Source organism: Macaca nemestrina, chromosome 17 (genome assembly GCF_043159975.1).
Source record: "Macaca nemestrina isolate mMacNem1 chromosome 17, mMacNem.hap1, whole genome shotgun sequence".
Classification (NCBI taxonomy): Eukaryota; Metazoa; Chordata; class Mammalia; order Primates; family Cercopithecidae; genus Macaca; species Macaca nemestrina.
In genome coordinates, this window is record NC_092141.1 from 68,225,380 (window position 1) to 68,365,179 (window position 139,800).

The 139,800-nt window shown below is 45.1% G+C and overlaps 2 protein-coding genes and 1 long non-coding RNA gene across 3 annotated transcripts; 1 reads left to right on the forward strand and 2 right to left on the reverse strand.

Moving 5' to 3' along the window:
* Nucleotides 1-22,893: 22,893 nt before the first annotated feature.
* LOC105468996 (uncharacterized) lies at nt 22,894-71,049 on the reverse strand. The gene is made up of 4 exons (XR_979726.2): nt 70,827-71,049; nt 61,291-61,369; nt 23,448-23,611; nt 22,894-23,033 (listed from the first exon to the last, which is right to left on the reverse strand). It is a non-coding gene; the product is annotated as an uncharacterized lncRNA (long non-coding RNA).
* A 118-nt stretch (nt 71,050-71,167) lies between these two features.
* On the forward strand, nt 71,168-89,690 carry LOC105469611 (meiosis specific with coiled-coil domain). The gene is made up of 8 exons (XM_071083263.1): nt 71,168-71,383; nt 72,147-72,281; nt 77,454-77,608; nt 80,823-80,927; nt 82,143-84,009; nt 85,173-85,307; nt 88,821-89,001; nt 89,431-89,690. The coding sequence occupies exons 1-8, from the start codon at nt 71,315-71,317 to the stop codon at nt 89,649-89,651; spliced, it is 2,868 nt and encodes a 955-aa protein (XP_070939364.1). The 5' UTR covers nt 71,168-71,314; the 3' UTR covers nt 89,652-89,690.
* A 4,749-nt stretch (nt 89,691-94,439) lies between these two features.
* On the reverse strand, nt 94,440-107,347 carry LOC105468964 (coiled-coil domain containing 43). Its single transcript, XM_011719460.3, has 5 exons — nt 106,903-107,347; nt 100,852-100,939; nt 98,955-99,090; nt 96,959-97,017; nt 94,440-94,700 (listed from the first exon to the last, which is right to left on the reverse strand). The coding sequence occupies exons 1-5, from the start codon at nt 107,230-107,232 to the stop codon at nt 94,513-94,515; spliced, it is 801 nt and encodes a 266-aa protein (XP_011717762.2). The 5' UTR covers nt 107,233-107,347; the 3' UTR covers nt 94,440-94,512.
* Nucleotides 107,348-139,800: the final 32,453 nt, after the last annotated feature.

Here is a 139,800-nt window from a genome sequence, read left to right on the forward strand (position 1 = left end):
ACCCTAGATCGCCCTGGACAGCAGTGAAGCTGGGTTTCAAATTCTGGTAGTTCTGGGCTCCAGAGTCCCTGTCTTAACCACTGCCCTGCACTTCCTCTTATTACCTCATAAAATGAGGGGGCTAGTTAAAAATAATCCCCTAGCATTTTTATAGCACTTTTCTCATTCTAAAGCACTGTTCACATTCTGTGCCCTATTTGATCTTCACAACGACCCTAAGGGAAGGCATTATTAGCCCAATTTATGGGACAAGAACTGAGACTTATTAGAAGGGTCATGTGTCCAAGGGCTCACAGCCAACAAAGACAGATTCAGTACTCAAATCCAGGACCATCCATTCCCACTGCCCCTTCTGCTATGCCTCGGATCTCAGACGCCAAATGATACTTTCTGTCCTTTCTTTTTTCTTTTTCTTTTTCTTTTTTGAGACAATGTCTCACTCGGTTGCTCAGGCTGGAGTGCAGTGGCGATCACAGCTCACTGCAACCTCGAACTCCTCGGCTCAAGCAGTCCTTCTGCCTCAATCCTCCAAAGCGCTGGGACCACAGGCCCACACCAGGGCACCCAGCTCATCCTGTGCTTTCTAAGGCTCTTGCAGCTCCAGCATCGTACACTATTCTTTTCTCTCTGCCTTTCTTTAAAGAGGATGCAGTGTTCCCTCAAAGAATCCCCCACCCTGGCTGGGCACGGTGGCTCACACCTGTAATCCCAGCACTTTGAGAGGCCAAGGCAGGCGGATCACCTGAGGTTGGGAGTTTGAGACCAGCCTGACCAACATGGAGAAACCCTGTCTCTACTAAAAATACAAAATTAGCTGGGTGTGGTGGCTCATACCTATAATCCCAGCTACTTGGGAGGCTGAGGCAGGAGAATCGCTTGAACCCAGGAGGCCGAGGTTGTAGTGAGCCGAGATCAAGCCATTGCACTCCAGCCTGGGCAACAAGAGTGAAACTCTGTCTCAAAAAAAAAAAAAAAAAAAAAAAAAAAAAAAAATCCCCCACCCTGTCACCTCCGCCCCAACCCTGCACAGCACATGCTCACAAACGGCAGCAGGGGGTGCTGTAGATGAACACAGAGGCACTGCCAGGCAGGCACCCTGTTGGAGGAATCTCCATGGCATTTGCTGCTGCTGATGATGATGATTATTATTAGACAGGGTCTCACTACGTCGCCCACGCTGGAATGCAGTGGTGCGATCACAGCTCACTGCATCCTCAAACTCCTGGGCTCAGGCGATCCTCCCACCTCAGCCTCCCAAGTAGCTGAGACTACAGACAGGTATGTGCCACCACGCTGGGCTAATTTTTCACTTTTTGTAGAGATGGAGTCTCGCCATGTTGCCGAGGATGGACTCAAACTCCTGACCTCAAGCAATCTGCGTGCCTCAGCCTCCCAAAGTGCTGAGATTACAGGTGTGAGCCACAGTGGATTTTTTTAAGCAAGTACCACTTGTACGTAGTATAAAATTTAAAAGGTACAAATGAATATGCAATGTACCTGCCTCCCAGCTACCCAGTTCCCCTTCCTGGAGCAAGCTGAGAAAGTTTTGTAGTGTTTCATTCTAGAGACAGTTTATTCTTTTATAAGCAAGTATGTATTGTTTTCCATAACAAGTATGTATTGTTAGCATACAAACATGCACACATTATTTTTTGTGCCTCACACAAATGATATCATACTATACACACTATTCTTCCCCTAGCTTTTTAAAAGTAATTTATCTTGCAGATTAGTCCATATCATAATTCATAATATTTAATTGAATGGTTAACTATAATCAATTTTACCAGCCCTGTATTTTCTAATCCTGTACAGTTACAAGCAAAACTGCAATAAATACATTTCTCCCTAGACCGCTTTGCACGTGTGCATTTCTGCAGGGTAAATCCCCAGAAGTGAACCTGCTTGCCTGAAATGGCATGCATTTGTAATATTGATCAATACTGCTAAATCACCTCGCACAGAAGCTACCCATTTACAGTGGAAGTCGGGGGGCACACAAGTCTGTTTCCTACACTCTCACCAACTCAGAATTTTATCGAGCTTTCTGATCTTTGCCTATCCCATAGGTAAAAGATGGTTTCTCACTGCAGTTTTGATTGCATTTCTCTTATGAGTGCTTTCTGATTTCTGAGATTCATTAATACATTCCATAAATAATTAGCAGGTACCTCCAGGCACTGTGTTGGGGTAAACTCCTCCAGCTGTCCCTGGTCCGACTTTCTCTGTCATTTCCTGCCTGCCCTGTACTGTCTTGCCTTGTTGCATCCTTTAGGAAGGCATTTTCATGGCTTGGCCATCCTCAGCAAGTCAAGGAGGGGTGACCTCACTTGACCTCTTGTAGAGGGTTAGGAGTGAGGAGAATGTGGGTTTTTTTGTGTGTCTGTTTGTTTTGTTCTTGTTTTTACTGTTTCTTTGTTTCTCAGTAATAATTTCTGTAACCCAATTAAGCAAAGCTGAGAGATGGGGCACAGGTGTTTTTGTTTGTTTGTTTGTTTTTCTAGAGACAGGGTCTCACTCTGTCACCCAGGTTGGAATGCAGTGCCACAATCATAGCTCATACAACCTCAGTCTCCTGGGCTCAAGCCATCCTCCTACCTTGGCCTCCCAAAGTGTTGGGATTATGGGTGTGAGCCCCTGCACCTGGCCGAGGCACATAGGTCTTGTGGTCAGAGTTACCCCTGAGTCCAAGGGCTTCCCAGACTCACCCAGTCCAGTGGGCCAGTCAGTGCTTCTGTCTTCTCATCCTAACCCCTCTGGGATGTCAGGAGGGTGGACAAAGAGCAGGTATCTGGACACTTGGCTGTGTTCAGCAGATGTTGTTTGCTTCACGACTGGCAAGTTGAAACTTCCTCAGATTAGGTGCCAGCTAAACATAAAATGTGTTTGCTAGCAGTGCTTTTTAGATTAAAGTGAGACCAAGAAAAAGCTAGGGTTCCTGTTCCCTTCTGTGTGGGAAACCTTTGCAGGTTCCTTTGCAGTGCAGAGCACTTCACCTTGACGGGGGGAGTCCTGGCCCACTGTGCAGAGTAACTGCTCGCTCACCTGCCTGCTCCATAAACCTGTGATCAACGTGAGGCTCACACCTTGTTGAGGCCTCCTCAGAATAAGGGCAGAATCAACACCTGGGAATTTTGAATGACTCTCTTCCCGGTTCCAGTTCCCAAGAACGCCAACCTGAAGGAGCCCACATCTTTCTTTGGCAGCTTAACTAATATAATGAGACCTGCAGTTCATCCACGGCCTGCAGTTTTCCTCCTGAAGCGCACTTCTAATCCAGTCACTTGTACAGGTTCCCTGTGGCCTACTAAATGAAGTGCAAATTCCTTAGCTTGGAATTTAAGGGCCTCCATGATATGGCTGTGGTCTACATTCCCAGTCCCTTTTTCCACTACCTCACGCTCCAGACTGACTCACTCAGTGTTTCCCCATGTCCCCGCGTTCCCACCCTGTGCCTTCGCCCAGCCTTCCTTTCTCTGCACAGAACACGTGCCTCTGCTCCCCTGCCATGGCGGATGCCCTCCTGTCTCTCTCTTTTCCCAGCCATGCTTTGTTTAGAAAGTAAGGATAATGACGTTTTCCTTTTTAAGAAAAATATAGGCCGGGCATGGTGGCTCACGCCTGCAATCCCAGCACTGTGGGAGGCTGAGGTGGATGGATCACTTGAGGTCAGGAGTTCGAGACCAGCCTGGCCAACATGGTGAAACACTGTCTCTACCAAAAATACAAAAATTAGCCAGGCATGGTGGCGGACACCTGTAATCCCAGCTACTCAGGAGGCTGAGGCAGGAGAATTGCTTGAACCCAGGAGGCAGAGCTTATAGTGAGCTGAGATTTCGCCACTGCACTCCAGCCTGGGAGACACAGCAAGACTCTGTCTAAAAAAAAAAATGTGTATGCGTGTATATATATATATATATATATATATATGCGTGTATATATATATATATATATATATATATATATATATATATAAATTTCCCATATCCTTCAGGGTCTTTCTCAAAGGTAACTGGCCCACAGCTGCCTGCTCATCCCCCCTCTCAGGGAATGATCTCTTTCCCGGCCTGGCTCCCACTCAGGCTTTGTTTCTCCACCTCTCATGTCTCAAGTCCCCTGTATCTTGCATCCTCATTCCTGCCCCACCCCGGTGAGTGCTGGAGAGCCAAACTGGCGTCCCTCATCTTTGCACTGCCTACCGCTGATCAGTATCAGTCAGTGGTCTGATCTGAGTCACTCTGAAATTGGAGAATCCTCCCCTGCTGCCACCTCCTCTTTTCGCTTTGAGCATGAGAAATGGGGAGAGTTTGGAACCTGTCACTGCAACCGCTGCTGCCACCCCTTCAGGGCCTTCCCTACGAGGGGTGTCCTTTTAACTCAGAGCCTCCCCTCTAAAGTCAGGAGATGAGGTCAGCCCTGAACTCCACCCTATGTCCCACCCCCCAGCCGACACAAACACCACAGAGATCAGTGGGGACCTGTGCTCAAGGCTTGGAACGAAACTTTCCCGTTTCCTCTTTCCCTGAGGTAGGTACCACGGTTACGTGTTGGCTGGAACATTTGTTCACTTTGAGTTCTTGGAATGAATGCAGCCAGAAAAGGGAGCAATGGGAAGCCATCTCTTGCCCTGTGGCCCTGGTCTCTCCTGCATGAGCAGATAGGCATGGTCACCTCTCTGCTAATGGCGGGTGTGGTATTAGGTGGTGATGTGTGCACTGGCAAGGCTGGAGGAAGGCAACCTGGTCCTTCTCCAGGGCTTTCTTCTGGCACCTTCTGCAGAGCAAAGAGTGGGACCTTGGAGTGAGAACACCTGAGTCTTACTTTTTACTCCACCATTCATTCAGTAGCAGATGTCCTTGACCAAGCTCCTTAATTCCTCTCAGCTTAAAAATAAAAAATAGGCCGGGCGCGGTGGCTCAAGCCTGTAATCCCAGCACTTTGGGAGGCCGAGATGGGCGGATCACGAGGTCAGGAGATCGAGAGACGATCCCGGCTAACACGGTGAAACCCCGTCTCTACTAAAAAAATACAAAAAAATAGCCGGGCGAGGTGGCGGGCGCCTGTAGTCCCAGCTACTCGGGAGGCTGAGGCAGGAGAATGGCGTAAACCCGGGAGGCGGAGCTTGCAGTGAGCTGAGATCCGGCCACTGCACTCCAGCCTGGGTGACAGAGCAAGACTCCGTCTCAAAAAAAAAAAAATAAATAAATAAAAAAAAAAATAAAAAATAGTTGTATTTTCTCTACCTTCTACATGCTCTTTTCTGAACATCAAAAGAGAAAATGTATGTGAGAGTGTTATGCAAATTATTATTATTATTATTTTTAGACAGAGCCTTGCTTTGTCTCCCAAGCTGGAGTGCAACATCATGATCTCGGTTACTGCAACCTCCGCCTCCTGGGTTCAAGTGATTCTCCTGCCTCAGCCTCCCAAGTAGCTGGGGCTACAGGCACGCACCACCCCGCCTGGCTAATTTTTTGTATTTTTACTAGAGAGGGGGTTTTACCATATTGGCCAGGCTGGTCTCAAACTCCTGACCTCAGGTGATCCTCCCGCTTCAGCCTCCCAAAGTGTTGGGATTACAGGCGTGAGCCACCGTGTCTGGCCACAAATTATATACATATTTTTGAGATGGAGTCTCACTCTGTTGCCAGGCTGGAGAGCAGTGGTGCGATCTCGGCTTACTGCAACCTCTGCCTCCCGGGTTCACGCCATTCTCCTGCCTCAACTTTCCAAGTAGCTGGGACTACAGGTGCACACCACCATGCCCAGCTAATTTTTGTATTTTTAGTATAGACTGGGTTTCATCATGTTGGCCAGGATGGTCTCGATCTCTTGACCTCGTGATCTGCCCACCTCGGCCTCCCAAAGTGCTGGGATTATAGGTGTGAGCCACCGCTCCCGGCCTGCAAATTATATTTTTAAATGTTATTTATATCCTGCCTTTTGTGGAATGAATTCACAGAGGCTTAAAAAGATAAATAAGATGTAAAGATAGCATAAATTAAAAGTGGGAGTAAATGAAAAAGAAAAAAAGAACAAGGCATAATGAGTCAGAAATGAGGTTAAATGCATGCCTTGTTTGTTGTAGGTAGATTTCAACATTGCTGGTAAACTGTAAAGTGTTTTCTGAATCAGCGGAAGGGGTGACTGCAACCTCTGCCTCCCAGGTTTAAGCGATTCTACTGCCTCAGCCTCCCAAGTAGAAGGGGTGACTTGGGGTGGTGGCATTTCAGGGTATCTGGCATAAAGACTGAAGGCTTATAGCAGGGCTGATAAATTCGGGATAGGCCCTGGATCTCCATGGGCAGGGACTGGTCCCAGCCTCACCCTCTACATAGATGCCACTGCTCTAATCCAAATCAGATCCACTTGAACCTGGAGGCAGCCAGGTCCTGCTACCCATCGTGTATGTCCCCCCCACCCACCACATACACCTAGCACTACTTGCTTCTGGGGAAAGACTTACCCACTTTCCACTCAGGTACTCTTTTAGAAAAGGTTTATTGGTGTGTGTGTGTGTGTGTGTGTGTGTGTGTGTGTGTGTGTGTGTAGTGTGTAGTGTGTATACTATACATACCATAAAGTCCACTTTTTTTTTGAGATGGAGTCTTGCTCTGTCCCCCAGCCTGGAGTGCAGTGGCGCAATCTTGGCTCACTGCAAGCTCCGCCTCCCGGGTTCACACCATTCTCCTGCCTCAGCCTCCCGAGTAGCTGGGACCACAGGTGCCCGCCACCTCGCCCGGCTAATTTTTTTTTTTTTTTGTATTTTTAGTAGAGACGGGGTTTCATCGTGTTAGCCAGGATGGTCTCGATCTCCTGACCTCGTGATCCGCCCGCCTCGGCCTCCCAAAGTGCTGGGATTACAGGCGTGAGCCACCGCGCCCAGGCCCGGACTTGATTCTTAACTCCCTAAGAGTTCTGGGCATAAAAGTTGCCCCATATTTCCAAAATTTTGCACCTCTGACCCATCACTTTAGCTGGGTTCCCCATGAGATTGCCTATGCTGAAAAAATAAATAAATAAATAACTGGATCTGGGGCCGGTGGGAGTGCACAGAAAGCCACCAGTGTGACCTCCACATTTGTGAGCTTGAGGACACCCAATGAGAATCCAGGCTGAGAGAGGCCATGGGCATGACCAGCCAGGGAGCTGTAGCACTTGACAGATAACATTGTTAGACTGTGACTCACTCCCTGCAGTCTGGAAAGCTCAACCTCTCTGCTTGGCCTTCCCAGGAGGGCCACTCAGACCACGCAACCCTCTGAGCTCCAGGTCAGGCAGGCAGAGCCGGGGCCTCTTAATTTCAGAACTAGATTGTTTCCTGCCCCTTCACCCCACATTGAGAATTCCACATGTTAAAAGGTTATATGTTGGGAGCCTGCAGGGAGAAAAAAAAACTTGTCCCCTTTGTGCTTTCCAAGAGAGAAGCAGAAGCCATCGGAGCTCCTGACCCTGTCCAGGACCCTGTCCTCTGCTGACCCACTGTGGGGACCCAAACCCAAGCTCCGGGGTTATTTTCTTCCCTTGCTGAAGGCTGTTCCTCGCCCTTGAGGCACTCACATCCCTCTCTTCTCATTCCCCTCTCCTCCTTCCCTCTCAGGTTTCTCTCCACGATTCTACTGTTTTTATTTTATTTTATTCTCTATGATTTATTTATATATTTATTGAGACACAGTCTCGCTCTGTCTGGAGTACAATGGCGCAATCTCGGCTCACTGCAACCTTCGCCTCCCAGGTTCAAGCAATTCTCCTGCCTCAGCCTCCAAAGTAGCTGGGATTACAGGGATCTGCCACCAAGCCTGGCTAATTTTTTGTATTTTCAGTAGAGACGGGGTTTTGCCATGTTGGCCAGGCTAGTCACAAACTCCTGACCTCAGACTAGTCACGAACACCAGCCTCGGCCTCTCAAAGTGCTGAGATTACAGGCGTGAGCCACCGCCCCCAGACTTTATTTTTATTTTTATTTTGAGACACGGTCTTGCCCTATTGCCCAGGCTGGAGTGGAGTGGTGTGAACACAGCTCACTGTAACCTTGACCTCGTAGGCTCAAGCGATCCTCCCACCTCAGCCTTTCAGATAGCTGGAACTACAGGTACACGCCACGATGCCTGGCTAATTACTTTTTCAGTTTTGTAGAGATGGGGTCTCGCTGTGTTGCCCAGGCTGGTCTCGAACTCCTGAGCTCAAGCAATCCTCCCACCTTGGCCTCCCAAAATGTTGGGATTACAGGCGTGAGCCACGGCACCCAGCATTCTACTGTTTCCCATCAACCACATCAGCCCATCAAATCTTTCACAATACAAGAAGGGTGGGCGGTGGGGGAAGAGTCTTCCTTTTCCATCTTACTCCTTTTTCTTCTTTGGATTCCCTCTATTTTGGATGCCGGTAGAAGTCTGAAACGCAAATAAGGCTGTCCCACTCTGAAGGCACAGGGAGGGGCTGCTGAATTATTACCCTCTAAATTCTAGCATGTCACACAGTTCTGGTCTCCGTGCATTCTTGGAAGATGCAAGGACCTGACCGTAATGTTGTGCGGGGGAGACAGAGTCTGGTCTCTGGGAACCCCCAGTCTGGTGGAGGAACTTAGACTAAAGCAATGGAAGACTGACAGAGCAATATGGTCACAATTGCAAATCCTTCAAAATGCTGGTGCTACAGAGAATGATCAGCATGGTGGCATGACTGTCCAGAAGCAAGTTTTGAACCATTCTGAATCATGGAATTCCCAGGATCCTTTATTAAAAAAAAAAAAAAATGTATACAGACAGGGTTTTGCTATGTTGTCCAGGCTGGCCTTGATCTCCTGGTCTCAAGCGATCCTTCTGCCTTGGCTTCTCAAGGTGCTGGGATTACAGGCATGAGCCCCTGCACCTGGCCACCCACCCAGATTTCTTGAAACAGTAGTTTCTCTTCTGTGGGATTAGCCAAGGGCATCTGGAGAAGCAATGAGAACTACCTCCTTTGAGGGGAGAGCGGCCACTTGCACACAGGCTGGGATACCATCTTATAGCTAGTAATGACGTTGGTGTGGTCATTTTTCCCAGCTACACAAACGCAAGTCACTTACCACTCACAACCACCCTGTAGGGCGTGTGGCTATGATCACCCCCACTTTCTAAGTGAGGTTCTGAGAAATGAAATCACTGGCAGCTGGCTCACTGATTTGGGACGAAGCCCAGGTCTTCCGAACATAAGTCTAGTGGTTATTCTGCTATGCTGCTTGGTCACCCATAAGGCTGGTGTCTAGAGTCATTACTGATTCTCCAATCCCCACTATCTGCCCCATCCTTGACCCATGCAAGTGCCCTGTTCAGTGTTTTGAGGGAAGGCGGAAAGACTCATGCTCAGGACTCAGGCTTCCCAGGCTCCTCATGCTGTTCCTAGACTTGGTTTGACACCTCTCTTCCCCTGTCCTGCCTACACCTCCCACCCACACCCTTCTAGCCCCAGCTGACTTAGAGGCAGGGAGAGGGAGGCAAGGCCAGAAGGCTTTTGTTTTTCAACGATGGAGAGATGGCTGAAATCCCGGCATCTCCCGCCGAAGACAGAGGCAGCTCTGGATTTCCTGTTGCTCTCAACACGGGCCAGATAATTGGAGACAGATTTTGGACTTGGGTTGGGAGGTGAAGTTTGAAACACAGTCCTCGGGCCTCCTGTGAGTCCGTGTGTGTGCGTACACACTGCTTAGTTGGGGGTTTCTTTTTTATTATGTATATGTGTGTCTGAATGTGTGTGTGTGCAGATTCTTGTGTTGGAGACAGTGTGTGTATTGTGTCTAGTGTGTGCATGTATGTTTGTGTGGTACCTGCGCTCCTTGTATATCTTTAGTGTTTAAGACTCCGCGTGTATATGTACGTGTGACAAAGTATGTAAGTGTGTGTCTGGGGCTCTGTGAGTGGCTCCCTTGTTTTGCTTAATTTTTTTTCCTTTGTGAGATTCAGTCTGGCTTGGAGAGTCCCCACCAGTCCTTTCAGGATCTTATTACTCACAACTTGGTGATTAAATGTAATACAATAATTAAGATTTTATTTTTTTTTAAAGGCAGGAAGGCAGATGGCCTTCCGGGAGATAACATGAGGGGTAGAAAGCAGCCAGAGTGCCTTGAGAGCAGACGGCGAAGAGTGAAGGGGACCTGCAGGGCAGAGGGGCTCTTTTAGGAGATACAGACAAGGCCCCAGTTTTCCCCCGTCTCTCTGATGTAAAAAGGCAACACGCACTTCCACAGCAGTTCAGCTGCCTCTACCCTTGAAGGTTGGGCAGGGGAGGGGCTCCTATTGCCTTTCTGCCCGAATCTCGACCCTGGAAGGAGAATCAAGCCCCCTTCTTCTAAAGGCCTCCATGCACATTCACTAATGTGAATTTTGCTACAAATGACATGCAGACCAGTTACGAGGTATTCATCATAACAACAACCACAGCTAGCCATGGTGTACCTGCTGCACGTCAGACTCCCAGCTGGGCACTAGACATGTGTTTTTGTATCTCTGTGTGTGTGTGTGTGTGTGTGTGTGTGTGCGCGTGCATGTGTAAAATCACTCATAAGCTGGTTATTACCTTTTTGCAGAGGAAACTGAGACTTATGATAGATGAGTAAGGACTTCAACCCTTCATGATTCCCCGCAAGTGATGGTTCATTTGTTCATCCATCAAACATGTATTGAATACATTTATTTATTTATTTATTTATTTATTTATTTAGAGACAGGGTCTGGCTCTGTTACCCAGGCTGGCGTACAGTGACATGATCTCAACTCACTGCAAACTCCACCTCCCAGGCTCAAACGATTCTCCCACCTCAGCCTCCTGAATAGCTGAGACTACATGCATGCGCCACTATGCTTGGCTAATTTTTTTTTTTTTTTTTTTTTTTTTGTAGAGACAGGGTTTTGCCATGTTGCTCAGTCTGGTCTCAAACTCCTGAGCTCAAGCAATGGACTGCCTCGGCCTCCCAAAGTGCTGGAATTACAGGTGTGAGCCACTGTGCCCGGCCCCCGTGTATTGAATACCTATCTGCTCAGGCACTATGCTAGATATGAGGGACGGAGAGATGAACAAGACATAGTTCCTGCCCTCACAGATTCCACTCTCTAAGGAGGGATTGATGGTGTACACCTGCAGTCCCAGCTACTCGGGAAGCTGAGGTGGGAGGATCATTTGAGCCTGGGAGGTCGAGGCTGCAGTAAGCCATGATCGCACCCACTCCAGCCTGGGTGACAGGGTGAAAGAGCGAGAGAGAGCGAGAGAGAGCGAGAGAGAGAGAGAGAGAGAGAGAGGAAAAAGAGAGACAGAGGACACAGGGAGGGAGGGAAGAAGGGAGGAAAGGAGGAAGGGAGGAAAGGAGGAAAGGAGGAAGGAAGGAAGGAAGGAAGGAAGGAAGGAAGGAAGGAAGGAAGGAAGGAAGGGGAAGGGAAGGGAAGGAGGGAAGGGAAGGAGGGAAGGAAAGAGGTTGAAGTTCTTCTCCCTCTTTAGTCAGGGCAGACCATTCCCAGTGCCAGTGCAGTGGTGGCTGTTATGGGGCTGAGGACTTTTTGGACTGGGGCAAGATTTACTCCCCAGATTAGCTGTTCCTCATAAAGAAATTTCCAGTGAGGACTGGATGGGGAGGAGAAGACATGGCATAAGTGGAGGGGGATAGATTTGTGTTCTGGGGGCTTGAGGGCTGAGGGGAGGAGAGGACACAGCAGTGGCCTGCTTGCCCACTCATCTGCTTTGTAGCCTGGCATTGGCTGGGAGGACACGGTGTCCTCAGATGGTCCAGTCCCCCTGGCAGGAGGAAGAATCACGACAGGGAACTGCCCATGCCCTTGCCTCTCCAGACGGGTCTCTGAGAGCCCAGGGTGGTGGGTTGGGGAGGGTGGGGTGGGGGTAGCGCCCCCCTCTTCTTCTGACTCAGTTCCCCAGGGCAGCTGCTACCTCTGCAGCCTTCCTGGCCTAAATCGCTTCCAGCTTGTTTAGTCGAAACCCTTGGCCCCAACATCAAAGCCCCTTTGGAGTTTCTGGAGGTTGCTGTTCTTATATGGTGTTTATTTCAGAGACGGTTCTGTTGTCACTGGCTGCATGGGGTGGGGCAGGAGGGGCTTCGGAGGCCCTCAGGTTTCAGAGACACCAGGTTAGGAGGGTAGGGGGACAATTTCCACAGCAACTGCCCCCACGACACTGTCTCCCCGCTGCCTCTACCTGAGGCATAGGTGCACAGAAAGGGAGGTTGCCTTCTTCCCTGCCCAAGGCCCCAGAGAGGAGCTTCTATTCCCTTCAAATGTATGCCAGACATTTTAGTCTGCGCTCCCAGGGGTCAAGGCCATGCCACCCCCGGCCCTCCCATCCCAGCCCTCATCTTAGAACCTATGAGCTCACTCCAAGCAAACAGCTCTCCATCTCCACGCATCAGCTTAGCCCTCCATGCCTGGGCCGGGTCCCAGCTCCTTCACCTGCATGCCCCGCCTTCAAAAAGGCCTTTTCTCCCTCTTCTTTTACTCTGATTAGCTGGATGCCTACTCGGGCTATTGGAATTTCCATTTGGCTCTGGAATCTGCACCTTTTTGCCTCTGAATTTGCATGTTCCAGCAGGTCCCCTCCTTCCTGCAGCTTGTTCCTCAGTGCCTAGCACAGGGGAGAGCACAGAGAAGAGGAGCTGCTCTGTTCGGGTTGAGGTGGATAGGCTGACAGCGAGGGGGAGCGGCTCATGGCTTGGGTGGAGGCAGAGCTCCTGGGAGTCTCCCCAGGAAAAACTGCAGTAGATGAAGAAGCCACCTCTAGGTCTCAGCCATTGTCTAGAACAAGAACAAACGAAGGAAAGAGACACAGGAAAAGAAGGAGGGAGAGAGAGCGAGGAAGGGATGAGGATGTGTATGTGTAACAGGCCCAGGTTACAACCTGGCTTACAAAAAGCTTACAACCATGATCTACAGGGACAGACTCCTTCCGGACTGACTGTTCACTTTCCTGAGCATTCCTAGGAGACAGAGGGGGTCTCCGGACTCCCCTCAACCTTTCTACCCTCCCCAACCACCTCATCTGCCTCTGATTTTTACTCCTATCATCTTCCTGGGCTATGCCCTTCTTTCCCCCTTAACTACCTATTTGCTTTCTCAATGTCCCCAGACAAAGGGAACTTCTAGTGAACCAGTGGCCACCTTTTTTTTTTTTGAGATAAAATCTCACCCTGTTGCCCAGGCTGGAGTGCAATGGTGGATCTCGGCTCACTGCAACCTGCACCTTCTGGGTTCAAGTGATTCTCTTGCTTCAGCTTCCTGAGTAGCTGGGATTACAGGCAACTGCCACCACACCTGGCTAATTTTTGTATTTTTAGTAGCAACAGGATTTCACCATGCTGGCCAGGCTGGTCTCAAACTCCCGACCTCAGGCGATCTGCCTGCCTCGGCCTCTCAAAGTGCTGGGATTACAGGTGTGAGCCACCACGCCGGGCCCAGTGGCCACCTTTTAACCTCCCCCATTGGATAATACTTTAGAGTTGCTTGTTAAAAATAGGAGCCCAGCTAGGAGAGATGGAGTTAAGACAAGGAGTAGACTCAGCTATTGTCCCTGCCGTGGGACAATGAGAAAGGCTCTGAGCCTGAGCCTCCCACACTTTTGCACACACTGAGACCCAAGAGGTCGGCCTTTAAAGGGAGCTCCCATCTAGGAACCTGGCCAGACAAGGTTGAGCGCCCTGTTGTGTGGACTCTTCCATGGGGGAGCCTCACTGGGGGCCCCCTGCAAGATGTGGGAGTTCAGAATCCCTGAACATAGGGCCCCTGTCTTCAAGCCAGTATCTTTAATGCCCTAAGGAGCTGACCTCCTGATTAGGCGGAAATGCAGTTTTGAGCCACCCTCTCGCAGGGTGGCCCCTTGGCTCAGTTGTACAGCAGGTGCCTCTCTCTGCAGCCCAATTCCTCACTCTATGCCCACCCCACCTTAGCAGACTGCTCATTAGTTAGTAATGTTACTATGGCTGCAGCTGGTGATTAAAACCATTGGTTGGACTGAGGGTTAACGATCAACATCCCTGGCATGGTTGCTAATCCCTTGGAAATATGTTTGTAATAATCACAGGGGAGGAGGTCAGGGTGGGTGGTCCTGGGAGCTGGGATCCAGTTGTCTCCTGTTGGATCCCGCAGTCCTCCGTTCCTGTGGTTTCTCCTGGGCAAGCACTCTGGGGTGTGTTGGGGCTGGGCAACCACTTGGGGAGACCGGCCAATGCCTCAGCAGACTGAGGTGGTGCCTGGTGCACAGCTGCCTCTGCTAGCAGGACAGGGACAGGGTTGTGCCAAGTGTGAGGCTGGGGTGGTTAACTGAAGTGCCCAGGGTCAGGAGGCTTTAGCTACACGGAGGGATAATTCTGAGCCCCGTACTTCTCACTCCTCTGCCAAATGCCCAGGGAGGAAGTGTGGATTCCAAGGGTCTGTTCAAGGCTTCCCCATTCTCTCTTCTTCTTCTTCTTCTTTTTTTTTTTTTTTTTTGTGTGTGTGTGTGTGTGTGTGTGTGTGAGAGTGAGACAGAGTTGCACTCTTGTTGCCCAGGTTGGAGTGCAATGGCGTGATCTTGGCTCACTGCAACCTCCGCCTGCCGGGTTCAAGTGATTCTCCTACCTCAGCCTCCCGAGTAGCTGGGATTACAGGCATGCGCCACCACGCCTGGCTAATTTTGTATTTTTTGTAGAGATGGGGTTTCTCCATGTTGGTCAGGCTGGTCTTGAACTCCTGAGCTCAGGTGATCTGCCGGCCTCAGCCTCCCAAAGTGTTGGGATTACAAGCGTGAGCCACCACACCTGGCGCCTCATTCTCTCTTCTTAGAAGAGCCTCAAGTTGGAAGATGCCCATTTCCACTGCCTTAAGTTCCTCCCCTCGCCCTCCACTCCTGACTGTCCCATTCAATCATTTAATTTATATCATGCCTCTAGTAATATATAATTAAAATTGATATATTAATAATAAAATTCCACTAAGGAATGTGTGACAACTCACCTGCCAAATCGAATTTTAAAAATAAATAAATAATATGATAGACTTTCACCTGGAACCACGGAGAATGTCAAAGAGAAGAAAAGGAAGGTTCTGACTGTGCCAGAAATCCTTACGAAAAGGAATTTCTCAAGCTGAAGATCAAGTGCCTGAGAAAAACATTTGCCCAGAAGACACTTCAAAAGGCAAGGAGAGGGCCCTGCATAGTGGCTCACGCCTGCAATCCCAGCAGTTTGGGAGGCTAAGGCAAGTGGATCACAAAGTTAAGAGTTCAAGACCAGCTTGCCAACATGGTGAAACCCTTTCTCTACTAAGAATACGAAAATTAGCCAGGCATGGTGGCATGTGCCTGTAATCCCAGCTACTCAGGAGGCTGAGGCAGGAGAATGGTTTGATCCCAGGAGGCGGAGGTTACAGTAAACTAAGATCACAACACTGCATTCCAGCCTGGGCAACAGAGCAAGACCCCATTGCGAAAAAAAAAAAATCCAAAAGGCAAGGAAGGGTTGGGTACAGTGGCTCATGCCTGTAATCCCAGCACTTTGGGAGGCCAAGGTGGGCAGATCACCTAAGGTTAGGAGTTCAAGACCAGCCTGGCCAACAAAGTGAAACCCCATCTCTACTAAAAATAAAAAATTAGATGGGTGTGGTGGTGCGTGCCTATAATCCCAGCTACTCAGGAGGCTGAGGCAGGAGAATCGCTTGAACTTGAGAATCACTTGAGATCACACCACTGCACTCCAGCCTGAGTAACAGAGTGAGACTCCATCTCAAGAGAAGAAGCAGAAGAAAGAGGAGGAGGAGGAGGAGGAGGAGGAGGAGGAGGAGGAGGAGGGAAGGAAGGAAGGAAGGAAGGAAGGAAGGAAGGAAGGAAGGAAGGAAGGAAGGAAGGAAGGGGGGGAGGAGGAGGAGGAGGAGGAGGAGGAGAAGGAGAAGGGGAAGGGGAAGGAGAAGGAGAAGGAGAAGGAGAAGGAGAAGGAGAAGGAGAAGGAGAAGGAGAAGGAGAAGGAGAAGGAGAAGATTGCCATGACAGATAACACTTTACTGCTTGATTTATTGGTAAATGTGGCATCACCTGCATGAAGGATCTGAGTCATGAGATGTATATTGTTAAAAAACAAAAACAAAAATGCTTCAAAGAAGCAAATAACTTCCCAGGGCTATTCAAATTATCTTCCCAACAAGGTGGAATGAAGAAGACGACCACCCATTTTGTAGACAGTAGAGATACTAGTAACAGGGAAGACCAGATTAACAGGCTCATTAGAAGGATGAACTGGGCAGGGGTCCACCACGATCATTTTTGTAATTCAGTCGGCTAATAAACAGTTACTGCTTTCCAATTGAAATATATATATGTATGTATACACATATATGGCACATAATACATGTAAGTTGTATATTAATACATTATGAGTTATGATGCAATCATGGTTAACATTTTATGGACTTCCTACTTTGCCAGACCTTTTCTATACCTTACTTCTTGTGTTCACAACACCCTGCCAAGCAGGGCTTATTGTCCCATTTTATTCGGTTTTATTTCATTTCATTTCACTTTTTGAGATGGGGTCTCACTCTGTCACCTAGGCTGGAGTGTATTATCCCATTTTATATATGAGAAGTCTGAGACTCAGAGACGTTAACTTGCTCAATCACACAGCTAATAGGAGGCAAAGCCAGCAGCAACCCTAGGTCTCAGGCTAACTTCAAACCCATTCTTTTCCAAGCTTGACACCGTAGGGAACATGAAGAATAAAAGAACACATAGTCAGTGCTATCAAAACATGGATCACCCAGCAGCCTGGACATGGCGCACACATGCTAATAGTTAAATAACAACACAGCATTGGGTTTGGGGGGCTGTTACCAGGCAGTGCGGGCGATTGCTCAGGGAGTGGGACTGGCAGTAAATGTCACAGGCTTGGAGGAAGAAGGCCACCAAGGCCAGCAGGGATCACTGATAACCGCACAGAAGAAGGGGACTTAAAGGCTGAGCTGGGTTGGCAGTGGTGGGAAGAGCAGGAGCAGAGGTTCACGGTGCCCACGGCAGTGAACCCATCAAATTGGCTCACTCCATCCTGACAACTTTGGTCCCCCACTCCCCAACCCTGTAAACGGGCCTGCCTTTAACATTTGAGGACTTGGGGCAACAGTACACATAAGAGGCCTCAAACAAAATTTCTAAATATTCAAAACGTATAAATCAAGCAAACAAACTGTTAAGTAAAAATGTATTCTATCCTCTTACCTTGACAGACAAATATCCTTTCATAACGACTGCAGTTTTGCACTGGAACATGGAGGTGCTGCCTCCACCCTCTGGCCTACCCCGACTTTCCTCTGCTGTGCCCCGAGGGGACACTTCATCAGCCCTGTGGGCAAACTCCTCTCACCCCTGTAAGACAGGCATCCCCCCAGACCACCCCTCAGCCAAGAGCATGCACACTTGCAGCTTGGCCTGCCCTCGGGAGGATGGACCGGGCAAAGGCTTCCTCAGGCCTTGGAAATAGGCTGAGGTCACTTGGATGGGGAATTCTGGGGACCAGGAGAGGGCCAGGACTGGGGTGAGTCCATTGAGGCCCTCACCCAGGTGCAAAATTGAAGGTGTACACACATACAACAAAACTCAGTAATAAAGATAGGTGATTTTTTTTTTCTTTTGAGAAAGGGTCTCACTCTGTCACCCAGGCTGGAGTGCAGTGGCGCAATCTCAGTTCACTGCAGCCTCTAGCTCCTAGGATCAAGCGATCCTCCCACTTCAACTCCTTCCTTGGTGGGACTACAGACATGTGCCGCCACACCTGGCTAATTTCTCTAGTTTTTGGGGTAGAGATGGGGTTTCACCATGTTGCCCAAGCTAATCTCAAACTCCTGGGCTCAAGCAATCTGCCCGCCTTAGCCTCCCAAAGTGCTGGGATTATAGGGGTGAGCCACTGCACCCAGCAGATAAAGATGATATTTTAATGCAATATTTTTAAAATCAAAATTAATGTAAAAATCCGTAATAAACAAAATATCCAATTTTTAAATAAAGACAGGATCAGTATTACTGATTTTATTTATTTATTTATTTATGCCTCAGGTTCCAATGAGATCTTACACAGCCCCGGGCCAGGAACCCAGAGCATGTGTAGAAGGGAGGGCGAAGTGGGCTGTGCAGGCTCTGGGTGTGCATATCCCCGGGAATCTTTGTTCTGTGGAGCTGGGAGCAACCGGAAGCTCCCAGAGCAGGCTGCAGAACAGGGACCCCTCTTGCCTGGAGCCTCAGTGTGGTATTACAGTAACTGAGAGCTCCGTGAGGGCTTCAGCATCTAGCAGAGTCTCTAGCACTTAGTAGGCCCTCAGTGAGAAATTCTTGAATACATAAATGAATAATACTAACTTTTCCAAAATCACCATCGCAGTCGTATTCATTACAAGGGTTACTAGGACAGCTGCCCTCAGCACAGCACGCTGGCTGGGGACTGAGTCAGGGCATGAGTGGGGGCTGGCGAGAGTGGAGGCAGGGAACCTGCCAAGACTTAGAGGAGACTGGACTAGGATCTTGGAACGGGTGATATGGAGGTCAGGGGTCTCAGTGACTCAACAGAGCAGAGTTTAGAAGGCAGGAGGAGGGGGGAGGGGAGGCAGGATTATGGTGAGGGATGGAAGGGGAGGGCAGAGCTGGCTTAGGGAGGACCAAGGGACAGGCCCGGGAGTGAGCAGGAGTGGAAGCAGGGAAGGGAGTGGTAGACCCCTGCAGGAAAAGCCTAGGGCTCTGGAAGGAGTGAGGGGTGTGGGGGGCGTTTCTACTCAGTGAACAGAGGCCTGGAGAATCAAAGGCTCCGAGTGGGCTCCCAGAAGCCCGGACCAGGTCAGTTCATCAAGGAAGGTTCTCGGCAGCCCCCTCCCCATCCTCTCGGGTTACACACCGGTGTTCCCTATTTCAGGCCCTCGCACTTGCTGATGGCCAAGCCTCTCCTCCCCCTTCCTGCCCCCACTTTCCCCAGGGAGGGACAAACACACTTGATATATGAAGTGTTTCCACCTAGACGCTTGGGAATCCCACAAAGGCTTCAGTGTGTGACAGCCCCTCCCCCTTCCTCCCCCAGCCCCTTCCTCTCCTCCTTCTGTCTGGGAGTCTGGGAATGCCTCCTTTTCCTGGGGGTGTCATAGAGAAGGGGGGACATGCAGTGGGTGGGGATGTTCCTAGGCCTTTTAAGCCCAAGATCGGGCGGGCGAATGTGGTGAGCGTTGGGGGTGCAGGGTGACGATCGCTGGCTTCTCTGGCTTCCCAGAGGCTGAAGGGGCTGTGTTTCTATGACTGCCTCTCTGCCCACCCTGCCCACCTCCCTCCTTGCTGCTGATGCCTCATCCACTGGCCCAGGGGAGTGTTGCACACCCTGCTTTTCTCCACATAGGAACCCAAAGGAGAGAGAAAACCAAATTGTCAAATGCTCCCTGTGTGCTAGACATCGTGCTAGGCATTGTGCTAGGCCATTTTACAAAAATCATCTCAGCTCCTTCCTGGAAAGCTTGTGAAACAGGCATTTTTACAGCTGAAGACACAGCAAGGCGAGTATGGCACACTGATCACGACCATGGACTTGGATGGTAGACAGACCCAGGACCAAATCCCAACTCTTGGCCTCATCAGCTCCATGAATAGGGCAAGTTTCTTTATGTCTCCTCCCACAAGCCTCAGTTTTCCCCATCCCTAAAGGAAGGATATACGGCCCTCCGCAGAGTTGTTAGAAGTATTAAATAAGATGGGTGTGGTGTCTCACACTTGTAATCCCAGCACTTTGGGAGGCCAAGACGGGCAGATCACTTGAACCCAGGGGCTCAAGACCAGTCTGAGCAACACAGGGAGACCTCCTCTCTATAAAATATTTACAAATTAACCGGGCATGGTGGTGCATGCCTATTGTCCCAGCAATGTGGGAGGCTGAGGTGGGAGGATCACTTGAGCCTGGGAGGTCAAGGCTACAAAGAGCCGTGATCATACCACTGCACTCCAGCCTGAGTGACAGAGCAAGACCCTATCTAAAATAAAATAAAATAAAATAAATGATATTGGCCAGGCGTGGTGGCTCATACCTGTAATCCCAGCATTTTGGGAGGCCAAGGCGGGCAGATCACTTGAGGCCAGGAGTTCGAGACCATTCTGGACAACATAGCAGGACGCCATCTCTACCAAAAATACAAAAGTTAGCTGGGCATGGTGGTACATGCCTGTAGTCCCAGCTACTTGGGAGGCTGAAGTGGGAGAATTGCTTGAACCCAGGAGGCAATGGTTGCAGTGAGCTGAGATCGCACCAGTGCACTCCAACGTGGGTGACAGAGCAAGACTTTGTCTCAAAAATAAATAAATAAATAAGACATTGTTCATGAAATACCTGGCAACTAGCACTGGCAGGTGCTGAGATTATAATTGTCGCCACAGTCCCATCCCCATCCCTGGGTGCTCTCTGCCAAGGTCTGTCTCAGAAGGCAGGAGCCCTGTGGCGTAGGCTTGCCCATGGAAAGTGGGGTTGAGTGGGGTTGGGCAGAGCACCTGCAGGGGAGAATGCCAGTCCCAGGAGCGCTCAATGGAAGCACAGTGATGAAGGTGATGGTATACTTGACTCCAAGAGCCTGAAGTCAGGGGGCGCAGGGGACACAGACATCCTACCTCCCACCCACAAGCAGGGGAGGATCCCTAATATCGCAGTGGGTGGTGGCTCTGGCCCAGGGCTCCTCCTCTGACTCAGGGAGAAGCTGCAGCTGGCCTTAGGCCACACCAGCCACTTACACGGCCCTCACACCACCTGTGTACATCACTCTAACTCCTCTCGCTGCCAGCAGTGCAGTGAAGAGGGGAAACGGGCACATGTGGGTGTTGGGAATAACGAATGAGCAAGTTCGTGTTGAGCCTGCAAGCGCAGGCACCCAGCACCCATGTGGGAGTACACGTTGGGTGTATGTGCCTTACATTTTATTTCTACATGTGAGGGTGCATGTGTGCGTACATGCCTGTGGCCGCTCAACTCCCGGACTCACCCCGGGGTCTCCGGGTGCATGTGTTTGCCATGTGCCAGGATGTCTGCATGTGTCCACGTGTGTGAGTGCTTGTCAAACAAACTCCCTGGAGCTGCGGCTCTGCAGGAAGGGCCAGACGGCAGTCTGAGGCACTTTTCATGTGTCAGGAAAACCAGGCTCCCCTTTCAGGAAGCCTGCCCAAGGAAAATAAACTGGCCCAGCTCCTGGGGCAGAGGGGGAGGGTGCAGGGGGTGGGGAAAGAGAGAAGGTGGCGGAGACTGGTGGCGGGGGTCATGAAGCAAGGCCACCAAATGATGCCCCTTTGACCCCACTCCATCCACCCTCCTGGAGACCCTCTTCCCTCAGCTTTGTCCTAAGGGGGCTTTGTCCTCTTTCTCTTCTTCAGGCTCTGTTTTCTCCTCTCCATCTCTCTTCTGTCTCCATGATTTCTTCTCTGCTTTCTTTTTCATCTGCCCTTCTCCCTCCATGTTTCTCTCTCTTCCCAACTCCCATTACTTTGTAGCTGGCAGCCTGCCAGTCACCTGTCTCCTTTCTCATCTACACTGCAGAAGCCAAAGCTGTGGTCTACCTACGAGAACAGGTGGTCAGAAAATCCTGAAGGCCATGGTACAGGTTTTATTAACTTTTATCCTTTGACGCCAGGTTGGCTGCAAGTCCCTGGCTATTACCTCCAACATGGAGGTGATCTTTTATTCACCAATTGGCTAACTGGTGGCATCCTTTATCTTATGTTGATTAAGCACCTGGTTTGTACCAGGCACTATGGTTGGCTCTAGAGCTACCGTGGTGGGCAATAAGCCGGAGAAATGAATGGGCTCTGCCTCACAGAACTTTCAGACTGATGGGGAGTCAGAAATTAGTCAAAGTCACACACAAATGTAAAATTAAAGTAACTTAAGGGCTGCAGACAAAGGGGTACATACCTGTGGTCAGAGCCTCTAATGAGGGAATTAACGTGGTCAGGAGGGTGGGAAAGGGTTCCTAAGGAAGTGATAGTCTAGGTTGGAGGGAAAAGCAAGAGTTAATCAACCCAAGGAGTGGAGGGGGTGAGTGTGAATGAAGCAGCCTGTAGTAGGCAGAGGGAACAGCAAGTGAAGAGGCCCTGAGGCCGGAGGAACAAAGTCCATTTGTGTAATTGAAATAAGGCCTGGAAGAGAGGGGGATCTGGATGAGGCTGGAACAGTAGCCTGGGCTACGTTAAGGGTCATCACCATGGAAATCATCTTGGTTAAAAAGCCAATATGTTTTATAAGTGTGATCTATTTTATAATTTTTGGTTTTAGAGATGGTCACTGTCGCCCAGGCTGAAGTGCAGCCTTAACCTCCTGGGCTCAAGCAATCCTCCTGCCTCAGTCTTCTTAATAGCTGGGACTATAGGCATGCTCCACCGTGCTTAGACGATTGTTTTAAATTTTTGGTAAAGATGGGGTCTTGCTGTGTTACCCAGTCTTGTCTTGAACTCCTGGCCAAAAGCAGTCCTCCCACCTCAGCCTCCCAAAGCACTGGGATTACAAGTGTGAGCCACTGCACCCAGCCCTACAATTTTTAGAAGTTAAGAAAGTCTAACTTATCTTTTTTTTTTGAGACTATGTTTTTGTTGCCTAGGCTGGAGTGCAGTGGTGCAACTGTGGCTCACTGCAGCCTTGCTCTTCCCGGCTGCAGTGATGCTCCCACCTCAGCCTTCTGAGTAGCTGGGACTACAGGCGTGCACCACCGCCCCTGGCTAAATTTTCTATTTTTTGTAGAGATGAGGTTTTGCCATGTTGCCCAGGCTGGTCTCCAATTCCTGGCCTCAAGTGATCCTCCTGTCTCAGCCTCCCAAAGTGCTGGGATTAGAGGCATGAGCCACCGTGCCCGGCCAGAAAGTATAAATTAGTCAAGAAGTTTTGAATAATTTTATGTTGTTTTCACCACAACACCCTCCACACATATTTGGAGAACAATAGGGCACAAACCTGGGCAAGAGTGGAAAATATTAAAACATGGTCCCATAGGATGCTTGGTCCACTTGTGAATTCCCAGGATCTGTGCAGATTGAGGGCCATTGTGCTGGAGAAGAGAGGAAAGGAGGGAATAGAGCATCACCCCAGTGTGTTGCGGGGGCCTGGGTCAGACAGAAGAAACCATGCTGAGCCCAGTTCTATACCTCCCCTCTCAGACTCCCACACAGGGTCCCTCCCACCGCAGGGTCTGACCCTGGCCCTCTGCCATGCCTACCGTGTGCTTAGCCCCTAACAGCTGGGGTGGCTTGTGCTTAGGGAGGGGAGAGGGATGAGACAGCCGAGCAGGGAGGGGAAAAAGAAGCATTCAAGTGCTACTCAAAGTGAGGCATGTGCGCCAGCACCAGCAGCATCGCCTGGGAACTCACTGGGAATTCCAGTTCTTAGCCCCCGCCCTAGACCTACTGATCCAAAAATCTGTGAAGTGAGGCCAGCCTTCTGCCCCGTGTCTTCACCAGCATACCAAGTGATACTCAGGCGCTGCTGACGTTGAAGGACTCATACTGGAGAGGGCAAAATGTTGGAAGTGCTCGTTGAATCAGCGACAATAGGAGTTGAGTCCTCCATCCAGCTGTCATCTGTTGCCACCTCCTTTATGTCACCCAAGCCATTTTCATGGAAGCCTTTCTGTTGGAAAAGCGCAGAGATGGACCTGACCTGGCTCTCTTAGGCCAGCCCCTCTTGATTCTCTCTCCAGTCTCTGTCTAGCCTCTTGTTCTGGTTGGGTGGAGAGTACCCCCCTCATTCTGGTCCATGAGTGTGGGGATGGGAGAGGGGAAGCATCTCAGGAGGGGTGTCAGGCTAGGCTTCCTGCAGACCCAGCTGTCCCTTCCAATCCACATCCCACCCCCCACCCAACTCCCTCACAACAAGCACACCCAACAGCTGCAGGAACCACCCTGGCCCAATGCTGGCCCCAATGTCCCCAAGCTCAGGGGAAGTGGAGTTCAACCTGTTCTTCCATGACTGCCCCTCCCAAGCCTCCCAAAGGGACCCAGACCCACCACAGCCTGAACCAAGACATCTCCTGAACCCTTTTCTCCCTCCCCTCAAATATCCCCTTCTGGAGGGTATTGGGAAAAGCTGCCAAAAGTCAGGTCCTCACCCCAGAACCTCCAGCCTGAGCCCCAAACCCAGCTCCTCAGGTCACAGCCACTCCCACTGAACACCACCCCTCGCTGTGGGTGGGATCCCATCGCCACACACGCCAGGCAGCTGCCTGGACCACCTGCCCCAGGAGAGACCAAATGGAAGGCCAAGAGGAAGGGCAGTGGTGGGGAGGCTCTGGGGGAGAGGAAGCGGGGGCGAAAGGGCTGGGGCCAGGAAGTCTAGGATGTGAGAGCTGGAAGGGATCTGAGGGATCAGCTCATGACTTTTACAAGCTCAGAGAGGTTGTGTCTTGCTCAGTGTCACACAGCAAATTGGTGTCAGAGCCCAGCACAAACCTGATCTCCCAGGTCAATGCTGTTTCCACAGACCTCGTCCAGAGGGGAAGGGTAGCCAGGGGTAACTGTGTAATGAAAAGCTGCAGCCTACGCTACTGCAGCCCACAGCATCACACAAGATCTTCCTCCAGGGAGCTGTCCCTAGTGGACGCCTCATTTCTTCTCCCCTATCACTCCTTCCACTACTCACAACTGCCTAGAACTTGATCCATTAGTTCATCTCACATTCACTCCATCTTTTTTTTTGTTTGTTTGAGACAGAGTTTAGCTCTTGTTGCCCAGGCTGGAGGGCAATGGCGTGATCTCGGCTCACTGCAACCTCCACCTCCCGGGTTCAAGTGATTCTCCTGCCTCAGCCTCCCAAGTAGCTGAGATTACAGGCATGCGCCACCACACCCAGCTAATTTTTTTGTATTACTAGTAGAGATGCGTTTTCACCATGTTGGCCACGCTAGTCTTGAACTCCTGACCTCAGGTGATCCACCCACCTTGGCCTCCCAAAGTGCTGGGATTATAAGTGTGAGCCACCGTGCCCGGCCCACTTCATCTTTAAAACTCTCTGTGTCGAAGGAGAGAGGGAGAGGAAGAGAGGAAGAGAGAGAGGGAGGGAGAGAGAGAAAAAAGAGAGAGAGTGCGCGCGCGCGTGTGTGTGTGTGTGTGTGTGTGTGTGTGTGTGTCCTGCCTCCACCATCAGATGAGGGGGTTTCTTAGACAGAGGGTATGTCTCTACCATCACATTAGGCGTTCCTAGAGGACAAATGGTATCTCCCTTCGTTTATAACAGGAGCTTTCTGAGGGCAGGGACTGTCTTCCCTACTAGACTGGGATTCCCTGAAGGCAGGAGCTGAGCCTCCAGAATTTTGTGGGTCTCCTTCCCACCTCTGCAATTTTCTTCAACCGAGACAGCCCTGGTGTTAGACTTTAACAGGAGGAGGCCCTCAGAGTGCCCAGTTCAGAGACCACCTATGACAGAAATGCCTCTGGCATTTGAAGCCACTGGGGCTACCACCTTGGGACATGATTGGGGATTCTTGGACAGCTGTTATTCTTTGCGCATCCCAAGATTTCCATTTGCTGTTGCAGTAATCACCAGTCTTGGTGTTCTGTGGTTCCTGTCCCACCAACCCTCCAGGGAAATTCTCTCTGAAGTTTTGAAGAGACCTCACCATACCTAAGCTGACCCTCTGAACAAAGGGAGGCGTGTGGAAACAAGGGGTTAGAAGAGAGGGTTTTCTTCCTCTCCTTGGCCAAGGCTTCTGGGGATGGCTAAGGCCAATGACTGCCTCTCTAAAGCCACCCTCCATCCCGCCCCCGCCCCACACTGACCTTCCTTCTAATATACCAGTCCCAGGTCACACCTTCTCCCATGAAGTGTTGGACCGCAGTTCAGCAGAGGATGTCCAAGCGAACCCTGTCTCTAAGGAATGGTCATGGCATCTTCCTCCCTGTTTCCCAAACGGGGTGCTGGGATTTTCGTCAGCTCCCAACTTTCCCAAGTTCCAGTAGAATTCTTCCCAGAACCTTTTCAGTGTCATCACCCGGAGCATCTAACAGTCTTAGCCCCCAGCTGGAGACATGGCAGGGCCTGAGTGAGAGCAGTAAGTACAAGGGGACCTCAGCTCTGTACCAGGGCATCCCCCCACAGCTGTCTACCACACAGCGCTGGGCCTGACAGGAGACAGGCTGCTTCCAAGATGGCATCCTGAAAACACAGTGTTAACAGCTGGGCGGGCAGTGCTTCCTCTGCCTCCCTCCATGGCACTCAGTTAGAACACTCCTATGAGGTACATAGGACAGACCTGATACCCATCTGTGGATAAAGGAAGTAAGACTCAGAGAGATTAAGAAATGCACCCAGGCCGGGTGCGGTGGCTCACGCCTGTAATCCCAGAACTTTGGGAGGGTGAGGCGGGTAGATCACCTGAGGTCAGGAGTTCAAGACCAGCCTGGCCAACATGGTGAAACCCTATTTCTATTAAAAATACAAAAAAATTAGCCAGGCGTGGTGGCGGGCGCCTATAATCCCAGCTACTCAAGAGGCTGAGGCAGGAGAATCTTTTGAACCTGGGAGGTGGAGTTTGCAGTGAGCCGAGATTGCGCCATTGCACTCCAGCCTGGGCAACAGAGTGAGACTCTGTCTCAAGAAAAAAGAAAGAGAAAGAGAGAGAAAGAGAGAGAGAGGAGAGAGAGAGAGAGAGAGCGCGGAGAGAGAGAGAGAGAGAGAGAGAAAGAAAGAAAGAAAGAAAGAAAGAAAGAAAGAAAGAAAGAAAGAAAGAAAGACCGACCCAAGGCCCCATGCTATTCAGAAGAGCTGGAATGCCATGCCAGGCCTCCATTTGGTTTCAGTGTCACCATCCTTTGTGCCACATCTTACGGCAGTGCCAGCTTGGAACCAAACTCAGGCCCCCAGACTCCCAGCCTACTCCCAGGAGCAGTGTGTGTAGTTGAGCAGGTCATACACTACACAACCCCAGGAGGTGCTCCTCACATTGAGGTCAGGGCAGATGGCGTCCCCTGTAGCTATTGCAGGACATGACCCCCATGGCTCCACATGGAGGTCCTGCCTCCACACTCAGTCCTCAGCCCTCTGTACACACATTCAACAACACTTGGGCCACACAAGTCCATCCCCTCCTTCTCCTCTTCTCCCACTAGCGAGGGCGGCAGGCAGCAGGAGCTCTTGGGGGCAGGTGGGGATCCCTGAGGAGTGTACACACCCCCTCCCAGGACCACCGTGTGCTCCCTGCCTCTCCAGGTAGGAGTGCTTTCCACCAAACCTCCCCATACCCCCAGTGCCCCCTCACTGTGCCCGCATCCCTGCCTCCACACTCATCCCCCCACACATGTGGGTACACACGCTCACACACACATATGCACCATGCGAGTGAAATGCAGGGCCCCAGATCTCCAAGCTCCTGGCTCCTGTCTGAGACTCCACCAAGCAGGGGGCTGAGGGCTGAGGGCTGGGGGCTGGCCTCCCTTAGCAGAGCCCCCTCCCCCTCTACTCGTGTGCGGAGCCCTGGCCCCTCCCGGGGAACAAGGCTGGGATTAATAAGCGGCCTGGCTCCCTCCCCTAATGGGCTCCAGCTGCACAAACACTCCCAGAATTCAGAGCGGGCTCTGTCTGGGCGGCCCAGGCCTCAGCCCCAGCATTCCTGGCCCCTCCCCACCAGGCCTGGGACAGCTGCTCCGGAACTCCAGCAACTGGCTGGGGATCGAATCCCCATTCAGCTTCTCCAGAGGTGGGGGGCAGGGGAGTGACTGGGGCTGGGGTGGGAGGCAAGGGGACAGGAAGAGGTGAGTAAGCTCTGAAAGGACACCTGCCTACCTGCCCCTCCCCCGCCTGCCAGGCCCACCACTCCCCCAACACTGCTCGCACCCTTAGCCTAGGTGCCAGGGCCCAGTTTGGTCTTCCCTAATTTGTCTCACCAAGCAGTGCCCTTGGCTGGCAGTGCCCAGGGGGAGGTAACCCAGGCAGGGCTGGGAGAAAAGATAAACATCTTCCCTTGTGTTTTAAGAGATCCAGCTGGGTCTCCATGGAATCTATGGCCTGGCAGCAGCTTAGTTTAAACAGATTCTTATCAAGCAGGGGGAAGGGGTGGCAAAGGGAGCAAGAGGAAGAAGGAAACCTCCCATTATCCACCCAGGAGTGACACTCAGGGCCCCAGTGGGAGGAATCCTAGGTGGACAAAGATGAGCCCGTGAGGATGATGGCTCTAAACCTGTCTTCCCAGATCCCAGGTCACAGGGGTCAGTCACTCCGCTGTCCCTGATCTGTCCTTGATCTGTTGCCCCCAGTTACGCCCACTATGGACACCAAGGGCTGAGGCTATGGGAGGAGTCCCATGACTCATGTTGGTGCTCAGTCCCCTGAGCGGGGACTTGTGGAGAGCACTCCACCTAACAGAGATGTGTGCGGCTGTGTGTGTGCGGCTCTGTGTGTGCCCGTGTCTCCCTGGCCAAGTGGAAGCAGCTGAGTCAAGTAGCACCTGCATGTGGGTGTGGCAGTGTGTGTGCATGCGCCAGTGCACATCAGCCTCTCCGTGTTCAAAAACGCCGTAAGCTCCATGCTCACTCAGAAAGCCTGCCTGCTGGCCACCCCTCCCCCAAGCTACAAGTGTCCCTGCCACAGGACATGTGCCAGAGAGAGGCTGAGAAGAGAAAGTAGAGGATAAACAAAAGAGAGGTCGGGCCTGCTGTGGTGGCTCACGCCTGTCATCCCAGCACTTTGGGAAGCAGAGGTGGGCAGATCACTTGATCAGGAGTTCGAGACCAACCTGGCCAGCGTGGTGAAATCCCATCTCTATTAAAAATATAAAAATTAGCTGGGCATGGTGGCACATGCCTGTAATCTCAGCTACTTGGGAGGCTGAGGCAGAAGAGTCGTTTGAACCAGGGAGGTGGAGGTTGCAGTGAGCTGAGACTGCGCCACTCCACTCCAGCCTGGGCGACAGGTTGATGAGGCGAGAGCCCTGAGGGAGGCTGTGTGGGCAACCGAGGGCACTGACTTGGGAGTTAGGAAACGTAGATCTTGGCCTTAACTCTGCCAGGGACCAGCCAGGATGCTGGATGTGTCACTTCCCCGGTCTAGGCCTCAGTATCCTTCCCTTGAATAAGAGAAGATTGGACAAGAGTCTCTCCTGAGTCCCTTCTTGGATTCCATTGTGATGAGAGCTGTGTTGGGGGACATGGGAGGATGCTACATCCCCTCAGAGCTGCAAGAAAGGGGCTCTGGAGGGGCCGCCAAGAGCAGCCAATAGGGACTGCGTAGAGGGTCCCTAGTCTCTCTGGCCCTGAAGAGGAAACTGAGAAAGGGGTGTGCACCCTATCTTGGGGAGTCCCAGTCTGCAGGGAGATCAAGTACACCACAACATGGAGACAGATAAAGGCAGATGATCTCAACTGACTGAGCTCTTGGTGGCCATCCTGGGTTGAAGGGGAAGAGGGCCATTGAGCCAAACAACAAGGAGCTGTTTACTCTCCACTCTCTCTTTTTTTTTTTTTTTTTTTTTTTTGAGACAGAGTCTCGCTCTGTGCCCCAGGCTGGAGTACAGTGGTGCGATCTTGGCTCACTGCAAGCTCCGCCTCACGGGTTCACGCCATTCTCCTGCCTCAGCCTCCTGAGTAGCTGGGACTATAGGCGCCCGCCACCGCGCCCGGCTAATTTTTTGTATTTTTAATAGAGACGGGGTTTCACTGTGGTCTCGATCTCTTGACCTTGTGATCCGCCCACCTCGGCCTCCCAAAGTGCTGGGATTACAGGCCTGAGCCACCGCGCCCGGCCTCTCCACTCTCTTTTGTTCACGTGCATGCAGCAAACACACACGGCCCTTCCTCAGGCCTCTCCAGGCCAAGGAATGCAGACCCACCGCTCCAGGTCTTGGTCCCCATCAATCACACTGCCCATGCATGTCACATCACCTGTTTCCTCGCAGGCTTGGCCATTTCCCCATGCAGGCACAGAGGGAATGCCACTCTCACAGCATGTGAGCCTTTAACTCATCATTGGTCTATATCTCCACTCCCCACTCCACCCCCAGCAATGGGACCAGCTCCTGAGTTGCAGGGAGAAGGTGAGGTGTGACCTCCTTTGCATACTTGGAGAAACTGAAGGGCTGTGGGTGGGATGGGAACTCAGGAATTGGACCGCATTTAGGACTCTATCCAAGTGAGCTTCATCTAGCTGTTCATCTGGCATTTAGTGAACACCTACTTTGTATTCAGCGCTGTATTATTAATAGAAGCTGAATAATACAAAGAAATAACATTTCCCCCAGGGGTATGAAATTAGAGGGAAAAAAATCCTTCCCCCAAACCAAAGGTGGACTGAAACCAACCCTACACCAACCAAAGAAACAGAGCCATCAACATGCTATTGAATTTTAGAGCTGTTTATGTGGGCACCAGAGAAACAGCAGACCAGACGCCTGAACCTCCCAGGCTGAAGCTCTGGACTACAAAGCTGTAGATGCTTAGCAGGGAAACAGGAAAAGAGGGAAGCAGACGGCCATGGTTGCAAAATTCTGAGATCCAGAACTCCAAGGCAACAAACTGAACCCATAGCCTCTCTCCCCTACCCCCCCTTCCCTTCGTTTTTCAGCTGTCTGTTGAGTAAATAATCCACCCCAAAACTGAGACTTACAACAATACAAGTTTTTCTTTTCTTTTCTTTTCTTTCTTTTTTTTTTTTGCTTTGAGTCTTGCTGTTGCCCAGGCTGGAGCGCAGTGGCACGATCTCAGCTCATTGCAACCTCTGCCTCCCGGGTTCAAGCAATTCTTCTGCCTCAGCCTCCCAAGTAGCTGGGATTACAGCCTCCCAAGTAGCTGCGCCATCATGCCTGGTTAATTTTTTTTTTTTAATTTTTAGTAGAGACGGGGTATCACCATGTTGGTCAAGCTGGTATCGAACTCCTGACCTCAAGTGATCCGCCCGCCTTGGCCTCCTAGAGTGTAAAATCATCCTCACAGTCACTACCATCCCCTGTTACCTGGAATGCTCAACAGCTTCCTGAAAGGTCTCCTGTTTTCTTGCTTCAATAACATGTTGCTTTTCAACTTGCAGCCAGAATGAGCATTCCAAAGCCTGCACCTGTGGGGAGCTGGGTGGCCGGGGACAGGACAGCCAGGGGGACTTGTGTTTCAATATATGCTCTTTTGTACCATGTGCGTATCTCTGCAAAAACTAAAATGCCTTTTAGGGCCTGGTGCAGTGGCTCACACCTGTAATCCCAGCATTTGGGAAGCTGAGGCAGGAGGATCTTTTGAGCCCCAGGAGTTTGAGACCAACCTGGGCAACACAGGGAGACCCTGTCTCTAAAAGAAAAATAAAAAAATTATTTACGTAATTTTGTTTTATTTTTGGAGACAGGGTCTTGCTCTGTCACCCAGGCTGGAATGCAGTGGCACAATCTTGGCTCACTGCAACCTCTGCCTCCCTGGTTCAAGTAATTCTCATGCCTCAGCCTCCCAAGTAGCTGGGATTACAGGCATAAGCCACCGCACCCAGCCTTACAAAAATTTTTTTTTAATTAGCTGGCCATGGTCGTGTCGTCCCAGCTACATGGTGGAGGGAGGGGGGCGGGGGCTGAGGGGGTAGAATCACCTAAGCCCAGGAGGTCAAGGCTGCAGTGAGCTATGATCGCACCATTGCACTCCAGTCTGGGCAACAGTGAGACCCTGTCTGAAAACAAACAAACAAACAAAAAACCACACACACACACAAAACAATCGACTCAAAATCAAATTTAATAATAAATAAAATAAACCAGATCCTTATTGTGTCACTCTTTCAAGATCTGCCCTGCCTGGCCCTGCAGGCACTCTTCCCAACTTCACGCTCTATGTTCCAGTCAAGCCGAACTTCTCTGAATTTCTTGCATTTCCTTGAAAGTACCAGTTCTCTCTTGCTTGCCGCTTTTGCACAAGTGACTGCTCACAACACTATTTATTCTTCAGGTCTCAGTTCAGGTGTTTTCTCCAGGAAGTCTTTTGTGGTCCATAAAGTTGGGGTTTGATGTCTCTTCTACAAGTTGCCACAGTGCCCTTGACTTTTCTAGCATTCTGCTCATCACATTCTACTGTCTTTTTTGTTTGTTTGTTTGTTTGAGACAGGGTCTCACTCTGTCGCCCAGGCTGGAATGTGGTGTCGCGATCTTGGCTCACTGCAGCCTCGATCTCCTGGGCTCAGTTGATCCTCCTGCCCCAGCCTCCTGAGTAGCTGGGACTACAGGTGCATGCCACCACACTGGCTAATGTTTTGTATTCTTTTGTAGAGACAGGATTCCACCATGTTCCCCAGGCTTGTCTCAAACTCCTGGGCACAAGGGATGCACCAGCCTCGGCTTCCCAAAGTGCTAGGATTACAGAAATGAGCCACTGTGCTGGCCTATTTTGTTTTGTTTTGTTTTTGAGACAAGGTCTCACTCTGTTGCCCTGGCTGAAGTGCAGTGGTGCGATCATAGCTCGTTGCAGCCTTGAACTCCTGGGCTCAAGCAATCCTCCTGCTTCAGTCTCCTGAGTACCTGGACCACAGATGTGCACCATGATGCCAAGCTGAGTTTTTAAATTTTTAATAGAGACAAAGTCTTGCTATGTTGCCCAGGCTGGTCTCGATTTCCTGAGCTCAAGCAATCTTCCCCCCTCAGCCTCCCAAAGTCCTGGGATTACAGGTTGAGCCACCACACCCAGCCTCACACTCTAATGTCCTTACCTGGTTCTTCACCTGTCCCTCCCACCATAGCATATACTTCCAACAGGGCAGGAACCAAGACTGTGATGCTCCCTGCTGCTTCCCTAACACCGTGCAAAGGTGCTTACTACTTACTGAAGGAGAGAAGAAAAGGAGAGGGAGGAAGAAAGAAAAGGAGGAGAGAGAAAGAGAAGAAAGATAAGTTGGTTTAAAAGCTGCAGCAGGTCAGGAAGCTAATTTTGGAATATTAAGTGGGGAGTTTTACTGTAAGAAATTATGTGGCCATGTGGACTCAGCCATGTGAATAAATCTCATAGACATTAGATACAAAAGAAGGCCCATTTCATGATTCCTTTTCTAGAAGTTCTATAACAGGCAAAATTAATCATAGTGATAGAAGTCAGAATAGTGATTACCTCTAGCACAGTGCTCACTAGAAGGTAGAAGGAGCAAAATGTTCTCTCTCGTTACTTAGGTAGTGTTTACATGAGTGTAGACACATGTAAAAATTCATTAAGCTGGCCGGGCATGGTGGCTTATGCCTGTAATCCTAGCACTTTGGGAGGCCAAGGTGAGTGGATCACCTGAGGTCGGGAGTTCAAGACCAGCCTGACCAACATGTAGAAACCCTGTCTCTACTACAAATACAAAATTAGCCTGGCATGGTGGCACATGCCTGTAATCCCAGCTACTCGGGAGGCTGAGGCAGAAGAATCGCTTGAACCCGGGAGGCAGAGGTTGTGGTGGGCCAATATTGCACCATTGCACTTCAGCCTGGGCAATAAGAATGAAATTCCATCTCAAAAAAAAAAATTATTAAGCTATACTTAAGACTTAAATGCACTTGACAGCCTGGGCAACATGGCGAGACCCTCATTTCTACAAAAACAATTTTTTTTTCAAAAAGCTGGGCATGGTAGCACATGCCTGTGGTCCCAGCAACTTGGGAGGCTGAGGCAGGAGGATCATTTGAACCCAGGAGGTTGAGACTGCAGTGAGCTGTATTCATACCACTGCAGCCCAACCTGGGTGACACAGCAAGACCCTGTCTCAAAAAAATTTTTAAAAAGCACTTTATGCATTTTAGTCTATGTTATTTCAATAAGAAATTAGAAAGAAAGGAAGGGAAAAAGGAAGGAAAGAATTTAAAAAAGAAAAAATAAAATTATTTACGCCGAGCATGGTAGCTTACGTTTGTAATCCCAGCACTTTGGGAGGCCAAGGTGGGTGGATCATCTGAGCTCAGGAGTTTGAGACCAGACTGGCCAACATGGTGAAACCCCATCTCTACTAGAAATACAAAAATTAGCCAGGCGTGGTGGCGCACGCCTGTAATCCCAGCTACTTGGGATGCTGAAGCAAGAGAATTGCTTGAACATAGGAGGTTGAGGTTGCAGTGAGCTGAGACTGTGTAACTGCATTCCAGCCTGGGTGACAGAGCAAGACTCCATCTCTAAATAAATAAATAAATAAATAAATAAATAAATAAATAAATAGGCTGGAAATTCAAGTCAACTGCCTAGTTGGGTGAGAGTGATAAAGCAGTTACAATCTAGGACTAAGGCATGGAACTGGGATCTAGGCAGAAAAAGCAGTGTCACACGTGTGTGTACACACGTGTGCATGCAAGTGAGGAAGCTGGTTTGTATTGAAAGGAGGAAAGTAATGCAAAAAAATTGCTCATCCATTCTTCATGCACCTTCCCATTCCCTCCCAAAGCCTCCACTGGATTTTCCATTACTATACTTAAAATCCAGACTCCTTGACCTCACATTAAAGCTTTCTTCTATCTGCGCCCCCAACTGTCCTTCCAGGTCTGTCTCCCTTTCTTCATGCCCTGTCTCCCCACATCTACCACACAATGCACTCTTTTTAAAATTTGTTGTTAAATTATTATTATTATTATTATTGAAAGAAGGACTCACTCTGTCGCCAGGCTGGAGTTCAGTGGTGCAATCTCGAATTATTGCAGCCTTGACCTCCCTGGTCCAAGTGATACTCCTACCTCAACCTCTCGAATAGCTGGAACCAGAGGCACGCACCACCATGCCCCGCTAATTTTTGTATTTTTGGTAGAGATGGGGTTTCGGCACATTGCCCAGGCTGGTCTTGAACGCCTAAGCTCAAGCAATCCATCTACCTCGACCTCCCAAAGTGCTGGGATTACAGGTGTGAGCCACCACGCCCTGCTGTTCAGTACACTCTTTACCTGTATGGGTGTACCAGTCCACAGAGAGATCAGCTATGATTGCCTTTTCCTTATTGAACTCCTACTCACCATTATGGATTAACTGCTCCTTTGTCTTTCTTTTCATGGCCCTTTGCTCACAGCCAGATAGCATGTAAGTTGACCTCTGGTAGATCACAGTGATTTGTGTATGATTCTGTCTCCATCTATAATATAAGCCCTCCAGAAGTCAGGGACAATGTCAGTGCCCAAACCTACAGCTCTAGCTCCCAACTCTCGTCTGCATCAGAACCACATTTGCAGCTGCCTACTAGATATCTCCTCCTCAAAGTATATGTGTTCAAAACTGAGTTAATGATAGATAACCCAGAAATAAACTCTCATGTATATAGTTAACTTATTTTTGACAAGGGTGCCAAGACCATTCAATGGGGAAAGGATAGTCTTTTCAACAAGTGGAGTTGGAAAACTGGATAGCCACACACAAAAGAATGAAGTTGGACCTTTACACATCATGTACAAAACTTAACTCGAAATGGATCAAAGGGTCAGGCGCAGTAGCTCATGCCTGTAATCCTAGCACTTTGGGAGGCCAAGGCCAGTGGATCACGTGAGGTCAGGAGTTCGAGACCAGCCTGGCCAACATAGAGAAACCCCCCTTGCTACTAAAAATACAAAAATTAGTTGGGCATGGCAGTGCTTGCCTGTAATCCCAGCTACTCGGGAGGCTGAGGCAGGAGAATCGCTTGAATCTGGGAGGCAGAGGTTGCAGTGAGCTGAGATCGAGTCATTGCACTCCAACAACCTGGGTGACAGAGAGGCTCCATCTCAAAAAAAAAAAAAGAAAAAAAGAAAGAAATGGATCAAATACCTAAATGTAAGACCTAAATGTAAGCAGAAGCTTCACTTCATTGGATTTGGCAATGGTTTTTTGATATGACATTAAAGACACTGGTTTTTGTCTTTAATGAAAAAAATTGATAAATTAGATGTTATATTATAAAAGTGTAAAATTTTTGTGCATTAAAAGATAATATCAACAAGTAAAAAGGTAACCCACAGAATGAGGAAAACTATTTGCATATCATATATCTGGTAGAGGATTAATAGCCACAATATATAGAGAACTCCTAAAACTCAACAACAAAAAAACCCACCTGATTTAAAAATGGGCAAAGGCGGGCAGATCATGAGGTCAGGAGTTCGAGACCAGCCTGGCCAACGTGGTGAAACCTTGTTTGTACTAAAAATACAAAAATGAGCCGGGTGTGGTGGTGTATGCTTGTAATCCCAGCTACTCAGGAGGCTGAGGCAGGAGAATAGCTTGAACCTGGGAGGCAGAGGTTGCAGTGAGCCGAGATCGCACCACCGTACTCCAGCCTGGGCAACAGAGCAACTCCATCTCAAATAATAAAAAAATAAATAAAAATGGGCAAAGGAGTTGAAAAGATATTTCTCTAAAGAACATATACAAATGGCCAATAAACAAATGAAAAAATGTTCAACATCACTAATCATTAGGGAAATGCAAATCAAAACTACAATAGGTGGCCAGGTGCAGTGGCTCACAGCACTTTGGTATGCCAAGATGGGTAGATCACTTGAGCCCAGGAGTTCGAGACCAGCCTGACCAACATGGTGAAACCACATCTCTACAAAAAAATACAAAAATTAGCTAGGCATGGTGGCACATGCCTGTAGTCCTTGCTATTCAGGAGGCTCAGGTGGGAGAATCCTTTGCACCCAGGAAGCAGAGGTTGCAGTGAACAGAGATCATGCCACTGTACTCCAGCCTGGGTGACAGAGAGAGAGCCTGCCTCAAAAAAAACAAAAACAAAATTAACAATAGGTAATACCTCACACCCATTAGGATGGGTATTTATTATTTATTATTAATTTTTTATTTTTTATTTTATTTTTATTTTTGAGATGGAGTCTTGCTCTGTCACCCAGGCTGGAGTGCAATGGCGTGATCTCGGCTCACTGCAGCCTCCACCTCCCAGGTTCAAGCAATTCTCCTGCCTCAGCCTCCTGAGTAGCTGGGATTACAGGCTAATTTTTGTATTTTTAATAGAGGTGGGATTTCGCCATGTTGGCCAGGCTGGTCTCAAACTCCTGACCTCATAATCCACCCGCCTCAGCCTCCCAAAGTGCTGGGATTACAGGCATGAGCCACTGCACCCAGCCAGAATAGGTAATTTTAAAATAAAACAGAAAATAACAAGTGTTGGTGAAGTTGGAATCCTTGTGCACGGTTGCTGGGAATATAATATACTGTGGAAAACAGAATGGCAGTTCCTAAAAACAACTTTCTAAAAAATTATCACACTGGGTACAGTGGCACATGCCTGTAGTCCCAGCTACTCTGGAAGTTGAGGCAGAAGAATCACTTGAACACAGGAGTTGAAGACTGTGGTATGCCGTGATCACACCTGTGAATAACCACTGCATTCCAGTCTGGGCAACATAGGGAGACTCTATCTCTAAAAATAGATGCCTCAGCCTCCCGAGTAGCTGGGACTCTAGGTGCCTGCCACTACACACAGCTAATTTTTGTATTCTTAGTAGATATGTGGTTTTGCCATGTTCGCCCAGGCTGGTCTCAAACTCCCAACCTCAGGTAATCTGCCTGCCTCTACCTCCCAAAGTGCTGGAATTACAGGTGTGAGCCACTACGCCCGGCCCCAAAATTAGTAGTGTTTTTTGTTTGTTTGTTTTTGTTTTTGTTTATTTTGAGACAGTTTCACTCTTGTCGCCCAGGCTGGAGTGCAATGACATGATCTCGGCTCACCACAACCTCTGCCTCCCGGGTTCAAGCAATTCTCCTGCCTCAGCCTCCCAAGTAGCTGGGATATCAGGCATGCGCCACTACGCCCAGCTAACTTTGTATTTTTAGTAGAGACAGGGTTTCTCCATGTTGGTCAGGCTGGTCTCGAACTCCCGACCTTAGGTGATCTGCCCACCTGGGCCTCCCAAAGTGCTGGGATTACAGATGTGAGCCACTGCGCCCAGCAAGCTCTACTTCATCTTCTGAGGAATAAATGAGTTAATACATGTCAATCACTTGGAACAGTGACACATATATAAACTTAATAATTCTTTTTTTGGACAGTGTCTTGCTGTGTTGCCAGGCTGGAGTGTAGTGGCCTGATAATGGCTCACTGCAGCCTCAACCCTTCCTGGCTCAAGCAATCCTTCCACCTCAACGTCCTGAGGAGCTGGGACTACAAGTGTGCACAACCATGCCTGGCTAATTTTATTGATTGATTGATTGATTGATTGATTTAGAGATGGAGTCTCCTGGCTAATTTTATTTATTTATTTATTTTTTTATTTAGAGATGGAGTCTTGCTCTGTCACCCAGTCTGGAGTGCAATGGCGCAACCTCGGTTCATTGCAACCTCCGCTTCCTGGGTTCAAGTGATTCTCCTGCCTTAGCCTCCTGAGTAGCTGGGATTGCAGGCACCCGCCACCACACCCAGCTAATTTTTGTAATTTTAGTAGAGACGGGGTTTCACCATGTTGGCTAGGCTGGTCTCCAATTCCTAACCTCTTGATGTGCCTGCCTCGGCCACCCAAAGTGCTGGGATTATAGGCACGAGCCACCGCACCCAGCCAATTTTTTTTATTTTGAGTAGAGACAAGGTGTTGCTATGTTGCCCAGGCTGCTCTCAAACTCCTGACCTTAGGCAGTCCTCCCACCTCAGCATCCCACGGTGCTAGGATTACGGGTGTGAGCCACTGCGCTCAGCGATAGATTAATAATTATTATTACCATTTGTTTCAGTTATCTATTCCTGCATAACAAAGTACCCCAAAATTTAGTAGCTTAAAACAACAATTGTTTTATTATATCTCACGATTTTATGTGTCAGGAATTTGGGCAGGGCTTGGCTGGGAGATTCTTCCATTCCACAAGGTGTTGATAAGGATGCTTGATGATATTCAGCTGGCAGATGGGCTAGTCAGAATTCAAAACAGTTTCACCTACATGTCTTTTGTGTTAGTGAGCATGGCTGAAAGTTAGAACTATTGGCCCGGCACAGTGGTTCATGCCTGTAATTCCAGCACTTTGGGAGGCTGAGGTGGGCGGATCGCCTGAGGGCGGGAGTTCAAGACCAGCCTGACGAAGATGGAGTAAACCCCGTCTCTACTAAAAATACAAAATTAGCCAGGCATGGTGGTACGCGCCTGTAATTCCAGCTACTTGGGAGGCTGAGTCAGGAGAATCGCCTGGACCCAGGATGCAGAGGTTGCAGTGAGCCAAGATCGTGCCATTGCACTCCAGCCTGGGCAGCAAGAGCTAAACTCTGTCTCAAAAAAAAAAAAAAAAAAAAATTAGAACTATTCAACTAGAACTATTAAACAGAACACCTCCATATGACCTCTTTAGCATAGTGGACTCAGGATAGTCTGACTTCTTACATCACAGCTCAGGCAGCTCAAAGGGCACGGGTTTGAGGGTTACAAGGAACAAGGTTGAGGCTGCATGAGTTTTTTTTTTCTCCCTGTAGCCTCAACTTCCCAGGCTCAAGCAGTTGTCCGTCCCCCTTCACCTCCTGAGTAGCTGGGATTACAGGTGGGCGCCACCACGTCCAGCTAATTTTTTAATTTTTATAGACACGGGGTCTCCCTATGTTGCCTAAGCTGGTCTCAATCTTTTTTTTTTTCTTTAGAGACAGGGTCTTGCTCTGTCTTCCAGGCTGGAGTGCAGTAGTGCAATCACAGCTCACTGCAGCTTCAAACTCTGGGCTCAAGAGATCCTCCCAACTTAGCCTCCTGAGTAGCTGGGACTACAGGCATGCGTCACCACACCCAGCTAATTAAAAAAATTTTGGTAGAGACAGGGTCTTGCTATGTTGCCTCAGCTAGTCTTGAACTCCTGGATTCAAGCAATCCTCTCACCTCGACCCCAAAATGCTAGGATCACAGGCATAAGCCACTGTACCTGGCCCTGCATAGGCTTTTATAACCTAGACTTGGATGTCACATACAGTCACTGCCACCATATTCAGTTGGTCAAAGTAATCCAGATTCAAGGCAAGGAGATACAGACCTTACCTCTCAATAGGAGGAGTGTCAAAGAATTTGAAGTTATACATTAAACACTCCTCACACTTTGACCCCCAAAAGAAGTTTCCTGGAGGGATGAACTCCAGAAGGATGTCGATGGAACAGTCTATCCTTCTTTCTCTGACAAGGAATTAGGATTATATCTCCTGTGATTTGGAGGCAATCATTTCACACCCTTCCCTGGAGGTGTGCAGGTATATCCTCACCCATGTCCATCCACATGCGCACACACAGGCATTCACACAGGCAGATCTGGTATATCTGTGTAGTCAACGCTGTCTCCATTTCTATCCGTTTTCCAGGTCAAGGAGACCCATAGTCCTGCCCTAGAGTTTTTTCCCAGGAAGTTAATTCACTGACCATTCCTGCTCCCACTGGTGTGAACAGGGGGTGTTGGTAGGGATGGAACCCAGTCAGTCACTGACTGGGGAGTCTGGCTTTGATGTGTTCTCTGGGGTGTGCATGCACGTGCGTGCGTAAATGCCTCCTGGTTCTGACTGGCTCAAGTCAGTGTAGAAGTGAGGTCTGGTGCTAAGAGCAGGCCGGATGGCTCAGACACATTCTATAAATCCAAGGAAGCCAAAGTGAGATCTAAATTCTGCAGGGGTCAGCCCAAATCCTCACTCTAACCAGCCCTGCCACACTCTTCCCCATACTCATCTTATGTCCCGTGCGTACTCACCGTTCCCTGATCATGCCACGTTCTTCCATTCTTCCGTAGCTTTGCCCATGCTGTTCTCTCTGCATAGAATGCCCTTGCCCCCTCTTTTTCCTGACAACCCTAGTGTCTGCCTTTTGTATCATGTGATATTGCAATGATCTGTATATATTATTATTTTTTTTTTTAATTTTTTTAGACAGAGTCTCACTCTGTTGCCAGGCTAGAATGCAGTGGTGCGATCTCTGTTCACGGCAACCTCTGCCTCGTGGGTTCAAGCGATTCTCCTGCCTCAACCTCCCGAGTAGCTGGGATTACAGGCATGTGACACCACACCCAGCTAATTTTTGTATTTTTAGTAGAGATGGGGTTTCACCATGTTAGTCAGGCTGGTCTCAACCCCTTGACCTCACGTGATCCACCTGCCTGGGCCTCCCAAAGTGCTAGGATTACAGGTGTGAACCACCATGCCCGGTGATCTGTATAAATGAATAGCTCCACTTTCCTCAAGAGCAGAGACCATGCTCTACTCATCGCCATATCACTAGTGCTTGGCGCACAATCATTCTCAACAAACACTGGTTGAACTAATGATTGAATGAACAGCTATTGCTCCCAGATTCAGCAACTATTTCTCCTCCATGTCTTTGCTCTGTCCCACTCCGCCCCGATTCCCTGGGCTGCTATGAGAAGGGGCAAGGGTCCCAAAGTCTAGAGTGAAAAGTTTGGGCTGCATTCTTGAGGCCCCAGGGAGATCCTGCAGAGTCTCCGAAAACAGGGAAGGATTCCATGTTGTAGAGGTGGGCCCAGCAGGCCCACAGGCCCTCACACCCAGAGTGCATTCTGCAGGGTTTTTCTAATGTTGGGGAGGATGTCTTAACGTCTGAAATAGTCTGTAAACATTGGGTTAGGTGTTAGGGTCTGCTGGGAATACTTAGACTGGGACTGAGCCAGTACCCTGCTGGAAGAAAATAATTCAGGCTGCTGAGGTGGGGGCAGGTGCAGTTGAGAAAAGAAGTCCCCAACATCAGTGCTCCTGGTCGGGCGTGGTTGCTCACACCTGTAATCCTAGCACTTTGGGAGGCCGAGGGGTTGGATCACTTGAGGCCAGGAGTTCAAGACCAGCCTGGCCAACATGGTGAAACCCCATCTCTACTGAAAGTGCAAAAATTAGCCAGGTGTTGTGGCTTATGCCTGTAATCCCAGCTACTCTCCTGAGGCAGGGGAATCATTTGAACCTGGGAAGCGGAGTTGGCAGTCAGCCAAGGTTGCACCACTGCACTCCAGCCTGGGTGACAGAGCAAAACTCCATCTGAAAAAAAATTAAATAAAAGATCAGTGCTCCTCACACTTGAATGTGCAAATTCCCTGGGAATCTTGTTAAAATGCTGCTTCTGATTCAGAAGGTATGAGGTCAGCCCCAAGATCCTGCTTTTCTTTTTTTTTTTTTTTTTTTTTTTTTTTTTTTTTGAGACGGAGTCTCACTCTGTCGCCCAGGCTGGAGTGCAGTGGCGCGATCTCGGCTCACTGCAAGCTCCGCCTCCCGGGTTCACGCCATTCTCCTGCCTCAGCCTCCCGAGTAGCTGGGACTACAGGCGCCCACAACCGCGCCCGGCTAATTTTTTGTATTTTTAGTAGAGACGGGGTTTCACTGTGGTCTCGATCTCCTGACCTTGTGATCCGACCGCCTCGGCCTCCCAAAGTGCTGGGATTACAGGCTTGAGCCACCGCGCCCGGCCAAGATCCTGCTTTTCTAACAAGCTCCCAGGTGATGGCACTGTTGGAAGGATAGAGGGCAGGGGCCAGAACGCAGCTGCAATCACACTTCGAGTAGCAAAGACCTAGAAAACTAGCATTATGATCCAGACGCTGAGGATTCAGCCCTTAAAGGGAGTGGCTGCCATCAGCAACATCAGTAAAATGTTCAGAAGATGATGCAGGAGACAATACACAAAGCAAGCCTGACAAATATCTGGCATGTGTGCCAACCCTTCCATTCTTTGATTCTGTGACCATGGTCAGGAGTTCAAGACCAGCATGGCAAACATGGCAAAACCCCGTCTCTACTAAAAATACAAAACACTAGCTGGGTGTGGTGGCGTGCATCTGTAATCCCAGTTACTTGGGAGGCTGAGGCAGGAGAATTGCTTGAACCCAGGAGGCGGAGGTTGCAGTAAGCCAAGCTCCTGACACTGCACTCCAGCCTGGGCAACAGAGCCAAACTCTGTCTCAAAAATAAACAAAATAAAATAAAATAAATAAATGGTGACTACCAATATAAAGTGGTGAATATATTGCCTGCACAGTTTTACGGGACATGGTAGTGGAATGGGAAAGAGGAATAGAGGGAGACAGGAGTCAGAGAGCTAGGGGTGGGGAAGAATAGGTGACAAAGACTATTCTTGCCTAAGACTATGGGCAGATTCCCAGCTCTCTCTGGAAGACCCTGGGCTCCCTACTGGCACTAAAGCTCTTTGAAAGAGGTGAGTGGCACTTGTCATCTTGAAATACCTGAGTACAGAACTTCTTTTCAAGGAAAGTTGTGAAAGACTCTGATATGGTCAACAAGATATAACCTGTCCTTGTGTGCTATTTTCTAGTTCTATTGTCATCAAGCTGTTTTACCACCCAGTCAATGGAAACAATTATTGTCCATAGAAATGCAAATTGCCTGGTGCATATGCAATTGATTATTGCTTAGTGGTTATTGACCAATTTGGCATCTATTAAGCAGATTTACTTCATCTTTTTTGTTTTTTTTTTGAGACAGGGTCTTGCTCTGTTGCCCAGGCTGGAGTACAGTGGTGTGATCATGGCTCACTGCATCCTCAACTTCCCATGCTCAAGTGATTCTCCTGCCTCAGCCTTCTGAGTAGCTGGGACTACAGGCGTGCACCACCATCCTTGGCTAATTTTTTTGAATTATTTTTTGTAGATAAAATTTTTTGTAGATTATTTTTTGGATCTCCACTATGTTGCCCAGGCTGGTCTTGAACTCCTGGGCTCAAGTGATCCTCCTACCTTGGTCTGTGAAAGTGCTGGGATTACAGATGTGAGCCACTGTGCCCTGCTGACTTAATCATTCTTTTTGTTTGGTTTGTTTTGTTGTAAGACAGGGTCTTGCTCTGTCACCCAGGCTGGAGTGCAGTGGCATGATCTTAGCTCATTGTAACCTCAATCTCCTGAATAGCTGGGGCTACAGGTGCACACCACCATGCCTGACTAATTTTTAAAATTTTTGGTAGAGACAGGGTCTCACTATGTTGTCCAGGTTGCTACTTCATCACTCTTTGTTTTTCTTCGTTTTGAGACAGAGTCTCACTCCTTTCACCCAGGCTGGAGTGCAATGGTACGAACTTGGCTCACTGTAACCTCCGCCTCCCAGGCTCAAGTGATTCTCATGCCTCTGACCCTCGAGTAGCTGGGATTACAGGCATGCACCCCCATGACTGGCTAATTTTTGTATTTTTAGTAGAGACAGTGTTTTGCCATGTTGGCCAGGCTGGTCTTGAACTGATCCAAGTGATCCACCTGCCTTGGCCTCCTAAAGTGCTGGAATTACAGGCATGAGCCAAAACGCCCAGCCTATTTCATCACTCTTGATGGCCTAAATATGTCTCTGCTCTTTGGATTGTCCTTTGAACTGACTGTAACATCTTACTGGTTCCTTCACTAATTAATGAGTTAAATAAAAATGTTGACATGATTATTGTATATTTCTATGAGAGTAATTATTCTGTTTCGTAGAAAAAAACTTTTTTTGACATTCTCATTAACAGTGAAGATTGGGCAGGAGGTTTCCAAGATCCTTTGCCCCGGACAAGCTTTTCCACAGGCTCCAAACGCCATTACACCTGTCAGGTCTGTCAGGTTGGTTTTTTGGTTTGTTTTTGAGACGGAGTCTTGCTCTGTCACCAGGTTGGAGTGCAGTGGCGCGATCTCGGCTCACTGCAACCTCCGCCTCCCAGGTTCAAACGATTCTCCTGCCTCAGCCTCCAGAGTAGCTTGGACTACAGGCGCCCACCACCATACCCAGATAATTCTTGTATTTTTAGTAGAGACAAAGTTTCACCATGTTGGTCAGGATGGTCTCAATCTCTTGACCTCATGATCCGCCCATCTTGGCCTCCCAAAGTGCTGGGATTACAGGCATGAGCCACCGCATCCGGCCCATCTGTCAGGTTTATAAGGGATTACCCCCACTTCATTGCTTATTGCATGCCATCCAAATAGATACATAATGATTCTATATTTGAGCTGGACACATTCTCAGACATTTATATGTGTTTGTTTAACAAAACATATAACAAACCTACAAGTACCACACCAAATACTTATCCATGTATTCATTCAATGATAGGAAGTTGCATGTGGCAGGGACTGCATTTGTACCTCTTTTGAGCTTAGCAAGTGCCTAACTCATGGTAAGTTCTAAAGACACATCCACTGAGCCAACACATGAATGAATAAGCCCAGCAAGCCTTTACTGAGTGTTTACTATGTACTGAACATTGTTTTAAACACTTTATTTAGTTTGTTTAATCCTCACACTAGTTACATGGTAGGTACAATTAATTACTATCCTCATTTACACATAATACAGAGAGGTGAATGAACTTGCTCAAGGTCAACAGCTAGCAATGGTTGAGGCAGAATTCAAGCCCTGGTAGCCTGGCTCCTGAGCCTATGATCTTGGGCACCCATATGCGCCAGGCATCTTGCTAGGTTCTGATATACAGAGATAAAAGACACACCAAACACAGACTTTCCTTAAGGAGGTCACACTCAAGAAAGGCAACAAATAACTAAAAAGAATGTGATGTGCTCTGGCAAGTGAGAACAGGATGCTAGGGACAGAGGGTGTCAGAGGGTTGGACAGGGGTGTGGCTGACTGCAGAGGGGCCACTTGACCTGAGGCAAGTTCTGAGGCTACTGGTAGTTAATGTTCAGACCAGAGGAAGGGAAGAGCATTCAGGCCACTGGTACGTTTGGTCTGAGAAGGTGAGAGTCCCCAGGCTGGAGCCCAGAAGTGCAGGGAAGTGAAACTGGAGAGACGAGCCAGATCCAGACGCTGGAAAGCTTCACTTGCTGAGGGAGGAAGGGTGTTGGGATGCCCCTCGGAGGCCTCACAGGACTGTGCGCAAGGGAGATACGAAATCAGACCCCACACTCCACCTGCCCCGCCCAGGACACTAAACCCAGTACACAGAATTCCTTACAAGCTGTATCCCACCCCGGAGAGTTCCCCGGGAGGGCTAGACAGGAGGGAAATGCTAATTGAGTGTGGGACACAGCCAGAGCCACCTGGGAGCCATGGCTGGGATTCTCTCCCCAAGCCCTCCCCCACAATCCCTTCAGTCACCCCCGCCCCCCAACCCAACCTTGCCAGCTCAGGCACTCAGGCACACTTCCTCCTGTCACATCCCCTTTGAGGCCAGAGATAAGAATAAGCAACATGTCTCTTCCTACACCCCTTCCCTGCTCACCCTCTGACTCTACCATCCAAAGCAGCTGCAGAGCCTGGAACACCCTAGGCCCCAGTCAGAGGAGGGAGCATGGGGAGGTGGGAGCTTCCTGGGGGGCCGTGGCTCTGGGCTGTACCCTCCCCTCCCACAGGGCTGAGGCTGGTGATTAGTTGGGTTAATTATATCCGAGCCATTTCCGATTGGCACAAGCCCACCCACCCACAGAGCCTGCCCAGAAGGCAGGCAGGCAGGGCCCAGGTCAGGATGCTGGGGCACCAGCTCCTCTAGGTGGATTCCTGACCTGTGTGATGATGGCCAAACGGAGGCTGATTATCCTCCTGCTCCAGGACGGCCTCCTCTTCTCTCACCAACTTTGTTACCCATCCCTCGGTTTTCTTTGTCCCCACACAAGTCCCTCTCACTCCCCTCTCCTCCCCCCAGGTTTGGAATGAAATCATGGGGCCCTGAGTTCCGCACTAGGCCCCGACATAAACACTCTGATTGGGGCTAATTATAAGGGCCAGGCTGGGAGGCTGGAGCCTTTGGAAAGCTTTGGCTTTCAAACAAAGGGCCCACGGCTCAGCCCCTAGCGCAGGCCGGCTCTCTTCCAGGCTTCCTTATGAATGAGGGGTTCCAGGAAGAGGCAGTCCTCTAGCAACCCCATGGCCTGTGGGCTCGCTCCATGTCCCACACCTCATCTTGTCCCTTCTCGGTTGCTTTCGCCTTGGCCCTTCCAGGCCTCAGATCCCAGGGCCTTGCCGGATGGCTTGGCGGAGCCACGAGTCAGGCCGTGGAAGACAAGGCAGCAGGGGAGGAGCTTTCAGGCTGGGAGGCAGGGGCAGCGGCAGGGGCAGGGGTAGGGGAGGCGCAGGGGAAGCCAGCTGTGACAACCCAGGCCCTAATTAGTCGGCTTCAAAGCGGGCAGAGAGAGAGCCCGCCTGCGTGTGTGCCCTGCTCACTCAGGCGAGTAAGACATTTCTGTCCCAATCAGAGGAGAAAGAGGAAGAAAAACACTGGCCACCGCCACCCCGAGGAGCCTTTAGACACTGGACTGGCACCCTGAGTCAGGCAGAAAAACTGAGAACCTAGGAAATCATTCTCTTCTGTTGAAACTGATACAAAAGTGCTGGGAAGGGAAGAGTGTAGTTCCTTTAAATGATATGCAAAGGGGGAAGGGAAGTGCTGGGTACAGGAGGGCGTGGTCCCTGGCCAGTGCTACACCCCCACGGACCTAGGTGAGGACAGGCACTTTTGTTTTCCTGCCCAAATGTTGCGTTTCCCAAGACCACCCTGGCCTGCCATGCCCCCGTCCTGTGCCTATAAAAACCCGAGACCCCCAGCAAGGCAAAGCCAAGCCGCTGGATGCTGAAGAGGAGCACGTCAGCAGAGGCAACACACAAGCGGTTAGGCGTTGAGAGGGACACACCAATAGGCACCGGCATGCTGGCAGGCCACTGACCAGGCAGAACAACACGGAGTCTGGCTGGCGCAGTCAGAGAAGAGCCCGGGCCGCCGAGTGGCCTGATTCCTAGGCAACACCCATTTACTTTCTGGCTGCCCCGTCTTCTGAGAGCAACTTCCACTCAATTAAAACCTTGCAGTCATACTCCAAGCCCACATGTGATCCGATTCTGGTACACCAAGGCAAGAACCCCGGGTTACAGAAAGCCCTCTGTTCTCTGTCCTTGCACCAAGGAAGAGGGTCTAATTGAGCTGGTAAGACAAGCCACCTATCGACAGCAAAGCTGAAAGAGCAAAACTGAAAGAGCACCCTGTAACGTGTGCCCACTGGGGCTTCAGGAGCTGTAAGCATTCACCCCTAGACACTGGTGGGGCCGGAGCCCCACAGCCTGCCTGTCTGCATGCCTCCGCTAGAGGTTTGAGCAGCGGTGCACTGAAGAAGCGAGCCACACACCCATTGCATGCCCTGCAAGGGGGACAAGGGAACTTTTCCCATTTCGCTAGCACTTTGGGAGGCCGTGACAGGAGGATCACTTGAGGTTAGGAGTTTGAGGCCAGCCTGGGCAATGTGGTGAAACCCCATCTCTACAAAAAATACAGAAAAAATTATTTGGCCATGGCACACGTCTGTAGTCTCAGCTACATCCGGAGGCTGAGGTGGGAGAACATATGAGCTCAGGAAGTCCAGGCTGCAGTGAGCGGTGATCGTGCCACTGCATTTCAACCTGGGCAATGGAGTGAGATCCTGTCAAAAAAAAAAAAAAAGTTTTGTTTTGGTAGAGACAGGGCTTTCTCCATGTTGCCCAGGCTGGTCTCAAACTCCTGACCTCAAGCCATCCTCCCCTCTCAGCTTCCCAAAGCACTGGGATTACAGGCATGAGCCACCGTGCATAGCTAACACTTTTCTAATCTGGAGAAGGAGGAAACTGGACATAATTATTCCTAAGCATCCTTCTAGCATTTAGTTTTCTTGCATATCGTCTCAGTGCTCCATATCCCCACCACTACCCAACTCTCAAACATACTCATATGTAGCAGCAGGGGCTGGGTTCCTGCACACAAGTCATCTAAAAGTGACACTATTGACTGAATGACTGTGACCTAGGAGGCTGGGCTGATAAGGATCACCTAACAAAAACCAGTTATTGATGTTAGTGCTTACACTAACATCCCCTTGAAGGAAAAGTCTTAAAGCCATTTTATAAATTGTCAACCTATTTGCCCTAATGTGGTCATTCTCATCACTTATTACTCTCCTCAAAGTCTTTATTATGCAGCTAAATTACGATAATGGTTTAATAGTTTTTGGCAAACTGGAACCATGATGTCACAAAAGCCATACAAGCAGGTAGGAAAGATGTTATTATAAACTCCTCCCCCTTTTTTAAAGCAGATAAGAAAAAAAATTTTTTTTGAGACAGAGTCTTGTTATGTTGCCCAGGCTGGAGTACAGTGGTGTGATCTCAGCTCACTGCAACCTCTGCCCCCCAGGCTCAAGCCATCCTCCCACCTCAGCCTCCTGAGTAGCTGGGACTGCAGGTGCACACCACCATACCCCATTAATTTTTGTATTTTTTGTAAAGAAGGGGTCTTGCCATGTTGCCTAGGCTGGTCTCAAACTCCTGAGCTCAAGCAATCTCACCACCTCAGCCCCCCAAAGTGCTGAATTACAGGTGTAAGCCACCACGCCCGGCCAGATAAGAAAATTTACAAGGGCCAAATGTCCGGTGGCAAGGCCATAAGAGCTACTAAGTGACATTGCTTCATCGTGAATTCATGCCTTCTAAGTCCACATCCAGGGCCTCTGTCCTCTGAGAACATACATCCAGGACCGTACCATCCCAGAGGTGACCTGTCTTTCTGCAGCTGTGAAGGGGAGCTTGAGCTGGGTGTGCCCAACTGATGAGGATTTGCTGAAACAATCCAACCCTTCTTCCATACTTAAAATCCCATCTGGTCTTGGTCCCATATATTTTCCTTTCAGTTTTAAAATGCAAGTCTCTTCTGAGGGAAAGCTGATCCATATGTTTCTGCATTTAAACTTAATTTCTCCAAATAGCAGTCTCTGATATCCCTGAATTTCATACATTTTTAGAAGACAGGAAATAGGAAGAGGCCAAGTATGGGCAGACTGGGAAGAGATGGAGCTCCAGGCGCTCACTGGGATTCTCTTCCTTAGAAAAATAATGTCTCCCATCCTTACAGTGGAGGCTGAGCCTGGCTTCAATCCCATATTCTTGCTCCAACTCTAGCTAAGGCGACAGTTATAACACTTGGGCCAGACAGTATGAGACTCCATCTAGCACACTTTTTTTTTTTTTTTTTTTTTTTTTGAGACGGGGTCTCCCTCTGTTGCCCAGGCCATACTGCAGTGGGGCAGTCACAGCTTACTGCAGCCTCGACTTCTCCGGCTCAAGTAACCAGGCTCAAACGATCCTCCCATCTCAGCCTCTTGAGTAGCTGGGACCACAGATGCATGCCTAATGCCCAGTTAATTTTTTGGTTATTTTTTGTAGAGACAGGGTCTCCCTGTGTTGCCAGGCTGGTCTTGAACTGCTGGACTCAAGGGATGCTCCTTACTTGGCCTTTCAAAGTGCTGGGATTACAGGCATGAGTCACCGCGCTGGCCCAGTACAGTTTACTATCTAGAGCATAGTAAAGCGAGGAATTAACTTGATCCCTGATAGCTTGGCCAGGGCAGGAAATAAGGTCACCTGTGAGAGAAGCAATGATTCTGTGGTGCTTCCTGAGTATCTCCATCATGTACCTCAGCAGGAGGGCTTGGGTGCTCCCTCCAGGCAAACATGACTATGACAATGAAGTAAAAACAAACCTGGATGATGTGATGGGTGGGCTTTGATGGAGAAAATATATGGAGGCAATATAGCATGGTAGAAAGTGCTGTGTAGTCAGACAAAACTGAGTTCAAAGCTTGGCTCTGACAATTAAGCCCAGAGACTTTAGGCAAGTCACTTAACCTCTGTGAATATCATCAGTAAGCTTCCACTGCATGAGATTGTTACAAGAATTAAATAAAACTATTTGTAGGGTATGACAATTAATAGGCACTTAAATAAATGGCAATCAGTGGTTTCATATTATCTGAAAGTAAAATACTGTGTGTTGAATTTCTTAACTCAACTCCCACTTAAATTATGCCCCAGACAGTCTCCTGACATGCTGCTGAGGGTCTAATATGGAAATTTTGAAAACAATCAATCAACAATAATTTGATGGGCATGTGATGGTACAAAGCCAGTGCCAGATGCTATGGATGGGTGGGCAGGGGAAAAGAAAAAAAAGTAGCAGGTTTGCAAGATTGTTCAAGGCCTGACACAGTGTCTCACACCTGTAATCCCCTCACTTTGGGAGGCTGAGGTGGGCGGATCACCTGAGGCCAAGAATTTGAGACCACTCTGGCCAACATGGTGAAACCCTGTCTCTACTAAAAATACAGAAATTAGCTGGGTGTGGTGGTGCACGCCTGTAGTCCCAGCTACTCTGAAGGCTGAGGCAGGAGAATAGCTTGAACCAGGAGGCAGAGGTTGCCGTGAGCTGAGATCATGTCACTGCACTCCAGCCTGGTGACAGAGCGAGACTCCATCTCAAAAATAAAAATAAAAGGCCGGGCGCGGTGGCTCAAGCCTGTAATCCGAGCACTTTGGGAGGCCGAGGCGGGTGGATCACGAGGTCAGGAGATCGAGACTATCCTGGCTAACATGGTGAAACCCTGTCTCTACTAAAAATACAAAAAACTAGCCGGGCGTGGTGGCGGGCGCCTGTAGTCTCAGCTACTTGGGAGGCTGAGGCGGGAGAATGGCGTGAACCTGGGAGGCGGAGTTTGCAGTGAGCCGAGATCACGCCACTGCACCCCAGCCTGGGAGACACAGCGAGACTCCGTCTCAAAAAAAAATAAATAAATAAATAAAAATAAAAATAAAAATAAAATGAATAAATATCCAACTATATATTACTTTTGTTTTTATCAAAGGTAAAAAAGGTCTGGAGGAATAATTCCAAACTATTAACAGTGGATACTTCTGGAAGGGGGTGGGGAAGATGGGGGAAGAAACTTAAATTTTACTTTGTATATTTGTGTACTATCTTAAAATATTTTACAGCAAGCATGTATTAATTTTATAATCAAATAAAAGAATTAAATTTGAGGATTAATTATAAATTACAAAATATTCAAATAAGGAAAGACTTTAAAAGGATTATAAATATCATATACATGTATATTCTGACTTGGAAAGATTTCCATAAAATATTGTCTGGTGAAAATTGGGTACACATTACAATGTCTTCCTCATCTCTTTTATAACATTTTCCAAAGAAACAATGTAATGATCAAAAGCCCCAAAGGGGTGAAATTTTATAATCACCCTAAATACAATAAAACACACACAAAGATGTGTGTGAACAGTAAAGGGCACGAACTCACCTACATAACTTTTGAATTGTAATTTCATAATGGTCAGGACAGAAACTAAAACTAATCTTTGAGCACCATCTCATGGAGATATTTACCACTACCATGTGGTGGTTAAAATTATGCCTCAGTGTTTCTCTCTGTGTGTGTGACTGAAGGCTCTTCTTTAACAGTATGGTGCAATTTCTAGGAGATTTTTTTCTTTTTCTTTAACCCATAGTGTATTACTTAACCTTTCTACAATGAGCAGTGCTTTCTCTGTAAAATGTAAAAACCATACTTAAGAAAGAAGTGGAAATTAAAGTTAAAAAACTATATATATATATATATAGTTTTTATATGCTCATAATTATATATATACACACACACATAATTTTACTTTTTCAGCACCACTCCCAGCGTGAGAAATTCCTGAAAATGTTTTCTAATAGTGCACTGGGTCAAAGTCATGACCCATGCAACTCCCCCACCAAATGTTTGACATTTTCCTAAAGCCAAATTGAAAGCTCAAACAACAAAAATAATAACCAAGACGGCAGGGGAAGTGTGAGCCTGGGAGTACTGAGTAAACAGAAACAGTTGAACTCTCCAGGCGTGGTTTGATCTTAATAGCTAGTGGGCTGACCTGCAAACCATATCCCCACAATCCCCTTAATGCCCTTTGGAGATCATTTAGGAGCTCTAACCAATACAGAATATAGCTTTCCACCAGGCTAATCAGATGGAGTCCTCCTTTTTCTTAAATTAGAACAGTGCAACGACCACACGAATAACCAGACAAAACTGCATCTAACTGTAGCTGGATGGGACTGAATGGGCCAGTCCCATCCAGCTACCTGTTTATTTGGAGGTTTTATCTGTACAACACCAAAACAGCTCCATAATTGGTAGAATTCACTCAATTGACAAAAGTAAATAGGTATGTCAATAAAATACTAACACAACTCATTAAAAAGTGGAAACCACAGGAGGCTGAGGTGAGAGGATCGCTTGAACCCAGGAATTTGAGGCTGCAGTGAGCTATGATCGTGACACTGCACTCCAGCCTGTGTGACAGAGTGGTGAGACCTTGTCGGTATAAAAAAAAAGTTCACCTTTTTTTTGATAGAGAAGGGGTCTCACGATGTAAAAGTGAAACACTTTGATACTGTTGTCTTGGCCTACTCTACATAATACCAAATAACTTACTTTGATTTTCAGTTCAAGAGATCATTATTTTTATTTATTTATTTATTTATTTATTTATTTATTTATTTATTTTGAGACAGGGTCTCACTTTGTCACCCAAGCTGAAGTGCGGTAGCACCATCTCAGCTTACTGCAGCCTGGACATCCCAGGCTCAACCGATACTCCCGCCTCAGCCTCCCAGTAGCTGGGACTACAGGCATGGGCCACCACACCCAGCTAATGGTTGTGTCTTTTGTAGAGATGGGGTTTGGCCATATTGCTTAGGCTGGTCTCAAACTCCTGGACTCAAGCAGTCCACCTCAAGAGGCCTCTCAAAGTTCTGGGATTATAGGCATGAGCCACGGCACCTGGCTAAAACAGAACTTCTCAAAGTCCTCTAGGCCAGGAACATCACCATCACCTCAGAAACACAAATTCTAGGGCCCCACCCCAGATCTATTGAATCTGAGACTCTGGGATTTGGGCCAATCTGTTTTCTAACAAATGCTCTAGGTCAGTGGTCCCCAATCTTTTTGGCACCAGGGACCAGTTTCCTGGAAGACAATTTTTCCACAGACAGTGGACGGGGGATGGTTTCGGGGTGAAACTGTTCACTCCAGATCATTAGTTAGATCTCACAAGGAGTGCCAACTCAGATCCCTCGCATGCACAGTTGACAATAGGGTTCGCACTCCCATGAGATTCCAATGCCACTACTGATCTGACAGGAGGCAAAGCTCAGGCACTAATATTGGCTCGCCTGCCGCTCACCTCCTGCTGGGCAGCCCAGTTCCTAACAGGCCATGGACCTGAACCAGACTGGTCCATGGCCCAGGGGTTGGGGACCCCTGCTCTAGGTAATTCTGATGTAGGCTGAAGTGTGAGATCCACTAATTTAGATAAAATTATTCAACTGATGGTTGAAGCTAGCCATATTGTTAATGACTATATATATATGATTGTGGCAGATCAAAACAAGGTGATTGGCACAGAACACAATTTCTAAAATGTGTTTGATTTCCAAAATTTGTATGAGTATAGTCACAAACTTATATCTTATGTAAAAGGTCCCCAGCATTTGTACGTTGAAGAGCCACTTTTATTGTCCTTGAGTCCTCGAATGTGCTAGGTATAAAACCCTAGGTATATAAATAAAGAGAGAGGCTGGGCAGGATGGGTCACACCTGTAACCCCAGCACTTTGAGAAGCCAAGGCAAGAGGAGTGCTTGAGCTCAGGAGTTTGAGACCAGCCTGGGCAACATCGCGAGACCCTGTCTCTCCAAAATATACAAAAATTAGTCGGGTGTGGTGGCGCACACCTGTGGTCCCAGTTACTTGAGAAGTTTAGGTGGGAGGATGGCTTGGGCCCCAGAGGTTGAGGCTGCAGTGAGCTGAGAATGTGCCACTGTACTCCAGCCTGGGTGACAGATTGAGACCCTGTCTCAAAACCTCCCACCTCCAAAAAACATTATATATATAAAAAAAGAGAAAGAGCAAAGGAGAGTGAGAAAAAGCATTAATATATGTTACATTCTCCTTCCTACCAAAGAAATTGGAGCAAACTCAGGACAATTGTTCCTAAATTTATGGGCAAATGCCTAACTTAGTTAGGGAGTCTGACATATATGATGCCAAACACCTATGTAAAAAAAGAAAATTATTACAAATAAGATATTTGCTGCCTTTTTTTTTTTTTTAAGAGACAGGGTCTCACTGTGTCACCCAAGATGGAGAGCAATGTTGTGATAGAGGTGCACTGCAGCCTTAACCTCCAGGCAAGTTCAAGTGATCCTCCCACCTCAGCCTCCAGAGTATCTGGGACTACAGACACACGCCACCATGCCCAGCTAAATTTTTGTAGAGATAGGGTTTCACTATGTTGCCCAGGCTGGTCTTGAATTCCTGGGCTTAAGTGAGGAATGCTTAAGGGAGGCTCTTACCTCAGCCTCTCAAAGTGTTGTAATTATAGACATGAGCTACCTCGCCCTGCCTACATAAGCTTTAAAATGTTGGTATCAAAAACTTACATTTTATCTCTTTAAAAAAAACAGTTTTACTATATCCCTCTCTGCCCCTTATTTTACTGATTATTTTCAAAAGATGGCAACATTGTTTTGAGTACTAGGAAATTGTCTCAATTGTAAATGATTATAATGGTAATTACATGAGTAAATTATAAGAAGATTATGAGGACTTACTACAGACTGAGAATTAAACACAAAGTAATCATATTTTATTAACATCCCTTTCTCCAGGAGGCAACCCTTGCAGGAAACATGAATTCTAGAACCATCCATGGCACCACTAGCTCTGTGATTTGGACTTCTCTGAGCCTTGGGATTCTCATCTGTACATTTGAGAGTTGGGCCAAATGATACTCAAGGGCCCTTCCAGATCTGTAATTCTGTGTTTCTAATAACTTGAATTTTTCTCGCTGGGCGCGGTGGCTGATGCCTATAATCCCAGCACTTTGAGAGGCCAAGGCAGGCGGATCACCTGAGGTCAGGAGTTCGAAACTAGCCTGGCCAACATGGCAAAATCCCGTCTCTACTAAAAATACAAAGAAAATTAGCCAGGCATGGTGGCGGGTGCCTGTAGTCCCATCTACTTGGGAGGTTGAGGCAAAAGAATGACTTAAACCTGGGAGGTGGAGGTTGCAGTGAGCCCAGATCGTGCCACTGCACTCCAGCCTGGATGACAGAGCAAGACTCCATTTCAAAAAAGAAGAGAAAAAAAAAACTTGAATTTTTATATATTCCAATTTTAAAAGAAGGAAAAATTACAGATAAACAAAACTTTCAAGAAACAAGTATAATTATATATATATATATATATATATATTTTTTTTTTTTTTTTTTAAATACAGAGTTTCATGCTCTTGCCCAGGCTGGAGTGAAGTGGCATGATCTCAGCTCACTGCAACCTCCATCTCCAGGGTTCAAGCGATTCTTGTGCCTCAGCCTCCCCAGTAGCTGAGATTATAGACATGTGCCACCATACCTAGCTAATTTTTGTATTTTTAGTAGAGCTGAGGTTTCACCATGTTGGCCAAGCTGGTCTTGAACTCCCAACCTCAAGTGATCTGCCTGCCTTGGCCTCCAAAAGTGCTGGGATTACAGGCGTGAACCTCTGCACCAGCCTACAATTATATATTGTTAACTTAGCTCAATCTTATCTGTAGCTGCAGTGCCATACAATGATTATGAGTTCAGAATTCTGTTGTGAGGGCCCTGTAACAGACTGAATCAAAAATTATATTATAGTTAGTATAATTCTATTGTGTATTTTAGAATAAATATCTAAATATTTAGATAATATTTAATTATCTAAATATTTGTTAACCATATGTAGTACATAACAATTTCCCACTTTGGGAGGCCGAGACGGGTGGATCATGAGGTCAGGAGATCGAGACCATCCTGGCTAACACGGTGAAACCCCGTCTCTACTAAAAAATACAAAAAAAACTAGCCGGGTGAGGTGGCGGGCGCCTGTAGTCCCAGCTACTTGGGAGGCTGAGGCAGGAGAATGGCGTGGACCCGGGAGGCGGAGCTTGCAGTGAGCTGAGATCCGGCCACTGCACTCCAGCCTGGGAGACAGAGCGAGACTCTGTCTCAAAAAAAAAACAAAAAAAAAAACAATTTCCATTAACCAACACATGGAATTAATTGAAATATCTCATTTCTTGCTCATTCTGAATAAGTGGGAGTTCAATAATCTATCTTTCTTCTAAGGAACTCAACAAGTTTTTATTTTTGGCATTTCATTATCATTACTCAATCTTCGAATGAGAATGATAGAGATTATTGTCTCTAGGCTATCGATAGGGATGCAGAATCACAACAATTTGAAGCTGGAAGGAACTTTAAAAACTGACTAATCAGACCCTTTAATTTACAGATGAGAAGAGTGAGACCAGGCCCAGTGCAGTGGCTCATGCCTGTAATCCCAATACATTGGGAGGCTGAAGCAGGAGGATCCCTTGAGCTCAGGAGTTCAAGGCTGCAGTGAACTATAATCATACTGCTGTACTCCAGCCTGGGTGACAGAACAAGACCCCTCTCAAATTTAGAAAGAAAGAAAGGAAAGAAGGAAAGAAGGAAAGAAGGAAAGAAGGAAAGAAAGAAAGAAAGAAAGAAAGAAAGAAAGAAAGAAAGAAAGAAAGAAAGAAAGAAAGAAAAGAAAAGAAAAGAAAGAAAGAGAAAGAAAGAAAGAAAGAAAGAAAGAAAGAAAGAAAGAAAGAAAGAAAGAAAGAAAGAAAGAAAAAGAAAGAAAGAAAGAAAGAAAGAAAGAAAGAAAAGAAAGAAGGAAGGAAGGAAGGAAAGAAAGAAAGAAAGAAAGAAAGAAAGAAAGAAAGAAAGAAAGAAGAAAGAAAGAAAGGAAGGAAGGAAGGAAGGAAGGAAAGAAGGAAGGAAGGAAGGAAGGAAAGAAGGAAAGAAGGAAAGAAAAGAAAAAAAGAAAGAAAGAAAGAAAGAAAGAAAGAAAGAAAGAAAGAAAGAAAGAAAGAAAGAAAGAAAGAAAGAAAGAAAGAAAAGCGAGACCTGGAGAAGGTAAAGGCCAGAAATATGGAGATCATCTGGATAAGAGTAGGAATAAAATAGTAGGCCTCCTGATCCCCCAGCTTACTTTCCAACGTTATGAGAAGACTATGCGGCCTTACTACAGACTAAGGATTAAAAACAAAATAATTGTGATCTTATTGACATCTCTTTCTCAGGAGGCAATCCTTGCAGGAAACATAAATTCTAGAATCAGCTAGAAGCCCTCAACAGATTTCCCTCATGGTGCCCAAAGTGTAGGATAAGCTAGATAGAGAAACTCCAGGGTTTTTAGGATTTTCCTACGTTATAGGGTTCCTGCTTTTCCCCACCCCATGCCTAAATTCAACTCTACTATAAAATCTAAAGGCAACTGTCTAAAGGAAAGAGTTCTTTAATGAAGAGAGATATAAGATCCCTCCCTAACTTTGACAGTTTACATTTTAACCATTAATATTCCGTCAATAACCAGGATAACATTATAATGGTCAGGGAATTTACTTAGAAACGAATATTAGAAAATTAAACAGTCTTGGCCGGGTGTGGTGACTCACACCTGCAATCCCAGCACTTTGGGAGGCCGAGATGGGCAGGTCACTTGCGTCCAGGAGTTCAAGACCAGCCTGGGCAACATGGTGAAACCCTATCTCTATACAAAATATAAAAAATTAGCCAGATGTGGTGGTGCATACTTGTGGTCCCAGCTACTCAGGAGGTTGAGGTGGTGGGAGGACCACTTGAGCCCAGGAGGCAAGGGTTGCAGTGAGCCAAGATCATGCCAGTGCACTCTAGCCTGGGTGACAGAATGAGACCCTGTTTGAAAGAAAGAAGGAAAGAAGGGAGGGAGGGAAGGAAGGAAGGAAGAGAGGGAGGGAGGGAGGGAGGGAGGAATTAAGTTAAACAGTCCTAAATATAATCAGTAGAGCAAGGAAAAAAGGAATGAAGGACATGTGTGTGTGTAAGAGAGAGGGAATGACAGAGAACTCCAGACTGGTACCAATCTATTAAGAATAAATGTTATTAATGTGGGTGGAAGAAGCAGGTTATGAAGGAAAAGCCAGGAAGAGCACTGTTGCCAAGAACTGTTATCAATTAACATTCTGAAACCATAGCCTTACTCCTCTTCCTTGGGAATCCTATAACATGAGAACATAAAGATTCACTGAGCCAACAAGGCTTTGGTTGCACACTGGGATCAAGAGGCTCACTAAAGGATCCAGATGCCTGCTTCACTGGAGTGGAAAAAAATGTCATAGTGAATTCCACGAAATATCTGGCAGGAACAGACCATGCAGAAGCCAACTACACTGACTGAGAGTGAGCATAAGTGAGAGCAAGAGAGAGAGAGAGGAAGAGAGAGAAGATTTAATTCGAGAGGTGTTGCTGGCCGGGCATAGTGGCTCACACCTGTGGAATCACAGCACTTTGGGAGGCCGAGGCAGGTAGATCACTTGAGGCCAGGAGTTCGAGACCAGCCTGGCCAACATAGTGAAATCCCATCTCTACTAAAAGTACAAAAATTAGCCGGGTATGGCAGTGCATGCCTGTAATCCCAGTTACTTGGGAGGCTGAGGCATGAGAATCGCCTGAACCTGGGAGCCAAAGGTTGCAGTGAGCCAAGATCATGCAACTGCACTCCAGCTTGGGCAACAATGTGAGACTCTGCATCCAAAAAAAAAAAAAGAGGTATCGCTGAGCTGTGAAAGAAACTGGCCAGCCCTAAATCATAGGCTCCCCTCTCAGTCTAATGTAGTATCAATCCTGGATTTGCTTGTCCTCTGAGAAGGAAGTCCCTACCTTTGGAGAAAGAAGCTATTGAACATCTCTCTGTTCCCTCCTGCTAGATCCACTGGTTCCTGTGCAGCTCTTGGAAGGCAAGAACATTTTTGGCTGACTTCTTTGTAGTCTAGAGAATGCATAAGTCAGCTCTTGCAACCCCAAAATACCACTGAGATTTAGGCAGTGGCATATCAAGGAATTGGGCCTAAAAGCTAAGCAAAGATTGAGAACAAAAAAATAGGAGTAAGTTAAAAGCAGGATCCTCTTCCAGGGAACATATGAAAACTGATGGTCTAGAATGGGGATCAGCACACATTTGCTATAAAGGGCCAGATAGTAAATATTTAGACTTTCAAGCTGCACATCCTTATCACAGCTACTCAGTTCTGCCACTGTAAAGCAAAAGCAGTCATAGATGATAAACAAACAACTGAGTGTGCCTGTGTTCCAATAAAACTTTACTGATAAACAATGAAACTTGAATTTCATATAATTTTTACATGTCACAGGACATCATTCTTTTTAAAAATTATTTTCAACCACTTAAAAAATTAAAGCTATTCTTAGCTCATAGGCTGTACAAAAACAGGTGGTAGGCCAGATTTGGCCCACAGGCTGTAGTTTGCAGACCTGTGGTTTAGAACAATGCTGTCCATTAGAAATATGAGAGCTGTTGGGTACAGTGGTTCACACCTGTAATCCCAGCATTTTGGGAGGCCAAAGTGAGAGGAGCTCCTGAGCCCTGGAGTTTAAGAACAGCCTGGGTAACATGGCAAGGGATCATCTCTACAAAAAAAAAAAAAAAATTAAAAATCAGCTGGGCATGGTGGTGTGCACCTATAGTCCTAGCTACTGGGGAGAATGAGGCTGGAAGAGGATTGCTTGATCTCAGTAGTTCAAGGATGTAGTGAGCTATTACATCCACTACTACACTCCAGCCTGGGTAACAGAGTGAGACTCTGTCTCTTAAAAAAGAAAAGAAGGCCGGGCACGGTCGGTGGCTCATGCCTGTAATCCCAGCACTTTGGGAGGCTGAGGCGGGTGGATCACGAGGTCAGGAGATCGAGACCATCCTGACTAACACAGTGAAACCCTGTCTGTACTGAAAATACAAAAAAATTAGGCAGGTGTGGTGGCGGACACCTGTATTCCCAGCTACTTAGGAGGCTTAGGCAGGAGAATGGCATGAACCTGGGAGGTGGAGCTTGCAGTGAGCTGAGATCAGGCCACTGCACTCCAGTCTGGGCGACAGAGTGAGACTCCGTCTCAAAAAAAAAAAAAAAAAAAAAGACCGGGCACGGTGGCTCACGCCTGTAATCCCAGCTCTTTGGGAGGCTGAGGTGGGCAGATCACAAGGTCAAGAGATAGAGACCATCCTAGCTAACACAGTGAAACCCTGTTTTTACTAAAAATACAAAAACAAAATTAGCCAGGCGTGATGGTGGGTGCCTGTAGTCCTAGCTCCTCGGGAGGCTGAGGCGGGAGAATGGCGTGAAGTATAAGAGCTGAAGCCAGGCACAGTGGAACATGCCTGCAGTCCCAGTTACTTGCAAGGCTGAGGTGGGAGGATTTGCTTCAGCCTGGGAGTTAGATGTAGCCTAGGCAACATAGTAAGACCCATCTCTAAAAAAATAAAAAGAAAGAAAGAAAAAAGAAAAAGAAAAATATAATGAGAGCCATATATGTAATTTAAAATTTTCTAGTAATCTCATGTAAAAACTTTTAAAAAGGTAAAATTAATATTTTATTTAACTCAGTATATGAAAATATAATTTTCATGCCATCAATATGTAAATTACCAGTGAGATATTTTACTTTCTCTGTTTTCATAATAAGCCTTTGAAATCCAGGATGTATCTTACACTTATAGCCCATCTCAGTTCATTCTAAACATAAGAATGCAATAGTTACAGACTGCTGAAGATCAGTAAAGATGTTATCCATTTGCCCAGCTGCATCATCTGAGAGTGTTGCATGTTGAAGACATGATCTGTTAGAACAAATAAGTCAAGTCACCTGTACTGGAAATCAGTTTGCTGAAATTATTGAATCAAGTTGAAGAAAAGGAGGTTCCAGCCTTGACAAGGGGATTGTGGCCCTTCCTGGAATCCCTCTGGACACACCCTCCCAGCAACTTCTAGGAAAGATGCAGCAGCTCAAAGGGAAGCCCAGGAAGGAGACATGGAAAGACAAGAAGGAGCAGAAGCAAGCCATGCAGGAGGCCCGGCAGCAGATCACCACGGTGGCACTGCCCACGCTGGCCACGGTTGTGCTCCTGATCGTGGTGTTTGTGTACATGGCCACACGCCCCACCATCAACAAGTGAGCACCGCGGCCATCCGCAGACCCGTTTGGCAAGGAGAGGAGGCACAGGAGGTGGAAGCAAATGAAACATGGCTTTCATATTCAGAGATGTTCATGCTGCTGAGCTATAAGCAGGAGCACCCTGTCTTCTCTGTTTTTTTTTTTTCTTCTTCTTCTTCTTTTTTGAGACGGAGTCTCGCTCTACCACCCAGACTATCACCCAGTCTTGCTCTATCACCCAGGAGTGCAATGGTACAATCTCGGCTCACTGAAACCTCTACCTTCTGGATTCAAGCGATTCTCCTGCCTCAACCTCCTGAGTAGCTGGGATTACAGGCACGTGCCACCACGCCTAGCTGATTTTCGTATTTTTAGTAGAAATGGAGTTTCACCATATGGGTCAGGCTGGTCTCGAACTCCTGACCTCGGGATCCACCCACCTCAGCCTCCCAAAGTGCTGGGATACAGGCGTGAGCCACCGCACCGGGCCCTTCTCTGGCCTTTGACTTGGTTAAAGTGTCTCCGTTTTTCTTGGGAGGGAATAGGGGATGTTTCATCAGTGAACGTGCCATGTACCTCATGGTCCACTCATGTGCCTTTCAGACTTCAAAGCAGTGTGTCTGTGTGTGTGTGTGTCTTTTTCTCGCCTAAAAATTGATAAGTAGCTCCACCTGAAGAGGGGCGGAACTTCTGGGTCAGGAAGTAGCTGGAATCTGCACTTACCTCATCCCCATTGTTTGGATCATGCCTCTTTCCAACATGTGTTCACAATCTCCAAAGGGAATGTATTTCTTCTCTGTTGCTTAATGTGATTTGAAATATGTTGAATCAAAGTGAAATATTTATTTTTGAATAAAGGAGATAATAGCGTTAAACAAATTCAATAGTTAGAGGCTACCATATTGAATAGTGCAGAGCTCTTAGGTTGGTGCAAAAGTAATTGCGATTTTTGCCATTACTTTTAATATAACAATGTTTTCAAACTTAACTTTGCATCAGAATTGCTTGGAGGGCTGTTAAAATAAAGATTGCTGGGACCCATCCCCAGAGTTTCTGGTTTTGGCAGGGTGCAAGAACTTCCATTTCTAACAAGTTCCTAGGTGGTGATGACGCTGTTGGTTGAAGGACCACACCTTGAGAACCACTTATCTAGAAGCTGGAGCAGTAAGAAAAAGTAGAGAAGCAATTAGGAGCCAGGGATATGTAAAAGAAAGTGGTTTGAAAAAAAAAAAAGAAAAGAAAGCCAGGGGCAGTGGCTCACGCCTGTAATCCCAGCACTTTGGGAGGCCGAGGCGGATGGATCATTTGAGGTCAGGAGTTTGAGACCAGCCTGGCCAACATGGTGAAAACCCTGTCTCTACTAAAAATACAAAAATTAGATGGGTGTGGTGGTGCATGCCTGTAATCCCAGTACCTTGGAAGGCCAAGGTGGGAGGATCACTTGAGCCCAGGAGTTTGAGACCAAACTGGGCAACACAGGGAAACCCTATCTCTACAAAAAAAAAAAACTTAAAAATCAACAAAGCATGGTGGTGACTAGTCCCAGTTACTTCAAAGGTTGAGGTGGGAGAATCGCTTGACCCCAGAAGGTCGAGACTCCAGTGAGCCGTGATCACACCACTGCACTCCAGCTAGGTGACAGAGCAAGACCCTGTAAAAAAAAACAAAAGAACAAAAAAACTAAACAATGAGATACCACTACACGTCTATTAGAATGGCTAGACCAGGCATGGCAGCTCACGCCTATAATCCCAGCACTATGGGAGGCCGAGGTGGGCAGATCACCTGAGGTCAGGAGTTTGAAACTACCCTGGCCAACATGGTGAAACTCTGTCTCTTATTAAAAATACAAAAAAAATTAGTTGGGCGTGGTAATATGCGCCTGTAATCCCAGCTACTCAGGAGGCTGAGGCAGGAGAATCGCTTGAACCCAGGAGGTGGAGGTTGCAGTGAGCTGAGATCGTGCCACTGCACTACAGCCAGGGCAACATAGAGAGATTCCATCTCAAAAAAAAAAGAATGGCTAAAATCCAAAATACTGACAATTCCAAATACTGGCAAGGATGTGGAACAACAGGAAGTGTCATTGATTGCTGGTAGGAATGCAAAATAGTATAGCCACTTTGGAAGATAATTTGGCAGTTTCTTACAAAATTAAATATACCCTTACCATATGATCCAGCAATTGTGCTCTTGGGTATTTACCCAAATGAATTGTAAACTATATCCACCCCAAAACTTGCACACTGGTGTTTATAGCAGTTTTAGTCATAATTGCCAAAACTCAAAGATGTCCTTCAGTAGGTGAGTAGACAAAACTGTGGTACATCCAATGAAGTATTATTCAGTGCTAAAAAGAAATGAGCTATCAAGCCATGAAAATACATGGAGGAACCCTAAATGCATATTGCTAAGTGAAAGAAGCCAATATGAAAAGTCTACATATGGTATGATTCCAATTCTATGACATTCTGTGAAAGGCAAAACTATGGAGAAGTAAAAAAAAAAAAAAAAAAAAAAAATTCAGTGGTTGCCAGGGGTTCAGGGGAGGGAGGAATGAATAGGCGGAGCATAGAGGATTTTTAGGGTAGTGAAACTATTCTGTATGATACCAAAATGGCGGATACATGTTGCTATATACTTTTCCAAACCCACAGAAAGTACACCACCAAGAGTGGATCCTAATGTAAACTATGGACTTTGATTGATAATGATACGTCAGTGTAGGTTCATTGATGATAACATATGTACCATTCTAGTGCAGGATGTTGATACTGGGGAAGTATGCATCTGTGAAGGGGCAGGAAATCTGTATATGGGACCTCTCTGTACTTCCTTCTCAGTTTTGCCGTGAATCTAAAACTACTCTGAAAAATAAAGTCTTTTTTGGGCTGGGCGCAGTGGCTCACACTTGTAATCCCAGAACTTAGGGAGGCCAACACAGGAAGATCACGTGAGGTCAGAAGTTCGAGACCAGCTTGACTAACACGGAGAAACCCCATCTCTACTAAAAATACAAAATTAGCTGGGGGTGGTGGTGCATACCCTTAATCCCAGCTACTCAGGAGGCTGAGGCAGGAGAATTGCTTGAACCCGGGAGGCGGAGGTTGCGGTGGGCCAAGATTGCACCACTGCACTCCAGCCTGGGCGACAGAGAGACTCCATCTCAAAAAAAAAGAAAAAAAAAAGAAAAGAAAGAAAGAAAAGAAAACAACATTAATTCTCACTTTTGAAGGGATAGCAGGAAGATGCATATTCATATTGCAGCATCTGTGATAAAAAACAATCCATTTGGCCGGGCGTGGTGGCTCATGCCTGTTATCCTAGCACTTTGGGAGGCTGAAGAAGGAGGATCCCTTGAGTCCAGGAATCCGAGAGCAGCCTGGGAACACAGTAAGACCTTGTCTCTACAATACATACACAAAATTAGTGAGCATAGTGCTCACCTATTAGTCGCAGCTATTCTAGAGGCTGAAGTGGAAGGATCCCTTGAGTGCTGGAGGTCAAGGCTGCAGTGAACCAAAAAAAGACCAGTGAATTCAAGTATCTACCCCCTAACCCAAACAGCAGCAGACCCTAACTCTTTCAGGGTGTCATCCTAAGCTAAGTAGAAACCTAAAAGTTTCCTAGAGCACAGATAAGAGTGACCTAGCACCCCAGCCAACCAAAAGGGGAAAAGCAGAACATAAGCTTACTTTCTACAAAGGAAGCAGCTATACAAATTATGCCAGAGAAGTAGAAAAACACTAATTTGAGCATCCAAAAAGGGGGAAGTAGTTCCAAATACTTCTAATAGAGAGCATTCTGTAAGGCTTCCAACGAGCTATTAAAGGTTGAGAAAACCTATCTGGCAACCCAGTTAATTTCAGGACATATAATTACAGGAACTTAGTTCCTCAAGTCAGAGATGCCTGTGAGGAATTGCACGGTTTGAATCACAGCAGATTTGCAGCCTATTTAAGTTTCTGGACCACTAGAAAACTGGAAAAACAATTCATTTAATATAGTTGAGAGAATACTTAAAAATCCTGCATCGATTCAATTATCTACTGACTTAGAATTATATGATTGCTTCCTATGGAGGGTTAATTCCCTGGCATTTAGGTTGAGCCCCTACATATACCTTCAATTTTCAAAAAAAGAAAACCCACAAAACTTTATTTGAATACAAAGGTTTACTTACGAGAATAATGAAATCTTACTTATATTAACACTCAGAACATTTCTTGGGGATAGGCTTTTTTTAATGAAACCCATAATTTATTTATGTTACAAAAGGAAATGTTTACATCCCTGTTAAAGTATAAAAAGGGCCTCATTAGTGTATCTGAAGAGTACTACATTGTACATTGTCTTCCACAGGTGGAAAAAAAAGAAGTTTACTTTTACATATACTTGGAAGAGAAAGTCTGCATTCTGCACTAAGTTTTTTTGAATGGAATCAGTTTAAATTGTCTTCAGTTCTAGCAAAGAATGTTCTTAAATATCTTTCTTTAAAAATCCAATAGGCCGGGCATGGTGACTCACGCCTATAATCCCAGCACTTTGGGAGGCCAAGGCGGGTGGATCACGAGGTCAGGAGTTCTAGACCAGCCTGGCCAAGATGATGAAACCCGGTCTCTACTAACAATACAAAAAATTAGCCAGGCGTGGTGGCAGGCGCCTGTAATCCCAGCTACTTGGGAGGCTGAGGCAGGAGAATCACTTGCACCCAGGAGGTGGAGGTTGCTGCGAGCCAAGATTGCACCATTGCACTCCAGCCTGGGCAGCAAGAGCAAAACTCTGTCTCAAAAGAAAAGAAAAAAAATCCAATAGTAATTTCAGATTCACTTAAATATCCCCAAAATAGTATGTGGAAAAAAAAGTTTTTTACTTGGGAAGCCGAGGCAGGCGGATCACGAGGTCAGGAGTTCAAGACCAGCCTGGCCAACATGGTGAAACCCTGTCTCTACTAAAAATAGAAAAATTAGCCGGGCATGGTGGTGTGTGCCTGTAATCCCAGCTACTCAGAAGGCTGAGGCAGGAGAATCGCTTGAACCCGGGAGACGGAGGTTGCAGTGAGCTGAGATTGCACCAAAATAGGCTGGGTGCAGTGGCTCACGCCTGTAATCCTAACACTGGGAGGCCAAGGCAGCTGGATTGCCTAAGCTCAGGAGTTCGAGACCAGCCTCGGTAACATGTCAAAACCCTGTCTCTACTAAAAATACAAAAAATTAGCCAGGCGTGCCTGTAATCCCAGCTACTCGGGAGGCTGAGGCACGAAAATTCCTTGAACCCGAGAGGTGGATGTTGCAATGAGCCAAGATCGTGTCACTCTACTCCAGCCTGGGCGACAGAGGGAGACTCTGTGTCAGAAAGAAAGAAAGAAAGAGAGAGAGAGAGAGAGAGAAAGAAGAGAGGGAGGGAGGGAACGAGGGAAGGAAGGAAGAAAGGAAGGAAGGGAGGGAGGGAGGGAGGGAGGGGAAAAGAAAATAACAAGTATTGGTGAGGATGTGGAGAAATGGGAACTCTCATGCATTGTTGGTGAGAATGTAAAATGGTGCAGTCACAGTGTAAAACATTTTGGAATTACTCAAGACATCGAATACAATTACCATATGTCCCAACAATACCACTCTTAGGTATATACCCAAAAGAATTGGAAAAAAAATGAATCAAATACTTGTACACCAATGTTCCTAGTAGTACTATTCACAATCGTGAAAAGTTGAGGGCCAAGCGCAGTGACTCATGCCTGTAATCATTTTGAGAGGTCAAGGCAGGCAGATCACTTGAGGTCAAGAGGTCAAGACCACCCTGACCAACATGGTGAGATCCTGTCTCTATTAAAAATACAAGGCCGGGCGCGGTGGCTCAAGCCTGTAATCCCAGCACTTTGGGAGGCCGAGGCGGGTGGATCACGAGGTCAGGAGATCGAGACTATCCTGGCTAACATGGTGAAACCCCGTCTCTACTAAAAAATACAAAAAAACTAGCCGGGCGAGGTGGCAGGCGCCTGTAGTCCCAGCTACTCGGGAGGCTGAGGCAGGAGAATGGCGTAAACCCGGGAGGCGGAGCTTGCAGTGAGCTGAGATCCAGCCACTGCACTCCAGCCTGGGCTACAGAGCGAGACTCCGTCTCCAAAAAAAAAAAATAAAAATAAAAAATAAAAATACAAAAATTAGGCTGGTCACCGTGGCTCACCCCTGTAATCCCAGCACTTTGGGAGGCCGAGGCGGGTGGATCTCCAGAGGTCAGGAGTTCGAGGCCAGCCTGGCCAACATGGCAAAACCCTGTCTCTACTAAAAATACAAAAATTAGCTGGGCATGGTGGTCCATGCCTGTAATCCCATCTATTCAGGAGGCTGAGACAGGAGAATCACTTGAACCCAGGAGGCAGAGGTTGCAGTGAGCTGAGATCACGCCACTGTACTCCAGCCTATGCAACAGAGCAAGACTGTGTCTCAAAAAAAAAAAAAAAAAAAAAAAATTAGCCAGGTTTGGTGGCGCATGCCTGTAATTCCAGCTCCTGGGGAAGCTAAGGCAGGATAATCGTTTGAATGATTCCTCCAATGAGGGGGAGGTTGCAGTGAGCCAAGATTGTGCCTGCACTCCAGTCTGCAGCACAGAGCAAGACTCTGACTCAAAAAAAAAAAAAAAAAAAAGATGGAAACCACCCATGTGTCCATAAATAGATGAATACTTGAACAAAATGTGGTATATCCATACAATGGAACCTTAGTCAGCCATAAAAAGGAATGACATTCAGGTATATGCTATAGCATGAAGGAAACTTGATGACATTATGCTTAGTAAAATAAGCCAGGCACAAAAGGATAAATACTGTATGATTCCACTTATATGAGGTACCTAGAGTAGTCAAATTCATAGGGATAGAAAGTAGAATGGTGGTTGCCAGGAACTGGGAGAAGGGGACATGGAGAGTAATTATTTATGGGATGCAGAGTTTCTGTTTGTGATTAATGAAGTTCTGAAGCTGTAGAGCGGTCATGGTTACACAACATTATGAACATGCTTAATGCCACTTAACCGAACACTTAAAAATGGCAAATCTTCTATATATTTTACTACAAAAATACATAAGAGGATTCATAGTTTTTCAAAACTCTTCTGGGGAGTACTGGAGAGGGGGAAAAAGCCAGTAGTCCTCAATGCAATGAGCCCTACACCAGCAACTTTAAGGCTGAGGCAGAGAAATGTAACTGTTAGAGCCACACCACCTGGTCAGCTATTTCTTTTAGTGTGTGTGTGTGCATGCACATTTTGGTTTTCCTTTTTGTGGAGCACTATATTGCCCAGGCAAATCTCAAACTCCTGAGCTCAATCTATCCTCCTGCCTTTGCTTCCCTAAATGCTGGGATTGCAGGTATAAGCCCAGCAGCTTTTTCTCTTTTCTTTCTTCCTTTTTTTTTTTTTTTTTTTTTTTTGAAACAGGGTCTTGCTCTGTCGCCCATGCTGGAGTGTAATGGAGTAATTATGGCTCACTGCATCCTCTAACTCTCCAGCTCAGGCGATCCTCCCACCTCAGCCTCCCAAGTGCAAGTACCGCGCACACCACCACACCCAACTGTTAATTTTTTCGTAGAGAGGAAGTCTCCTTATGCTGCCCTAGCTGGGCAACTCCTGGGCTCAAGTAATCCCCCTGCCTTGGCCTCCCAAAGTGCTGGGATTACAGGTATGAGCCACTGTGCCCAGTCTTGGTGAGCTTTCTGAACTCAAAGCTGAGTAGAGACCTGAAGTAATTATCAGGACGATATGGGTCAATAAAACTCATCCTCCTACTTCCATTTGTGTCTGAGTTAAAACAGTATCTTCCACTTAAGTGCTCATTTCTCAAGTTTTGATTTTAAATATAAAAACAGCCTAAAAGTGCTGTGTTTACTTCTTTTATATTTCAACTATCTCATTTTTAGCAGTGTCTGGGGACAAAAACTAGCATTTCTCCGAGACCGTCATATCCCCAAACTGACTGCCATATGAATGGTTTGTTGGGTGCCTGGAATGGCTTCTTCATGTAAGTTCTCACTTGTAATCTTACACTTTGGGAGGCCGAGGCGGAGAATCACTTCAGGTCAAGAGTTCAGTTCAAGACTAGCTTGGGCAACATAAAGAGACCCACGCCCCCACTCCCATCCCCATCTCCAACCCTGGCTCTACAAAAAAATTTAAAAATGAGCTGGGGCCAGGCACGGTGGCTCACGCCTGTAATCCCAGAACTTTGGGAGGCTGAAGCGGGCAGATCACGAGGTCAAGAGATGGAGACCATCCTGGGCAACATGGTGAAATTCCCGTCTCTACTAAAAATACAAAAATTAGCTGGGAGTGGTGGCATGGGCCTGTAGTCCCAGCTACTTGGGAAGCTGAGGCAGGAGAATCGCTCGAACCCGGGAGGCAGAGGTTGTAGTGAGCCTTTGTGCCACTGCACTCTAGCCTGGCGACAGAGTGACATTCCATCTCACACACACACACAAAAATGAGCTGAGAATGGTGGCATGCGCCTGTAGCCCCAACTACTCGGGAGGCTGAGACCAGGAGTTTGAGACCAGCCTGGGCAACATAAAGAGACCCAACCCCCAGGCCCCTCAGTTTTACAAAAAATTTTTAAAAATTAGCCAGGAGTGGTGGCGTCGCGTAGCCTGCAGCCCCAGCTACTCGTGAGGCTGAGGCGGGAGGATCGCTTGAACCCGGGAGTTCAAGGCTCCAACAAGCTATGATAGCGCCACTGCACTCCAGCCTGGGCGACAGAGCAAGACCCTGTTTTACACAGACAAACAACACAAACGAACAAAAGGTCACAGCGAACTTTGTTCAAAAGTCACATTAACACTCAGTCTTAACCCTGACTGGAAGCCCGGGCTTAGGACACAGGGCAGCTCTCCCTCAAAAGGGTGGTCTCCCAACAACACCCAGTCCACAAGTTGTTCCTCGCCCTCCCCAAACCGGTACAAGATATATTAGTCTCTGGGCAGCTCCAAAGGATTGTGGGAGCTACGGGAGGGACTAAGGGACAAATATGAAATGTCGGACAAATGAAATGTGCGCAACGGCTAGGTTTTGGATGATGAGCCAGTTGCTGAGCGACTTCTCAAATCTTCCAAGCGCCCCCAATACCTCTCCCACCCAGTAGGGCTGCGCTCTTTCACCTTCCACGCCCCGCCTCTCCGCTGCCCTATCAGCAAATCATCGGGCCGGTGCCTGCCAGTCCGGGCCAATCCCAAACACATTTACTTTGAGCGGGAAAAGCTCAGAGAGCGAGGTTCGCTAACCGCCCCTTCCTCTGCTTGTCTCTGGGGGGTAACGGAGCCTGGAGTGGTCGCCCATTGGATGGGTATCGGGCCAATGGCGGGGTGCGAAGCGGGGGGCGGGCCTCACAGCGGGGCGGGGCGGGGCGCGCCTGTGCCGTGTGCCTAGTCGCGAGCCCCAGGCAGGCCAGGTAACGGCCTCTGCCCCCGCCCCTCCCTCCCCGCTCCGGCCCCCCCCCCACCCGTAGACTGGCTTCAGGCAGCGCCCGGGCGGCGGAAGCGGCTGCGGAGACGGCGGGGTGCGGGCTGAGGGAGCCGGGCCTGGACGCCCCCCCTCACCCCCGTACCCCAGGAGCTGTGCCTAGTCCGGGAGAGGCTGGGGGGGCCCCATGGAGGTGAGACGTGGAGACACCTGCCCGCGCCCTCACCCCTCAGGCCTGAGGGAGGAAGGACTTGAGGTAACGGATGGGGAAGGGCAGGGTCCAGGGGGCGGCCAGGCTTGCAAGAGGCGACAAGGAGGAGAGGCTGAGGAGGGGACGCGTCCCCAGACGGGGCGGCAGAGGCGGGTCGTCGGTGGGGAGCCCGGACGGGGCGGGCGGGCGGGGGGCGCGGCGCGGGCTGAGTGGACGGGCCGGACGGAGCCCGGGTCGCCGCGATTCCCGGGAGGCAGCCGTCGCGCTGAGGCGGTGGCCGGGGAGGGGCGCGCCTCGGGGTCGGCACTCAGGGGTCGCCGCGATTCCCGGGAGGCAGCCGTCGCGCTGAGGCGGTGGCCGGGGAGGGGCGCGCCTCGGGGTCGGCACTCAGGGGTCGCCGCGATTCCCGGGAGGCAGCCGTCGCGCTGAGGCGGTGGCCGGGGAGGGGCGCGCCTCGGGGTCGGCACTCAGGGGTCGCCGCGATTCCCGGGAGGCAGCCGTCGCGCTGAGGCGGTGGCCGGGGAGGGGCGCGCCTCGGGGTCGGCACTCAGGGGTCGCCGCGATTCCCGGGAGGCAGCCGTCGCGCTGAGGCGGTGGCCGGGGAGGGGCGCCCCTCGGGGTGGCACTCAGGGGGCCCGAGGGAAGAGTGAGAATCCCGAGGCTGGAAGCGCGGGCCCCCAAATTCGTGTCCTCTGAGAGGGTTCGGAATTGAGCCGAACGGCCTAGGTGGGACAGGTGTCGGGCCGTTTCAGCTCCGGCGTCACCCTCGTGACCACTTTCTGATATTTCCTGTTCCCGCGTGCTGCAGCCCAAAGTCGCGTTCCCTGGAGGTGCGAATCGCTGCTGGAACCTCGGCGCCGACGCCGGCAACAGGTTAACCGATGTCTTCGGCAGCGTGATGTTGACTGGCTCCGCTTCCTTCTACGATTGCTACAAATCGCAGGTCCTTGAGTAAACTCCGCCCCTGTTAAACTCCGCCCCTGTTACACAATTTGTTCTCAAATTAATTTACTCGAGCCTCCGATTCATAGGGGTTTAGTGGCTCCACAGTTAAAGAAAAGAAAACCGGAGACAACCTTTTTTTTCTTTTTCTTTTTTCTTTTTTTTTTTTTTTTTTGAGACAGGGTTTTGCTCTGTCTCCCAGGCTGGAGTGCAGTGGCGCCATCTCGGCTCACTGCAACCTTCGCCAGCCGGGCTGAAGCGATTCTTGTGCCTCAGCTTCCTGAGGCGCGCGCCACCACGCCCGGCTGCACTTTTTTGTTTTGTTTTGTTTTGCTTTTTGAGATGGAGTTTTGCTCTTGTTGCCCAGACTGGAGTGCAGTGGCGTGATCTCGGCTCACTGCAACCTCCGCCTCCCGGGCTCAAGCTATTCTCCTGCCTCAGCCTCCCGAGTAGCTGGGATTGCGGGCATGCGCCACCACGCCTGGCTAATTTTGTATTTTTAGTAGAGACGGGGTTTCTCCATTTTGGTCAGGCTGGTCTCGAACTCCCGACTTGAGGTGATCCGCGCACCTTGGCCTCCCAAAGTGCTGGGATTACAGGCATGAACCACCGCGTCAGGCCGTTTTATTTTGTTTTTTGAGACGGAGTCTCGTTCTGTTGCCCAGGCTGGAGTGCAGTGGCGCGATCTCGGATCACAGTAACCTCTGTCTCCCCGGTTCAAACAGTTCTTCCGTCTCAGCCTCCCGAGTAGCTGGGATTACAGGCACCTGCCATCATGCCCGGCTAATTTTTATGTTGTTTTTAGAGACAGGGTTTCGCCATATTCCCCGGGCTGGTCTCGAACTCCTGGGCTCCAGCCATGCTTCCGCCTCGGCCTCCCAAAGTGCTAGGATTTCAGGCCACTGCGCCCAGCCCAGTAACAATCTTTTTTTTTTTTTTTTTTCCTTTTTTGGGACGGAGTCTTGCTCTGTCACCCAGGCTGGAGTGCAGTGGCACGATCTTGGCTCACTGCAAGCTCCACCTCCAGGGTTCACGCCATTCTTCTGCCTCAGCCTCCCAAGTAGCTGGGACTACAGGCACCCGGCATCACGCCCGGCTAATTTTTTGTATTTTTAGTAGACACGGGGTTTCACCGTGTTAGCCAGTATGTCTTGATCTCCTGACCTCATGATCCTCCCGCCTGGACCTCCCAAAGTGCTGGGATTACAGGTGTGAGCCACTGCGCCCAGCTACAATCTTTTAAATACAGTGTTTTCAGAATATATACTTTGCTTTGAAAACAAGTTAAGGCCGGGCGGGGTGGCTCATGCCTGTAATCCCAGCACTTTGGGAGGCCAAGGCGGGTGGATCACCTGAGTTCGGGAGTTCAAGACCAGCCTGGCCAATATGGTGAAACCCCATCTCTACTAAAAATACAAAAATCAGCCAGGTGTGGTGGCAGGCACCTGTAATCCCAGCTGCTTGGGAGACTGAAGCGGCAGAATCTTGAACCAGGGAGGTGGAGGTTGCAGTGAGCCAAGATCATGCCACTGCACTCCAACCTGGGTGACAGAGCAAGACTCCCTCTCAAAAAAAAAAAAAAAAAGAAAAGAAAAGAAAAGAAAAAAGAAAACAAGGAATAAGATTTTTCATTGATTTGTTTCCATCTTGTCCTCAGCATAACATGAGGCCAGCAATGTAAGAAAATCCACTTATTTAGTAAGATCAAAATATACTTTTTTCCTTCAGGCATTTATTGCAAGTTGGTACAGACATATTTTTGATAATTTAAAGGTGAAAATTTCACTTTACTCCTTTATTTTCTGGTTTCAACAATGTCTTAAATTACATGCTACCACTTACATCACCAATACATTTAGATTTATTAATCAAAGGAAATAAAGCTTGGGTAATGTAAGTAATTTTCATTTGAAATTATTTAACCAGGACATCATTGTTGATATTGTTGTACTTTGAATTATAACAGTATCTAGAAATAAATTATTTTATTTAATCTACACTAAGAAACTTGTATATTATTATGCCACTGTACAGATTGAGAAACTGAGCCTCAGAGAGCTTGATTTGTGCCCTAAATGTCAAAGCTCAAGTGGAACCCAGACCATAGTTCCACTGCTCTCTGCAGTGTTTACATCCGGACTAAAATTTACTTGGATTTAATTTCAGTTCATTGTTTTAAGTATGTTAAGGATATAAGTGATACATTTTTAAGTTAATCCAGTTAATATGCCACTCAAATATTTGCATATTTCCTGGCCTCTGTTAACGAAAGGGATGCAGATATTTCAAGTATAATTATGTTTGAATCCACCACATTACTTTAGTTGTTTTAACCCAAGAATACAAAAGTTAAGTCAATCTTTTAAAATGATTTTTATTTGTAATATTCAAAATTTGCTTTAAAATGTAAAATGTACTTGAAAGAATACTCCCCAAATATTTTTAATTTCAAATACTGTTTACTCATTTGACATTACATAATCTGAAAATGTTCCTTTTGTTTAAGCAACTATTTCAAAAAGATGAACAATTATTTATGTCACTTTGGATACTTCACACAGTAAGAGTGGGCCTATGATGATAACTTTAGAACTCAAGGGATAAAATTAGGAAAGAAAGATAAAAAGCCTTTGTAAAAGTTTCTGCTAACCAACAAATTCTGGGAAGGTAGTTTTTAGTTTTAGCTCTCAGCAAAATGCCTTCTGTGTTTCCATTTCCTTAGCTTGAGAATAGTTGTAATATAAACTATACACAGAAAAATTATAATGTGTGGATTTTAAATAGAATCATAACCAGAACTTGAACAAATGGTTGTAAAATATTTTTAGATTCTTTAAGATGGATGATTGGAAGGTAATTCTTAATGTTCACATTTTGTTGGTATCATATAACATGGTTGTATAGTTTAAATGTTTTTCAGTGATCATATCTGTTAGGAACAAAAATTTAGAAATATTATCAGAATAAAAGCAATTAGAAAATACTTTTAGCCAGAATTATCTCTTTTCTCTCTCTTTCTCTCTTTTTCTCTTTTTCTGTCTCTCTTTCTCTTCCTTCCTTCCTTCCTTCCTTTCTTTCCTTTCTTTCCTTTCTTTCCTTTCTTTCCTTTCTTTCCTTTCTTTTTTGACAGAGTCTGTCTCTGTCGCCTAGGCTGGAGTACAGTGGCTCAATCTTGGCTCATTGCAACCTCCGCCTTTCGGGTTCAAGTGACTCTCCTGCCTCAGCCTCTAGAGTAGCTGGGATTACAGGCACCTGCCACCACGCCCGGCTAATTTTTGTATTTTTGTAGAAACGGGGTTTCACCATGTTGGTCAGGAGTTGAACTCCTGACCTCAGGTGATCTGCACACCTAGGCCTCCCAAAGTGCTGGGATTACGGGTGTGAGCCACTGCGCCCGGCCAGAATTATATCTCTTCTGTATTTAGAAGAAAATACTATTTTCATTGTGTTTATGTCTGGGTATTTATAGTTATTGCATCTCAGGTTTTAATAGTTCCTTATCTGGAGAGTTAAAAATTTTGAATTTATACTTTCTGTCTTCTTTAAGGAAGCATTTTCTAGAATAAACAATGTATAAATTAGCTTAATCTTTTTTTGTTTGTTAAATTCACTTTCCCTACACGGTCCTTCAGGGTTTGAATCATTAAAATCTTAAAACCCAAGGCCTGGCAAAGTGACTCACACCTGTAATCCCAGCACTTTGGGAAGCCAAGGCAGGAGGATCACTTGAGGCCAGGAGTTTAAGACCAGCCTGGGCAACACAGCGAGACCCCATCTCTATTAACAGAAAAAAAAAAAAAAAAAGAAACTTAACACCCAAACTTTTTGTTTACTCAATTTCATTATAGAAGCATTCACCGAGGCTGCGTGCAATGGCTCACGCCTGTAATCCCAACACTTTGGAAGGCCCAAGGCGGGCAGATCACTTGAGGTCAGGATTCGAGAGCAGCCTGGCCAACATGGTGAAATCCTAAAACTCTACCGAAAATACAAAAATTAGCCAGACATGGTGGCAGGTGCCTGTAATTCCAGCTACTTGGGAGGCTAAGGCAGGAGAATCGCTTCAACCTGGGAGGCAGAGGTTGCAGTGAACCAAGATCTCGCCACTGTACTCCAGCCTGGGCGACAGAGTGAGACTCTTGTCTCCAAAAAACAAACAAACAAAAAAGATACTGTATAAAAGCCCCGGGACTAGAAGGAAGAAGACCTTGAATTTTGGTTTTAGATTTGTTACATATTGGCTGAGTGACTTGCAGCCTCAGTTTCCTTGTTTTTAAAGTAAGATAATACTCATGTCACAAGGTTTACTGAATATGATAATACATGTGAAATTTCTTTGAATAGTGTAAAATTCTATATAAATATACATTAACTTTTTTCAGAGATTGGGGACATTAAGACTGAATTTTATTTATTTATTTATTTTTGACACGGAGTCTTGCTCTGTTGCCCAGGCTGGAGTGCAGTGGCGCAATCTCGGCTCACTGCAAGCTTCCCCTCCCGGGTTCACACCATTCTCCTGCCTCAGCCTCCCAAGTAGCTGGGATTACAGGCTCCCACCACCACGCCTGGCTAATTTTTTGTATTTTTAGTAGAGACGGGGTTTAGCCAGGATGGTCTCATCTCCTGACCTCATGATCCGCCCACCTCGGCCTCCCAAAGTGCTGGGATTACAGGCGTGAGCCACCGCGCCTGGCCCCAAGACTGAATTTTATATATAATTTATTAAAAATAACATTGCTAGTATCCACATAATGCTTATCTATTCAAAGAATTACAAAAAAGTATAGTAATTGTAAGTATTTTATGCCACGGACCAGCAACAAGGAGCCAGATCTGCCCAATGCCTGTTTTGTAAATAAAGTTTTATTGCAGTGCAGCCAAACCCATTTGTTTATTGTCTATGTTCGATTTAGTGCTGCAGCATTAGAGTTGAAGAGTTTTGACAGCAACCTTAATGGCCAGCTAAGCCTAAAATATTTACTATTTGGCCTTTTGCAGAAAAAGTTTGCCAATCCCTGGTATAAAGTAAGCTTAAGTCACTAAGTCTACATTTGAATGTAATTCTCCCAACTCTTACACCTGTGTTATTTCCCCTGCTTTCTTATTTTTCTAATATTCTATAACAAATGAAGTTTTGATGTATCTGATAAACATTTCTTAAAACTTTCAGAGTGAAGACAATGTAGACCTAAGGCAGACCTATACTCCATTTTCTTCAACAGAATATTCAAGTTCTGTAGATTCTTCACTTTTCTGTGCACCATGGTCTACTTACGGAGATGATATTAAACAACCTTCTAATTCTCAGATCAATATAAAGAACAGGTAAATTAATTCATTTCTCAGGGTAATTGAGGTAATTTTAAATTTAATTACATAGGAACTGAGGTTTATTTGCTCTCTGTTCCCTACATCAGCATTTTACTGTTGTGGCATTCTAGGTTTTTCATACTTTTAGGAAAGTGTAAACTGGGCAGTTATTTGTGTATAGTTTTTATGGTGTTTTGTTTTGTTGAGACACGGTCTCGCTCTGTCACCCAGTCTGGAGGGCAGTGGCGAGATCATGACTCACTGCAACTTTGAACTCCTGGGCTCAAGCCATCCTCCTCCCTCAGCCTCCACAGTAGCTGGGACTACAGGTATGCACCACGGTGGTCAGCTAACTTTAAAAACTTTTGTTTCCAGGCCGGGCGCGGTGGCTCAAGCCTGTAATCCCAGCACTTTGGGAGGCCGAGACGGGCGGATCATGAGGTCAGGAGATCGAGACCATCCTGGCTAATACGGTGAAACCCCGTCTCTACTAAAAAATGCAAAAAACTAGCCGGGCGAAGTGGCGGGTGCCTGTAGTCCCAGCTACTCGGGAGGCTGAGGCAGGAGAATGGCGTGAACCCGAGAGGAGGAGCTTGCAGTGAGCTGAGATCCGGCCACTGCACTCCAGCCTGGGTGACAGAGCGAGACTCCGTCTCAAAAAAAAAAAAAAAAAAAAAAAACTTTTGTTTCCTTTTCTTTTTAAGAAACGAGGTCTCACTTTGTTGCCTAGGCTGGTCTTGAACTCCTGGTCTCAAAGCATCCTCCCACCTTGGCCTCCCAAAGTGCTGGAATTACAGGCATGAGCCTCTGCCCAGCCACGTTATTACTTAAAAAAATTCATTAGTGGGAACATTTAGTGCATAAATCTTAAGTTCTTCTTTCTAAAGATGACTTATATGAATGAGTTAAAACTTTTAGATGTTTTTGTCATCCAGTTCTAAATTTTCCAATTTTTTCCTTCACAACTACAGAACAAACAGGGTTTTATCAAACATAAGATATTTTAAATTATTTTTCTGTTCAATTCCACAAATAATAAGGGCCCCCTGTACATCAGATGCTTTTCTATGGGGGATACCAGAATTTAAACATGGCAAATATTATCCTTGCCTTTATAATCTTGATGATGATGATGATGATAATGATGATGATGATGATAATGACAATGATGACGATAACTAGGATATTATGGGAGCCTATTACAAAGAGGAGCCCTAAGGGAGTGACATCTATCTTTAATTATGTATGGGAGCTATTTATAGCGGCTGATGCATCTTTAGCCTAATCAGGAAATAGTTATTTCTATTTATTAGAAAAGTGTTAAAAATTAAAATTCTTGGCAAATTCTCTAAAATAATGATTTTATTAGAAAGTCCATATAATACATAATTCTACAAAAAACAAAAATATTTTTAAAGTTGATATATGCTATTGAAAAAATTCAAGCCTATTTCTTCTCAGCTTTTGGCTAAGATCCAGTGAAAAAATTCAAACTTTTCAGAAATATGTATCAAGAAAAGTGAAAGTCTATCTTAACCTTCTCCCCCACCACCCAATAACAGCTGCTAGCAATTTGGTATACATTACATTGAATATTTTTTTAGATATATACTAATACATAATTACACAAAAAAGCTTTTATATTGAACTTTTATGAGATAACACATGTAGTAGAAAAGGTATTGGACTTATAGGCAGACTATTTAGCAAGTATGAAGTAGTTTGGCAAGTCATATACCCTTGCAAAATACAAGTTTCTTAATATCTCAAATGATCATTCATTTATTCAACAGATAATAACAAAAGATTACTAATGCTTACCCTTCCAGTGTTATAAAGATCAATTAAATATGAGTGTTATGCAAATATAAGGTATTTTATTTCTAAAATATCCCAACACTATGAAATGTTGAAATATGAAAAAACAGGAAGTTATAATTTATTATAAAGCAACGTACAGGGCTGGGAGCAGTGGCTCATGCCTGTAATCCCAGCACTTTGGGAAGCCAAGGTGGGCAGATCACAAGGTCAGGAGTTCGAGACCAGCCTGACCAACATGGTGAAACCCTGTCTCTACTGAAAATACAAAAAAAATTAGCCAGGCGTGGTGGCACGCGCTTGTAGTCCCAGCTACTTGGGAGGCTGAGGCAGGAGAATCGCTTGAACCTGGGAGGCGGAGGTTGCAGTGAGCAGAGACTGCGCACTGCAGCCTGGGGAACAGAGTGACACTCCATCTCAAAAATAAATAAACAAACAAACAAACGTACAGGTTGAGCATCCCAATCTGAAAATCCAAAATCCAAACTGATCCAAAATCCAAAACTTTTTGCTGACATGATGCTCAAAACAAATACTCATTGGAGCATTTCAGATTTTGGATCAGGGATGTTCAACCAAATACACAAATATACATTATATATTTGAAGTATAATGCATATTTCCAGAATCCAAGAAAAAAACCTGAAATCCAAAACACCTCTAATCCCAAGCATTTTGGATAAGGAATACTCAACCTGTATTACTTCTAGGAAGAAATTACCCAAAAACTGTAACAGGTAAAAGGTACCAATCTTCCATGTGCTTGTGGTTTTTACATTTTGTATTTAGTCAGTATCAGTTACTAGGTGGATTTCTGGGATATAAGGAACTCCATCCAGTCATGCTTTGCAAGGATTAAGGATGGCTCCCAAATCTGTTACATGTAAGGAACAACTGCAAAATTGCTATGGTGTCTAGGATGACCATATCACATTTCACTTTTTTATCCAGTATTTAGTATAGAGTCACAAAAATAGTGCATCAGGTTCATATGGTTTTCAAACTGCAAATGAGGAAGCTGAGCAGGTGTTGATGGAATGATATATAATAGGACAAGACTTGCTTTCAGGAGCAGCTATGATACCAATCATGTCTGTGACATCATAGATGAGAGATTTATATCTTGGTCACCTAAAATGAAAAGCATGTGTTGTGGAGAAATAAGAGGTAAGCATACACTGTAAGTTAGATATAGGATTTGAAATGAAGGAGAAATATTATTTGGAAAAGACATTTCCACATAAAATATTTATGTGGAAAAGAAAATATTCTTGAGTTCTAGTCTCTTCTTTATTTGAAATGATGGTGTAGATTCAGTCCAAATATTTTATAGATAAAAATGGTAAGGTAGGATAAGTCTGGAAAGAGTAATCAATGTATTGTATTTCAGCACAAATTCATTTATTTTTAGGATTCAAACAGAAAGAAATGACTATGGCAGTGAAACAGACTTATATGGACTTGTGTCTAACATTTTGGAAGAACAAGATAAGTCACAGCCATACTTTGCTGAAGGGTTAGTATATAATCTATATAGTATATAACAGGCTTTTAAACTAACATACACTAGATTACCCTGTTTATTAACTTTTATTTTTACTTAATAGTGGATCATCTGACACTAGATATCTTAATTCAAATATTGTTTCAAGGAGACTTGATTTTGCTGAAGTATTTGCTATACAATTGGAAGTTCAGTCTAAGGTTTTGTGTAAGGACTTTTATTGAAAAATTATTCTTGTATAATTCAGAGCTATTTCCCTTGAGTTCATGAATGAACTAAAGATTGGCTTAAAGAATACAAATTCAAGGGAGCTTTTACACATAGATCCCAAAGAATAAAACTCATTACTACTATACAGAAATACATATGGATTTTATTCATGTGTTAGAAAATTTTTTAATGTTTTAATTGTTTTATTTGAGTGTGGAAGCCATATTATGCAAATATCCTATTTCATAAATAGGGAAGTATGTAGCACACATATAATCAATTAAAATATTTTAATTTCACAGAGTTTAAGCAAAACACATCTTTTTTCATTAAAAAAAAAAAACTGTGGTCAACAATGCTTTTATATAATAACCTTAGCAAAGGAAAAACTTATTTTCTGCTTACTATAGATAAATCATCTAAGACCATGAAGTCACATATTAGGCCTTAGTTATTGTCTCTTGGGAAAGTACAGTGAAGACATTAAAATGCATATTTGGCCGGGCGCGGTGGCTCAAGCCTGTAATCCCAGCACTTTGGGAGGCCGAGACGGGCGGATCACGAGGTCAGGAGATCGAGACCATCCTGGCTAACACGGTGAAACCCCATCTCTACTAAAAAAAATACCAAAAAAACTAGCCGGGCGCGGTGGCGGGTGCCTGTAGTCCCAACTACTCGGGAGGCTGAGGCAGGAGAATGGCATAAACCCGAGAGGCGGAGCTTGCAGTGAGCTGAGATCTGGCCACTGCACTCCAGCCTGGGCGACAGAGCGAGACTCCGTCTCAAAAAAATAAAAATAAATTAAAAAAAAATAAAATGCATATTTATATAACATATAGCACATTTCATGTGATAGATAATTATCTGGAGCTAATGGTTGAAAGCAGAGTTGAAAGGGATTAGAGAATGGTGACATGGGGCAAGATAAATGTTTTTGAAGACCTTTTCTCCCTCTTCCACTGAGGAAATAAAGTCTTTAAAACCTAAGTTGTAATTAAATATATTTATTTGTTCTAGGACCTGCTCCTCCAATTTAAAGTCAGTTTGGCCAGTGAACACAAGCAGATTTGCAGATCACCATGACCTCTTAACAGAAACCAAAAGGCCAATAGATACAGCCATCTCTCAGCAAGCTTTTTATAGTGGTGAATCTATGTCAGCAATGGAAAAGCAATACCTGCATAACAGTAATCTCACACCACAACAAAAAATAGATGAACTTTATCATGGATTTACTGGTTTAGACCTTGAAGAACAATGGATGTACCCCTCACGAAGTGATCATTCTAACTGTCACAATATGCAGACAAATGATACAGCTAAGACAACATTCCAAGAATATCCATTTATCAAAAACTGTTTTACACCACAAACTGGTCTGTCTGACATCATGAAAGAATCAGGAGTTGATATTTACCCTTATGGAAGGGACAGAATATGTACTAAAGGTCTTGAAGCACCATTACAGCAAAAAAGGGCAGAGATGTTTCTTTCTCAATTTAATAGATACAATGAAAATGTAGATTATTGTAGATACCCAGAATATGTTCATCCTAATAAGGCTAAGCTTAATAAATGTTCAAATTTTAGTGTCCAAGATAGCAAAAAATTAGCCAATGGCACACCTGAAACACCAACTGTAGAAGCAGATACCTACACAAAGCTATTTCAGGTTAAACCAGCAAATCAGAAAAAAATGGAGGAGACAATCCCTGACCAGCAGAATTTCACATTTCCAAAAACTACTCCACATCTGACAGAGAAACAGTTTGCAAAGGAAGCAGCATTCACTGCTGATTTTGGCTTAACCTCAGAATATGGACTAAAACCTCACACAGCTTGTCCCGCTAATGATTTTGCTAACGTCACAGAAAAGCAACAGTTTGCTAAACCTGATCCCCCAAATTCTGAGTATTTTAAATCAGTGAATTTATTATCAAACTCAGCAACATCTTCAGGAGGTATCAATTTAAACAGACCAACTTGGATGAATGTTCAAACAAAAAATAACACTCCTATTCCTTATCGAAATCAAGGTAACTTGATGAAATTAAATAGTCATTTAAGTGCAGCTTCAAAAGGTTCTAACCATTCTTCAGATTTCCCCCAACTATCATCCACAAACTTAACCCCAAATAGCAATTTATTTCAGAAGTATTGCCAAGAAAACCCTTCAGCATTTTCTAGTTTTGATTTTAGTTACAATGGTGCAGAAAGAATCCAATCTGTCAATCACATAGAAGGACTAACAAAGCCTGGAGAAGAAAATCTCTTTGAATTGGTTACAGATAAAAAAATAAAGCAGCCAAATGGATTTTGTGATAACTATTCAGCTCAGCAGTATGGAATAATTGAAAATGTAAACAAACATAATTTTCAAGCCAAGCCCCAGAGTGGACATTATGATCCTGAGGAAGGTTCAAAGCATTTAGATGGCTTATCACAAAATACATACCAAAATCTACTGGAGTCACAGGGTCATTCTAATAGCCACAGAACGAGAGGTGGAGACAGTATTAATAGCCGTGTGAATCGCACACAAGCGTCATGCTTTTCTAATAATTATATGATGGGAGACTTAAGGCATAATCAGGGTTTTCAACAACTTGGTTCAAATGGGTTTCCCCTAAGATCCACCCACCCATTTGGCCATTCAGTTGTTCCACTGTTGGATTCCTATGACTTATTTTCTTATGATGACTTAAGCCATTTGTACCCTTATTTTAATGATATGATGTATGGTGATAATTCTTTTTCTGGTCTCGTGCCAACTTTTGGATTTCAAAGACCAATTAAAACCCGTAGTGGACCAGCCAGTGAACTTCATATTCGTCTAGAAGAGTGCTATGAACAATGGAGAGCGTTAGAAAAAGAGAGAAAAAAGGTAACACAAAGTTAACCATTTAGGAGTAACAGTATGTTCCTTTTGCCTGTCTTCATTCTGTTTACCTTAGTGTAGTTTAAGAGTACTTGCCTTATTTCTTTTTGCTTTATTTGTTGTTGTTTTAAAGAGACAGAGTCTCGCTCTGTTGCCCAGGCTGGAGTACGGTGGCACAATCATAGTTTACTGTAACCAAACTCCTGGGCTCAAGCAATCCTTCCTCCTCAGCCTCCTGAGTAGCTAGTGCTACAGGCACATGCCACCATGCCTAGGTAATTTTAATTTTTTGTAGACATTGGGTTTCACTATGTTCCCCACGGTGGTCTCAAACCCCTGGCCTCAAGCAATCCTCCCACCTTGATGTCCCAAGTGCTGGGATTACAGGTGTGAGCCACTGCACCCAGCCAACTTGCCTTATTTCTGAGCTGAATTCTATAATGTCCAGGATTTGCTATAAGTTCATGACTGTAAGGAATTAAGTGGGTTACTTAAAAACTAAAAATGGATGGGGTTGGCCAATGGGAAGCTTAAATAAATGAAGACGAAAAATGCTTGATATTTTAAAGTTATTGTTATTTTAAGTTGACTTGCCCTGAAGTAGATTTTTTTACCCCCTTAGTGGTTATAAGTTTATTTCTTTTAATTTTTTTAGTGTTAACCTGTTTGTATACTCAGGTATTCTATTTGTATTAAGATGATAGTTGGGCGCCGTGGCTCACGCCTGTAATCCCAACACTTTGGGAGGCCAAGGCGGGCGGATCACAAGGTCAGGAGTTGGAGACCAGCCTGGCCAACATGGTGAAACCCATTCTCTACTAAAAATACAAAAAATTAGCCGGGCATGGTAGCAGGCACCTGTAATCCCAGCTACTTGGGAGGCTGAGACAGGAGAATCACTTGAACCCGGGAAACGGAGGTTGCAGTGAGCCAAGACTGTGCCACTGCACTCTAGCCTGGGCAACAGAGCGAGACTCTCAAAAAAAAGATAGAAAAATACTGTGGTATTGTGGTTTACATTTGTTGCCTTTTGATACCAAAACAGAATTTTCATTTAAAGTGGTAATACTCTATTTATTAGGCTTATGAAAACTATTATTCATGGTCGAATCATATTTAGAAAATTCTAAAAAGTATATAATTTTTTAAAAGTATGTAATTTTTTACAGACTGAATTAGCCCTTGCCAAGAATTATCCTGGAAAAAAAGTATCCAGTACTAACAACACTCCAATTCCAAGGCTGACCTCCAACCCATCTAGAGTTGATCGCTTAATTGTGGATGAACTTCGAGAACAAGCCAGAGTAAGCTGTAAAAACAGATAACAGTGGATGGATATTTTGTTAAATTTTGTTAAAATTTCAGGCCAGGCATGGTGACTCACTCCTGTAGTCCCAGCACTTTGGGAGGCCAAGGCGGGCAGATCACCTGAGGTCAGGAGTTCAAGACCAGCCTGGCCATTATGGTGAAACCCCATCTCTACTAAAAATACAAAAATTAGCTGGGGGTGGTGGCATGTGCCTGTAGTCCCAGCTACTCGGGAGGCTGAGGCAGGAGAATCACTTAAACTCAGGAGGTGGAGGTTGCAGTGAGCCAAGATCATGCCACTGCACTCCAACCTGAGTGACAGAGCGAGACTTCATCTCAATAAATAAATAAATAAATAAAACTCTCATCAAGTTTTAGAACTTTGAAGGGTTTTTAAATCACATTTACATCTAACTCTCTGAAATATATTTTTTCCATGTTTGTTCCTAGAACTATAATATTTAGGAAAGGGGCTGGGTGCAGTGGCTCACACCTGTAATACCAGCACTTTGGGAAGTGGAGGTGGGAGAATCACTTGAGCCCAGGAGTTTGAGACCATCCTAGGCAACATAGGGAGACCCTGTCTCTACTAAAAATTAAAAATTAGCTGGACATGGTGGCGCATGCTTGTGCTACTCAGGAGGCTGAAATGGGAGGATAGGTTGAGCCTGGGAGGTCAGGGCTACAGTGAGCCATAACCATACCATTGCATTCCAAGCTGGGCAACAGAGCAAGACCTTGTCTCAAAAAAAAAAAAAAAAAAAAAAATAGGAAAGGGAAAATAGTCTCACTCAATCATTTAAAAAGTAATTTTCATAATTTAAATGGTTCTTCTTGAAGCTCAAATTGGCAGTGGAGCTAATCTTCAACTGAAATAATTTTTTTTAAAGCAAAAACCATTTTGAGTATTATTTATGGAGAAAGTCTCATTTCTTTGTCACATTTGTTTTCTAGCTTGATGAGCAAACTGTGCTTACATAAGATGGTAACAGGGAATTATCATCTTTCCTTTTTTTTTTTTTCTTTTTGAGGCAGGGTCTCTTTGTCACCCAGGCTAGAGTACAGTGGCATGATCTACGCTCACTTTAGCCTTGACCTTCTGGGTTCACAAGATCCTCCTGCCTAAGCCCCCAAATAGCTGGGACTACAGATGCACACTACCACGCACAGCTAATTTTTGTATTTTTTATAGAGACAGGATTTGCCATGTTGCCCAGGTTGGTCTCAAACTTCTGAGCTCAAGCAATCCACCCGCCTCAGCCTCCCAAAGTGCTGGGATTACAGGTGTGAGCCACCACGCTCAGCCAACAAAATACTTTTGTTTTGGCAAAGCAGGATATTATTTCAAGTCAAATGTTGTAAGAATCCTCATGTTAAGTCATTTTGTAATTTAATGATTATTCCTATTCTTTGTAATTTCAGAATTTTCTAAGCAACTTAGGGTAGGTAAACTTTTCCTTTTTTGACCTTCCTCTCTTAAAAACTTAGTTTTCCAAATAAAATTTGATAAAGATTCCTGGGGAAAAAATGCAGCCAAATGGATTACCTCTATGATTGAATAAAACCATTTTAGGAATTAGAACATGAGTCAAATTTGTAAATCTGTACAATGGAATTTATGGTACATTCAGAGCCTAACATGAGGTACAGCCAGATGTTAATAAAAACTTCAGTCTTTTATTATTAAAAAAAAAAAAAACTGTTCCAAATTAAAATTTCTTTATCTCAGTAATACATTTCCAGGAAATAAAGGATGACATACTGTGGATAGTGATATACTTTTCCCAGCTTTGCCTATGCTTCACATTAATTTAGAAGGATGTATTTATGCCTGTTATAATAATTTTATTTTCTCTACAAAAATTAGCTGGGCATGGTGGCATGTGCCTATAGTCCCAGCTACTCAGGAGTCTTAGGTGGGAGGATCACTTGAGCCTGGGAGGCAGAGATTGCAGTGAGATGAGATGATTCCACTGCATGCCAGCCTGGGACAGGGTGGGACCCTATCTCAAAAAAATATATATATATTTTATTCATACTTAGCAGCATTATTTCAATAACAGAGGGTTTAAAAATTACTATTTTCTAGTTTGCTAGCTTTGTAGAATTTTGAAAAAAATACTTTTTAAACTTTATTAAAAATCATCCTATGCAAACTTTTCTTTTTTTGAGATAGAGTCTCACTCTGACAAGATCCTGGCTCACTGCAACCTCTGCCTCCTGGGTTCAAGCGATTCTCCTGCCTTAGCTTCCTAAATAGCTGAGATTACAGGCATGCACCACCACACCCGACTAATTTTTTGTATTTTTAGTAGAGATAGGGTTTCACCGTGTTGGTCAGGCTGATCTCGAACTCCTGATCTCAAATGAGCCGCCCGCCTCAGCCTCCCCAAAGTGCTGGGATTACAGGTGTGAGCTACAGTGCCCAGCCCCAATCTGCACATTTCTTTACTCTTTATCATTTGCTCAAAATGATTGTCTTATTTAAAAATAATTAGTAGTTCCCTGGAGGTTTTTTTGGAGTGTTTTGTTTTCCCCTGAAGGATCTGGCTGATACACAGTTGAGAGGAAAATATTTAACATCCGGAATAGACTTATTACAAAGAAACTTAATACAAGTTTGAGGTTAGAGAAACATTAATTCCAGTGCCATTAGTTTCTTGAAAAGCCTTTTCCCCTTATATTCTCCAATCAGTGAATACCAAGTTCTAATATCAATTGTTAAATCATTTAACTCCCAAAGACAATTGTTGTATTTACTTGATCTTCAAACTGCAATTATTCAAAAAGTTATCTTTCCATACACTTTCCAAGTTTAGAATTTGAAACAAGTTAGGCATATGAAACATACTCCCTCTACTGACCTAATATATCAGTGCCTTTTTTTAAGTTTCATTATCCAGAGGATTGAGAAGCATCCTAATTTTCTTTAGCAGTTTTGACAGTTACAGGAGTCATTTTGTATTATTTTAATGTAAATTTAAATCAATATTTTCTGTATTATGGATTCCTTAAAGCTATCACTAGTCAGTATTACTATCTGAATATTTCTGATTTCCAAAAAGGGAACATTAGAGGCCCAGAAAAATTAAAGACTTATTGAGGTCAGGATTAATCAATCAAGTACTTCTCTTTTTAGCTCAAAACTTTTTCCATTAGATTACAATACTTCCTAACAATGCTGTTTGCAGGCTGGTCTCTTATTTGCCAAAAACAGTATCAGATCTTGTATTTGCACTGTTAATGACATGGTAACGTTTGAATATTTAACATTTTCATTGATGCTTTTCAGTAATCAACTGCCACATATTTTTAGAATTAACATAGACAAGTAGATAGAAAACACTTTCCATTTTTGTTTCCCCAGCATGGTGTCAGGACACTAAGCATTCTTTGATTTATTGAATGAATATTATTGCTGTCATCTCTATTCTGCTTCACTGAAGATTTGTTTTTACTTAAGTTAAGGGCAGGACATGTCTTATCAAAATTTAAAATGCTTCCCTCAGGTTGTGACTTTACTAGGCAAAATGGAACGTCTTCGGAGTTCTCTTCTTCATGCCAATATCTCTACTGCTCTTGATAGACACTTGGAGTCTATTCACATTGTACAGTCACGTAGAAAGGATGAAATTGCTAATGCTTCCAATCGGCAAAGGCAAGGAGTTCCTAGATGCCAAGATGACAGAGGTACAAATATTGATGCATATTCTTGTGATAAGTCAGTGCAATAATTTAGGTATTGATAAAGTCAGATTCTGAGGTTGAAAGATTAGATTTCTAAAATTAACACTTATCTACAGAATAAATTGGTAAATAATCTCCACATTATTCACTCCAAAAGTATTTCCATTTTATTAATTTTGTCTATTATAACTGTTTTAAGATAGTCTGTGTTCTACTCAAAGTATAGTCACTATTGTACAAGTCAGAAATAAAGTATCAATAATTTTAAATATTTTAATGATAAAGGACAGGACTTTGGTTCAATCAATAACCATCCTTTTTTTACAAAAATAACATTTGATCATTTAGTAGCAAAAGCACTGGGTTTTGTAAGATTTAACAGATATTTAAATGGCATTTAATATGAAATTATCCTGAATGTTTATTTTACAGATGTTTTTGCCCTTGCTTCAGCAATTAAAGAGATGTGTGTGGCTACTCGGAAAACACGCACTACTCTGTGGTGTGCACTGCAGATGACCTTGCCAAAAACAGCCAGTACAGCTGATGTGGTAAAGGCTTTACAAGATACAGTAAACTGTGAAGATAAAGTCCATGAAAGCATAAATAGTAGCAATCCAATGAACCAGAGAGGTGAAACAAACAAACATTAAGGAAATGACAGCAGAAAGAAGAATAAAAAGCTAATATATCAAGACATGCTAAAAATTTTTTAATGAACTTGTCAAACTTTCAGTATGTTTTCTTTCAGATTTAAAGTTAATACCAATACCTTAATGAAGTCTAACTTCTATTTAAAAATCTTCTATTTGAAGTGAATCCGATATAGTTTTAAGTAAGCTCAAAGGTACAGTTGACTACTCAAGAGTTCTGAGTAGTCAGATAACAAGTTTAAGTAAATTAAATATTTCCTAACAGCTAAAATATGCTTAAACCCATTCTGCCATGCAGGTAAATGCAAATGTGAAATTCTTCTAGGAGATAAGTTTAATTTAGGTCTGTCTTAGTTAGGTATAATTCCAAATAATGAATCTAAGTGACTGTAACCCAATTATGGCTACAGCCTAGTAACCAAGACAAGTTTTGATTGTGATATAAAAGTGTTTTCCTTGCAAAACTGGATAATACCTGGGAAACAAAGGAAAGTATGGATAAACCCAATATTCATGTAAAAATTTAATATTTAAAATACTACCATATTTATAAATTTGAAATCTTAATGCCTAAGTATATGGAGGGAAATGCATCTGATTCTCCTAAATTAATGATAAAAGTGCCAGTGTAAAAACCATGCAAGTTACTGAATATAAAACCTATTCAGATCATTTGTATATATTCTTTAACTTTTAATTATATTATCAATTATTAAATGTTTCCAATTTTAAAGTTATTTAAATTGAATCACAAAACATTCCCTTTGTCTGGATCTTTTAGACTTGATACACAGTAACTGAAATAATGACTACTGTTTTAATACCCTTAGTTTGCTGCCTTTTATGAGGGTATCACGAAGTTCTAAAATGTATTTTTTAAAAGGTTAATCTCTAACTAGTTTAACTTGCAATTGGTTAGTGTATATTTTGTGTAGTTGTGTTCATTAGTTTGCTTCTGTATTTTTTTAAAACTATTGAAAGCTTTTTCTGTTTCTCATCACTTAGTATCTTTGTATAGAACTTGAGTAATTTATTCATTAATATGAAATGTTGGTATTATGTGACTCAGAAGATCTTGGGTTTTAACATTTCTAGCATGAGTTAAACTATAATGTACTGATGAAATTTAATTGAAATATCCTTGACTAGAAACACTGATTTTTAAATGTTAGTGTTTTTCTTAGTTTTAGAAATTCTGGTATTAAAAAAAGAGTGTAATCATACCACATAAATTTTCTTTAGATGATGTGCAGAAGAAACTGATTGAGAATGCAGGAGTAACTGTAGGGAGAAACATTTTGATCACTGATATGCCTTAGAACTACCCAAATGAATTACACTGAGGGTAGTCAAATAAAATAGATCATCTCACCACAGTCACTGCATAGAAAGTGGTTAAGTTTAACATAAGACATGTTGGATGTTATAAAAACAAATACTGTACTGAATTTAGTCTCAGGAAAAAAATAAATTACTTTGTTGAAAACATTTGGTTTCATTTTTCTAAATTTATATTAGTTTCTAACCTTAAGAGTCACTCATATCAGAAAGTTAAATGAATTTAAGAACTTATACTGTTTTAGATTTCACTATTAACACACAAGTAATAATGTTGGTTTATAAATCAATGCCATTCAGATATCCATGGATCTAACCTGATCTCCTTCAAAGATGAAATTTTTGCTCTATCTTTATGCTAATCCAGGTAAACCAGAATAAAAATTTTAGGGAAGCTTTTACATGATACTGGTCAGAAATGAAATACCAGTCCATGAATAAGAACCAAACACTTAACAAAAGTCTTTTAAATATTGTTAATCATATCACCCAATAGATAATTTTTTAATTAGTTGGTGTCCCTTTCAATGGCATATCTCTAACAGATGGTTCTTATGTACTTGTATTTCTGAATTACAACCTATGAAAACATTGTACTTCTGAATTATAACCTATGAAAACATTACAAAACTTTTACAAAATTTGCATTAAAACTGATAAAACTGATGCTCCCGCCATTTCTAATCCAAAAGAACTTGGTGTACTAATTCTTTTTAATGGAAAAAGCAAAATTACCTTGAGTTGTTATCAGTGTCCCTCTCACTTGAATAATCTGCTACTATAAAGTTTTAGAGGGTTGAGAATTTATGCCTGAAATCCAAAATCTGGCCTAAAACTCAGTCTTACCATAGAAGATATGGTTGTTTAAAATTTGCCCTTTGCAGCTGGGCGCAGTGGTTCACGCCTGTAATCCCAACACTTTGGGAGGCTGAGGTGGGTGGATCACGAGGTCAGGAGATCGAGACCATCCTGGCTAACACGGTGAAACCCCATCTCTACTAAAAATACAAAAAATTAGCTGGGTGTGGTGGTGCTTGCCTGTAGTCTCAGCTACTTGGGAGGCTGAGGCAGGAGAATCGCTTGAACCTGCAAAGTGGAGGTTGCAGTGAGCCAAGATGGCGCCACTGCACTCCAGACTGGGTGACAGAGTGATCTGTCTCAAAAAACAAACAAAAAAATTTGCCCTTTGCAATACTGAACATTTTAGATGTAAAGGATTTATTAGCACCTGAGTCAAGTGGATAACTAAACTCAAAGCCTAATGAGTTGATCCTCTTTTTTCTGTTTAAGCATTAGTTTGAGAGTATACTTAACTGTGACATACATAGTAGAGTCCCAGAAGAAAGAACTGACTACTAACAAATTGAAACAAGTACCCTTCAGGGGACCGTGGATATAACCTGACTACTTCAGTGACAAAAATCAAGGTGAGAACAACCCAAAATCCCAAAATAAGGATTACTAAATTAAAATAGGCTCTATCATACCCTATCACTACCACCACATAAAGGACTAAGACTGTAATAGTACTTCAAAGGACTTCAAAGCCAGTTTCCTGATGTTCCAAAAAACATGCTAATCTTTCTGATCTAATTCCTACTTCACAAAAAGGAAAATTGAGAAGGGGAATTTATGGATTCTAGGAAGAGATTCCATTAGTGGAATATAAGTTATAGGGCTAATCTAAACAAAGCATAAAATAAAAATCATCGCATTCCTAAGTAACTACTCACACATATTTCATTTCCATGGGTAAGTAGAAGGAATCAAAATAAGTCAGAAGACAGCAATTTAAATAAGATTTATTTTTTTTAAAGGTGGTTATTTTTATTTTTTGCAATGCCACGGTTATAGGAGTGTATAAACAGGTAACACATCTCCTTTTCCTTAACCATGCTTTTTTTCTTAACCTTCTGCACAAAGGTAAAAGTTTTTGTTAATCTCATAGTTAATGGTATAAAACAGAGATTGGCAAACTTTTCCTCCAACAGGTCAGGTAGTAAATATTTTAGGTTTTACAGACCACATTATTTTTTCTTTTATAACTCTTTAAAAATGTAAAAATTGGCCAGGCGCGGTGGCTCACGCCTGTAATCCCAGCACTTTGGGAGGCCAAGGCGGGTGGATCACGAGGTCAGGAGATCGAGACCATCCTGGCTAACACAGTGAAACCCCGTCTCTACTACAAATACAAAAAAATTAGCCGGGTGTGGTGGTGGGCGCCTGTAGTCCCAGCTATTTGGGAGGCTGAGGCAGGAGAATGGCGTGAACCCGGGAGGCAGAGCTTGCAGTGAGCTGAGATTGCGCCACTGCACTCCAGCCTGGGTGACAGAGCAAGACTCTGTCTCAAAAAAAAAAAAAACAAAAAAAAACAGTAAAAATCATTTTTAGTTTGCACCATACAAAAACAGACTGGGCCAAATTCGGCCCGTGGGCAGTAGTTTGCCAACCCCTGGTATAAACTATCTACTTTGTCTTGTCAGAGAAATTGCCGTCCTTAGCTTCTAGACAATCTGCTGCCTGAAGTGGAGAAGGGCCTTGTTTACAATTTAATGTGGTTTGTGACAGAAGTAGAAATGGAGAGCTTCTGCTCACTTTTGATTCTCCCAGTTTTTCCATTCACTCATTCATTCAATAAATTTGTTGAGCACCTACTATGTACACTCTTAAATATCTTGGTGTTAGCAGAGATTTCCAGTGTTTCTTCCTTAAAAGGGTGATTTCTCCAGTTTCTCTAAACCAGGAATTATAATTTCTTAATACTCATGTTTTAGGGAAAAATCAGGATTAAAATATCTACCAGCACTCAAGAGGATACATGATTATACAGAATGAATCTAGCCAACAATGATATCCTTGCACCCAAGAGTGACACAGCCTAGATGAGGGAAAACATGTAACTATCTCTATTTTAAAAGGTACCTCTTTTCCTCCCATAGGCTGAAACTTAAAAAAAAAAAAAAAATCAGATCTAGAACACCCGCCAAATAATTTCTTCCCATTTTCCTAGTTCTGCTGCCATGTTAACATAAAATATGGATGCAGGTAGGGCTCTTCATTAGCTTTCTATTTCAGCCATAAAACAATACTACACTTAACAGCTGAATACTGCCTCCAAAGCAATGTGCATGCCCACATTTTATCTCAGGGAGGGATTGATTATGTTTCTGCTCCTTCAGGATGAAAACTGTTAGCTTTATGAATCCTCCTGCTATTTATCCAAGGTGAGGGAAGACTTTTTAAAGTGGCCAAAAGCACAGGACTTCAGTATTAAAATATAAAGGTGGCCCCCATTCCAGATCTTTGGTACAGTTATCAACTATAATAATCTGATTGCCCACCCCACCAAAACATAGCACATTTTGTAATTAGAAGTGATTGTGATTTTCCTTTTGACCATGTAAACAATAGGGGAAATGCCTTGGAAAACTATTTTGCAATGCACTCTCATTTCTCTTAAATACACAACCAGTTCTCCCTTTGATAATAAGTTCATGGAGGGGAAGAATAGAGTAGGCCAAGGTTATCGCTTTCGCTCCCCTCTCTGTGTCCTTTTCTTTTCCTTTTCCTTGCGCTCCTGCTTGGCTAGTTTGTCTCTCTCCCTCTGCAGCTTGTCCTGTTCCTTCTTCCTTTGGGACTCATCCCGAAGTGAGTCTCGCTCCAGTTTTCGGGCATTAAGGACATCTTCCACATTGGTGTTTCGGAACAGAACTACAGGTGAGTTAAGGGATTAGGGTACAGATCACACAGATCACATCTGCTGTCTTTCTTCATTATACTTATCCTCTCTCCACCTGCTGAGTCCTGAATGGTCTTTACCTAGTCCTAGTCTTTTAAAAAAAAAACCCTTACGTTTATCCTTGGTCTAACAGAGAAATCCTAAAGTTATATTACAAAAGTTTTGAAATGTCCTTTGGAATAAAACTGTTACTCAGATTTATCTAAACATGAATTTTAAAATATTTTATCAAAGAAACAAAAATTAAGAAAACAAAATATTTCATTGAAATGAAATTTCATTCTAGAATAAGTACTTTTATCATTCAATGGCAGAATATTAGAGAATCAAGGCTAGTTTTGGTGAACAGAGTAGTAATGTAACTGGCTAAATGTTTATGTACTTGGCACTGTTAAAATGCCTGAAAAGAGTTAAATAAGATGTTTAACCTTATTAAACTTTATCAATTTGCTTTTGTTCCTAGACTACTAAAGTTGAAGTGAAAACCACGTTCTAATAACCATAAACACTGGATTTATGAGATATAGAAAATGAGTTTAGGCTGGGCGCAGTGGTTCACACCTGTAATCCCAGCACTTTGGGAGGCTGAGGCAGGTAGATCATGAGGTCAGGAGATCGAGACCACCCTGGCTAACAGGTCTCTACTAAAAACACAAACAATTAGCCAGGCATGGTGGCACACATCTGTAGTCCCAGCTACTCGGGAGGCTAAGGCAGAATCGCTTGAACCTGAGAGGCAGAGGTTGCAGTGAGCCGAGATCACGCCACTGCACTCCAACCTGGTGACACAGTGAGACTCCATCTCAAAAAAAAAGAAAATGAGTTTAACAACAGTCATCAACTATAATAATCTGATTGCCCACACCACCACAACATGGCACATTTTGTAACTAGAAGTGATTGGGATTTTCCTTTTGACCATGTAAACAATAGGGGAAATGCCAAAAACTTTACCCTTTATTTCTTAAAACTTTAAAAACAAAACCTGTTAATACTAGATAAGGTTTTCTCCTGAGTAGCTAGGAGTACAGATGTGTACCACAAAGCCTGGCTAATTTTTAATATATATATTTTTTTCCTTGTAGAGACAGGGTCTCACTATGCTGCCAGGCTGGTCTTGAACTCCTGGACTCAAGTGATCCTCCCACCTCGGCCTCCCAAAGTGCTGGGATTATAAGTGTGAGCCCTTGTGCCCAGCCATCAGCACAAATGTTTCAATATGTCCATATTTTTAGCTTAAAGTGTTTGGTGTTCGTGGGCCGGGTACAGTGGCTCACGCCTGTAATCCCGGTACTTTGGGAGGCTGAGGCGGGCAGATCACAAGGTCAAGGAGATGAAGAACATCCTGGCTAACATGGCAAAACCTCGTCTCTACTAAAAATACAAAAATTAGCCAGTCATGGTGGCGCGCACCTGTAGTCCCAGCTACTCAGGAGGCTGAGGCAGGAGAATCACTTTAACCCAGGAAGCGGAGGCTGCAGTGAGCCGAGATCACACCACTGCACTCCAGCCTGGGCAACAGAGCGAGACTCTGTCTCAAAAAAAAGAAAAAAAAAGTGTTTAGTGTTTGTATTATCTGACAAATCATAAGGTTTTTGAGGAAAAAGAGAAAATTTCAACATTATTTTATTATTTTTTGAGACACAGTTTCACTCCCATATCCCAGGCCAGAGTGCAGTGGCAAGATCTTGGTTCACTGCAGCCTTGACTTCCTGGGCTCAGGTGATTCTCCCAACTCAGCCTCAGGCACGTGCCACCACACCTGGCTAATGTTTTGTATTTTTTTTTTTTTAGTAGAGACAGGGTTTCACCATGTTGCCCAGGCTGGTCTCGAACTCCTGGGCTCAAACGATCTACCCGTCTCAGCTTCCTAAAGTGCCAGGACTACAGGTGTAAGCCATCATGCCTGACCTCAATATTATTTTAATTTTCTCCATAATGCTGGGCAACTCAGAGCTATATTCCTATATACAGGAAGTACAGATTTTTATTTTCCCTTAGAAATCCTTCCTCCAAACTAATCCCTTTACAGTACTTGTTAAAGTGTTTTCTCTGGGGAAAGTTCTTGCTAAACTGACTATCTAGGACTGTCCTAGGAATGGGGCTTCCAATGCTAGCATGACATACGTTCCTGAAGGTAAAAGGGAGCTGCCAGCAATGACTGCAAAATAAAAACTGATCTCAAGAGGACTCTATGGAGAAACACATGGGGAGGGACCCAGAAGGATACGTTTGTCAGAACCAATGTTCATTGTGGTAGCACCTGAATCATCCTTCTCATCTGCTTCAGTAAGTGATGTTAAGGAAAGTCAGATGGAAAACAACAGTTGGCACATCCCAACCTAACATTAGAAAACATTCAATAGACTGGTAAGTAGGAAAAGCACACTGAATGGAGGGAGCACATTCTCAGGGATATGGCGATAAACCCAGGAGATTCATCTTTGGAAACCTCAACTTAGGAAAGATTGATGTATCTTCCATAAGGTCCTTTTCTTGGAGGCTGAAAAGAAACTTAAGTGGTCTGGGTGGATTGCCACATTACCTGGAAGCCAGATGACCTCTAAACAGTGGTTCTCAAAGTGTGGTTCACAAAACCCCCAGGAATGTATTAGAAATACACATTCTTGGGACCTATGCCAAACCTACTAAATTGTGGGTGAAACCCAGCAATCTGTGTTTTAACAAGTCCTCCAGGAGAACTACTGCTTTAAAATTTCTTTTCTAGCTCAAGATGAGAAATTATGTCACCAGAACCATAGATCTGCCAACCCTGGCAAGAAAACTCATAAGAAAAACTCAGAAGAGAGGCCGGGCATGGTGGCTCACGCTTGTAACCCCAGCACTTTGGGAGGGCGAGGCAGGCAGATCATGAGGTCAGGAGATTGAGACCAGCCTGGCTAACATGCTGAAACCCTGTCTCTACTAAAAATACGAAAAATTAGCTGTGTGTGGTGGCACGCGCCTATAGTCCCAGCTACTCTGGAGGCTGAGGCAGGAGAATAGCTTGAACCCGGGAGGTAGAGGTTGCAATGAGCCAAGATTGTGCCACTGCACTCCAGCCTAGGTGACAGAGTGAGACTCCATCTCAAAAAAGATTAAAAAAATAATAATAATAAAAACAAATAAATAAAAAGAGAGAAACTGACTCCAAAGAGCCCAAGAATTCTTTCCTAAACTAGTGATTACACAGCTGACATTTCTGGTATGATGTCCGCTGCATAATATGCCACATACTTCAAGTAGGCTCAGTAAGCAAAGCATTTCCTAAATAAGTATGAAATTCACAGGGAACTAAACCTGCCCCTACTGGCAACACTTTCTTTTTGCACAGTTCCCAAATTCCAGATTTATTCTGGTATTACTTTAGGGGTTCAGCCTTACTTTTAACTACCTGGTCACATAAGAAAGAAAAGAGTCAAACTGCTCTAAATTTAGAGAATCTTTCACCCAAAAATACCCAGGTTCTAGTCCTGGTTTTGCCACTAATCTTCTGAATGCCTCTGATCACCCATTCATCTGTTGGTGTCTCAGTTCCCTTAATGACTGGGAAAGAACATAAAGATGGATTATACTACACTGTATAAAAAAATATTATATGAATATAAAGAATTACAGCTATATTGTATTTTCTGAAAGCACAATATAAATGAACTATTAAGACATTATTTGTTTTACACCATAGTTTTCTGGAATATACTGATTGTGTGTTGAAAAATATAAGTCCAGGCCGGGCGCGGTGGCTCAAGCCTGTAATCCCAGCACTTTGGGAGGCCGAGACGGGCGGATCACGAGGTCAGGAGATCGAGACCATCCTGGCTAACACAATGAAACCCCGTCTCCACTAAAAATACAAAAAAATTAGCCAGGCGTGGTGGCGGCGCCTGTAGTCCCAGCTACTCGGGAGGCTGAGGCAGGAGAATGGCGGGAACCCGGGAGGCGGAGCTTGCAGTGAGCCGAGATCGCGCCACTGCACTCCAGCCTGGGCGACACAGCGAGACTCGGCCTCAAAAAAAAAAAAAAAAAAAAAAAAGAAAAATATAAGTCCAGTATCAACTAATCGAGTATCACTCCACATACCCACAAAGGGCTATAGATTACTGCCATTTTAGAGGGGAAAATTAAGCTACAGAGGAGGATTAGCAACTTGCCAAAGGTCACTGTAAACCCACAAATATGTCTGGCTTGAGCTTTAGGGAATGGTACCGAGACTCCAGAAAGGATATTCCTCTTCATCTGTCACATCAGCATACTGGGCCAGGAGGGCAGCTTTTCTCTGCTTCTCCTCTTCTGACACCATCCTTGGCTTTACCACAATTTGTGCCTGCTTCTCAATTAGGGTGGCAATGGCCTGTACTTCATCTGGGAGGTGGTGGAAGGAAGGAAGAACAAGGATGTATGAGAGAGAACAAGCTCACTGAACCACTAGTCCACACAGGCAGCACTTGTACTAAAGACATTGGTATCTGCTGCCTCCTTAGAGCCCGGCAGTTCAAAGGACATGGCTCAGGGCCATTGAGAAAGGAAAGGAAAGGCCATGCAGGCCAAGCTTTGTATCCATCTTCAATCAGAGCAGCCCTGATTTTACTTGTTTCATATACTGAAATTCTGCTGCCTTAAAAAAAAAAAAAAAAAAAGGTTGAAAAGCACTGCATTAGAACCACAGAAAACTAAGCCTCTAAACACTCAACTTCCTCCCCCTGGCATCTCAAAAACCTAAGCAGGAATCTAAAATCAACTTAAGCTGGTCCCATTTATGTTTCTGATTATGCCAGGTAGAATTCTTAGATTAAGAATATTTTGGCATACCATAAAATAAAATCAACTAGTAAGTTCTCCATTCTCAAGAAAAGGAAGCAATGGTGTAAAATAGTAGTTCTCACCTTTGGCTGCACATTAGAATCACCTATAGGAGGCCTGGCGCGGTGGCTCAAGCCTGTAATCCCAGCACTTTGGGAGGCCGAGACGGGCGGATCACGAGGTCAGGAGATCGAGACCATCCTGGCTAGCACGGTGAAACCCCGTCTCTACTAAAAAATACAAAAAACTAGCCGGGCGAGGTGGCGGCGCCTGTAGTCCCAGCTACTCGGGAGGCTGAGGCAGGAGAATGGCGGGAACCTGGGAGGCGGAGCTTGCAGTGAGCCGAGATCCGGCCACTGCACTCCAGCCTGGGCGACAGAGCGAGACTCCGTCTCAAAAAAAAAAAAAAAAAAGAATCACAGAATCACCTATAGGAGCTTTTAAAAAATACAAATGCCTGGGCCCTAACCCAGGTACATTAAGTGATTCTAATATACAGCCCAAACTGAGAACCAACAGTGTACAGAGTTCAGAATCTTTCCAAATTTGGCTTTTATGTTTTGAGTTTTCTGTAGCTAACCTACCATCCTAGCGGTGAGTATATTCGCCCATTTCTTTTCCATTTTAAAGGATAAAGTGTTTAGCTGAATAAAGCCAAATACCAACCATAATTTGTGTTATGAAATGACAACATGAGGCAGGGCGCAGTAGCTCACGCCTGTAATCTCAGCACTTTGGGAGGCTGAGGTGGGCGGATCACATGAGGTCAGGAGTTCAAGACCAGCCTGGTCAACATGGTGAAACCCCCATCTCTACTAAAAACACAAAATTTAGCCAGGCATGGTGGCATGCGCCTGTAGTCCCAGGTACTCACGAGGCTGAGGCATGAGAATTGCTTGAACCTGGGAGGCAGCCGTTACAGTGAACCGAGATTACACCATTGCACTCCAGCCTGGGTGACACAGCAAGACTCTGCCTCAAAAAAAGAGACAACATGAAAAAAGTAGGAAGTGGTAAAAATATAGTTGACTCTATACCTGCAATGCAAATCTACAAGAAGCAGTGGAAAGAAGATGAAAAACAAAAAGTGAAAAAATACAATGAAGATAACTGTGGTCAGTTGAAATGGAAAAATACAAAAAAAGAAAAGGAAGCCAGTGTTCAGTAAAGAGTTAACACAGGCTGCTGGGTGTTTGCCAGTGTGCACTATCTTTGGGAAAATGAGCATCCAAGGGGAAAATGAAAATATCTCTCCCTAACAGCTATACAGTCAAGGCTGCCGGAAAATGCTCTGGAGGTTAAACATAGAAACTCTGACTCTACCTTCTTTTTTCACTTTGGTGACAACATTCTGAGTTTCTGACCATCGTTCCACAATCTCCTTGCAGATATTAAGGAGGGAATCTTCTTCCTAGTTGGAAAAGCAGACCAATTAATTTCCTGAAGGAGCCCTCAAAAACAATAACAACCTCAAAAAAGCCTATGAAGAAAGCACAGCTCTCCTTGCTGTGAAATTATGAAAGAGTCTGGGAGCCACAATAGAGTATGTTTCTTTTCTGAGGCTCTGGACACAGAATTAATCCTGCTTGTGTGTCCCAGAACCCACACCTCCTACATCAAGAACAGCCACTCCATCCTGATAAGCTCCAAGGGAAGATTCATACCAACTCAGGGCAGCCTTCCTTATTCTCTGTTAAAATATTTTATTTATTTTATTTTTAATTGACAAATAATAACTGTATATATTACATATATATGTAGGGTACCCTGTGATGTCTCAATATATGTTCACATTGTAGAATAATTAAATCAAGCTAACTAACAGATCTATTACCTCACATATTTCTCATTTTTTGGGTGATGAAAACATTTAAGGCTGGGTGCAGTGGCTCACACCTGTAATCCCAGCACTTTGGGAGACTGAGGAGGGTGGATCACTTGAAGCTGGGAGTTTGAGACCAGCCTGGCCAACGTGGTGAAACCCCGTCTCTAGTAAAAATACAAAAATTAGCCGGGTGTGGTGGCACATGCCTGTAATCACAATACTCAGGAGGCTGAGGCACAAGAATAACTTGAACCCAGGAGGCAGAGGTTGTAGTGAGCCGAGATCGTGCCACTGCACTCCAGCCTGGGAGACAGAGTGAAACTCCATCTCAAAAAAAAAGAAAGAAAACATTTGAAATGTACTCTTTTAGTAATTTTGAAGTATACAATGCATTATTTTTTATTTATTATTATTACTTTTTAGAGACAGGGTCTCACTCTGTTACCCAGGTTGGAGTGCAGTGGTGCAATCACAGCTCACTGTAACCTCAAACTCCTGGGCTCAAGCAATTCTCCTGCCTCAGCCTCTCAAGTAGCTAGGACTGCAAGCATGTGCTACCACACCTGGCTAATTGAGTGTTTGTTTGTTGTTTTTTTTAAGAGATGGGGTCTCACTATCTTACCCAGACTGGTCTCCAACTCCTGACCTCAAGCAATCCTCCCATCTTGGCCCCCCAAAGTGTTGGGATTACAGGCCTGAACCACCATATCCAGTCGATTATTACTTATTATACTCACCATTCTATGTAACAGATCACTATATTCCTTCTGTCTAACTGCAATTTTGTACCCTTTGATCAACAATCTTCCCTTTTCCCATCCACCTCCAATTCTTTTGGAGCAAAAACCTGTTCCCTAAGTCAAAACTCCTCTGTGAAATATTCCTTGGCTGATGTATACAATTCAGAACCTTCCCTAAGGTTATCAACTTTCATGCTAGATCATATCCATTAGCTTGCTGACATATAATAAAGAGGAGATACATGAGGAAATGGTCTCTTGTCCAGCCTTCCCGCTGTCCATTTTAGAGAAGCATACATATTCTGTGTACCAACCAATCTCCCTCCTCAGCATGGTATAACAAAAATCTTGTCTTTAGTGTTAGAGATACTTAAGTTCAGATCCTGGATCTGTGAGGAAGTTTCTTAACTTTGTGATCTTCACATTCTCCCAGGATTTTACTGAGGATAAATGAAAATGTATACATATGCCTACCCTACTTGTCAAAGAGCAGGCATCTAATAAACACGAGCATTTCCCTCCATCTTCATTACGGCTGCATTCCCCACCTTCACGTTCTGCCTCTCAGGGCAAGCTGTCAGCGTTCACATTTATTAAGCACCTACCATGTGCCAGGCACTGTTCTAAAAGCTTTACATGAGAACTCTAAATTCTTAAAATAATGCCATTAAGTTTTACTCTCAATTTACAGAAGAAGAAACCAAAGCACAGAGGTTAATTACCTTGCCCAAGGTCTTACAAGTAATAATGGATTAAACACAATTTGAACCCCAGCAGTTTGGCTTAGAGCCCATGCTCTTTTTTTTTTTTTTTTTTTTTTTTTTTTGTGAGACGGAGTCTCACTCTGTTGCCCAGGCTGGAGCGCAGTGGCGCAATCTCGGTTCAATGCAAGCTCTGCCTCCCAAGTTCACGCCATTATCCTGCCTCAGCCTTCTGAACTGGGACTACAGGTGCCCACCACCATGCCCGGCTAATTTTTTGTATTTTCAGTACAGACGGGGTTTCACCATGTTAGCCAGGATGGTCTTGATCTCCTGACCTTGTGATCTGCCCACCTTGGCCTCCCAAAGTGCTGGGATTACAGGTGTGAGCCACCGCGCCTGGCCGAGCCCATGTTTTTAACCATTATACATACCATCTCCCAAAGAAAAGTGGAGAGTCAGAACACAGACTTATTATGTATATCCTTATTTTGTACCCAACAAAGGATTTCTTCCTCTGCCCTGCATCCTTTTAGCATATATGCTAGACACACAGAACTTACTTGGTCCAGAGTTTCAATAGTTCATGGGTTTTCCCCAAACCCCACCAGCAAGAAAAGCAAAGGAAGAGAAAAAGAAAAAAGGATGAGAAACTGGTACAGCTCTTTTAAAATCCCCCACCAAAAGAAAAAGAATGGCAGGAAAAGGAGCAGCAGAGAGGCAAAAGAGAACAAGAACTCTTAGAGGACAAAGTGGTTTATTTCCTCAGTCTCCTCATCCAAATCAAAGTAGTTCAATCATCCATTCCTTCATTTATTTACACAGAAGGTGTCTGCTATGTTCAAGGCACTAAGAGGAAAGTTTATCCTACTTACAATACTCCTTTTTCCCTAGCACTTATCACTTTGTAACATACTATATAATTTACTAGTAATGCTTTTCCGTGCTAGAATGTAACCACATGAGGGCAGGAATTTCTATCTGTTTTATTCCTTGAAGTGCCCCAAGCACTTAGGGCAGTGCCTGGCATACAGTAATCCATCAATAAAAATTTGATAAATCAATCAATCAACCAATACAAGTACTGTTGAAGAGAAGGACGATAGAAAGCTTTTGTTTACTGTTTATTTGCTCCTAACTATATGCCACTGTTCTTGAATTTTACCTCAGATTATTGCTAACAAACTTCTTAATTCCTCATATTAAATCCTAGCCCAAGTCAAGCACAGAGGCTCACATCTGTAATCCCAGCACTTTGGGAGGCCAAGGCAGGAGGATCTCTTGAGTCCAGGAGCATAAGACCACCCTGGGTAACATGGCAAAACCCTGTCTCTACAAAAAAAAAAATTTTTTTTTAATTAGCCAGGCATGGCTGGGCATGGTGGCTCACGCCTATAGTCCCAGAACTTTGGAAGACTGAGGTGGGTGGATCACTTGAGGTCAGGAGTTTGAGACCAGCCTGGTCAACATGGTGAAACCCCATTTCTACTAAAAATACAAAAATTAGCCAGGCATGGTGGCGTATGCCTGTAATCCCAGCTACTCGGGAGGCTGAGAATCACTTGAACCCAGGAGGAGAAGTTACAGTGAGCCGAGATCTTGCCACTGCACTCCAGCCTGGGTGACAGAGTGAGACTCTGTCTCAAAAAATAAAACATAAAACATAAAAAAAAAGTGAGCCAGGCATGATATGTGATGGCAGGTGCCAGTAGTCCTAGCAGCTTGGGAGGCTGACGGGGGTGGGGAGGATTGCTTGAGTCCAGTCATTCAAGGGTACAGTGAGTTATAATCACATTACTATAACAGAGCGAGATTCTGTCTCTTAAAAAAGAAAAAAAGGAAAACTAATGTTTACCTTTATCAACAGAAACAGCTCCAAATGATGATGGACTGATCAAGAAGCTGGTACCAAGAAGTATCAAAGTCATTTCAACAGCTTCATGGAGTGTTTAGAAACTTCCCAGCCGTAAATAAAAACTAACTTAAATTGCTTGCCTCCTTCTCTTTCCCCCTGTAATCTGTAATGTTGTGGTCCAAAAAAAGAATTGATTCCACTGTCTTGTATTTCCAGTGAACTTCCGAGCTGCCTCACAAGCTGTGTTAAAGTTTTCCCATTTATAAGCCAATCTTGCCAGAAGAGGCTCTGGAACTCAAATGGGTTACTGCCAGAAGAATCTGGGACAGCTGCACTAGTGTTATGTTTCAACCATGTACCCAATCTATGAACTGCTTCCACCAAATGTGAGTGATTTTTTCCTAGCACTTGTTTCCGCTTTCATGAAACACTTTTGGATTTGAAAATGTTTTCTGCCTTCTACCCTTTAAAAAAAAATGAGGTATGTATATGTATATTTATATCTATATATATTTATAGTAATTATTTTCTTTTTTTTTTTTTTTTTTTTTTTTTTGAGACGGAGTCTCGCTCTGTCACCCAGGCTGGAGTGCAGTGGCCGGATCTCAGCTCACTGCAAGCTCCGCCTCCCGGGTTCACACCATTCTCCGGCCTCAGCCTCCCGAGTAGCTGGGACTACAGGCGCCCGCCCCCTCGCCCGGCTAGTTTTTTTTTTTATTTCTTAATAGAGACGGGGTTTCACCGTGTTAGCCAGGATGGTCTCGATCTCCTGACCTCGTGATCCGCCCGTCTCGGCCTCCCAAAGTGCTGGGATTACAGGCTTGAGCCACCGCGCCCGGCCCTATTTTCTTAGAGAAAAAAAAAATTGACAAGGTCTTACTCTGTCACCCAAGCTGGAGTGCAGTGGCACAATCACAGCTCACTGCAGCCACAACCACCTAGGTTCAAGTGATCCTCCCACTTCAGACTCCTGAGTAGCTGGGACTACAGGTATGCACCACCATACCCGGCTAATTTTTTAAATTTTTTTTGTAGAGACAGGGTCTTGCTATGTTGCCCAGTCTGGTCTGGAAATCTTGGCCTCAAGCAATCCACCCGCCTCAGCCTCCCAAAGTGGTGAGATTACAAGCATGAGCCACTGTGCCCATCTCATAGTACATTTTGATTCTCTTTATTACTAGCCTCTCAAAATTCATTTTGAGAATAACAAAGAATCCATTTTCCTAACCTGTTCATTGTAATAAATGCCAGAGGATAAAGCCTTTGATGGACAGACAGGTGGCTCTCACAGTAGCAGTCAGGTATCCAGGATCTCCTCTAATCCATGAATGCAGAGGCAACTCTAGCTTCTACAGCATTTAGTGATGATTCAAGTAAATTTTATTTTTAAGCTTGTATTTAAAAGGAAACAATTTGTTAGACAGCCACAGGTAGCACCTGCAACCAATTTAATCTGTAATAACCAGTCTAATAAGTGTGTATGTTGGAGGTGTGGGAAGTGAAGATGAAGGCAGCAGAAATGATAGGTTGAAAAAGTGGACATCTGGGTGACTTACTATGTAAACATAGCTTAAAGTACACATTTCTGAATACCTTGCTTCTAATAGGCTAACGACTGAGTTTGCCTCTCTTCGTTAAAGCTCTGATCTCTCTCATACCCTCCTTCCCACCACCAATGATTACTGTAAATACCGTAATGGATCAAGCACGACGTTTGCTTCAGTTCTGCGTGGGCATGAAAAGACTTCTACCACCAGCTTACCTTTTACGGACTCCTACATCCAAATAAGAATCAAAAGGGCACTTCCTGCAGGCTTTTGTCATGGGACGGCTCTGGGAACTGCCTTGTAATAGGCACAGACCTGCCAAGAGCATTTTAATACCCCCAGTGAACACTGTAAACGGATGGAAATGGAATTGGTCGTCAGATATTTATGATAACATTCCCATTATGACATCTCAATGCCTTCGGAAGAACCCTCCTGGGCTCACTCACAAGCATCGGAGAGGGCCTTGTCCCCAAGAATATGAGAAAGCCCTTCCTTCCTCTCTGTGTACCTGCAGCTTTCAGGCTTCCCACACCTGGTTGGGGAGCAACCTCCTTCCCCCGCCGCCCAGATAGCAGAGGAGTATACCTCTCCCAGGTGAGACCACTGAGCCTCTGGGATACCCGGTAGGGGACGGTGGGTGCAAAGTACTGACAGGTCCTCAGATGCTGGCCAGAGGCTGTAGGAATGTGTCCAGGCTACTCACCAGGAAAGCAGAGAGGATCCCCTGAAGAGCGTCCAGCTTCTCTTCTTCCTCCTCCTCCCGCAGGACACCCAAGATGTAGGCTCCGTAAACGGCTCGGTCCACTCCCAGTGCCTCCAACCGTCCGTCCAGCCAGGAGCCAAACCCGCCGCCTCCGCCTCCGCCATCGCCTTCGCCAGGGGCTACCGCGGCCACTTCGCTGGGCGCCGCCATCTTGGGGTCAGGGTCCTGCCAGCCCCTGGGGCGCCTACCGCACTGCCTGACGGGCCGCGCCGCAGGTCCACGGCGCATGCCTGAAGAGGGAGCCCAGGGCCGTATGTGCGGAGAGCGCATCCCAGGCAGTCGGTGCCGGCTGGCTTGAGAATTTTGTGCTTTCTGGATGAAGCGAGTCTTCGCATACTTGCGGTCGCGTGATCTCACAAGATCCTTGGCGTGTGAGTATTCTTAACAGACTCATTCTACAGTTCGGGAAGTTGAGAGAGGTTCAGTAATTTGGCCAAAGTCACGCGGCTAATAACTACCCAGGACTGGAGCTCAGCGTGGATTCCAGCGCTTCCTCCATCCGACCGAGCTGCCTTCCCCGCGCACTCAGGGGATGCTAACCGCCCACTCCCACACAGTTGTCTAGCAGGAACCTCCTGACCGCCCGGAATACCCTCGTCGCTACCGACGGCTACCACCTTCACCCCTACAAGCCCTTTACCGTCAGAGTAAAGGTTGCAGAAAACCTTCCCTCGTTCCATGGTAGGCATTCAGTAAATAAACAGTCAACCTCAAGTCATTTCTTCCACTCACTCATTGATACAACGCATGCACGGGACTATTCTTTGGGAGCCTACCCCACCCTCTGCCAGGCACTGTGCCAAGAGCTTTTCATGCGTTATCTCTTGTAATCCTCCCTACAGCCCTGTGGGGAGATGCTTTTATTGTCCACATTTTAAAGATAACGAGACAGGCTGGGCGCCGTGGCTCAAGCCTGTAATCCCGGCAGTTTGGGAGGCCGAGGCGGGTGGATCACCTGAGGTCAGGAGTTCGAGACCAGCCTAGCCAACATGGTGAAACCCCGTCTCTAGTAAAAATACAAAAATAAGGCCGGGCGCGGTGCCTCACTCCCGTAATACCGGCACTTTGGAAGGCCGAGGTGGGCGGCTCTCCCGAGGTCGGGACTTCCAGACCAGCCTGACCAAAATGGAGAAACCCCCTTCTCTACTAAAAATACAAAATTAGCCAGGCGTGGCGGCACATGCCTGTAATCCCAACCTGGGAGGCTGAGGCGGGAGAATCGCTTGAACCCAGGAGGCGGAGGTTGTGGCAAGCGAGATCGTGTCATTGGACTCCAGCCTGGGCAACAAGAGCGAAACTCCATCTCAAAAAGAAAGAAAGAAAGAAAGAAAGCCAGGTGTGGTGGCGCGGGCCTGTAATCCCAGCTACTCAGAATCGCTTGAACCTGGAAGGCGGAGGTTGCAGTGAGCCAAAATCGCGCCACTGCACTCCAGCCTGAGCGACAGTGAGACTCTCTCAACAAAACAAAACAGAACACTAAAGATAAGGAGACAGATATGGAGAGAGTCACACAACTAGAGGGCGCCTAATCAGTGGCAAGAACTCTTCTTTGGCAGAGGTATGAGAGCCTCAGCTGACGGCAAAACACCTGGCTCTGGGCTGGCATGAATTACCCAAGAATTTGGTTGGCTTTACCTGAAGTACAGAGGAAGCTGGCAAGGTCCTGGCTAACTCCTTCCTCAAATATGTACTGGGTACCTTCAGTATGGCATTGTTGCTGGCACTGAAAACACAAAAATGAATGTCACAAAATGTATGTCCTCAAGGGACATACGTCAATCTTCAATCTAGTAGGAACAGACATGTTTAAACAAATGATGACAATATAGTGATAGTTTTAATGGAGCTTTATCTAGCGGAGGTTGCAGTAGGATGCCTAGAAGATTGAGTTAACTTTGCCTGTTGGAGTGGAGTTGGAAACTGGTAGGGAGAGGGTCGTAGGAAATCCAGGAAGGCTTCCCAATGGAGATGATGCTTGAACTTTCTTGAAGAATGGTAGGAGTTCTTTACGCAAAGGGAGTGGAGGGAAAACGGGGGCAGATCCAGATGCAGGGGAACAAAGGCTTGCTCAGGGGCCTCCAGAGAGTCATGTATGGCTTGAGCTACAGGGTTCAAATAGAAGATATTCAGAGGATAACAACAAAAAGAGAAGGAAAGGAGTTTGTATACTTTGCAGAGGTCCTCTTATTGCAGAGGTCTACCCTTAGTGGCTTTGGGATTATGTAAATGAATGGACACTAAATGAATGGCACAGATACAAATGTAGAAATACAGCAGAGTGTGAATTTTAATCGTGTGGTTTCTGTGTGCTCTCTGAGTTAGACAGAATGTGACACTAATGGAGTCAGAGGCCAGAGTCAGCCTACAAAGGCTTGCCTCTTTTTCAAGTCCTCAGGTATTCTTTCTAATCTAGTAGCTGTCTTGCATGTGGGGTTTGTCAGTTCACAGACCTGGGTGCCGTCGTGTCTCAAGGATCATAGTTGGTCAGTGCAGAGCCCCCAAACCAGAAAAACCTCACAAAATTTTTTTTTTAGAAATACAGCCTTACAAGAAGTTTCAAAAATGGTACATAGAGTCCTGCACACCTTCACCCAGTTTCCCCCAATAGTAACATCAAACATAAAGACGATATAATAGTAAATCAGGAAATTGATACAGGTATAATACAATAAGGTGTTTTTGGTTTTTGTTTTGAGGCGGAGTCTCACTGTTGTCGCCCAGACTGGAATGCAGTGGTATGATCTCGGCTCACTACAACCTCTGTCTCCTGGGTCAAACAATTCTCCTGCCTCAGCCTCCCGTGTAGCTGGGATAACAAGCACGCAGTACAACACCCGGCTAATTTTTTTCCTATTTTTAGTAGGATGGGGTTTTGCCATGTTGGCCAGGCTAGTCTCGAACTGCTGACCTCAGGTGATGCACCCACTTCGGCATCCCAAAGTGCTGGGATTACAGGCATGAGCCACCACACCCAGCAATAATGCAGTAAGGTTTTTTGAAAGCATCAACAGGCTTCTCAAAAACTGAATGAAGGTACTCCAGACCCTAAATTTTAAGAATATCCTCAATGGCTATTTTACTACAAAAGTAACAATAGCTCATGCTTTAAAAAATATTATATAAGGCTGAGTGCGGTGGCTCATAATACCAGCACTTTGGGAGGCCAAGGAGGGTAGATCAGCTGAGGTCAGGAGTTCGAGACCAGCCTGGCCAACTGGTGAAACCCTGTCTCTACTAAAAAAATACAAAAAAATTAGCCGGGTGTTGTGGTGGGTGCATGTAATCCCAGTTACTTGGGAGGCTGAGGCAGGAGAATTGCTTGAACCTGGGAGGTGGAGGTTGCAGTGAGCCGAGATCACGCCGTTGTACTCCAGCCTGGGCAACAAGGACAAAACTCTGTCTCAAAAAAAAAAAGAAAAAATTATATAAATGGACAAGTGACAAATGGAAAGCTTACAAAAAATAAAATACGCAAATTAAGATTGCAGTGAAATACCACATCTGCTTTTCAGATCAAAAAAGTCTGATAATATGCTGTATTGAACTGTGTTTGGGTAAAGACGTTGGAAAATGTTGGAGCAGAAAGTAAATGGATCTGGTCTTGTTGGAGGACTGTTTGTTTGAAAAGACCCAGCATTTCTGCTTCTGGGAATTTGTTCATAAGTTATTTATTTATTTTTATCTTTACTTGTAGTAAAATATAAAATTTGCCATCTTAACCATTTTTAAGTATACAGTTTAACAGTGTTAAGTATTATTTTTAAATTTTTGGGTTTAAACCGGGCGTGGTATCTCATGTCTGTAATCCCAGCACTTAGGGAGGCCAAGGCAGGTGGATCACCTGAGGTCAGGAGTTCAAGACCAGTCTAGCCAATATGGCAAAATTCCGTCTCTACTAAAAATATAAACATTAGCCAGGTGTAGTAAGGCATGCCTATAGTCCCAACTACTCGGCTACTTGAGAGGCTGAGGCAGGAGGATCGCTTGAATCCAGGAGACAGAGGTTGCAGTGAGTTGAGATAATGCCACTGCATTCCAGCCTGGGCAACAGAGTGAGACCCTGCCTCAAAAAAAGAAAAAAAATTTGATTTAATATTTTGTATAATGGCCAGGCACGCTGGCTTACACCTGTAATCTCAGCACTTTGGGAGGCTGACAAGGGAGGATTGCTTGAGGCCAGGAGTTCAAGACTAACCTGGGCAACATAATGAGACCCCAGCTCTACCAAAAAAAAAAAAAAAAAAAATGTGGTGGTGCATGTCTTTTGTCCTGCCTACTCAGGAGGCTGAGGCAAGAGGATCACTTGAGCCCAGGAGCTCAAAGTTACAGTGAGCTATGATGATGCCACTGCATTCTAGCCTGAACAACAAAACAAAACCCTGTCTTTAAAAAATAAAACTGTACATTTGTGTAGAATAACATATTTCTAAGGATATTTGTTGCAGTGAAGCTTTCTGTAGTAAAATAATAGTCTACATTTTATGTATATGAGACTGGTTCAAAAAGTCTGGTAGCCACACAAAGAAGTATTGTGCAGCTGTAAAAAAAAAAATGAACAAAGAGGCCGGGTGCAATGGCTCGTGCCTGTGGTCCCAGCACTTTGGGAGGCTGAAGCAGGTGGATCACCTGAGGTCAAGAGTTCGAGACCAGCCTGACCAATTAAAAATACAAAAATTAGCTGGGCATGGTGGCAAACACCTGTAATCCCAGCTACTTGGGAGGCTGAGGCAGGAGAATCGCTTGAATCCGGGAGGCAGAGGTTGCAGTGAGACGAGATCATGCCATTGCTCTCCAGCCTGGGATACAGAGCAAGACTCTGTCTCAAAAAAAAAAAAAGAAAAAGAAAAAGAAAAAAAAAGCTCTTTATGCACTGACATGTGTCAAAGTTCAAGATACATTGTTTAAAAAGTACAGATCAACAATGTGTAATGTTTGCCACCATCACTATTTAAAAAGAAGGTAGAGTAGGGTAGAGTAATACATGTACATATGTGTCCTTGTATGTGCATAGAATATCTCTGGAAAGATACACCAGGGATGTGTGAGGATGGTTGTCACTGAGGAGGAGAACTCAAGGAGATTGGTTTTGAGCTGTTATATTTATTTACTTTGTATCTTTTTTTAAAGAAAGCAAATTTGAAGCCCTCTCTCCAACCTCATTTTCTTCCCTCTCTCCCCACATGTAACTACTATTCCTGAATTTGGTGTTTATCTTCTTCTTGAATTTTTTAAACATAGTACACGTTACTACATATATAATACATATCACAACATATGGATGTATCCATAATATATCACATTGGTGTGCATGCTGTACTTTTCATTCTGCAATGTGCTTTTTCACTCAAGGTTGTTTAAAATATTTACCCACGTTGGGCCAGGCGCAGTTGTAATCCCAGCACTTTGGGAGGCCGAGGCGGGCAGATCAACTGAGGTCAAGAGTTCGAGACCAGCCTCACCAATATGGTGAAACCCCATCTCTACTAAAACTACAAAAATTAACTGGGCGTGGTTGTGCACACCTGTAATCCCAGCTACTCAGGAGGCTGAGGCAGGAGAATAGCTTGAACCTGAGAGGCGGAGGTTGCTGTGAGCCAAGACTGCGCCACTGCACTCCAGCCTAAGTGATAGAGCAAGACCCTGTCTCAAAAAAAAAAAAAAAAAAAAAAGTGAGATATATATATATATATGGCGGGGCACGGTGGCTCACGCCTGTAACCCTAGCACTTTGGGAGGCCAAGTAGGCGGATCACCTGCGGTCAGGAGTTGGTGACAAGCCTGACCAACATGGAGAAACCCCATCTCTACTAAAAATGCAAAATTAGCCAGGTGTGGTGGCACATGCCTGTAATCCCAGCTACTTGGGAGGCTGAGAGAGGAGAATCGCTTGAACCCAGGAGGTGGAGGTTGCAGTGAACTGAGATCACGCCATTGCCCTCCAGCCTGGGCAACAAGAGCTAAACTCTGTCTCAAAAAAAAAATAATAATAATAATTATATATATATATAAAATATGTGTGTGTGTATATATATATATAATATATATTATATATATTTACACATGTTGATACATGTAGCTTTTATCCATCCACTTAAACCACTGTATAGTATTCTGTTGCTTTAATATGCCCCAGCTGATCCATTCCTCTGCTGATGGATGGTGAGGTTAGTTCTTAGTTTTCCAGTCAGTGCATCAGTTCCCATTTCTTAGGTGGTCCCCTTGGGACCACCATGGGAAAGTTCCTCTAGATCAGTGAGCATCAGACATTTTTGCCACATACTCTTAGCAGTAAAAATATTTTCAGCATGTACCCCTAATGCACTAATATGTAGTTATTTATGAATTATTTATGTGAACTGCTATATCAAATTAGTATGTCCATCATAAAACATACAAAAAGAGAACTACAAAAAGGAGAGAACTGTTAAAAAACGAAGCAGGCCGGGCATGATGGCTCACACCTGTAATCCCAACACTTTGGGAGGCCAAGGTGGGTGGATCACTTGAGGTCAGGGGTTCAAGACCAGCCTGGCCAACCTGGTGAAACCGGGTCTCTACTAAAAATACAAAAATTAGCCGGGCACGGTGGTCGGCATCTGTAATCCCAGCTACTCGGGAGTCTGGGGCAAAAGAATCACTTGAACCTGGGAGGCGGAGGTTGCAGTGAGCCAAGATCGAGCCACTGCACTCCGGGCCTGAGCCACAGAGCAATACTCCATCTAAAAAAAAAAAAAAAAAAAAGTAGATAATATAAATATTTATTGTTTGTGGTACACCAAAAATCCTTAGTAAAAATAATGTAGTTGAAGATGTTTCATTACTACCCCCACTTCTTTATTTATTGCTATTTTTAATTGTGGTAAAATATATAATTTGGCATTTTAATCTTTTTTTTTTTTTTTTTGGTAGAGACAGGATTTCACCATGTTGCCCAGGCTGATCTCGAACTCCTGGCCTCAAGCAATCCGTCCACCTCAGCCCCCCAAAGTGCTGGAATTACAGGCATAAGAGACTGCACCCGGCCCCATCTTAACATCCAACTATGTAGCAATCTGTCCACCTCGGCCTCCAAAAGTGCTGGGATTACAGGCATAAGGGACTGCACCCAGCCCCATCTTAACCATTTTTAAGTTTACCATTTAGTAGTGTTAAGAATTCATTACTTTTTTTTTTTTTTTATTGAGATAGAGTTTTGCTCTTATTGCCCAGGCTGGAGTGCAATAGTATGATCTTGGCTCACTGCAACCTCTGCCGGCCGGGTTCAAGCGATTCTCCTGCCTCAGCCTCCTGAGTCTGGGATTACAGGCATGCACCACCACGCCTGGCTAATTTTGTATTTTTAGTAGAGACGGGGTTTCTCCATGTTTGTCAGGCTGCTCTTGAACTCCCGATCTCAGGTGATTCAACTGCCTCAGCTTCCCAAAGTGCTGGGATTACAGGCGTGAGCCACCATGCCCGGCTGTATTCATTATTTTAAAATTTTTGGTTTAACAATGTGTATTACAGCTATTTAAGTTCTCTTCATTTCAATTCTTGGTTCTCATGACTGTCTTGACTGCAGTCTTGACCCCTATGATGGACTCATAGGGGTTTATTTTAGTACTCTGTCTACTTTCATGAATATTTTTTATGCTCCATTTGTCTAAAATCTGCATCATTTTCCTTAATAAAACTAGTCATTTTAAAACCCCATCTACCAAGGCTTTTATTGAAATTGGACTCATTTCTATCTTCCCTGATTTTTTTTTTTTAATTTTCGTGAGTACCTAGTAGGTGTATATATTTCTGAGATACATGAGATGCTTTGCTACGGAAACTTCCCTGATGTGTATCAGTTGTTCTTTCTAAACTAATCAGAAGGCATTGCATTTTTTTCTTTTCCTTTCTTTTTTTTTTAGTTGGAATTTCGCTCTTGTTGCCCGGCTAGAGTGCAATGACACGATCTCGGCTCACTGCAACCTCCACCTCCTGGGTTCAAGTGATTCTCCTGCTTCAGCCTCCCAAGTAGCTGGGATTACAGGCATATGCCACCACGCCTGGCTAATTTTGTATTTTTAATAAAGATGGGGTTTCTCCATGTTGGTCAGGCTGGTCTCAAACTCCTGACCTCAGATGATCCACCCACCTGGGCCTCCCAAAGTGCTGGAATTACAGGCGGGAGCCACCATGCCCAGCCTATTTTCTTTTCTTTTAAGAAAGGGTCTTGCCCTGTTACCCAGGCTGGAGTGCAGTGGCATGATCATAGATCACTGCAGCATTGAACTCCTGGGCTCAAGCCATCCTCCCACCTCAGCCTTCTTAGTAGCCAGGACTATATCTGCATGCCACCATGCCCTGCTAGTTTTTGTGGAGTTTTTTTGTTTGTTTGTTTGTTTTTCCTGAGACAGAGTCTCACTCTGTCACCCAGGCTGCAGTGCAGTGGTGTGATCTCGCCTCACTGCACCTTCTGCCTCCCAGGTTCAAGCGATTCTCCCTGCCTCAGCCTCTCAAGTAGCTAAGATTACAGGTGCCCGCCACCACGCCCAGCTGATTTTTTTTTTTTTTTTTTTTTGAGACAGAGTCTTGCTCTTGTTACCCAGGCTGGAGTGCAATGGCACGATCTCGGCTCACTGCAACCTCCACCTCCTAGGTTCAAGCAATTCTCCTGCCTCAGCCTCCGAAGTAGCTGGGATTAAAGATGTGTCCCACCACATTGGGCTAATTTTTGTGTTTTCAGTAGAGACAGTGTTTCACCATGTTGGCCAGGCTGGTCTGGAACTCCTGACCTCATGATCTGCCCGCCTCAACCTCCCAAAGTGTTGGGATTACAGGTGTGAGCTACCACGCCTGGCCTGATTTTTGTATTTTTAGTGGAGATGGGGTTTCACCATGTTGGCTAGCCTGGTCTTGAACTCCTGACCTCAGGTGATCCACCCGCTTCAGCCTCCCAAAGTACTGGGATTATAGGTATGAGCCACTGTGTCCAGCCTGCCAGCTAGTTTTTTTAGATTTTTTTTTTTTTAAGAGAGAGTCTCCCTATATTTCCCAGGCTGGTCTCGAACTCCTGGCCTCAGGAGATCCTCCCACTTTGGACTCCCAAAATGCTGGGATTACAGGTATGAGCCGCCATACCCAGCATTTTTTTTTTTCTTTTTTAGATGGAATCTCGCTCTATCACCCAGGTTGGAGCGCAGTGGCACAATTTTGGCTCACTGCAACCTCTGACTCCCAGCTTCAAGGGATTCTCCTGCCTCAGCCTCCTGAGTAGCTGGGACTACAGGAGTGTGCCACCACGCCTGGCTAAGTTTTTGTATTTTTAGTAGAGATGGGGTTTCACAGTGTTGGCCAGAATGGTCTCGATCTTCTGACCTCATGATCCACCCATCTTGGCCTCCCAAAGTCCTAGGATTACAGGCATGAGCCACCACACCTAGCCACCTTTTTAAAATATATATATACAGAGATAGGGTCTCATTCTTTCACCCAAGCTGGAATGCAGTGGCACAATCATAGCTCACGGCAGCCCAAAGTCCTGGGCTCAAGGGATCCTCCCATCTTAGCCTTGCAAGTAGGTGGGACTACAGGCGCCCACCACTGGATCTGGCCAATTTTTTTTTTTTTTTTTTTTTTGAGGCAGGATCTTACTCTGTTGCCCAGACTGGAGTGCAGTGGGGCGATCTCAGCTCACTGCAGCATCAACCTCCTGGGCTCAAGCAATTCTTCCACCTCAGCCCATTTTTTTTTTTAAGTGTTTTATAGAGACAGAGTGTCACTCTGTTGTTGCCCAGGCTGGTCTCAAACTGCTGGCCTCAAGTGATCCATCTGCCTCAGCCTCCCAAAGTACTGGGATTGCAGGTATGAGCCACCTTTTCCTGCCCAAAACCCACTGAGACACTTGTTTGGAAGATTTTTAAATGGTTTAGAAACTTCTTTTTTTTTTTTTTTTTTTTTTTTTTTTTTTTGAGACGGAGTCTCGCTCTGTCGCCCAGGCTGGAGTACAGTGGCCAGATCTCAGCTCACTGCAAGCTCCGCCTCCCGGGTTCACGCCATTCTCCTGCCTCAGCCTCCGGAATAGCTGGGACTACAGGCGCCCGCCACCTCGCCGGGCTAGTTTTTTGTATTTTTTTAGTAGAGACGGGGTTTCACCGTGTTAGCCAGGATGGTCTCGATCTCCTGACCTCGTGATCCACACGTCTCGGCCTCCCAAAGTGCTGGGATTACAGGCTTGAGCCACCGCGCCCGGCCATAGAAACTTCTGTTTTATAGATTTTTTTTTTCTTTTTATGGAGGCAGAGTCTCACTCTGTCGCATAGACTAGGGTGCATTGACACAATCTCAGCTTACTGCCAAGTGATTCTCGTGCCTCAGCCTTCTGAGTAGTTGGGATTACAGGCACACACCACTGCCCCCAGCTAATAATTGTATTTTTAATAGAGATGGGGTTTCGCCATGTTGGCCAGGCTGGTCTTAAACTCCTGGCCTCAAGTGATCCACCGGCTCTGGCCTCCAGAAGTGCTGGGATTACAGGTGTGAGTCACCGTGCCCAGCCTAGATTTTTTAAATGTGAGAATCAGATGTTTTGTTTTATTTATTTGTTTGTTTGTTTATTTTTTGTGTGTGACAGAGTCTTGCTCTGTCACCCAGGCTGTGGCGCAGTGGCATGATCTCGGCTCACTGCAAGCTCTGCCTCCCGGGTTCACACCATTCTCCTGCCTCAGCCTCCCGAGTAGCTGAGACTACAAGTGCCCACCACCATGCCTGGCTAACTTTTTGTATTTTTAGTAGAGACAGGGTTTCACCGTGTTAGCCAGGATGGTCTTGATCTCCTGACCTCGTGATCCACCCACCTCGGCGTCCCAAAGTGCTGGAATTACAGGCATAAACCACCACGCCTGGCCCATTTTGTTTTATTTTTAAAGATGGATCACATACCGTTATTAGAAACAAAGTCATTAAAAATCAAAACATTTCCAAACATGTGTCTTCAAAACATGCTTTTTATGGCATGAGCTTCTCTTGATTAGTGGTGATTTTTTTCACCCCTTGGCCAGCTGACTCCCTCTCAACACTAGATTCTCATCAAACCATAGGAGTTTGTACCTGTAATACTCATTTGTATGTGAAGCACTAGGATTATTTGTAACTGTAATCTTGCTCCTTCACAAGAATCTGGTTAAGCCCCTTGTCCACTTTGGAGAATTAGGAAAAATTAATCCAGATAGCATAATCTGTAAATCCACTTATCTGGACATACATAAACTTTATAGAGACTAGGTGTGGTGGCTTTCACCTGTAATCCCAACAGTTTGGGAGGCCAAGGCAGGAGGATTGATTGAGGCCAGGAGTTCAAGACCAGCCTGGGCAACAGAGCAAAACTATTAGTAAATAAATAAAATAATGATAATAATAAAAACTGTGTAGAACACTGAAAAACAAACATAGTACAGGACACTGAAAGAAAACACATACAACCCCTCCAAATACGAAGCTCCTGACCCCTTACCCAGTTACCTTACCTGTCTTACATAACCCAGGATGTCTAACAGAGGCCCAATGTTAATCCAATTACTAAATATTAATAAAGCTTGCTTGTTTTTCTTCTTGTAGATAATATAATACACTTAAATTCTAATGTGTTTTTTCAGCACCTCTATCATCGATTCTTTTATTTTTTTTTATTTTTTTTTATTTTTATTTTTTTTATTTTTTGAGACGGAGTCTTGCTCTGTCACCCAGGCTGGAGTGCAGTAGTGCAATCTCAGCTCACTGCAACCTCCGCCTCCCAGATTCAAGCAATTCTCCTGCCTCAGCCTCCCGGGTAGTTAGGATTACAGGTGCCCACCACCATGCCCAGCTAGTTTTTGTATTTTTAGTTGAGATGGGGTTTCGCTATGTTGGTCAGGCTGGTCTCAAACTGCTGACCTCAGGTGATCTGCCTGCCTCAACCTCTCAAAGTGCTGGGATTACAGGCGTGAGCCATTGCACCCAACTTTTTTTTTTTCTTTTCTTTTTTTTTTTTTTTTTTTGAGACAGAGTCTCACTCTCTCACCCAGGGTGAAGTGCAGTGATATAATCATCCCTCATTGCAGCCTCCACCTCCTGGGCTCAAGTGATCCTCCCACCTCAGCCTCCTGAATAGCTGGGACCACAGGCATGCACCACCACACCCAGCTAATTTTTTTTTTATTTTTTATTTTTAGTAGAGATGAAGTGTCACTGTGTTGCTCAGGCTGGTCTCAAACTTCTGGGCTGAAGCGATTCACCTGCCTCAGCCTCCCAAAGTGCTGAGATTAAAGGTGTGAGTCCCCATGCCTGACCTTTGTAATCATCTTGTACCTGAGGTACACCTTTCTTTTTTGGCCAGGGGGTGGGGGGCAGAGAGTCTTGCTCTGTCACCCAGGCTGGAGTGCAGTGAGTCCATCCCAGCTCACTGCAACCTCTGCCTCCTGGGTTCAAGCAATTCTCCTGCCTCAGTGTCCCAAGTAACTGGGATTACAGGCACGCACCACCATGCCTGGCTAATTTTTATATTTTTTAAGTAGAGATGGGGTGTCATCCTGTTGGCCAGGCTGGTCTTGAACTCCTGACCCCAAGTGATCTGCCCACCTCCCAAAGTGCTGGGATCACAGGCATGAGCCACCGTGCCTGGCCAAGGCACACCTTTCTTTGGAGACCATCGGCCCAGGATAAACTTAGAAGAGTGTTAGATTGAAGTGCATGTACCTTATTGGGTACTAAATTGCTCTCCCAAGGTTTGCCCTAGTTTTATACCCCACTCTTTTCTTCACATTTTTACTAGAACTTGGTTTTAATACATGTTAATTTTTGCAGGTCAAAAGTTATGAAGTGGCATTTAATTATTGTTAAATTGGTATTTTCCTAATTATTAGTGAATCGTAGCATGCTTTATGTTTATCAGCCCTTAAAATGTCTCATGTTTGTATTACCTGTATTTTTCTTTTGTGTTATTTGTCTTTTCCACATTGATTTTTAAGAATCTACTTTTTCAGCCAGGCACAGTGGCTCATGCCTGTAATCCCAGCACTTTGGGAGGCCGAGGAGGGTGGATCATGAGGTCAGGAGTTCAAGACCAGCCTGGCCAAGATGGTGAAACCCCGTCTCCACTAAAAAATACAAAACCTAGCTGGGCGCAGTGGCGGGCACCTATAATCCCAGCTCCTCGGGAGGCTGAGGCAGGAGAATTGCTCGAACCTGGGAGGCGGAGTTTGCAGTGAGCCGAGATCGCGCCACTGCTCTCTAGCCTGGGTGACAGAGCAAGACTCTGCCTCAAAAAAAAAAAAACTCCTCGAACTCCTGAACTCAGGTAATCCACCCACCTTGGCCTCCCAAAGTGCTGGGATTACAGGCTTGAGCCACTGTGCCCGGCCTAAGTCTTTATTTTTAGTAGAGATTGGGTCTCACTATGTTGTCCAGGCTGGTCTCAAACTCATGGCCTCAAGTGATCCTCTCGCCTTGGCCTCCCAAAGTGCTGGGATTACAGGCTTGAGCCACCATGGCCAGCCTTTTTATTCATTTTTTTATTATCTTTTTGTCATTGATTTCTAGCTTCACTATATTGTGCTTATAGGATATGTTCTGTATGGTATTGATTCTATGGCACTGGTTGACACTTTAATGGCCTAGTATAAGTCAATTTTTATAATGTTCAAAGTGTGCTTGAAATAATATTTTCTAATTGTTGGCTATAAGATTTTATATATAAAAATTAGCTGGGCGTAGTGGCGGGTGCCTATAATCCCAGCTACTCAGGAGGCTGAGGCAGAAGAAGCTTGAACCCGGGAGGCGGAGGTTGCAGTGAGCCAAGATCGCACCAGTGTACTCTGGTCTCGGCGACAAGAGTGAGACTCCATCTCACAAAAAAAAAAATTATATATGTATGCTAGATAAATTTTGTTATATTGTTTAATCTTCTATATGTTACTGATCTTGTTTTATTTTTGTTCTAGCAGTTTTGAGGAAAAGCATGTTAAAATGTCCCACTGTATTTGTAGATTTTCTAATCTTCCCTTGAATTTCTGTCAATTTCTGCCTTAAATATTCTGAGGTTGTATTGTTAGATTAATATAAGTATTAGGTTATTATAGTTCCTGGTGAATTGTTTATCATCAAGAAATGACATCTGAATCCCTAATACAGGCATACCTTGTTTTATTGCACTTTGCCTCATTGCACTTCCCAGATATTGAGTGTTTTTTACAAATTGAAGGTTTGTGGCAACCCTGTGTCAAGCAGCCTATTGGTGCCACTTTTCCAACAGCATGTGCTCACTTTGTGTCTCTGTGTCATATTTTGGCAATTTTCACAGTATTTCAAGCGTTTTCTTTATTATTGTATCTGTTATGGTGATCCATGATCTTTGATGCTACTATTTGAATTGTTTTGGGGTGCCACAAACCACAACCAGGTAAGATGGTGAATTTAATAAATGTTCTGACTGTTCCACTGACCGAATGTTCTCCTGTCTGTCTCCCTGTCCTTGGTGTTTTGTTTTGTTTTGTTTTGAGCTGGGATCTCACTCTGTTGCCCAGGCTGGAATACAGTGGCACCATCATGGTTCACTGCAGCCTTGACCTCCCAAGGCTCTAGCAATCCTCCCACTCAGGCTCCCAAGGTGCTGGAACCACAGGCACGCACCACCATGCCCAGCTATCTCCCTCTCCTTAGGCCTTTCTTTTCCCTAAGACACATCAGTATTGAAATTAGGCCAGATAGCCGGGCATGGTGACTCACAGTGGAAGAAGTAACTGATGATGTGGTGGAAATAACAAGAGAACTAGAACTAGAAGTGGAGAGGGAAGATATAACGGAATTACTGCAATCTCATGATAAAACTTGAATGGATGAAGAGTTGCTTCTTACAGATGAACAAAGAAAGTAGTTTCTTGAGGCAGAATCTACTCCTGGTAAAGATGCTTTGAACATTGTTGAAATAACAAAGGATTTAGGATATCACATAAACTTAGTTGATAAAGCAGTGCCAGTGTTTGAGAGAACTGACTCCAATTCTGAAAGAAGTTCTAGTGTTAGTAAAATGCCATCAAACAGCACCCTATGTTACAGAGAGAGGAAGAGTGAAACAAACAGCCAATCAGACCAGGCGCAGTGGCCCAGGCCTGTGACCCCAGCACTTTGGGAGGTCAAGGCAGGGGGATCGCCTGAGTCAGGAGTTTGAGACCAGCCTGGCTAACATGGTGAAACCCTGTCTCTACTAAAAATACAAAAATTAGCTGGGCGCAATGGTAGGCGCCTGTAATCCCAGCTACTCAGGAGGCTGAGGTGGGAGAATTGCTTGAACTCCGGAGGCGGAGGCTGCAGCGAGCCAAGATTGCACCATTGCACTCTAGACTGGGCAACAAGAACGAAACTACGTCTCAAAAAAAAAAAAAAAAAAAAAATCACTATAGCCACCCCAACCTTCAGCACCCACCACCCTAATCAGTCAACAGCCATCAACACTGCGGCAAGACCCTCCATCAGCAAAAAAACTGTGACTCACTTAAGGCTCAGATGATCATTAGCAGTTTTTAACAATAAAGCATTTTTAAAGTTTATTTCTTTATTGCCCTCATGCAGAATCAATAAAATTTTGTGGAGTTTTTTTTGTTTTTGTTTTTGTTCTTTTTGAGAGACAGAGTCTTGCTCTGTTGCCCAGGCTGGATGAAGTGCTGTGACGCATTCACAGCACTTAATTAAAAATGAAGTATTTTAAGTTAAGACATACATTGTTTTTTTAGACATATGCTGTTGCCTACTTATTAGACTACAATACAGTGTAAACATAACTTACAGAGACTAGGAAACCAAAAAACTTTTGTGACTCATTTTATTATGATGGTCTCAATATATCTGAGGTATGCCTGTAATTCTTTTTTTTTTTTTTTTTGAGACAGTCTTGCTCTATCACCTAGGCTGGAGTGCAGTGCCACGATCTCGGCTCACTGCAGTCTGCACCTCCCGGGTTCAAGCAATTCTCCTGTCTCAGCCTCCAGAGTAGCTGGGATTACAGGCGTGCGCTACCACACCCGGCTAATTTTTGTATTTTTAGTAGAGACAGGGTTTCACCATGTTGGCCAGGCTGATCACGCAGGTGATCCACCCGCCTTGGCCTCACAAAATGCTAGGATTGCAGGCGTGAGCCACCACCGCGCCCAGCCTCTTTATCTTTTAAAGTCTGTTGTGTCAGATTTTAATATTACTAAATTAGTTTTCTTTCTTCATTTTGCCAGTTAAATTAAGAAGCAGTAGACAGCAATATTAAGAGCATGGAATCTGAAGTCAGGCTGCATGGGTTCAAATCCTAGTCTAACACATCCTGGTTGTGTGATCTCAGGCAAGTTATCATCTCAGTTTTCTTTTCTATAAAATGGGGATAGTTACTGCCTATTAGGCAAGTTATCATCTCAGTTTTCTCTTCTATAAAATAGGGATAGTTACTGCCTACTAGGCAAGTTATCATCTCAGTCTTCTCTTCTGTAAAATGGGGATAGTTACTGCCTACCTCATAGGGTTGTTACAAAGATTAAACTACTTTTTTTTTTTTTTTTTTTTGAGACGGAGTCTCACTCTGTCACCCAGGCTACAGTGCAGTGGCACGATCTCGGCTCACTGCAAGCTCTGCCTCCCAGGTTCACGCCATTCTTCTGCCTCAGCCTCCCGAGTAGCTGGGACTACAGGCACCTGCCACCATGCCCAGCTAATTTTTTTTGTGTTTTTAGTAGAGACAGGGTTTCACCGTGTTAGCCAGGTGGTCTCGATCTCCTGACTTCGTGATCTGCCCACCTCAGCCTCCCAAAGTGCTGGGATTACAGGTGTGAGCCACCGCACCTGGCCTAAACTACTATTTTTAAATCACGCTGAACATCTAATAAGTACTCCATATGTATTCATGAAATAAATACATCTGCATTCTTTTTTGGTCAACTTTTCTGTGTCATTATTTTATAGTTATTTCTTAGGTAAACATCATATAGCTGAACTTCTTTTTTATTCAATTTGAGGCTCTCAGTCTAACATGGAGGTTAAATACAATTTTTAAATTTAAATTTTGTTGTTATTATTATTTTGAGGCAGGGTCTCACTCTGTCACCCAGGTTGGAGTGCAGTGGCGTGATCTCGGCTTACTGCCTCCTCCACCTCCTGAGTAGCTGGGACTACAGGCCCATGCACCACGCCCGGCTAGTTTTTGCATTTTTAGTAGAGACAGAGTTTCACCACCTTGCCCAGACTGGTCTCGAACTCCTGGGGTCAAGCAGTCGGCCTGCCTCGGCCTCCCAAAGTGCTGGGATTATAGGCATAAGCTACCACTCCTGGCCTAAATTTAAATTTTAGATTTGGGGGTACATGTGCAAGTTTGTCATACGGGTATATTGTGTGATGCTGTAATTTGGGCTTGTCGGGGGGTGGGGCGGGGGCAGGGGGTGCAGAGTCTGTCTCTGTTGCCCAGACTGGACTGCAGTGGGGCAATCATAGCTCACTGCAGCCTTGACCTCCTGGGCTCAAGTGACCCTTTCACCTCAGCCTCTCCAATAGCTGGGGCCACAGGTGCATACCTAATGCTCAGCTACTTTTTTATTTTATTTCTTGTAGAGAAAGGTTCTCCCTATATTGCCCAGGCTGGTCTCAAACCCCTGGTCTCAAGTGATCCTCTTGTCTTGGTCTCCCAAGTGGTGGGATTACAGGCATCAGTCACCACACCTGGCCTGGGCTTCTAGTGATCTCATCACCCAGACAGTGAACACATTACCCACTTTCCTCTCTCTAACCTTCCCTCCTTTTGGAGTCCCCAGTGTCTATTGTTCTCATCTTCATGTCCGTGTGTATACAGGGTTTAGATCCCACTTAAAAGTGAGAACATGCAATATTTGGTTTTCTGTTTCTGTGCTAATTTGCTTAGGAGAATGGCCTCCAGCTGCACTCACATTGCTGAAAAAGAAATGATTTTTTTTTTTTTGAGATGGAGTTTCACTCTTGTTGCCCAGGCTAGAGTGCAATGGCAAGATCTCAGCTCACCGCAACCTCTGCCTTCCAGGTTCAAGCTATTCTCCCTCAGCCTGTAGCTGGGATTACAGGTGCCTGCCACCACACCTGGCTAATTTTTTGTATTTTTAGTAGAGACGGGATTTCACCATGTTAGCCAGGATGGTCTCGATCTCCTGACCTGGTGATCTGCCCGCCTCGGCCTCCCAAAGTGCTGGGATTACAGGTGTGAGCCACCGTGCTCGGCTGGCTTTTTTTTTTTGGAGACAGAATCTCACTCTGTCGCCCAGGCTGGAATGCAGTGGGGTAATCTCGGCTCACTGCAACCTTTGCTTCCTGGGCTCAAGTGATCCTCGCGCCTCAGCCACCCGAGTTGCTGGGATTATAGTTGTGTACCATCACTCCAGGCTAATTTTTGTATTTTTAGTGGAGATGGGGTTTCACTATGTTGGCCAGGCTGGTCTCGAACTCCTGGCCTCAAGTGATCCCCCCGCCTCAGCCTCCCAAAGTGCTGGGATTACAGGCGTGAGCCACCGCGCCCAGCCTCATGTGTGTGACTATTGTACATGGGATCACATTCTTGATTTGGCTCTCAGCTTGAACATTATTGGTGTATAGAAATGCTACTGATTTTTGTGTGTTGATTTTTTTTAATCCTAACATTTTATTAAAGTGATTTATTGGGTCTAGGAGCCTTTTGGTGGAGTCTTCAGGGTTTTCTAGGTATAGAATCATATCTTCAGTAAACAGAGATAATTGATTTTCTCTTCACTTATTTGGATGCCTTTTGTTTCTTTTTCTTGCTGATTGCTCTGGCTAGGACTCCCTAAATACATTTATATTTTAAAGTATTTTCATTTTTTAGAGTTGCATAGTGTTGCACATATGACTACACTATAATTTATTTAACCTACTGCCCATTGTTAATCAATATTTTCGTTGCTTTTGATCTTTTGGTATTGCAAACAATGCTGAGGCAGATACCTCTATTAGACAAATTCTGTCACACATGTGAAAAAAGAACATGCTGAACCATCTTGCCTCTTAAAGTTTCTGCTTGGAAGTGATGTCACTTTTTTCTTTTTTCACGAGCCAAAGCAAGTCATATGGCCAAGCCTTTGTTCGTTCATCAAGTCTGAGATGTATAAGCTTCCTCAGGGAGGAGTCCCACTGGAAGAGATACCAAGTATATGTACTATATATACCTCTACCAGTGTTTAAAAAATATCACCCTGGGCCGGGCATGGTGGCTCACACCTGTAATCTCAGCACTTTGGGAGGCTGAGGCAGGCGAATCACCTGAGGTCAGGAGTTCGAGACCAGCCTGGCCAACCTGGTGAAACCCCAACTCTACTAAAATACAAAAATTAGCTGGGTGTGGTGGCAGGCGCCTGTAATCCCAGCTACTCAGGAGGCTGAGGCAGGAGAATGGCCGGAACCCCGGAGGCAAAGGTTGCAGTGAGCCGTGATCGCACCACTGCACTCCAGCCTGGGCAACAGAGTGAGACTCCCTCTCAATAAATAAATAAATAAATATAAAAATTATCACTCTGGTTGCTGAATGGAGAATGGATTATACTGGGGAGAGGTAGGAAGCTACTTGGGAGTGCAAGTGAAGAATTGACGGGGTACTTTAGGCAAGAAATGATAGCAGCTTGAACTAGGGTGGTGGTGGTCTGATTCCAGATGTATTTTGGAGGCAGAGTTAGTAGGATTTGTTCTTGGAGTGGGGATGGGCACAAGGGAGAGTACTGAAAGATAACTTCTAGGTTTTTGGTTTGAGCAACTGGGTGAATGATTGTGACATTTGAGTAAACACTAACATTTTACTGAGAGGGGAAGACCTGCGGGGAGAACAGGTGGTTTTTTGACAGGGGCAGTGAAACAAATGTTCTGTTTGGAATGTGTTCAGCCTGAGGTGCCTATTAGACATCCAAATTGAAATAACCAGTAGCCACTTGAATATGTGAGTCTGAAGATCAGACAGGGCAGAGTCACAGAAAATCTGAAGGCGTGGCAGAGCTGAATTGTAAAGCCATGGAGCTGGATGAGATCTCTTAGGGAGATAAGGGAGAGGGATAAGGGCTAAAGCGTTGACATACTCCAACGTATATAGGTGAACAGTGGCTTTGGATCCAGCAAAGAGGTCTGAGGACGAACCATTGAGATAGGGCAAAAAGTGCTGAGTCATGGAAGCAAACAGAAGAAAGTATATCAAAGAAGGAATGGTCCATCTTCTATAAGTTGGATATGATGAGGATAGTATTTGAGACTGGAAATCACAGTTGACCTGGATAAGTACAGTTTTAGTGGGGAGGTCACCAGCTCTCCACTGAATGATCTCTAATTAGGTCAAATTTGATCTCTAATTAGCAAAGTCTAATCAGATGGGTTGAAGAAAAGATGTGATGTGAGGGATAAAGATACGTTTTTTGAGAAGTTTTGTTGGGCAGGTAATAATTGAAGAATGGGAGGGGGACAAAAATGTGAAGATGAAATGATGATGTGTAAGTGAAATCTTTATGTAAACTGCAAATGCTCTGCAGGTGTTAGGCTTATTTTGTTATTTAGTCTTCAAACTTCTAGGAATTTCAATGCAGCTCAGTGTGAAGAATCACTAAAAAGCGACAACTAGTCCTCAACTTGAGGACCATTAAGGGTCAAACCCGTCAAGCCAATGAAGAGCCGAGAAATGAAGAGACGGTTTGAGAAGACGTAGGGGGTGGGGGAACGGAAAGAGGACTTGCGGAACTAATATTGTCCTTCCAAGGACACCGTAGGGCGGATCTCGCAGCTACTGCCTTGTTTTAGGGGCGGAGCCGGCAGGAAATTTAAACTGAAACCGCGGCCGAGGACGCCAAGAGAATGATGTTTTAGCTGCCCTGGGGTAACCGGGACTGTAGAGTAGGGAAGAGCTCATGGAGCGCGCGAACGTAATACGGAGGCCTCTGATGAAGGAGTACGAAGGCCGAAAAGGAGCCGGCATTTGATGAGCGAACCGATAAAGGGTACGGATGCCGGGAAGGGGGGAAAGAAAGGCGGAAGGGGTCGTTAATAGTTGAGGCCAGGTGCAGGGTCGTGGAGGGCGCTTAGGAATTGAGCAGCGGGTAGGTGCAGAAGCTGAGGAGGGTATAGGGGCCGGGAAGGAGTTGAGGGGACCGAGGAGTGAAGGTGGCACAGGAACGTAGGGGACAACAGCCTGGAGGGAGGTATGGAGATTGAGATGGACTGGAGGTGGCCAAGAGGTCACGGCCGTTGACTGAGCGGTGTCTGAAAGGAGGCGGGGAGCATGAGAGACAAGAGCCTGGCGGGAGTCGCGGGATGTAGGTCGGAATGGAGTTGAGTCTTGCTGTTCCCAGGAGTCGCGTTTCTATGCGGGTTTTGAGAGACAGTAGTGGGCGGGAGGCATGGAAGGTCGAAGGGTTGGTGAAGATGGTTGAGCTGCTGTTATGTCCTTTCTCAGGAGACGATTGCCTCGAGCTGGAGAGTTCCATGGCTGATAGTAGGCCCCGGGCCCCGGACCTAGGTGGGTAAAAAGTCAGAACTAGGGACAGGAGATGAAAATTGCCCCAGGGTCTCTTGGAAAAGACCAAGAAATGTTCGCCCTGTTGGAGTTTTCTTATCGCTCAGTGTTTTTATATACTTATTTGTTCATTTTATTTATTTATTGAGACGGGGGTCTCGCTGTGTTGGCCAAGCTGGTTTCAAACTCCTGGCCTCAAGCAGTCCTCCTGCCTAGGCCTCCCAAAATGCTGGGATTACAGGCGTGAGCCATGTCGCCCGGCCCACTTAGTGGTTTTATGTGTGTATGTATGGACGCAGCATCATAGACCGTTTTGGGATTCATGGTAAAGGTCAAGTAAGACTCATATTATGAACAAGAATAGCAGACAGATGTGGAGTCAGGATAGAGTGACTTATTAAATTTATAAATTATTACATTCATAGTTGTTTACAATAAAATCCGTAAGTTAAACACTGCTACCTAATTAGGTAAGTATTTTAGCACATGGCACTTCCCTCCATACTGCCCCTTTAGTTAATACCATCCAGTTGGCCGGGCGCGGTGGCTCACTCCTGTAATCCCAGCACTTTGGGAGGCCAAGGCCGGCGGATCACGAGGTCAGGAGATTGAGACCATCCTGGCTAACACGGTGAAACCCTGTCTCTACTGAAAATACAAAAGATTAGCCGGGCGTGGTGAGGCGTGCCTGTAGTCCCAGCTACTCAGGAGGCTGAGGCAGGAAAATTGCTTGAACCTGGGAGGCAGAGTTTGCAGCGAGCCGAGATTGCGCCACTGCACTTGGGTGACCGAGTGAGACTGTCTCCAAAAAAAGAAAAAAGAATGCCATCTAGTGTTACTTCTGGATTGTTAAGAGATATGCCATTGGTTTGTTGCCTTTTAAACAGTAATTCACTTCATTTACTGAGTTATTTATTCTTAATTCTTCTCATCTCTTGTTGCTTTTCTTTTTTTCTTTCTGTTTCTCTAGAGAACTTCCCTCAAGAGTGTTTTCAAAAGGAGGCTTTGTGTGATAAACTAAGAATATATTTATTTGAGCCTTGTAGTAAAATTTAAGTCAAGATTTTTTTTCCTTCAACACATTGAAAAATTACAGTGTTTTCTCATTGTTTTCTTCAGCATTTCTTTCTTATTCTTGTTGCTTTGTAAGTGACCTGCTTTTCTCATTAAATGTTTTAGATTATGTGAGCCTATGGATTATATTGATGAAAGAAAAAAAATATTTTATTTTATTTTATTTATTTTGAGACAGGGTCTTGCTCTCTCACCCAGGCTGGAGTGCAGTGGAGCAGTCATGGCTCACTGCAGCTTCAGCCTCCCCAGGCTCAAGTGATCCTCCCACCTCAGACTGCCAGGTAGCTGGGACTAGAGGCACTCACTACCATGCCCAACTAATTTTTGTTGTTGTTGTTTGTTTGTTTTGTAGAGACGAGGTTTTGCCATGTTGCCCAGGCTGGTCTTCAACTCCTGGGCCCAAGCGATCACCCTCTTTGGCTTCCCAAAGTGTTGGGATTACAGGCATGAACCACTGCACCCAGCCCAGTAGTTTAGATTATACTTTTTTATATTTGTTCTTAAAATTTACTATAAGATGATTATGTGTGTATTTTAGAGAGTTTTTATTTTCATTTTTATTCCAGTTTGATTTTTTTGTTTGAGACGGAGTCTCGCTTTGTCGCTCAGGCTGGAGTGCAGTAGCGCCATCTCGGCTCACTGCAACCTCCACCTCCCGAATTCAAGCGATTCTCCTGCCTCACTCTCCTGAGTAGCTGGGATTACAGGACCGCGCCACCATGCCCAGCTAATTTTTGTATTTTCAGTAGAGACAGGGTTTCACCATGTTAGTCAGAACTAGTCTTGAACTCCTGACCTCGTGATCCACCCGCTTCCGCCTCCCAAAGTGCTGGGATTATAGGCGTGAGCCACCACACCTGGCCTCCAGTTTGATTCTTTAAAAAGTTTTTTTTGTTATTATTTTATTTTGGAGACAAGAACTTGCTCTGGAGTGCAAGGCACTCAGGTTGGAGTGCAGTGGCACAGTCATAGCTCACTGCAGCCTCAAAGTCCTGGGTGCAAGCAGTTCTCCTGCCTCAGCCTCCCAAGTAGCTATGTCTACAGGTGCATGTCTCCACACCTGGCTTCCTGTTTGATTCTTGACATAGCTTAAAAGGCAGGCCACGTGCAGTGGCTCACAGCTGTAATCCCAGCACTTTGGGAGGCCAAGGTAGGTGGATCACCTGAGATGAGGAGTTCAAGACCGAGTTCAAGACTAGCCTGGCCGACATGGTGAAACCCTGTCTCTACTAAAAATACAAAAAAAAAAAAAATTAGCTGGGGTGGTGGCAGCCTCCTGTAATCCCAGCTACTTGGGAGGCTGAAACAGGAGAATCGCTCGAACCGGGGAGGTGGAGGTTGCAGTGAGTCGAGACCATGCCATAGAACTCCAGCCTGGGCAACAAGAATGAAACTCTGTCTCAAAAAAAAAGCCAAAGTTTATCACAAAAAACAGGAGACATGAGAGTTACTCTCCTTTCAGGCTGTCTGATTCCCACTTCCTAAGAAACAACAATTTACAGCTTTTAACTATTTCTATTTCTTCTAGAAGTTTCCACCTTATTTCTGTAATATGCTTATACTGTTTTAATTGTTTTCCAATTTGAATTATATCTTTTTTTTTTTTTTTTTTTTTGAGACGGAGTCTCACTCTGTCATCCAGGCTGGAGTGCAGTGGCTTGATCTTGGCTCACTGCAACCTCCAACTCCTGGGTTCAACCGATTCTCCTGCCTCAGCCTCCCGAGTAGTTGGGACTACAGGCACATGCCACCATGCCTGGCTAATTTTTTGTCTTTTTAGTAGAGATATGGTTTCACTGTATTAGCCAGGATGGTCTTGATCTCCTGGCCTCGTGATCTGCCCACTTCAGCCTCCTAAAGTGCTGGGATTACAAGCCTGAGCCACTGCACCCAGCCCAATTTTTTGTATTTTTAGTAGAGATGGGGTTTCACCATGTTAGCCAGGATGGTCTCGATCGTCTGACCTCACAATCTGCCCTCCTCAGCCTCCCAGAGTGCTGGGATTACAGGCGTGAGCCACCACACCCGGCCTATCTTCTTTTTTTTTATAGAGATGGGGTCTCCCTATGTTGCCCAGGCTGGTCTTGAACTCTTGGGCTCAAGTGATCTGCCCACCTCAGCCTCCCAAAGTGCTCGAATTACAGGCGTGAACCACCATGCCCAGCCAATTTTGAATTATGTCTATTGACTTTCTTCTATGGGCAATAAAGATTTGTTCTGTCCTACCACTTCTTTGCACCACACACAAACACACATACATTTCCCACCTTTCCTCTTATCCCCCCAGTATATATGTAGTAATTTTGGTTTAGTCATTTGTATTGACTTTTTTTTTTTTTTTTTTTTTTTGAGATGGAGTCTTGCTCTGTTGCCCAGGCTGGAGTGCAGTGGCGCGACCAGGGCTCACTGCGAGCTCTGCCTTCTGGGTTCATGCCATTCTTCTGCCTCAGCCTCTGGAGTCGCTGGGACTACAGGCGCCTGCCACCAGGCCTGGCTAATTTTTTGTATGTTTTTGGTAGAGATGGGGTTTCACCATGTTAGCCAGGATGGTCTCGATCTCCTGGCCTCGTGATCGGCCCGCCTCGGCCTCCCAAAGTGCTGAGATTACAGGCGTGAGTCACCATGCCCCGCCAACCTGATTTTCCTTATGTAAACATTATTCGGCTGGGCACGGTGGCTCACACCTGTATTCCCAGCACTTTGGGAGGCCGAGGCAGATGGATCACCTGAGGTCAGGAGTTTGAGACCAGCCTGGCCAACATGGTGAAACCCCGTCTCTACTAAAAATGCAAAAATCAGTAGGATGTCACGCATGCCTGTAATCCCAGCTACTTGGGAGAATGAGGCAAGAGAATCACTTGAACCCGGGAGGTGGAGGTGCAGTGAGCCGAGATCATGCCACTGCACTCCAGCTTGGGCAACAGAGAAAGATTCCGTCTCAAACAAACAAAAACATTGTTCACCACTGAGCTATATAATAAACTAGGAGATTTTCTTTGTTTTTTATGTATGGATCACTAATTCAGGTCCAAACTCTTCACCAGAGTATGGGCCTTCTCTCAATACTTTCAAGCTCATCAGAGGGTCTGTCAATTTGTCTTGGAGACATAGCGTTTTAGTACTCCAGTCTGGTCTGGCTGTGTGCTAGGCCTGTTGCGCTGATTTCGTCCTCCCATCTCCCCTCATTATTCTGTGGAATTCTTTTTGCCTCTTTCCTGTGTTGGACCCCCTGTATTTTAAATTCTATATTTTTTACATCATGGAATACTACTCAGCCATTTTTAAAAAAAAATGTCTTTTTCTGCAACTTGGATGGAGCTGGAGGCCATTACTGTAAGTGAAGTAACTCAGAATGGAAAACCAAATTCCATTTAGTTTTCACTTGTAAGTGGGAGCTAAGCTATGAGGATGCAAAGACGTGCAAAGTGATATAATGGACTTTGGGGACTTGATGAGGGGGAAGGTTAGGAGAGGGGTGAGAGATAAAAGACTACATATTTGGTATAGTGTACGTTGCTTGGGTGACAGGTGCACTAAAATCTCGTAATTCACTGTATGACTCATCTATGTAACCAAAAACTACCTGTACCCCAAAAGCTATTGAAGTAAATAAAAATTTTAAAAATGAAGAATTAAGTTTGGGGAGCCCCACAGCAATATTTGGCTTTCCTGAAATTCTGTATAAATTTAGACAAGACTGTCTCAACATGTATCCATCTATATACCAATGTGGTAACAGTCTCTGTATGGTTTTTTGTATTTGTTTTTAACTTTCAATAAACAAGTAATAAGACGTATCTTTCATTCCAGTTCTACCCCTTACTAACAGTATGATCTTGGGCATACAGGATTTCTCTGTGCCTCGATTTCTTTATCTGTAAAACAGGTATAATAATTTTATCTTCTTTATAGACCTGTTGAGAATATATTGTGCATAGCAAGTGATATATATTCGTTATTTTTATTGCTATTATTGTCAAAAATTATTAAATTTTGATTTTTTTGTAGAAATGGAGTTTCACTTTGTTGCCCAGGCTGGTCTTGAAGTCCTGAGCTCAAGTGATCCTCCCACCCTGATCTCCCAAAGTGCTGGGATTACAGATGTGAGCTACCGTGCCTAGCTTATTTATTTAGTTTTTTAATGGGCAGCCCCCAAACCAGAATAGGTTCAGAGAGGCTCCTATAGGAAGGCTTTTTAGATTAGCTGGTCTCCAGTATTGCCTACAATGTAAGTCAAATCTTGTCTTTCTCTTCAGTATTCTGAAATTCCATGACAGTGTGTCTTTATGTGGGACTTTTTTCATTTATGGAGCAGGTACCTTTCAATCTGGAACAGCATTTTCTTTAGTTCTGGGAAATTTTTAGCATTATTTCTATAATATTTGTCCCTTCTGTTTTCTCTTTTCTGTTTCTGGAACTTTAATTGTTTGGATATTAGATCTCATAGATTCTTCTTTTGATTTTCTTTTGAGACAGAGTTTTGCTCTTGTTGCCTAAGCTGGAATGCAATGGTGCAATCTCAGCTCACTGCAACCTCTGCCTCCCAGGTTCAAGTGATTCTCCAGTCTCAGCCTCCCAAGTAGCTGGGATTACAGGCACCCGACACCCGGCTAATTTTTGTATTTTTAGTAGAAATGGGGTTTCACCACGTTGGCCAGGCTGGTCTCAAACTCCTGACCTCAGGTGATCCACCCACCTCAGCCTCCCAAAGTGCTGGGATTACAGGTGTGAGCCACCGCACCCGGCCGATTTTCTTGTTTTTCTCTCCCATTTTCCATCTATTTGTCGTTCATTCTGTTCTCTAGAAAATTTCCACAACTTAATCTCCAATTTTTGTTGAATTTTTAATTTCTATAATATACATTTCCAAGAACTTTTTCTTTTCTGTGTGTTTCTTTTCTCACAGTGTCTTGTTGTGCTTAATGCATATAATGTATTCCCTTTCCACTCACTGGTTGTTGATTGTACTGTTTTTGTTTCTTTTTAGTTTTCTTCTGCTTCCTACATTGTGTCTATTTCCTCTTCTGTTTTTTCTGTTAGCCTAATTTCTTTTTTTCTTTCTTTCTTTCTTTTTTCTTTATCTTTTTTTCCTAATTTCTTTTTTCTTTCTTTTTTTGAGGCAGAGTCTTGCTCTGTCTGCCAGGCTGGAGTGCAGTGACGTGATCTCAGCTCACTGCAACCTCCCCCTCCCAGGTTCAAGCAATTCTCTTGCCTCAGCTTCCCGAGTAGCTAGGACCACAGGCACCTGCCACCACACCTGGCTAATTGTTTGTATTTTTGGTAGAGATAGGGTTTCACCCTGTTGGCCAGGCTGGTCTTGAATTCCTGACCTCAGGTGATCCACCCGCCTCTGCCTCCCAAAGTGCTGGGATTACAAACGGCCACCGCGCCCAGCCTAGCCTAATTTCTTGTTAGAAACTTTCTTTAAATGTCTGATGATCTTTGTTTACCTATTCATATTTAAGAATGAGGAGAAGGGGTTGTCAACTTGATAAACTTCATTGTAAGCTGGGACCTGGCAATTTTGTGGGGCAGGGACCTCAGTTGTCACTAGTTTGTATGTTTTTGTCTTGGGCTAGTCAGTTCCCTAGAGAAGAGTCCGCCAAACCTCTGGTAAGTATAAGCTTGTCAGCATTCTGGGAGCTCACTGGGGCAAGAGATCTGTAGGTCTTACTGTTAAGTATACAGACATTCTTTTGATCCCCTGTGTTTTCACTAGGGCTTTATCTTTGCTTTCACCTGTACCCAGTGTTCCTCTAGTCCAGGGATTTTTTCCGGCCTCAAGACTATTGACATTTTGAGCCAAGTAACTGTTTTCCGAGGTTGTCCTGTGCTTCGTAAGATATTAAGTGGCATCCCTGGCCTCCACCCACTAGATGCCAGGATCACACCCACTTCCCAGTTGTGACAACCAAAAACATTTCCAGAGGTTGCCAAGTATGCCATGAGGGGAAAAATCTCCCCCAGTTAAGAACCACAGCTCTAGTCTTCTGCTGGGGTGGGAGAGGGTTCTGAGAGTCTAACTATTCCTTTTAAAGGCTTTCAAATAATTGGTATTTTAGCCTACTGTTTCATTCTAGCATTCTACTCTATATGATCCGTCTGATTGGGCCTTTCAGCTCTAATCAGCTTGCTTCTTGTTGGCTTAGGATTTAGCCTTCTCTCATCTCCTGTCTGTTTTTAACTCACCCATCTAATTTCCAGCTTCCAACATTTTGTGGCATCTCTTGCCTGTTGTCTTCTTGCCAGTATCTTTATTTTTATTCCTTTTCTGTCACTTTAGTGGTATTTGGAGAGAGAACAGAAGTTCTTGTATTCATCTTCCACATTTATTCAGAAGCCCAGATCATTATTTCTTCAAATGTTTTCTTCTCTCCATTGTTTCTCCCCCTTTGCAACTCTTCTGGTGGTGTTGACACTTCTATCCCTATCCTCTGCATTTCTTAAATTCTCTGATGTCCATTTATTTATCTCTTTGTGATACCTTCTGGAAGAGTTACTCAACCTAATTTACCAGCTCACACTGTTATATTCAGCTCATCTATTGATGTGGATAGATCTTTTCATTTTTAATTTTAATTTTAAAATAATTTCACAGTTATAAAAAAGTTTCAAGAATAGTCAAAGGTTCCTACTCTTTACCCAAATATTAACATCTTTGTAATAATAGTACAGTTAGAAAAATCCAGGCCAGGCGTGGTGACTCACCCCTGTAATCCCAGCACTTTGGGAGGCCGAGGCAGGCGGATCATTTGAGGTTAGGATTTCGAGACCAGCCTGGCCAACATGGTGAAACCCTGTCTCTACTAAAAATACAAAAAAAATTAGCTGGATGTAGTGGTGGGCACCTGTAATCCCAGCTACTTGGAAGGCTGAGGCAGGAGAATCACTTGAATCTGGGAGGCAGAGGTTGCACTGAGCCAAGATCGTGCCACTGTGCTCCAGCCTGGGTGCAAAGCAAAACTTGGTCTCAAAAAAAAAAATAAATAAACCCCAGGGGGCTAGGCATGTTGGCTCATGCTTGTAATCCCAGCACTTTGGGAGGCTGAGGTGAGAAGATCACTTGAGCCCAGGAGTTCAAGACCAGAATGGGCAACATAATGAGATCTCGTCTCTACAGAAAATCAAAAAAATTCGCTGGGTATGGTGGTGCGTGACATGGTGGTGCACGTGGTCCCAGCTACTCAGGAGGCTCACGGGGAGGATCACTTGAGCCCAGGAGGTCAACGCTACAATGAGCCATGATCACACTACTGTACTCTAGCCTGAGCGACAGTGAGATCCTGTCTCAAAAAAAGAAAGAAAAGAAAAATAATCAGGAAATTAATATTGATGTTATTAACTAATCTATAGATCTCATTCACATTTTACCAATTATCCCCCAATGTTCTTTTCCTGATTTAAGATTACATGTTGCAGCTAGGCACAGTGGCTCATGTCTGTAATCCCGGCACTTTGGGAGGCCGAGGCGGGCAGATCATGAGTTCAGGAAATCAAGACCATCCTGGGCCACGTGGCTGTCTCTACTTAAAATACAAAAATTAGCTGGGTGTAGTGGCGCATGCCTGTAGTCCCAGCTACTTGGAAGGCTGAGGCAGGAGAATCTCTTGAACCTAGGAGGCAGAGGTTGCAGTAAGCCAAGATCGCACCACTGCACTCCAGCCTGGGTGACAGAGCAAGACTCCATCTCAAAAAAAAAAAAAGAGATTACACGTTGCTTTTAGTTATCATATCTCCTTAGTCTCCTCCTGAGAGGAGGTCCTCATTCTTTGTCTTTGATGACCTCAGTACTTTTGAAGTCACCTCTAAATTTGGGTTTGTTTGGTATGTCCACATGATTGAATTCAGCTAAAGCATTTTTGGCACAGAAGTGATGTTATCCCCTCTCCAGTATGTGGTATCAAGAGGCACATGATGAAGATAAGATAAATCTCATTAACTTCGATCCCTTGATTAAAAGTGGTGTCTGCTAGATTTTTCCACATGAAGTTACTGTTTTACCTTTTGTAATAAATAACTATCTTACAGGAAGATACTTTGAGACTGTGCAAATATTGAGATTTAAGCTGTTTTTCTTTTAGAGCTGGCTTTGGTGCTGCACGCCTGTAATCCCAGCTACTTGAGGCTCAGGCAGAAGAATCACATGAACCTGGGAGGCGGAGGCTGCAGTGAGCCAAGATCACGCCATTACACTCCAGCCTGGGCAACAGAGTGAGACCCTGTCTCAAAATAATTTTTTTTTTTTTTTTGAGATGGAGTCTTGTTCTGTCACCAGACTAGAGTGCAGTGGCATGATCTCGGCTCACTGAAACCTCTGACTCCCTGGTTCAAGCAATTCTTCTGCCTCAGCCTCCCAAGTAGCTGGAATTATAGGCACATGCCACCACGCCCAACTGATTTTTGTATTTTTAGTAGAGATAGGGTTTCACTATGTTGGCCAGGATGGTCTTGATGTCCTGACCTCGTTATCCACCCACCTTGGCCTCCCAAAGTGTTGGGATTACAAGCGTGAGCCACCACGCCTGTCCCATTTTTTTTTTTCTTAACAGCTTTATTGAGTTATAGTTCACACACCACACGGTTCACCCATATAAAGTGTACGTTCAGTGACTTAGTATGTTCACAGAATTGGGCAACCATCACCACAATCAATTTAGAACGCTTTTCTTACTCCAAGAAAGAATACCCATTAGCAGCCACTCCCACACTTTTCCTGATTCCCCAGCCCTAGTCATCTGCTGATCTACTTTCTGTTTCTATAAATTTGCCTCTTCTGGACATTTCATATAAATAGAGTTATACAATATGTAGTCTTTTGTGACTGATTTCTTTCACTTAGCATGATGCTTTTGTGGTTTATCCATGTGGTACCATGTGTCAGTACATCATTCCTTTTCATTGTTGAGTAGTATTCCATTATATGGATATACCACATTTTGTTTATCCATTCGTCAGATGGACATACGAGTTTCCACTTTTTTTTGAGAGACACAAACAAAATGTTATCAGTTATTAGGTTCTTAAGAAATTCAGAACACCAATTTGTGAGGATAAGTTCTGTTCATCAGGGCAAACACAGATCACAGGTAGCCCTGGAGCTGAGGAAAGGTTTGATATTTTTTGTAAAACGTGTGAGTCCACAACTTGCTGATAAATCTTGTGCACCAGTAAGATGTTTTGCTGTTTTCACATTGCTGCTACCAATTTTGGTTGAGGTGGCAATGACAGATTTCTGGTGTGTTCTTTGTAGAGGAACTTGGTCGAGGACCAGAGGTCCAGTCCCAAGACCAGCTGCTTCAGGAAAACCACCCTCTCGCCTCTGTGGCGCCCAGTGAGGATGACCAGAGTGGTCCTGGAGGTGATGCTGGATCGCAGTTTTCTCACATGCTGACTGAAGGGGTTTTTTTTTGCCGTGACTCAGCAGCTTTAGAGGCACATCTTCAGTAGGATAATATCTAGGCATTTTGTGAAGTTTAACCACCTGGGTGCCACTGTTCTTGTCAACACCAACTGGTTTTGTAACAGTTGCAAGAAACTTCTTTTTCTTTTCAACCTTGGATTTAGCAGCTGAGTACTTCTTCCTGGACATGGCCTTTCTGGAATACATAGCAGATCGGGAATATCTGCAGTTCCTCTGACAAGGACAGGATTGCGGCTGCAATGGGGTTTCCCCTTCTTGGGCGTTTTCTCCTTGAGGTTGCCCCTTTTCACCTTGCCACCAGCATCAGCCTTCTTGGCCTTGGGTTTATATCTGGCTTCTCAACTTTTTCACCCATCATCTTGCAGGATGGGAAAGACTTCACTTTTTGGCTATATGATTAATATTGCTATAAGCATTCATTTACAGGTTTTCATGTGGCTGTATTTTCATTTCTCAAGGCTATACCTAGGAGTAAGATTGCTGGGTCATACGGTAACTCTGTGTTTTAACCTTTTGAGAAACTGATACATGGTTTTTCCAATGTGACTGCACCATTCCACATTCCTTCCAGAAGTATGTGAGGGTTCCAGTTTCTCATATCCTCACCAACACTTGCTATTATCTGGCTTTTTTAAAAAAAAAAAGAAGAAGAAGAAGAATCTCACTCTGTCTCCTAGGCTTGAGTGCAGTAGTGTGACCTCAACTCACTGTAACCTCCACCTCCTGGGTTCAAGCAATTCCCCTGCCTCAGCCTCCCGAGTAGCTGGGATTACAGGCGTGAGCCACCATGCCTGGTTATTTTTTGTATTTTTAGTGGAGACAGGGTTTCACCATGTTGGCCAGG

Bases quoted from the DNA above. Each gene is read 5' to 3' on its own strand.
- LOC105469611 (XM_071083263.1), top strand. From the start codon at position 71,315: ATGGAGGTGAGACGTGGAGACACCTGCCCGCGCCCTCACCCCTCAGGC. The intron at 84,010-85,172 runs GTAACACAAAGT...AATTTTTTACAG, and splicing joins TAGAAAAAGAGAGAAAAAAG to ACTGAATTAGCCCTTGCCAA. The intron at 85,308-88,820 runs GTAAGCTGTAAA...TGCTTCCCTCAG, and splicing joins AACTTCGAGAACAAGCCAGA to GTTGTGACTTTACTAGGCAA.
- LOC105468964 (XM_011719460.3), bottom strand. From the start codon at position 107,232: ATGCGCTCTCCGCACATACGGCCCTGGGCTCCCTCTTCAGGCATGCGC. The intron at 100,940-106,902 runs GTGAGTAGCCTG...TTTTCCAACTAG, and splicing joins GGATCCTCTCTGCTTTCCTG to GAAGAAGATTCCCTCCTTAA. The intron at 94,701-96,958 runs GTATCCTTCTGG...ACTCACCTGTAG, and splicing joins GAACATTGGTTCTGACAAAC to TTCTGTTCCGAAACACCAAT.